General features: G+C 46.3%; 1 protein-coding gene across 4 annotated transcripts; it reads right to left on the reverse strand.

The window, feature by feature from the left end:
- Positions 1 to 2,343: 2,343 nt before the first annotated feature.
- VDAC3 (voltage dependent anion channel 3) lies at positions 2,344 to 117,011 on the reverse strand. Of its 4 annotated transcripts, none has more exons than XM_029603706.1 (10): positions 116,888 to 117,011; positions 110,149 to 110,260; positions 107,507 to 107,578; positions 106,782 to 106,831; positions 87,379 to 87,531; positions 74,612 to 74,664; positions 58,148 to 58,375; positions 16,569 to 16,719; positions 10,325 to 10,382; positions 2,344 to 2,871 (listed from the first exon to the last, which is right to left on the reverse strand). In XM_029603706.1, the coding sequence occupies exons 2-10, from the start codon at positions 110,213 to 110,215 to the stop codon at positions 2,780 to 2,782; spliced, it is 924 nt and encodes a 307-aa protein (XP_029459566.1). In that variant the 5' UTR covers positions 110,216 to 110,260; positions 116,888 to 117,011; the 3' UTR covers positions 2,344 to 2,779. The 4 variants fall into 4 exon arrangements, with proteins under 4 accessions (XP_029459566.1, XP_029459567.1, XP_029459568.1 ...); XM_029603707.1 differs by lacking the exon at positions 116,888 to 117,011 and adding an exon at positions 116,594 to 116,808; XM_029603708.1 differs by lacking the exons at positions 110,149 to 110,260; positions 116,888 to 117,011 and adding an exon at positions 109,486 to 109,752.
- Positions 117,012 to 144,179: the final 27,168 nt, after the last annotated feature.

Consider the following 144,179-nt stretch of genomic DNA (forward strand, 5'->3'; position numbering starts at 1 on the left):
ACTTTTATAAAAAATGTCTAGATACAATAAAATATTTCAAAATAGTAGTCACAAAGACCCAATAATGGTTTGCTTGCAATTTTCTCCTCTCTCTCTGTCACACACAAGCTCTCTCTCTCTCACACACTGGCTCTCAATCGCTCACAAATACACAGGCTCTCAATCACATACTTACATGCTCTCTCACCTAAACCAGCTCTCAGTCACACACAGACACACATGCTTTCTCTCTTAATTATACTCAACTCACAGGCTCTTAATCATACATACACATGATCTCTCTCACACACAAAGAATCTCAATCACACACACATACTCTTTCACACAAACAGGTTTTCAATCACAAACTTACACATACAGGTTTCTCAATCATACACTTACATTCATGCTCTCACACACACACTCTCTTTCACATATACAGGCTTTCAATCACACACATGATGTCTCTCTCTTTCACACACACACAGGGATCTGAAACTCATATGCTTGCTCATTCACTCACTCTCCCCCCCCCCTGCCCTGAACTAGTGGCAGCAGCAGCCTCCTACAATTCCAACCCTAATGGCAACAGCAGCCTCCTTCGCTTTCAATCCTCGTGGAGAAAGGAGTCCCATTGGCTGCGGGGGCTGACGTTGCTCCTCGTTTTGCTCCGAGCCTCGCTGCTCTTCTTCAGGCCATGCCTCTCTTCTTGGGCCAACGTGGCCTGCACTAGCATGGTCTCTTCTTCCCGCGCACGCACCCGCTGCTCACCACTTCCTCTTCTGGGCTGCAGAGAGGGGCGGGAAGAAGAGACCATGCCAGTGCTATGGCTGCGTTCCGCCCAGGCTATCAGCATTTTAAGCCCGGGTGGAGAACCTATTTCACTCGAGCAAGGGGAGCAGCTGGGTCAGCAGGGGACCGGGAAGTTGGCGACACTCCTGCATGTGCTTGGCAACACACCGGTTGAGAACCACTGCCCTAGAGGAAAGGCGAGACGGGGGGAGATATGATAGAGACATTTAAATATCTCGAAGGTTTCCATGCACAGGAGACTAGCTTTTTCAACAGAAAGGCTCTAGAACAAGGAGGGTCATGGGATAATGGTGAAAGTGGGTAGACTCAGGAGTAATCTTATGAAATATTTCTTTGCAGAGAGGGTAATGGATGCATGGAACAGTCTCTGTGAAGATTCAGTATCTGAATTAAAGAAAGCATGGGTTAAATACAGGGAATCTCAGAGAGATGGGAATTTTAAGAGTTAGATAAATTGTATGGATTTTTCTGCTGTCATGTTTCTCTGTTTTTAAAAATAAACTTTTTTCTTGTGTAATTAAAATTAAAAAAAAATAATTTTAATTTTTTTGTACTTTATTCCATTTTTTATCCTTATTATATATTCTTAGCCCATAGGTCCAGGTGACCCAGGAACCTTCAATGGCCTGAGAGCTGAAGGGAAGTTCTTTCAGGACTATCCCTCTGCACCTACTAAGGGTCACTGTACTAGCAACAGCCTTCTTTCCTCCTTCCCCCCCAAGTTCCGCTGATCCAGACAGATAGCAGATTTATACATGAGTCTGCTAAACCACAACATTATAGCCTCAGCCATGAGGCCTACCCAGTAAAATTTGGTTTATTTCTCCTAAATCAACTCCCGTGTAAACTGAATTATGAGATTATATATCTGTTATAAGCATTATGAATTATCTTAATTAGATAAAAATGTGTGGAACACAGCAAGGTGATTGTATCATTAGTGGAATGACAGACGTTGTGAGCACATTGTCTGTCATCTAAAATGGATGGGTATGTATTCAACATCACCGAAGTTTTAGGACAGTGGATCACTATCACAGCAGAAGCTCACTGAGCTCCATTTGTGCCTGAACACAGGCAGAACTAGACAAACAGAGTGAGAGAGATCATAAAATGAATAGAAGAAAATACAAATAGGATGAAGGTTAAGGGGACTGAGAATGAATTTAGTTTAAGGTCAAACAAACAGTTATTAAAATATAGGATATACAATTCAAGACACAGAGCCATGCATTAAAGCGTTTTTCCCATTTTGAGCCTATGACGAATGCTTAATACATCTTGCCAGTGGTGTCACGTGTATCTTTTCTCAGTGCTGACAGTTTTCTGTACTACTGCAGATGGACTAGAAAATTCTTGTGCTCAGTGTCAAAGATATAAATGTCACCTGAGGCTCCCCTTACTGTTGACTTCCTCATATTTAAGCTGCATGGTGATCTGTTCAAGTTATACAAGCCATCTCACCTTTTGCTGCCTCCCATTCCCAGCTCCATAAACTGCTTCCACTTTCAAATAAATAAAATATGACCAACAACAGAGACAGGAAAAGATTTTATGTTCCAAACGTGATGGTTTTATTTCTACTTTGATGCAAGACCAAAGCCTTCAGTACAACACAAAGACCAATAAAAATGGTCATGAAAAGAGATGGAGAACATGCAATGGACAAACTTTGGATCAGATGGGCAAGTGCGTGCTCTCCTCTGAAACATGAGGTGGTGACACCATTAAAGGAATAAATTTAATTTACAGTAACACTGAGGAACTAAACAGAAAATATGGCACAAACATTATAACTGCTGTACGTGCGTTCAAGTATCTCCATTATGGCGTTCATACCCTCTGGACTTTAGTGTTTTGGGGGATTACAACAATTCTTTGGAAGAATAGACAGTTCACATATTGTAAGAATTTTAAGGCCAAAATTTGTTCATTTTTGTTGTCATTTCCAGGCTAGGGTTCAGATGTTTTTCTGCTGAAAATGGTGTTAAGCATCCAGCTCAAATCCCAACCCAAGTTTATGGCCTCCTGAATTAAAGTTCTTGCCATCAACCAAAGCAGAGAGAGTTAGTTTCACACCTGTAAACAGGGAGCAGAGTTTTAGATGTCAGACACAGACAGCTTTTACTTCTTGTTGACAAATGCTTTCCTTTACTATTTATTTATTAGCTATCAGTTGGACTTGTTTCATCTCATCTAAGTGAACTGCATGAACCGTAGCTTGTATTCATAACACTGAATATGTATGTGTGTGAACCATGTAATGCTCTGTACTCTGCATGTGCTTGTATGCGTCTGTATGTGAAGAAATACAGCCCGTATGACCTCTACCTTTATTAAAAATATCTTAGTTTTCTCCCACTGAGCACAATTATTGTCTCTCAGTTTTCTGGTGTTTGCGAATTTACATAATAATTGAATTACATTACTTGATCACAACATACAATATAGCAAAATTGCTTATCTTGTAATAGGTGTTATCCCAGGACAGCAGGATGTAGACCTCACATATGGGTGACGTCACTGACGGAGCCCTGTTGCGGGAAAACTTCTGTCAAAGTTTCTAGAAACTTCTGACTGGCACTGTGAGGCCACTGAGCATGCCCAGAATGCCATGATATTCTCTGCCACAGGGGTCTCACTCTAGTTTGGTATTGTAGCAATAAGCTTTAGCAAAAAATAAAATAATAAAAGGTATGAGACCCAACTCCGCGGGGTGGCAGGTGGGTTTCGTGAGGACTACATCCTGCTGTCCTGGGATAACACCTATTACAAGGTAAGCAATTTTGCTTTATCCCAGGACAAGCAGGATGCTAGTCCTCACATATGGGTGATTAGCAAGCTAGAGGCTGAGTCATTGGGTATTGAAGCAACAGTGAAGTATTGTTGTTGGAAATGAGTCAGCCGAAAATCACAGCAGGTTGGTTGTAGAAGGAGTTGGGTTTAAACTGAAAACAAGTTCTTCAAGACAGATTGTCCATAGGTTGAATCTTGTCGTCCTTCTTTGTCCAAACAGTAAGGAGCTGCAAAAGTGTGGAGAGAACTCCATGTTGCTGCTTTACATATGTCAAGGATTGGCACTGAACGATAGTGTGCTACTGAGGTTGACATAGCTCTTACTGAATGTGCCTTTACTCGCCCTTGGAGAGGAAGGCCTGCTTTTTCATAGCAAAACTGTATGCAATCTGCTAACCAGCTGGATAGAGTATGTTTACCCACTGCTTTACCCGGTTTGTTTGGATCATAAGAAACAAAAAGTTGATTTGATTTCCTATGGACTGCAGTGCGGTGTAAGTAGAAAGACAGTGCACGCTTATAGTCCAAGGTATGTAAAGCCCGTTCTCCTTGGTGAGAATGAGGTCTTGGGAAGAATGTGGGTAAAACTATGGATTGATTCAAGTGGAATTCCGTAACTACCTTGGGAAAGAATTTTGTATGTGTTCGGAGAACCACTCTGTCATGTAGGAATTTGGTGTAGGGTGAGTACGTGACAAGTGCTTGTAACTCACTAACCCTTCGAGCTGATGTAATAGCTATGAGGAAGATAGTTTTCCATGTGAGAAATTTTAGATCACAGGAATCTATGAGTTCGAAAGGAGAATGCATGAGTCTTGTTAAGACCAGATTTAGGTCCCATTCTGCGACTGGTGGCCGAATTGGTGGTTTAAGTTGAGTTAAACCTCTCATAAACCTACTGACAAGAGGTTGTGTGGATATAGGTGCATCTCCTAACTTGTTATGGTAAGCTGAGATTGCACTTAAATGGACTCTTACAGATGAAGTGTGGAGACCAGAGTCTGAAAGATGGTATAAATAGTCTAGTAGAGAAATTGTAGGCCAGGAGAAAGACTCTATACTCTTTTGCCTGCACCACAAAGTAAACCTTTTCCATTTCGAAGAATAATTCTTTCGTGTTGAAGGTTTACGTGAAGCTATAAGCACTTGAGATACATTGGTTGAAAGATTGAGTGATTGTAAGATCAAGCTTTCAACATCCATGCTGTCAGGGATAGGGATTGAAGGTTGGGATGGCGCAACCGACCCTGATCCTGAGTTATGAGAGTGGGAGCTACTCCCAGGAGAATTGGATCCCTGACTGAGAGGTCTAGAAGTGTGGGAAACCATACTTGTCGAGGCCAGTACGGGGCTATGAGTATCATGGACCCTTTGTCCTGTTGTAGCTTCACTAGAGTTTTGGTTATGAGCGGTATCGGAGGATACGCATATAGAAGGCCTGAGTTCCAAGGGCGAGCAAAGGCGTCCTTGGCTGGCTGGTTCTTCTGTTTGTGTAGAGAACAGAAGTTGTCCACTTTGTGATTCAGATGTGACGCAAAGAGCTCTATTGTTGGTTGCACCCAACGTTGAAATATCCTGGTCGCTATTAAGGGATCCAGTGACCACTTGTGTGGTTGGAACTGACGACTGAGTTGATCTGCCACTACATTGTGAATGCCTGCCAGATAAGTGGCCCTGAGGAGCATTGAGTGGTTCAGGGCCCAGCCCCAAATCTGTGCAGCTTCTTGACAAAGGAGATATGAGCCCGTACCTCCTTGCTTGTTGATGTACCACATGGCAACTGTGTTGTCCGTTTGTATGAGAACAGTTTTGTGTGAAAGGCAGTCCTTGAATGCATACAGCGCATAACTTATAGCTCAAAGCTCTAGGAAATTGATTTGAAATGTTGTTTCGAGTTTTGTCCAAGTATCTTGGGTTTGGAGATTGTTTATGTGGGCTCCCCAACCCAAGGTGGATGTATCTGTAGTTAACGTTATCTGTGGGACTGGTTGTTGGAAAGGTAGGCCCTTGCACAAATTGTCTCTGTTCACCCACCAAAGAAGGGAGGAACGTAGCTGGTGGATTACTTGAATTGGAGAATGTAGTGGTTGGATGGCTTGGATCCATTGTGATCTTAGAGTCCATTGGGTAACTCTCATGGTGAGCCTTGCCATAGGAGTGACGTGAACTGTGGAGGCCATGTGGCCTAGTAAGGTTAGAAACTGATGAGCTGTTGCTTGTTTCTTTAAGTAAATTGATTTTGCCAATAAGGAAAGCGTTTCTGCTTGATCTTCGGGTAGAAAGGCCTTTGAGAGCATGGTGTTCAATTCTGCTCCTATGAATTGAAGCAGGTGTGACGGTGTGAGATGGGATTTTTGATAATTGATGAGAAAGCCCATGGAATGAAGTAGAGCAATTGTTCTGTTGAGGGAAGCTATTGCTCCTTGTTGAAATTGACTTCTGATGAACCAGTCGTCTAGATATGGAAAGACATGGACACTTTCCTTGTGCAAGTGTGCTGCTATTACTGCCAGCCATTTGGTGAATACTCTGGGAGCAGAGGCAAGTCCGAATGGTAGTACTCTGTACTGGAAATGTTGATGCCCCACCATGAAGCGCAGATACTTGCGATGAGGAGGGAATATTGGAATGTGAGCGTAAGCGTCTTGAAGATCCAGAGAACAAAGCCAATCTCCTGTTTGAAGCAGTGGAAGCATGGTGCCTAGAAAAACCATCCTGAATTTTTCTTTCTTCAGAAATTTGTTGAGATTTCTGAGGTCTAGTATGGGACGAAGGCCTCCGGTTTTCTTTGGAATGAGGAAATAACGGGAATAGAATCCTCTGCTCCTCTGAGACCGGGGCACTGGTTCTACAGCCCTGGCTTTCAGAAGGGTGGATAATTCTACTTGTAGTTGAAGCATGTGATTTTCGTTGAGATGAGAATGAGTCGGAGGAAAATCTGTGGGAATTGAGAGGAAACTGAGTTGATATCCTCAAGATATTATGGACAGAACCCATTGGTCTGATGTTATTGGTATCCAACTATTGTAAAATTTGGATATCCAACCTCCCACTGGAAGTTCTGTTCGAGGATTTGAGAAAAGGCTGAGTTCTCTGGATGGGATTTCAAAAACCAGCAGCAGGTCCTGTTTGTGGAGGAGGTTGGGGCCTAGCTGCTCTCTGTTGCAGTCTTTGCAACAGAGAGCATCTAGAAGGACATGTAGAACGCTATAACCAAAGAATGCTTCTTCAAGCTACAGGTCCTGAAGCATCTAAGACCGCTCTTACACTTCCAGATTTCCGTTCTGTGCTTCAAGCAATACTGTTTTCAAAGATCGACTATTGCAACGCTCTTCTACTCGGTTTCCCCGCTTCTTCGACCAAACCTCTACAGATGCTGCAAAACGCAGCGGCCAGGATCCTTACAAACACACGGCGCAAGGACCACATCACACCAATCCTAAAAATCTTACATTGGCTTCCCATTCAATATAGAATACTGTTCAAAGCTCTCACTATCATCCACAAAACTGTCTACCAACAATCCACTCTCCAACTCACCTTCCCTCTGGAACTACATACATCCACAAGGCCAATAAGAACTGCCTATAAAAGTACGCTCAAGGCCCCTCCCAACAAATCATCAGTCCACAACTCTATTCACAAGCGAGCACTTTCGACAGCAGGTCCACTACATTGGAATTCGCTTCCTCAAGACTTACGCCAGGAACAATGCCATCTAACCTTCAGAAAAAAAACTTAAAACCTGGCTGTTTACACAAGCCTACCGTTGAAGGAACCCATCTTAACCAACTCTGTCTCTCACCCCACAACCCACTCTTTTCCCTCCCCCCCTCACCTCCCCGCCACTCCTCCCACCGGACATACCATGTAAATATCCGCTGATTATAATCCATGTTTCTGTATTACTAATTTATTGTTTTTGTTAATTTATTGTTTTTGCTGATTATATCTATCACTCATTAATGTTATAGTTTAATTCTGCCCTATCTTCCGACATCCATGTTTTATGCTCCCTGTTTTAATGTAACTTGTCATTTCCACTTAGACGTTAATTGGTTTCCCCATGTTCTAATGTAAACCGGTACGATAAGACCTGATCTTGAGTATCGGTATAGTAAAAGAAGTTAAATAAATAAATAAATAAATAGAAGGCCTGGGTCTAGATGCAGGAGGGTAATATCTCCTTTGCCGGTAGAAAGGCCGTCTGGTGTCCTTCCGTGGAGGCCTACGGACAGCATGTACGAGGGGATCCTGTGGGAGGGAAGAGAGCTGTCTCAGTGTTTCTGTGTGCTCTTTTAATTGAGACACAGCATCCTGCACCTTGGATCCGAATAGGTTATCTCCCAGGCAGGGGTGATCCACTAACTTATCCTGGACCTCTGGTCTAAAGTCTGAGGCCTTGAGCCATGCCCATCTTCTGGCACTGATGCCTGATGCAGCTACCCTTGAAGCCGTCTCAAAGCCATCATAGGCAGCTCGGACTTCATGTTTTCCGGCCTCTAGACATTTGTTGATGATGGCCTGTGCAGCCTCCTGGTATTGAGTGGGAAGAAATGGAACAAATTCTTCAATTTGTTTCCATAAATTCCTTTGGTACTGGGTCATGTAGAGGTGATAGGACGAGATCCTAGAGTTCAACATTGCGCATTGAAACACCTTACGACCCAGGGAATCCAGAAACCTATGGTAAACCTGGGGGGTTTGATGAATGAACTCTTGTTCTTTTTTACCTTTGCTGCTCTGATTCCACGACCACTGATTGGTGAGGAAGTTGTGACTTTTGGTATCCAGGAGTGGATTGTACTAAATAAGTACTATCTATTCTTTTATTAACTGAAGGAACAGAGCAGGGATGTTCCCAGAGACGATGTTGTAGCTGTAAGAGAACATCATGAATTGGAATTGCCATCACTTGTTTTGGAGGGTCAGCGAACTGTAGTACCTCCAAGGTCTGTTGTCTAGTATCCTGCTCTGTTTCCAATTTAAAGGGGACGGAGTCCGCCATCTCCTGCACGAATGTGGTGAAAGTGAAATCTTCTGGAAGAGATTGTTTTCTGGGATGTGGTGGTGATGGGTCAGACATAAAGCCTTCTGAAGAAGTGTCTGAAGCAGTGTCACTCCATGTATCATATTCTGGAGTTTTCTGCGGTGGTGCTGAGGCTTTATGTGGGGGAGGAAGGCCAGGAAGTCCTGGTAAAGGGTCTTCAGAAGAAGAGTCCTCTTCCCTTGGATTAGATGGCAAAGAATCCAATAAGTCCTGGTATCTTTTCTGCAGGATGTTATACAGTGCCTCTGTGGATCCTGGAGCCCCAGGAAGGGGTGGCACCATTGTTGGAAACATTGGCATCGAGGAAATTGGTGTCTTCGATGGTCTTTTCGTGGTCATCGATGCTTTCTCATTTTTGCCTTATGTTGGTGCAAGGGTGAAGATGGGCATCGGTATCGGAATCGATGAAGCAATTGTCATCGATGTAGTCTCTGAAAAGAGAGGAGGCATTGACATTGGAATCGACGGCGTGGTCATCAGTGGCATCGATGTCACTGGCATCGGGGTTTTCTCCGGCATTGGGGGTAATCCCAGCATCGGCGATGTCGCCGGTATCGATACTGCCATCGTCATCGGTAAGGCTACCGGCATCGGTGACGTCACCCGCATAGGAGACGTCACCGGCATCGGCATGGTCGCCGGAAGCTGTTCTTTCAGGGCTTGCATTACTGCTTCTTTAATGAGTGTAGTCAAGTCCTGTGGTACGGGTGGAATGGTTAGAGCCGGTGGAGGAAGAGACAACATCTCCTGCGATGGCTGTGTAGGTTGTACTGAGGGAGGCCTAGATGACGGCGGTGTATCTTTATGTTTTGGCCGTTTCCCGCTCATTTCCTCCGGGGAGGGAACTAACGGAGATGTCGGGGCATGACGATGCCGATGCTTGTGTTTAGGCCTTACCTCGGTTACTGATGTTACCGATAACGTCGACGTTGTCGGCGATGCCTGATCCCCGGATCCTTCCGATTGACGTTTTTTCAGCAGGATTTTCTTTGTAATCCCCGCTGGGGAAGATTTTCTCGATGTCGAAGGTGAAGGAATGAGTTGCAGGTGAAAAAGTTGTTCAATTTTTTTCTTGCCGAAGTTTCCTGCCCTTCGGGGTCATTTCCTGACATTGTTGACAGGACGAAATATCATGTTTTTCGCCTAGACAGACGACACACTCGAGGTGTGGGTCTATGACTGATATGGTCCGATTACAGGTCGGGCATTTTTTAAAACCTGAAGCCATGGTAGTATCGACAGCCGTCGATGAAAATTGAAAAATATTTTGAGAGAAAAAAATCAGCGTTTTTCAATAGAAAACGCTATGAATATCTCACCGTCTGGTGAGATAAAATGAGAGTGAGATCCCGTATGGGAGATAATCTTTTTAAAGAAATGACTTTTCAGTCAGAATTGAGTGTAGAAACTCAGAGGACTCCTATCTCCGCGATGCTTACAGCAGCGCGGAAAAACGAAGACTAGAGTGAGACCCCTGTGGCAGAGAATATCATGGCATGCTGGGCATGCTCAGTGGCCTCACAGTGCCAGTCAAAAGTTTCTAGAAACTTTGACAGAAGTTTTCCCGCAATAGGGCTCCGTCAGTGACGTCACCCATATGTGAGGACTAGCATCCTGCTTGTCCTGGGATAAATTAATAAATAAACCCATATTTGATTTGATCAAATATAAACCCCTTCTACATACCAGGTCGAAGACTCTGAGTGTATCCAACTCCAATCAGACTGGCATTGTTGACTTTAGCCTATAGGAATGAAGAACAGAAACATTATAAACACAAATATATTTTATTATCTATTATTAGTTAAATAAGTTGTTCTTGATACCGTATTATACTGTTTTAATGTAATTTGGATTTCAGCTACTATTATTCTGTTATATGTACACGCAATTGCGTATTTTTGTTCTATGTACACCGACGTGATATCTTTGATGAGCAGCGGTATATAAAAACTAATAAATAAATAAATAAATAAGGTCACTTGTCAATCTATTTTCTCAATCTTCTGAAGAAATAGTTCTTGTCAATATGCAAGTAATATCAGGGACAACTAGACTTTTCAGATTAAAAGTGGTGGCCATGTCAACAAATCCTTATATTTATGATTAGCCTCTCTACAGACACTTAAATATATATATAGACAGACAGACAGAGAGATTTATATATCTATATATTATACCATGTATGCCTTACATATCCTTATGCAGGGCCCCACCTGTAGAAAGGCTATGCATTTAGAGAAGGAGAGAGGAACAGACCATGTATGCCACAGCACCCCAATGTAAAGCTGCTGCAATAGTAGTTTCCTAGAGCAGTTGTGAATTTATGAGTTGAAAGTTTAAGGGATAGAAATATTTTTTCAGTTCCCTTTATCTTGGAGAAAACCTAGCCCAATCCTAGGACCTGCAAATCTCCTGAGGAGACACTTGCTGCACCTCGGCCCAAGAGGCCACCTGAGCATGTCGAGCATACCTTCAACCCTTCAGTCACCGGTCGACCCTTAGATATATATGTCAAAGCAATTGCCTCCTTAAGCCAGTGCGCGACTGTAGCTTTAGTCGCTTGCCACCTCTTCTTTGGCCCACTCCAGAGAACAAAAAGGTGTTTTGATCTATGAAAATCATTTGTAACTTTCAGATATCGCAACAACACCCTCTTCACATTCAACAGCTTCAGCAACCTTGCATGAGGCACAGAGGAATCCAAATCCGGAAATGCTGGAAGCTCCACCGATTGATTAACATGAAAAGACGAGACCACTTTGGGCAGGAAGGAAAGCACCGTACACGACAACTCATGACTCCGAGATCTGCAGAAAGGGATACCAACATGACAATGCTTGGATCTCTGAAATCCTCCTGGCTGAACATATAGCTATACCAGGAAGACCACCTTTAGAGTCAAGTCCTTCAAAGTTGCCCTTCTGAGTGGCTCTAACGGAGCCTCACACAAACCTTTAAGCGCCAGATTAAGATTCCAGGGAAGACACACCTTCCTCACCAGAGGTCGCAAATTCTTAGCTCCTCATAGGAAACGGATAATATTCAGATGTGCCAATACAGGATGGCCCTGCAAACTACCTTGAAGACAGTTCAACACTGCTACTTGCACCCTAAGAGTTATAAGCCAGCCCCTTGACTAAACCCTCTTGAAGAAAGGACCAAACATGCAGTACTATAACCTGCAGAGATTGCACTCCATTGGCCATACACCAGGATTCAAAGACTTTCCAAATATGCACATAAGCTGCATACGTGGAAGAACGCCTGGCTTGCAACAATATAGTAATGACTGGGTCAGGATAGAACCTCCTTCTCAGCCTTCTCCTCTCAAAAGCCAGGCCATGAGATGACTGTGAGCCGTCTGTTCTGAACATACTGGACTTTGGCGGAGAAGATTCGGCAGATGACTGACCACAGAGGCCCATCCTTGGCCCTTCTTACAAGATCTGGGAAACATGGTCAACATAGCCACAAGAATCACGTCGCCTGAATGTGTCTCTATCTGCCATATCACCTTGCCCACCAGTGACCATGGGGGAAACACAAAGCAGAAATTCTTGAGGCCACAGGAAGACCAGAGCATCAATGCCCTCTACCCCATGCTCACTTTGCCTGCTGAAAAAACGTGAGGCTTTGGCTCACCCTGGTTCCCATTAAGTCCAGATGGGGGAACATCCATCTGTTGCAAGTTAGATCCACAGTGCTCTGCAACAGCTCCCACTCTCCGGTGTCCAATGTCCTCCAACTTAGAAAGTCCGCCTGAACATTATCTACCCTGGCAATGTGAGAGATTGCTATCTGCTCCAAGTGCTGCTTCACCCAAAAAAACAACTCCTGAGCATCCTGCACCACTGCCCGACTCTTAGTACCCCCTTTTTGGTTGATATAAGCCACCATCATCACTTTGTCCAACAAGACTCTGACCAGATGCCCACACAGTAACGGCAGAAAGGCAAGTAAAGCTTTCATCTCTGATTGATAGACCAACCACAAGCCCCGTGCTGATGATCACAAAAGGCTGGCATCAGTGGTGATCAACACCCAATCTGGAACCTCCAGCTTCACACCACGTTTCAGACTGGCATTCAGAAGCCACCACAAGAGGCTCTCTCTGACTTCTCCTTCGAGTCTGAGAGGAAGGTGAAACTGCTCCAACAATGGATTCCACCTGGAAAGGAGAGCCCTCTGAAGAGGTTGCATGTGAGCAAAAGCCAAAAGAACCAAGGCCAACATTGAAGCCATAGAGCCCAGGACTTTAAATAGTCCCATGCCTTGGGTATCTCAAAATCCAGATGACGAACCTGTCTCTGCAACTTCGAGATTCTCTCATCTGTCAGGAATACCTTTCCTTCCTGCGTGTTGAACCGAGCCCCTAGATAGTCCAGAGTCTAGGAGGGGATGAGATGACTCTTTGCAAAGTTCACTACCCAGCCTAGCAACTGTAATCATTGCAGTATCTTCTGCAAGGTCATTGCCACTACTACCATCACCTTAGTAAATTCCATGGAGCCGTTGCCATACCAAATAGAAGAGCCCGAAACTGGAAACGTTCTCCTAGAATCATAAAGCGGAAAAACCTCTGGTGCTCCTGTCTGATGGCTATATGTAAGTAAGTCTCTGTCAGATCTAAAGACACTAGGAACTCCCCTTTTCACACCACTGCAATAACCGACTGCAGAGTCACCATTCAGAAATGTGGCACTTTGAGGGCCACATTCACCCTCTTTAGGTCCAGAATTAGATGAAAGAACCTCCCTTTCTTTGGTACCACAAAGTAAATGGAGTACCTACCCGTTCATTGCTTTGCTCGCAGAACCAGCACTATCACCCCCAATTGCTGAAGGTGGTTCACTGTATCTTGGATCGCTACACGCTTGGCGAGAGAAACACAAGGGGACACCAGGAAGGCATCTCAAATAGGATGAGAAAATTGTAATGCATAACTGTCTTTTATTACACTTAAGACCCACTGGTCCATGGTAATTTTGGCCTATTCCTCGAAAAAGAGCATTAGCCAGAACCGAAGAGTGGACTAGCCTTGCTTCATTGCAAGATCTTTGCTGCCCCTGCTCCTGGGTTATCCCTGGATGGCCTCCTGCCACCCTGAAAGGACTGACCCCCAAGACTAAGATCTTCCTGTGGGCTGCCTTTGAGGTCCACTGGACCGCTTAGCTTGACAAAATCTCTGCCTCTCTCTAAACCTAGGACAAATGGGAAAACCTCCCCGTCCTCTAGGTTTATCCTCCAGCAGCTTACGCACCTTGGACTCTCCCAGATGCTTTATAATCTGTTCCAGGTCCTCTTAGAATGAGAGCTTGCCCTTGAAAGGCAAAGCCCCTAACTGAGCTTTGGACTACACATCCAATTTGGACTACACATCCAATTTGGACTACACATCAAATTTCTCAACCACAGCAACCTCCTAGCCAACACCGCTGACATTATGATCCCGCGGGAGCTTCTTATAAGATCATAACAGGCATCTGCCCCATAAGCCACCGCGGCTCCCAGGCGCTCAGCTCTCTCTGCCACTGTTCCTGACATAGCCTGCATCTCCTGTAACTGCTGAACACAGTGCAAACAGGCCCTCTGCATAAGGCTGCTACACACTGCTGCTCTAATCGCAAGGCTAAAACCTCAAAAATCCTTTTGAGATGAAGCTCCAACTTACAATCCTGCACATCTCTCAGCCTGCCACACCAGCTATCGAAATGGTAGTCTTCTTGGTGACCACTGAAACTGAGGCATCGACCTTGGGAAGAGCTAGGAGCTCAAAGGTCTCCTCTGATAAAGGATAAAGCTTGGACATAGCTCTACCAAACTTCAAGCCGGATTCTGGAATGTTCCACTCCTGATCCATTAGCTTCTTCAGACTTGTGGAAAGGAAAATCCTTCACTGGGCCACGCAACCTGTCCAGGACGGGTCCGTGCCCTCCAAGTCAGATTCCTCCTGCATCATCTTGATTCCCAGCTCCTAAACCACCACTGGAATCAAAGACCAAAATTCATCCCTGTGAAAAAGCATCACAACCTTGGGATCATCCCCTTCTGCTACAGGCACCTCCTTGGGATCTCCATCCATGGCACCCATATCTGACGAGCCATCTGGCAAAGGCCCTGCTCTAGGAGGTACCATTGGTGCTGCATCAGGGTATCAGATTCCTCCCTGTCCCTCCGCAAATCCCAGGGCGCTGCAAACTGGCCCACACCCTGTGAATGCCCTCCATATGCCACTTTTTGGAAGGAACCGCTTCTTCCCCCATAAACTGGGACCTGGACTTTCCGCCCAATCTGGCCCCATGCTCTACAGCTGTCTTTTTAAGCCAAATAAGCTTTAACCATCAAGAGGACAAAATTAGGAGAAAAAGTCTGGGACTCTTCCTCATTCCCCCTCCATGGGAAAATTCCAAGCATCCACACCAGCTGAATCCAGAGGGAAATCTTCTCCCTGGGAACAACTCTAGCCACCAGCAACTTTGGGTACTGCAGGAGACCGCGTTGGAGAGGATCTCCCTGTTCCACATGCTGTTGCTGATGGCCTTGCTGCCTTAGACAAAATGGCCACCACTTCTGTGTCGAAAATCCCCTCACCTGCTGAAGGCCTGGAGACCCAGGATGCCATGGCAGATCGGGACCTAGGGGAGAGTCTCCCAAAGAGCCCTCTCCCCCTTCTACACACCCAGAGCAAAACCCTGCCTGTTTAGCTTGCCATGTGTTCCCCCACCGGCGCAGCAAGAAGTGCCGCACGCCATGCCACGTGGCCTCGAGAAGCGAGTCCCAGTGAGTTGTGCCGCACTGTGGGAAAACACTTATCTCCTTTGGGGAACTCATCAGACAGCTGCCAGAAGCTTCTGCCTCTGGCCCTCAACTCCCTGTCAAGTTGCAGCCACTGGAAGAAAGGGCAGACTCTGCTTCTGGGTTTTATTTTTTAAATTAACTTCAAGCACCAGCACTAGAAAACAAGAAAAAGGAATACTTCCCTGCTGTTCAAGTATGCACTTGCAGAGCCGTCAGCTGAGGCCACTGCTACCTCATGGGAGATGAGGGATCTGGACCACCAGATATCCACTCCACGGCACCTCCGGATGAGTTACCAGAAGAGTCACCAACCCCCTGCTCATCCGCCTTAAAACCAGGGAGATTGGCCCCACCAGGACCTCACAAACCCCTGGGAGGTTAAGGAAATTCTCTCTCTCTATTTCACTTTTTTTTTTCAGGAACAACCAGCACAGACTACTGACTGGACTAGATGATAGCATCCTGTTGTCTTCGCTTCTGGCCAAAGAAAGGAAACAGCTGGCTTGGGTGAGAGATAATACCTGTTCACTTGGTAGCTAGACACTGAAAGACATTTCTGTGTGGAATTGGCTTACCCTAGGTTCTAATTGTCTGCTTTGTCTAGATATTAGGATTATAATAACTATTTTAAAATTACTGGCTGGTCTGTTCTGTATGTCTATATTCCCACACTTGGTATTCATGTTAGTGGCTGTAATACACTCAGCCCAAGAAAATGCCCACATGGAAAAAATCTTGGAGAAGGTGAGGATACTCATCTAGTATCCAGAGGAAGCAGGACAAAGAAGAAGTGGTATACACATGATACTTAATTACAGAATATACCCAATCCAGTAAACACCAGAGAACCAAGAAGGTATCTAACTGGTATAAAAGAGAAATAGAGGAATGAAAATAAAGGCATGGATCCAACCAGACTGCCAGAGCCTCAACATTAATCAGGTACCATTTTCAGAGAACTCTAAATTAGAAGAAGTGTCCTTGTACAGAGTCCTGATAGTCCCTAAATTCCAGCTGTATTTAGCTGGAAAGAATGGACTGTAACTATACTAACTAACTTAGCCCTTATAACTTATGGTGACTTACTCTGTACATCTGAAAGTATTCTCTGAGTTACGGTTACACTTACAGAAAGAGAGGTATCTTCATCCCACTGATACTTTGCTGCAACTCCGAAACGAGTGTTATTGCTGCCAGCAGTCCAGGCTAGATTGACTGAAGTTTCCACATTTTTATTAACTTTCTGGTAGATGGAACCTCCAAACTCTGTGCCATCATTCCTGAATCAGAAAAGAGAGAGAATCAATCATCAATATGGTCTAACCTCCAATAAAACAGCCAGCAAATTTCACTCTCAGCATAAATGGAGAGGACCTGGTTATTCTTCTCTGTTCTACGAGTCTTTTTCTGCCTTTTCAAAAAGTATGTGTACTATTTTTCTCCATCCTAACTGCCCACATAAACAGTAGGCACTTTTAACGCACGTACTTTACAGATGCTAACTGTCAAATGGAAACAATGCTCACAGTTTCCTTTTGAAAATATTCTGTAATATGTATGGGCAAAACAAGGCCATGTAGATTGCAAATAACGTGGGCTTTTCAAATCTGCCCATATATGCTTAGCAGCAACAGAAGTCAACAATATGGTTTGTTGTTGATACTGTCTGCTTTTATAGTTAACTAGTTTGACAGAAACATACAATTTACAATTCCCCATATAAAATAATCACAGAACTGAAAAATTACAAATAACAGCATAAGTTGGTAAAATAAGAGGAAAATTGGTTCTTACCTGCTAACTTTCATTCCTTTAGTATCTCAGATCAGTCCAGACTCCTGGGTTTTGCCTCCCTGCCAGCAGATGGAGACAGAGAAAGTTTCACTGACACTGTAAATAACTCAGTGTGCCACCTGCAGTCCCTCAGTATTGACCTGTACCCAAGACAAGATGACAGCAACTACCATAAATTTCTAAGCAAACTCCCTCCCCTCCAACGAGCCAGAAGATGGTGAAGTTGCCCAAAAAAAACCAATGGAAAACTTGTTTCCCAAATTTAACCTAAGCAATCAGCATTGAAAACCTCCAACAACTCCGTATTATATACAAAGCAACTGTACGAGCGGCAGACTCTACCCCCAGAAAATGGGCTGGTCTCTGGACTGATCTGTGGTACTGCAGAAACAAAAATTAGCAGGTAAGAATCAATTTTCCTTTCCCTGTATGTATCCAGACTCCTGGGATGTATCTAAGCTCCCTTTAACTGGGGTGGACCCGGAGAGTTCCACTCATAGAACACTCTCACCATAGCACATGGAAGTCGGAGCCCCTGCAGCCAAGCAATAATGCCTAGCAAAAGTGTGCAATAATTTCTAAGTAGCCCCCCAGAAAATTTCATGCGGAGACACCTGTTGTGACTCAGTCTAGGAAGTCACCTGAGAATGTATCAAGTGCACCCCTAAACCACCCCCTCCCCCCCAGTAGCAGGCACCCTTTAGAAACGTAAGTTGACTTGATCACTTCCTTCACCTACCGCACAATTGTAGCCTTAGACGCCTTACTTCCCTTCTTTGGACCATTCCACAGTAAAAAGAGGTGATCCGATCTACAAAGAGGTGATACAATCTACGGAAATCATAAGTAACCTTTAGATACCTCAATAATGCACACCTCCCATCTAAAAGCCTAAGGTGAACAAATCCAGAAAAGCTGAAAGCTCCACTGTCTAACTAAGATGGAATTTCAAGACTATCTTAGGCAGAAAAGAAGGCACCATGCATAAATATACCCCTGAATCAGAGATCTGTAGGAAGGGATCTTGACACGACAGCACCTGGAGCTCCAAAATTCTCCTAGCTGAACAAATAGCCACCAAGAAAACTACTTTAAGAGTCAAATCCTTAACCATAGGTCTCTTTAGTGGTTCAAACCGAGCCTCACACAATCCTCTACGGACTAGATTCAGATTCCAAGATGGACAAATGTTCTGTACCTGAGGAAGCAAGTTCTTAGCTTCCCAAAGGAACCATATAACATCCAGATGTGCGGCAGAGGATACCCTTTCACTTTACCCCAGAGACAACCCAATGTCGCTACCTGGACTCTCAGAAAGTTAAAGGCTAGTTTGTTGATCAGAACATTTCTACAGAAAACCAAAATATGCAACAGCAGCAGACCAGGACTCAAAGATCCTTCAAATTCGTAAATACATCAAGAATGTAGAAGGTGCCTAGCCTGCAATAAGGTGGAAATAACTGCTTTGGAATATCCCCTCCATCTCAGTCGTCTCTCCTCAGAAGTGAAGCCATGAGATGGAAGTGAGTCGCCTGACCCGAAAATATTGGGCCCTGGTGGAAAAGAGTCTACCAATGTCCGAACCTCAGGGGGGCCTGTCTATGACCATGTTGATCAGATCTGGGAAGCAAGGTTGATGTGGCCACTCTGGAGTTACCAGGATCAGGTTGCCCGGATGTTTCTCTATCCACTATAATCCCTTGACCATCAGAGGCGACGGAGGGAAGACAAAGAAGAATCCCTGGAGTCCATGGCAGCACCAGAGTTCCGATTCCTTCCGTACCGTGTTCTGTTCAGTGGCTGTAAAACCGTGACACCTTGGTGTTCTCTTTGGTCAGAATACCCACAACTTCCGTGCATGAGACACACTGCTGCCTCCGACAGATCTCCTTCCCCAGGGTCTAACTTTCTCAGACTAAAGAAAATCTGCCTGGGAGATCACGTGACACTCTGAGGTGGTAAGATGAGACTTGTCCAGCTCTGATCTCCATTTTCACTTCATCCACCCCCATCCGTTGCTTTTAGTTGTTCTTTGGCTGCCTGCTTGGCCAGACGGGTGTTATGTGCATCAGTTAGATTTTCTGGCGTGATCACAGGGGAAGTTGATGCGTTTAACCAAGAAAGAGAAGGATAAGGAGAAAGAAAAGAGCAAGCCGGGATCCAGCAAAATGGTGGACAGGCTTCAGTCGTCTGACCCTACAGCATGGTAGGAGCCAGCCCTCACAGAAATTAAAACAGTGGTGGTGGACACATTGGCCCCAGAATTCCAAAAAATAGTGGATAAGCTGGAGGATTTCACTACTCGCATGGCAGCTTATAAGACCTGCTACAGCGAGCTAGAACTGCACACTTCAGACAATCAGGACACCATTACCACCATCCGTGAGGAATTGAACTCCGCGGCAATGCAGCTTTGATAGGAGGAGCGGCTGGAGGAGCTGGAAAACTGCTCCCGCCACAGTAAAGGAAAATTGGTTCTTACCTGCTAATTTTCATTCCTGTAGTACCATGGATCAGCCCAGACTGCTGGGTTATGCCTCCCTTCCAGCAGATGGAGACAGAGAAAAACTTGAAGGGCACCCCTGTAAGTAGAATGCGCCACTTGCAGCCCCCCTTCAGTATAATCAGTATCAAAGCAGAAAAAGGAATCAAACTGGTAACAGGAATCCAAAATTTAAATGTTCAAACCAAACCTATGAGACTCAACTATGTACAAAATAAGCACATTTATGAAAGCTTCATCCTGCTATATAGCGTGACAGAAAAAATTGAAAAAGTCTCGAGCGGAATCAAAACTGGGTGGGCGTCTGGGCTGATCCGTGGTACTACAGGAACGAAAATTAGCAGGTAAGAACCAATTTTCCTTTCCCTGTACGTACCTGGATCAGCCCAGACTGCTAGGATGTATCCAAGCCGCCTTACATGGGGTGGGACCTAGAAAGCCCCGCTCGAAGCACACTGCTGCCAAAGCTCTCTGAGTCGGGAGCCCAAACATCCAAATGGTAAGGCGAGCAAAGGTATGCAAAGATTTCCAAGTTGCCACCCTACAGATCTCCTGGGGGGAAATCAACTGACTTTCTGCCCAGGACGCCGGCTGAGAACGAAGCGAATGAGCCTTAAGACCATTTGGAACCGCTCACCCGTGACATATGTACACTGAAGCAATAGCATCCTTCAACCACCGAGCAATAGTAGTCTTGGAAAATGTATGCCCTTTCTTGGGATTGCTCCACAAGACAAAAAGGTGATCCGACAGGCGAAAATCATTAATGACCTCCAAGTAACGCAGCAGTGCCTGCTTGACATCCAAACGGATCCAAATCCGGAAACGCAGGCAACTCAACGGACTCGTTCACATGAAAAGCAGATACAACCTTAGGCAGAAAGGATATCACAGTTCTAAGACAAACACCAAAATTGGAAAAAATAAGAAAAGGTTCACGACAAGATAGAGCCTGAATTTCAGAAACTCTCCGAGCCGAGCAGATAGCCACCAAAAACACTGTTTTGAGCGTAAGGTCCTTCAGAGTAACGCCCTTGAGCGGTTCAAAAGGAGGTTCACACAACGTCCTAAGGACCAAATTCAAACTCCAGGATGGATAAATAGCTCGACGTGGCAGATTCAAGTGCTTAGCACCTCAAAGGAAACGAACCACATCAGGATGAGTCGCTATGGACACACCTTCCACCTTTTCATGTAAACAGCCTAACACCGCCACTTGAACCCGTAAAGAACTGAAAGCTAGCCCCTTCGCCAACCCCTCTTGCAAGGCTAGAATGTGGACTATCGAGGCCCGCCCAGGGGAAACTGTCGACCTACTACACCAAGAGTCAAAAACCTTCCATACTCTGACATAAGTAAGAGAGGTGAAAGTTTTGCGAGCCCGCAAAAGAGTGGAAATCCGGATAACCCTCTCATAAGCCAAGCCGCTAGATAAAAGCGATCTACCTGGTGGAAAAATACTGGACCTTGCCGCAGGAGATTCAGAAGATGACCCAGATGGAGCGGACCGTCCACTGCAAGGTTGAGGAGATCTGCGAACCACGGCATTCCGGAGCCACCAGCACCACCTCTCCAGGATGGGCTTCTATTCTACTCAAGACCTTGCCTACCTGGGGCCAAAGAGGGAATGCGTAGAACAGAATGTTGTGAGTCCATGGAAGGACAAGAGCATCCACTCCTTCCGCTCCATGCTCTCGTCTGCAACTGAAAAAGTGTGACACCTTGGCATTCCCCCGAGTCGCCATTAGATCCAAACGGGGAATCCCCCACCGATGAGTTATCAACATGAATGCCTTGTTGGACAGCTCCCACTCTCTGGGATCCAATCTCTGACGGTTCAGAAAATCCGCCTGAACATTGTCTACCCTGGCAATGTGCGAAGCTGCTATCCTGAGCAGGTGGATATCCGCCCAGGCCATGAGCTTGTCCGTCTCCGTAGCTACGGGACGGCTCTTTGTTCCTCCTTGCTGGTTGATGTATGCCACCGTCGTTGCGTTGTCGGAGAGCACTCTCACCGACTGACGATGAACTAGAGGCAGGAGCTTCTGCAAGGCCAATCATAACGCCCTGATTTTGAGAAGATTGATGGACCATTGCGCTTCCTGCTACTTCCATTGGCCTTGCGCCACCTGAGACTGGCAAACTGCCCCCCAACTGGAAAGACTGGCATCCGTCATCACAATAGTCCACTGCGGGACCTCCAGATCCACCCCCCACGACAAGTGTTCGGGGCTCAGCCACCAAGCTAGGCTGGACCTGGACGGTTCTTGGAGAGGTTAGGGGACTTGAAAAGCCTCCGACTTGGGGTCCCAACGTGAGAGCAAAGCCCTTTGCAACGGCCTCATATGAGCGAAAGCCCACGGGACCAACTCCAGAGCGGAAACCATAGAACCAAGCACATGTAAGTAGTCCCACGCACTGGGAACTGGTAGGGACAAGAGATGCCGAACTTGCGACATGAGCTTTTCTATCTGTTCCTGCATAAGGAAGACTTTCCCGATCCGAATATCGAATCTCGCCCCCCAAAAATCCAGGATCTGGGCAGGGGACACTGGCTCTTGGCTGCATAGATGATCCACCCCAGAGAGCAAAGAGTCTGCACCACCTTGGCGACTACCACCAAGTTCCTTTGACTTCGCTCGAATGAGCCAATCGTCCAAGTAGGGATGGACCAGGATCCCCTGGCAATGGAGAGCTGCCGCCATGACCACCATCACCTTGGTAAAAGTGCATGGAGTGGTAGCCAGCCCGAAGGGAAGGGCCTGAAACTGGTAATGCTTGCCGAGGATCATAAACCGAAGATACCACTGATGGTCCTTCCAAATTGCAATGTGTAGGTATGCGTCCATCGAATTGAGGGACGCTAAGAACTCCCCCCATCTGACGGAGGCGATTAAGGAATGTAGCGTCTCCATGTGAAAACGGGGCACTCAGAGAGCTCTGTTGACCTTCTTCAGATCCAAAATTGGACGGAAGGACCCCTCCTTCTTTGGAACCAGAAAATAAATCGAATATCTGCTGGTCCGAAGTTCATCTGAAGGAAATGGTGCGACTGCTCCTAGGTCTAACAACCGATGAAGCGTGAAAGACACTTGGTGCCTTTTCTCCAAGGACCCGCAGGGAGACACCAGAAACAGATCGTGCAAAGGACAAGCAAAATCTAAGGCGTAGCCGTGTTCTATAATGTTTAGAACCCAGTGGTCCGACATTATTTTGACCCACTCCTCGTAAAACAGGGACAGTCGCCCCCCCGACGACTGGAACAGGGGAATGGGCTGGCGCTATTTCATTGGGAGGATCTGGCTCCTGTCGCCCCCGGGTTACTGCCATCTCAGGTGGGTCTACGGCCACGAAAGGAATGAGACCAAGTCTGTGATCTTCTGGATGTCTGCCTTTGGCCAAAAGGAGCTGGCTTAGACTGGCAAAAATGGCGCTGTCCCCTAAAAGGCGAATGGGAAGGGCCAAAACCTCTAGAAGCTTTTGGTCTATCCCCCGGGAGCTTGTACACCTTATTGTCCCCCAAGGACTTAATGAGCTGCTCCAAATCATCCCCAAAAAGGAATTTCCCCCTAAACGGAAAAGCACCCAGTTGCGATTTGGAGGAAACATCAGCTGACCAATTACGGAGCCATAAAAGCCTGCGGGCTGAAACCACAGAAGCCATAGTACACGAAGATGTACGAAGGAGATCATACAAGGCATCCGCCCCATACGCTACCGCTGCTTCAAAATGATCAGCCTGCTCCAACTCTTCCGGGGAGAGATCCCTGGCACTCAGGAGTTGCTGTACCCACGGAAGACTCACACGCTGCATTAAACTACTGCAAACAGCCGCTCGAACCCCCCGAGCCGACACCTCGAAGATACGTTTGAGAAGAACCTCAAGTTTACGATCCTGAGGGTCCTTAAGGGCAGCCGCCCCAACCACCAGAATAGTCGTACGCTTCGTGACTGCGGAGACGGCCGCATCTACTTTGGGAACCTTAAGGAGATTGAGAGAGTCGTCCGGCAGCGGGTACAATTTGTCCATAGCTCAGCCTATGGAAAGGTTAGCTTCTGGAGTATCCCACTCCCAAAATATCGGCTGGAGCAACATAGGATGAAAAGGAAAAGTCTGAAGTGGGGTCCGAAGACCAGACAGCACCAGATCCACTGTGCCCTGATCCTGAGGTGCCGGCACCTGACTGGCCAGTATGCCCAATTCCACTAGGACATGCGGAATCATCAGTTCCAATTCATCCCTATGAAAGAGCCTAAGGACCCAAGGATCATCCCCTTCCACTGGCGCCACATGTTCGGAATCATCTTTCACGTCCGCCTGAAGCGGATCCGCCAGTGTCACAGTACCCTGGTTCCTGGAAACGGACCACACGAATCCGGGAGACCTCAGGAGGATCCGGCCTGGGAACCTGCGCTGGAGGAGAGGGCCCAGCCCCAGGCCGCCCTGGAGGAGGCTCAGGATCCCCCGTGGGCATAAGGCTAGCTAAATATTCCTTATGCAGCAGCAAAATAAAATCAGCTGAAAAAGATGGCTGGCCCTTTACATTTTCCCGCGGGGGGTTCCCAAAGGAGCAGGGAAGGTGGGAAACAAATTGCGGGGAGATCCAGGGCAAAAATCATGCAGAAATAACTGAGGAGGGAGATTCCCTCCGCCTGCCGTGCTATCTGCATTGGCATTCGCAGCCCCTAAAATGTCCGCCGTTCCCGCGTTCCGCGGGAGCAGGGCAAGCTGAGCACCATGAGGCAGCATCGGGATGCCCGCACCACAGGACCGATGTGCCTGCCTCCCTCTTCCGCTGCCGCCGACGGGACCTCGCCCCGGGAAGACACCGGGAGCAGAGGTTATCGCGGGAGAGCAGCGCTGCCGGCTTCCCACAGGCTCTACAGGCTGAGGCGCGTGGCATCGTCGCGCTGTAAAGGAGAGGAGGCCACCCAAAAGTACCACCGGAGCCTGGGAGGCCGAAGGAGAGCAGCGCTGCTCTGAAAACGCCAAGGCTTCGTTTCTTTTTTTTTTTTTTTAAATCGCGCTGGCCTCACCAGAGCACAACCCGCAGCTGTCTCTGGGCCGGGGGGGGGGGGGGGGGGAGGGGGGGGGAGGGGGGGGGAGGGACCGACCCACTGGTAAATCCTCCACAGTCACTCACCGGCTGCTGGTCCTGGGTTGCGGGAGCGAAGAGAAGCTTCCCGGCAGGCCTACCACTGAGGAGAAAATGACTCAGCTCCTCGGGAGGCCTGGCTTTTTTTTTTTTTTAATCTACAAAAGCAAAACTTTTTTCAGTCAAACAAATCAAGGATTCCTGCACAGCCTTCCCTTATATTATTATAATTTTTATTTTATTTTTTACAGAATCAATCAACCAGGACTGCAGATTCTGCCACCTTCATCTGCTGGAGACAGAGAAATACTGAAGGGGGCTGCAGGTGGCACATCCTACTTACAGGGGTGCCCTTCAAGTTTTTCTCTGTCTCCATCTGCTGGAAGGGAGGCGTAACCCAGCAGTCTGGGATGATCCGGGTATGTACAGGGAACTTAAGATTTGTTGGACTGCCAGAGTCCCTGTGTGATAAAGATCTGCTCCTGTTTCTGGAACAATGGTTGGTGAGTGAGCTGGGCCTTTCCTTGACACGGGGGCCTCTCAAGATGGAGTGGGCCCATTGGCTGGTTGCCAGATGGAATAACTCCAGGAAGCTGAGGGTGGTGATCATCAAATTTCTTGATTTTGTTTACAAATCTGAAATCCTGCAATGTCTCTGAGCTGGTAAAACTCTGTCTCATAAGAATATGAACATTTTGGTATTCCAGGACTATTTGCTAAAGATATCTGACCAGAGAAGGGAGTTTGCTCCGGTCTGCAAAAGACTTTATTCCCTGGGAGTGACATCCAAGGGCCGCAACAGGTGATATTTCTCCGCATCTCTTTCCCTATCCAGAGACGGCAGGAAAATAGACTGATTCAGTGAAAATCTGAGACCACTTTAGGTAAAAAGGAAGAAACAGTCCGCAACTGTATCACTCCAGGAGTCATTTGTAGAAACAGCTCTCGGCAAGACAAGGCCGTAGTTTGGATATTCAACGCACAGAACAAATTGCCACAAGAAACACCATTTTCAAGTTCAGTAACCAAAGGGAAAGGTTATGCAGCGATTGAAAGGTAGGGACCACTAAAAAATCCAAAACTAGATTAAGACTCCACAAGGGCACCGGTAACCGCAAGGGAGGACAAAAATGCATCACTCCTTTCAAGAAATGGGCCACATCTGGATGAGGCGACAAGAGCCCACCATTCACCTGACCTCGAAAACAGGCAAGAGCCACCACCTATACTTTTAAGGAATTAAGGGCGAACCCTTTACTCAATCCATCCTGCAAAAATTCCAAAATGAACGAGGAAGAATCCCTCGAGCTTCACACCAAGCCTCAAACACTCGCCAAACCCGCACATAGGCTAAGGAAGTGGAGAGTTTTCTCGCCCGCAGCAAGGTGGCAATCACAGCAGAAGAATATCCACGCTTCAGCAAGCAAGCCCTCTTTTCAATATATTTATAAATGATCTGGAAAGAAATACGACGAGTGAGATAATCAAATTTGCAGATGCCACAAAATTGTTCAGAGTAGTTAAATCACAAGCAGATTGTGATAAATTGCAGGAAGACCTTGTGAGACTGGAAAATTGGGCATCCAAATGGCTGATGAAATTTAATGTGGATAAGTGCAAGGTGATGCATATAGGGAAAAATAACCCATGCTATAATTACACAATGTTGGGTTCCATATTAGGTGCTACAACCCAAGAAAGAGATCTAGGTGTCATAGTGGATAACACACTGAAATCGTCGGTTCAGTGTGCTGCAGCAGTCAAAAAAGCAAACAGAATGTTGGGAATTATTAGAAAGGGAATGGTGAATAAAACGGAAAATGTCATAATGTAACCGTCTCTTTTTAGTCAGTAAGGAGGCCCAGACAACTGATCCGTAAAGATAGACTTTTATTGCCAGCAAGATGCAGCTAAGACAAAGGCTCAGTACAACTGCATACCCCTCCCCTTCAGGAGCAGACTCTTATGCACTTTACAGTTCTTATCTTTTACACATGCGTACATTAATGCCTCTGTATCGCTCCATGGTGAGACCGCACCTTGAATTACTGTGTACAATTCTGGTTGCCACATCTCAAAAAAGATATAATTGCGATGGAGAAGGTACAGAGAAGGGCTACCAAAATGATAAGGGGAATGAAACACTCCCCTATGAGGAAAGACTAAAGAGGTTAGGACTTTTCAGCTTGGAGAAGAGACGGCTGAGGGGGGGATATGATAGAGATGTTTAAAATCATGAGAGGTCTAGAACGGGTAGATGTGAATCGGTTATTTACTCTTTCGGATAGTAGAAAGACTAGGGGGCACTCCATGAAGTTAGCATGGGGCACATTTAAAACTAATCGGAGAAAGTTCTTTTTTACTCAACGCACAATTAAACTCTGGAATTTGTTGCCAGAGGATGTGGTTAGTGCAGTTAGTATAGCTGTGTTTAAAAAAGGATTGGATAAGTTCTTGGAGGAGAAGTCCATTACCTGCTATTAAGTTCACTTAGAGAATAGCCACTGTCATTAGCAATGGTAACATGGAATAGACTTAGTTTTTGGGTACTTGCCAGGTTCTTATGGCCTGGATTGGCCACTGTTGGAAACAGGATGCTGGGCTTGATGGACCCTTGGTCTGACCCAGTATGGCATTTTCTTATGTTCTTAAGGATCATACTGTAAGACAAAATTGAGTCAGATCTTCATGAAGAACAGGCTCCTGCCGCAGCAGATCCCTGTGTACTGGAAACTGGTGTGTGTGTGTGGGGGGGGGGGGGGGGGGAGTCTATCAGGAGCCTTCCCAGATCTGCATACCATTGTCTCCTTGGCCAATCTGGTGCCACCATAAGCACCATCCCTTGTGACTCGATCTTCCGGATCACTTTGCTCAACATGGGCCATGGGGGGGAAGGCATATAGTAGCTTGCCCACTGGCCACTCCTGTATGAGGGCATCGATTCCCATGGACTTTGGATCTCTCCTGCGACTGAAGAAACAAGGAACCTTTGCAGTGCAAGAAGTCGCTAGTAGGTCCAGAAACGGAAGGCCCCAGTGATCCACTATCAAACACCTTGTTTGACAATTCTCATTCTCCTGGATCCAAACTCTGCCTGCTGAGAAAGTCTGCTCTTACATTGTCTTTTCCTGCAATATACAAGGCTGAGATCTCCTGAAGATGCATTTCCGCGCATTCCATGAGCTGGGATATTTCTGTGAGACTTGCTGGCTCTTGGTTCCTCTCTGCCGATTGATGTAAGCTACTGTTGTTGCATTGTCTGACATTATTCGGACTGCACAACCCTGCAATTGGTCACCGAACCACAAGCATGCCAACCGGACATGCACAGGCTTACAGCTGACTGATACTCCAGAGAGACTCTTCTGGACTCCAGCGGCCTTGCGCTGTCAGCTCCTGCCAGTGAGCCCCCCCCCCCCAACCCTGGAGGCTCGCATCTGTCGTGAGTACCAGCCAGTCTGGTGAGCTTAGGGAAACCCCCTTTCTCAGATGATCTGCCTGTAACCACTACTGCAGGTGAGTGCAGACCTCCATCAGCAGGTGAAGCCTAATCAAACAGTCCTGAGACTGTGAGCTCCAACGAGACAGCAGGGAGCGCTGAAGAGGACGCATATGTGCCTTTGTCCTCAGCACCACTTCCAGGGTCGCAGCTATCAATCCAAACACCTGTAGATAAGACCACACTGTCAGGCGTATTGTGTTCATCAATAGATGCACCTGCGCCACCAACTTCTGAATATGACCCTCTGGCAGGAACATCCTGCCCTGCTTTGTGTCGAACTAAACACCAAGATACTCCAGAGACTGATGTCTGAAGACTGCTCCTGGCCAGGTTCACCATCTAACATGCAACAAGGAGATCACCTTGCACAACACCAGGAAGCTCTCTTCCAGAGTCTTGGCCTGAATCAGCCAGATGTCCAAGTACAGGTGTACCAGAATCCCATCTTTTCTCAACTCTGCCGCTACCACCACCACTACAACCTTGGAAAAAGTACTGAGCATGGTGGCCAGACTAAAAGGCAGCGCTCGAAACTGATAATGATGTCCTAAAACCGTGAACTGCAGAAAATGTTGATGCTCTAGCTGGATGGGAATATGCAGGTACGCCTTGGACAGATCCAAGGACACCAGAAACTCCCCCGACTGTACCACCATTATCACTGAGCGCATGGTTTCCATGAGAAAATGAATCACTTGCAAATGACGTTTGACCCCTTTGAAATCCAGGATGGGATGAAAGGAATCCTCCTTCTTGGACAGAATGAAATAAATGGAATATCGGCCCATATTTTCTTGAGACATGAGCTCTGGAACCACAGCCCTCAGACTGAGGAGCCTTGACAATGTATGTTCTACTAACTGCCTCTTCTGTAGGGAGTGGCAGGGAGAAACCATGAATATATCCCGAGGAACACTGAGAAACTCCAGTGCATATCCATCTTGTATTACCTCCAGGACCCTCTGGTCTGATGTGATTTCGACCCTCCTCTGAAAGAAGGAGGGGCTGGGTCAGCACACCTTCATTGGGAGGCTCGGGGGGTTCCACTACCCGAGCCTATGCCCCATCTGGGCTGTCTGGAATGAAAGAACCGAGACCTACGGAAAGGTTGAGTCCTCTGAAAGGTGCTCCTCAATAAGTTTGAAAATGTCTGAATCTCCTAGTACGAACTCTCATGCTAAAGGAGCACGGCGTCTGCTTCTTATCCTCCGGTAACCGAGGAACTCCAATCTGCTCCCAAACAAGAGTGAGTCTTTAAAAGGTAACTCGTAAGGTTAGAAATTTGTTGAGATTTCTGAGGTCTAGGATGAGACATAGGCCTCCGGTTTTCTTTGAAATGAGGAAATAACGGGAATAGAATCCTCTGTCCTGCTGTGTCCGGGGCACGAGCTCTACTGCTCTGGCTCTCAGAAGGGTGGATAATTATACTTGCAGTTGAATTATGTGATTTTTGCTTAGAGAAAAAGTCTCGGAGTAGAATCTTTTGGAATTGAGAGGAAATTGAGTTGGTAACCTCAAGATATTATTGCAAGTACCCATTGGTCTGTTGTTATTTGCACCCAATGGTTGTAAAAGGAGGATACTCGACCTCCTACCGGAAGCTGTGGATGAGGATTGGAGAGATGGCTTCGGTTTCTGGGAAAAATCTCAAAAGCCGTCTATGGCGGAAGTTGAGGTGGAAGTTGAGGCCTAGCTGCCCTAGGTTGTCTGGGCTGAGGTCTTTGTTGCGGCCTAGAAGATCTGCTCCTAGATGTTGGAGGGTAATACCGCCTCTGTCGGTAGAAGGGTCTTCTAGGTTCTTTCCTTTGAGGCCTATGAGATGACTGTGTGGCCGGATCCTGTGGAATTAATGAAAGTTATCGCAGGGTTTCTGTATGCTCTTTCAATTGAGCAACCGCATCTTGTACCTTGGAACCAAAAAGGTTATCACCAAGACCTGGGAGGTCAACACTTTAAGCCAAGCCCAATGTCTTGCACTTATACCCGATGCAGCCACTCTGGATGCTGTTTCAAAGCCATCATAGGCAGCACGGACCTCGTGCTTGCCCGCCTCCAGCCCTTTGTGGATAATTGCCTGGGCTGCTTCTTGATGTTGTTGTAGCAATGATGGTATAAACTCCTGCATCTGTTTCCACAGATTTCTTTGGTATTGAGTCATGTATAATTGGTAAGAAGATATTTTAAAATTTAACATGGCTCCTTGATAAGCCTTCCTTCCCAGGGAAGAGATCTGTGATCTCTTCCCGGGGGAGTTGAGGAATGTGGGCTTATTCTCTTCGACTTCTTTTGTGCAGATTCCACCACCACTGATTGGTGTGGAAACTGTGATTTTTGGTAGCCAGGAGCAGACTGCACCAAATACATTGTGTCCATTCTTTTATTTACAGCAGGCACTGAGCATGGATGCTCCCAAAGCCGATGTTGTAGGTCCAGAAGGGCATCATGGACCGGTATGGCTACTACTTGCTATGGAGGGTCTACAAATTGGAGAACCTTCAATGTTTGTTGCCTTGAATCATCTTCTGTCACCAAGGTGAAAGGTATGGTGTCAGCCATTTCCTGGATGAAATTGATAAATGACACATCCTCCAGTGGATATTTCTTCCTTGGGTCTGGAGGTGAAGGATCTGACATGAAATCTTCAGATGAGGTATCTGTTTGTCCATCGTCCCAAGTATCGTATGGATCTTCTCTAGTTGGAGATAGTGGAAAAGGTATAGGTGGACGAGGAAGCCCTGAAGGACCTGGTTGCGGGTCATCGAAGGGTATGCCTTCAGGCTGTTCTTTCTGAGGCTTGGGAGGAAGAGCACCGACTACCTCATCAAATCTCTTCATTAAGAGCTGATAGAATGTCAGTTCTGGATGTCCTGAGTCTTCAGGTAATCTTGGCATCGATGGTATCGGGGCCGGAATCGAAGATGGGGTCGGTGTCATTGATGGTCATGCCGGTGTCACCTTGGCTGGTATCGGTGTAGGCACCGGCATCGATGGAATCGTCGGCATCGGTATAGGTACCGGCATCAACAGAGTCGTCGGCATTGGTGTAGTCACCGGCTTCGGTGCAATCACCGGCATCGGTAAAGGTACCAGCATCAGTTCAGGAACCGGCATCGGTGAAGGCACCGGCGCCGGAATAGACATCTGCTCCTTAAGGGCCTGAAGCACCGCTTGCCGGATAAAATATGACAATTCCTGTGGAACAGCTTGTGCAGGCAGAGCAGCTGAACGCGGTGGTGGTGGAGGCGTCGATACCCCTTCTACAGAGCCCTGTGGAGGTTCGACTATTGGTATTTCTTCGGAAGGTGAAGGCCCCGGCGTCGAGGGTAGTGGTGTTTCCTGTAGTTTAAGCCGCTTAGCGGTCGGTTCCTCCGGGGAGAGAAGCGCCGCTGGAGTCGATGTCTGTGATGGTGTTTCGGTCGGAGTTCAACTACTGACCTTATCGATGCCGTCGATGTCGATGGATGATCTCCGGACCCCTCTGGACGATGGTTTTTCAATATTATTCTTTTTGAAACTCCGGCCGGAGACGATTTTGTTGATGTTGAGGAAGAAGGCAGAAGCTGTAGGTGAAAAAGATGTTCCATCTTCTCTTGGTGAAGTTTTCTTCCTTTGGGAGTCATCTCTGCACATTTAGGGCAGGTTGAGACATCATGTTTGTCCCCCAAACAAAGGACACATTCGAGGTGTGGGTCTGTAATGGACATTGTCTGATTACAGACAGGACATTTTTTAAATCCGGTAGCCATTTTCTATCGACAGCCGTCGATGAAATAAGGGAAAAAATTATGAGAAAAAAGTTTTTACTCAGGGAGTAAAAACGAGACTATGATTACTCACCAGCCGGTGGAAATCTGATCGAGATCCCTTGTGGGATAAAAAGAATGAGAAAATAAGTGACTTTTCAGTCAGCAAACACTGTGAGAAAACTCACAAGGCTGAAGAGATTCCCCTGTGGCAGAGAATATCATGGCATGCTGGGCATGCTCAGTGGCCTCACAGGGCTAGTCAAAAGTTTCTAGAAACTTTGACAGAAAGTTTTACCACACAGGGCTCCATCAATGATGTCACCCATATGTGAGGACTAGCATCCTGCTTGTCCTGGGATAAATAAATTTCCTCCTACACTAAGCAAAGTACAAAGATAGAAGAAATGCACATTCCCAAAACTGACATATTATGGTTCTTGCACCCTGTCACTCCCCTTCCATGCCTCCATCATCCTTCACTTTTCCAAATGACTCCCTTTCAATTATCTGCTCCCACTCACATCCCTGCCCAGAATTCCTGACCCCCCCCCCCCCCCCATTTTCTTCCCTTGGCTCTTTCTCTTCCCTGCTTGACTCTCCCTACCCCCTTCATCCCATTTCCCTGCCTGCCCAGCTACCCTGACCCGTTTCCCACCCCTTCCTGCTCAGCAGTCCCCACACTCCCTCTCTGTTCCACTTTATCTTCCCAGGATCCCCAATGTCCTTTCCCCCACCCTCCTCAGGGTGAAGAGATTATCAGCAGCATCACTCCCAGACTCAGCAGAAGAAGGTAAAGTTTGTGTCCCATCAGGCCTAGAACAGCAGGAGCTGGCAATGTCTCGCTCTGATCTGGGTGAAGGAGGAAACAGCCTCCCACTGGGCCAGAAAGAAGAGAAGGAAGTGAGAGTAGCCTTCCATCAGGCCCAATGTAAGAGTAGTCAACCAACTCCCACCCGGGCTGATAAGGAGGCAGCCATCTGCTGACCCTGCGTCACACCTCCCAGGACCTCGCAACACACCACTGTGTCCTGACACACCTGTTGAGAACCACTGTGCTAAGAAATGACTTGTTGTAAGATTCACCACTCATCCTACAGATTTCAAGCGCATTGGTACTTTTTGTACTGATAGTTGACAGAGGTCCTCCGATTTCACACAAATGAGCCAGTCGTCCAGATATAGCTGCATCAAAACACCCTACTTTTGCAATGCAGCTTCCTCCACCACCATCCCTTTGGTGAAGGTAAGTGAAGCCGTCGCCAGTTGAAGGGAAGTACTCGAAACCGAAAATGTTCCCTTTGAAACATGAACTTCTGGAATCTCTAGTGCTCCAGCCTGATGGCTATGGGCAGATACAATTCTGTCACGGCAAGAGATGCCAAGAACTCTCCCTCACTTACCACTAGTATTGTTGCGGTCTCCACCGCTTCCCCTCTATCTGCTGTGCTTGGTGCTCACCTCCAATGGGGGGAACGCCGCTCCCGCGGCTCCGCTAGGCCTCCAGGGCGTCCGCCATTGCCAGATCGTCTCACTGCTGCCACACGCGCATTATGGATGCACGGCCGCCGGAAGTCTGGCCCCGCCTGGGTTAACAACGCCACGCCCCAAGCCTGATTTAACTGGCGTTCGCCTGCCTTCTCATTGCCTTGCAACGAGGGTCGCTACTGTTAGTAGTTCTTAGTTGCGCTTCTGCTGTTCTGCATTCCGGTTGACCTCAGCTTGTTCCTGACTCCGCTTCTGCCTGCTGCCTGCCATTGACCTCAGCTTGTTCCTGACTCCGCTTCTGCCTGCCGCCTGCCATTGACCTCAGCTTGTGCCCGACTCCGCTCCTGCTTGCCGCCAGCCTCCGACCTTTGCCTGTTCCTGGGACTGCTTCTACTGGCTGCCAGCCTGACTTGGGTTCGTCTCCGTTCCTACTCACCACCCGTTCCAGCTCTATTGCACGCTACAGACTCCAGTCCTGCCTTCAGCTGGTCACAGTCCACATTACGCTACAGACTCTGTTCCTGTTATCTATCTGCTCCGCTCCACGGCATACTACAGACCCCGGGCCTGCTTCTATTCAGCAAGCCAGGAACTCTCTCTGACCGCCCCGCTCTCGCCGGGCCTTCCAGCTCCCTGTTTACTGGACTCTGTGATTTACTCATTGCCCAGGCCTTCATTCTATAGAGACTGTACTGTGCTCCTAAGTCCCAAGGTTCTAGGACCCTACGGGCTCCTCCTGGGGGGTTCCTGGTTCCTGGGTGAAGACCTTTGCCTGTGGCTCCGCCTCCCGACCTACTCTGCCTTCAGGGTAGTTCGGCTCAAGGGTTCACACCTGGACTGCAGCTTCCCAGACCGCAACAGTTTGCAAGGCCATGGACTCGGCGGAGTCGCCAATGCCCTTAGTCTTACCGGACATGGCTCAGCAAATACACTATTCTATGCAGCAACAGATACAGGAGGTAGATCTAGTTCTGGAATCCATGCAGGGGTTAATCGAACATTTGGGGACACCACCTACCCCCCGCCTTCCTATAGGTGAAGTGGTTTCTGAGGAGATTCTAGGTCGCCTCCAACATCAGCAACATTGTATTGATACCCTTGCAGCTACAGTGGACCAATTGGTCTCTCGTTTAGAAGCTTCTACTCCAGGGCCTTCTGTACCAGTCGCTGTTCCTAATACACAGTTGCCAGCTCCTAGCAGGTACGCTGGGGACAGTAAGTCCTGCCGTGGGTTTCTGAACCAGTGTCAAGTATGGTTCACTCTGTTACCATCCCAGTTTCCCACTGAAGCGGCTAAAGTGGCCTATATTTTTTCTTTATTGGATGGCAAGGCGCTTGAATGGGCTTCACCCTTGTGGGAGCGCTCTGATCCTCAGCTACAGAATCTTCAGGAATTCCTTCTTCAGTTTCGCCTGGCCTTTGATGATCCTGCACGCCAGTCCACGGCGGCTTCAGAACTCCTGCACCTCCGCCAGGGCTCGCGTCCGGTAGCGGAGTACATTATCAACTTTCGAACCCTGGCCATGGAACTGGCTTGGCAGGATGATTGCTTAAAAGGGATCTTTCTTGAAGGCTTGGCTGGTCAGATTAAAGATGAACTGGCAGGACGGGAGATTCCTGAGGAGTTGAATGACTTAATGGACATTGCGGGCAAGGTTGACCGCCTTCTTCAACAGCGGGACAGAGAGACTAGGTCGGCTAATAGGAGTCAGCCGCGCCTATACGTCTCCTCCAGGTCTCCTCTGCAAAGGGCTTCTCCTGCTGCCAGCCCTGCTTCTGAACCTATGCAGCTGGGCAGGTCACCACTTACTCCGGAAGAGAGGAGCCGTCGGCGCTCCTTAGGCCTTTGCCTATATTGTGGAGGTAAAGGACATTTCCTGTCATCGTGTACTGAGCATCCGGGAAACGCCCGTGCCTAGGTTATACCGAGGAGCTACACCTAGGCGCTACCGGATCCGCTCCTCTCTGCACTCTGCCTGTAACCCTCAAATACCCCGGTGGGGAGATCCAGATTCGGGCCTTTGTCGATTCTGGGGCTGAGGGGAACTTTATTGTGGCCGAGCTGGTGACACAACTGGGCCTGCCTACGGAACCAAGGAATCCTCCTCTACGCATCTCTTCGATCCGAGGGACCTTGCTGCCTGGAGTTATCTCTCGCTCCACGAGACCAGTGACTTTGCAAACAGGTCTATTTCACTCCGAGGAGATTTCTCTACTCATCCTGGAACGAGCCGTGCATCCACTGGTGCTGGGACTTCCGTGGCTTCGTCAGCACTCTCCCGTCATCAGATGGGATGACTTCCAGCTTGTCAGCTGGGGTTCTGCCTGCTTTGATCGATGTTTACATCTTCCTCGTCCTCCCAATTCTCTGCATCTCTGTTCCTCGCACCTCCTGCCAGAGGCCTACCAAAGTTTCCACGATGTCTTCTCCAAGGAAATGGCGGAGATCCTTCCGGAACACAGACCGTTTGACTGTCCCATTGATCTGGTTCCCGGTACCACACCGCCTCATGGTCGTGTATATCCTCTCTCATTGCCAGAGACTAAGGCAATGTCTCAGTACATCTCCGAGAACCTAGCCAAGGGATTTATTCGTCCATCCCGGTCACCGGCAGGTGCTGGATTCTTTTTCGTGGGTAAAAAGGATGGTTCACTACGACCATGTATTGACTATCGCGGTCTCAACGCTATTACCAAGCGAGACCGCTATCCACTCCCGCTTATCCCGGAACTACTGGATCATCTCCAAGGGGCTCGCATCTTTACTAAGTTGGACCTTAGAGGGGCCTATAACCTCGTCCGTATTCGTCCAGGGGACGAGTGGAAGACGGCATTCAACACACGTGATGGGCATTACGAGTACCTCGTGATGCCCTTAGGGCTTTGTAATGCCCCCGCCGTCTTCCAGCACCTCATGAACGAGGTGCTTCGAGAGATGCTCCATTCCCACGTAATAGTCTACTTGGATGATGTCCTCATATATTCCAAAGACATAGACTCTCATCGCCAGCATGTTTGCCAGGTTCTTCAGGCCCTCCGGGCCAACCATCTATATGCCAAGCTTGAGAAATGCGTTTTTGAAGCCGACTCCCTACCTTTCCTGGGATATATTATCTCAGCAGCTGGCTTTTGTATGGACCCGGAAAAGGTAGCCACCATCACAAAATGGCCCCAGCCCACGGGTCTCAAAGCCCTCCAGCGCTTCTTGGGCTTTGCAAACTTTTATCGACATTTTATCCCTCGTTACTCTCACCGTGTGGCTCCTCTTACAGCCTTGACCCGTAAAGGAGCAGATGTTAAACACTGGCCGGATGCTGCAGTTGCAGCTTTTTCTGATCTCAAGGAGGCCTTCCTCTCAGATGTTTGTCTCCGACACCCGGACCCCTCACGACCATTCATCGTGGAGGTTGATGCCTCCAGTATCGCAGTGGGAGTGGTCCTCAGCCAGCACTCTGATGCTGGACAACTCCTTCCTTGCTCGTACTTCTCCCGGAAGTTCTCAGCCGCTGAAAGTAATTATTCCATTGGAGATAAAGAGTTGCTGGCGATAAAACTCGCCTTCGAAGAATGGAGACAGTGGCTCGAAGGCTCCTTACACACCACCACCGTTTACACGGATCATAAAAATTTAGAATTTCTGACCCAGGCTCAACGACTGAACCCCCGCCAAGCCCGCTGGGCTTTGTTCTTCAGTCGATTTGACTTTGTTGTACAGTACCTTCCTGCTGCTAAAAATCTCCGGGCAGACGCCCTGTCTCGCACTTCTTGTGCCGAGGAAGACATTGAGCCACCTCAATTCATCCTGGACCCCGCTAAGGTTCGTCTCTCTGCGATGACCATCCTCTCACAAGACCGGACGGTGCTCTCGCGCCGGGACCGCTTGACTGCATTACGTTGGGCCCACGACTCCTTGATCGGAGGACATGCTGGACGAGAGAGGACCCTGGAGCTCGTTAACCGGTATTACTGGTGGCCCAACATCCGGCGTGATGTCGCCTCTTATGTAGCTTCTTGCCCCACCTGTGCTCGCCAGAAACCCAATTCTGGCTCCCCATATGGTCTCCTGCACCCGCTTCCAGTTCCCACTGAACCATGGACCCATATAGCTACAGACTTCATAGTTGACCTGCCTCCAGCCAAGGGACATACGGTCGTCTGGGTCACGGTTGACCGTTTCTCAAAAATGGTCCACCTGGTTCCTCTACCTAAACTTCCCTCTGCACCCGAATTGGCCCACCTGTTCACCCAACATGTGTTCAGGCTTCACGGCCTCCCTCAGGATATCGTCTTGGACAGAGGTTCGCAGTTTGTGGCCCGCTACTGGAGAGTCCTCTGTAAATGCTTCCGGGTTAAGCTCAGTTTCTCCACAGCCTTTCATCCTCAAAGCAACGGACAGACCGAGAGGATGAATAGGACCCTAAAAGCATACCTCCGGGCCTTCATTAATGAGAGGCAAGACAATTGGTCAGAGCTCTTGCCCTGGGCCGAATTCGCATATAACAACCAGGTCCATGCTGCCACGGGCAAGTCTCCGTTTCATCTGGTATATGGTAAGCCGTTACGACCACCGCTCCCGCTAGAGACTCCCAGTGCCTCACCTGCTGTTCAATTAACGGCCCAGCAACTCCAGGCCTTATGGCACATGACACGAAAACAGCTTCTCCATGCGGCCGCGAGGGCTAAGCAGACGGCCGATCATCATCGCCGGCCAGCTCCCACATTCCAGCCTGGGGATAGAGTCTGGCTAAGTACGAAGAATCTGCACCTTCGACTTCCCTCTCAAAGATTTGCACCAAAGTTCTGTGGTCCGTTTTGAGTCGCTGAACGAGTGGGATTGGTATCATATCGGCTTCGGCTACCCTCTTCTTTTAGAGTACACAACGTATTTCACGCCTCACTGCTTAAGCCTGTGGTCCTCTCCCGGTATCACCGTACGCCTCCGGATCCTGCGGCCACAACCATTGACGATGATCCTACATCCAAGTACGGGACATCCTGGACATCCGGTTTCACAACCGCAGATGGGAGTATCTACTGGCCTGGGAGGGTTGTGGTGACGAAGATAACACCTGGGAGCCCAGCCGTAATATTCTGGACAAAGATCTCTTGCACCAGTTCCACCAGGACCATCCAGAAAAACCGGGTCCGCTCAAAAGGGGCAGTAAAGGGGGGGGGGGGTACTGTTGCGGTCTCCACCGCTTCCCCTCTATCTGCTGTGCTTGGTGCTCACCTCCAATGGGGGGAACGCCGCTCCCGTGGCTCCGCTAGGCCTCCAGGGCGTCCGCCATTGCCAGATCGTCTTGCTGCTGCCGCGCGCGCAAGCACGCACATTATTGACGCACGGCCGCTGGAAGTCTGGCCCCCGCCTGGGTTAACGACGCCACGCCCCAAGCCTGATTTTACCGGCGTTTGCCTGCCTTCTCATTGCCTTGCAACGAGGGTCGCTACTGTTAGTAGTTCTTAGTTGCGCTTCTGCTGTTCTGCATTCCGGTTGACCTCAGCTTGTTCCTGACTCCGCTTCTGCCTGCCGCCTGCCATTGACCTCAGCTTGTTCCTGACTCCGCTTCTGCCTGCCGCCTGCGATTGACCTCAGCTTGTGCCCGACTCCGCTCCTGCTTGCCGCCAGCCTCCGACCTTTGCCTGTTCCTGGGACTGCTTCTACTGGCTGCCAGCCTGACTTGGGTTCGTCTCCGTTCCTACTCACCACCCGTTCCAGCTCTATTGCACGCTACAGACTCCAGTCCTGCCTTCAGCTGGTCACAGTCCACATTATGCTACAGACTCTGTTCCTGTTATCTATCTGCTCCACGGCATACTACAGACCCCGGGCCTGCTCACAGACTGCTTCTATTCAGCAAGCCAGGAACTCTCTCTGACCGCCCCGCTCTCGCCGGGCCTTCCAGCTCCCTGTTTACTGGACTCTGTGATTTACTCATTGCCCAGGCCTTCATTCTATAGAGACTGTACTGTGCTCCTAAGTCCCAAGGTTCTAGGATCCTACGGGCTCCTCCTGGGGGGTTCCTGGTTCCCGGGTGAAGACCTTTGCCTGTGGCTCCGCCTCCCGACCTACTCTGCCTTCAGGGTAGTTCGGCTCAAGGGTTCACACCTGGACTGCAGCTTCCCAGACTGCAACAAGTATGACAGACCTCAGAGTTAAACCTCAGAGTTTCCATGTGGAAACAGGGAATCTTGACAGCCGCATTTACCTTCTTTAAATCCAATATCTCTTGAATTGGATACAGAGGGGAAATAAACAGGATGCCTAACTTAAAATTGATCTCCGGCCACACTAAGTATGCTCAGGGTCTAAGCCAATAGACTCAGCAAGACATCACTATGAAAAAAGAAAAAATCTGAGCACAGTATGAAGTGGCTCTCAATTATATGCAACTTCTCCCTCTTCTAGAGGTGACAAAGCCAATTCCCAATCTGAATCCTCTGAAGTCTCATGACCTACATCCCCCTGAACATTACCAGGGTCAGCCTCCCTATGGCATTTGCCCACCGTGACTGACAAATGGGAGGCCCAAGCACATGATCCTTACATAGTAGGTTGCTTTGCCTTCACTGGGCGCTCCTCCAGAAAGATCTGCATGCCCTGGAAACATTCCACCCAGGAGAAGGAGGATGGATCTATACCGAAGCCCATAAGCCCAAACTTGCTCTTTCCAACCTCTCTCTCTCGGGGAAGCTTCTGCCCTCAGGAACAGGGCAGGAGGAGAACTGACCATTGCCTTGCCTTGCCACCCCACTCAACTCCCCTCCAGAGACACCATAGGCTGAGGGAATGCTCCAACATGGACAAAAGCTGTAGTAGTCAAATCACGTTGAGGACTGAATTGCTAACAGATGGTAAGGCTCACAGATAGCAAGGCACTTGGACTTGTTCGTCCCCAGCGCCTAGCTCTCCAGAACCTTGGCCCTAGGCAGCCTACTGCATGCACACTCCTCCAAGACACATGCAAATACACACGCAAGACTAGGTCACAGTTGTACCTGCACAAGTACCTGTATAAATACATGATCAAGTTTAGGTTGCATTCTTATGCGCACAAGTACCTGCGCAAATATGCACTCAAGTCTAGGTCTCAGAAATATAAGCTCAAATCTAAGCCACGGCCTTACATGCACAGGTCCCTGTGCATGCAACTGCCACACGGCAAGAATGTGTGCACACGCATAAACACATGGGAAAAGAAATGCTGCCATGGACTAACACACTGCTAAGCAAAGCCTGCCTGCACTTTCAGCAGTTTAGGCCTGGATCCGTTCAACATCCGGCACCGAAAATCATCGAAGGCCTGAAGAGCTTCTCAACAGCTGAGAATCCTTGGAGACTGGGGCCAAGAGCCAGCATCCTCCACTGCTTGCTCTGCTAAACAAGCTTTGTGCATAAGCAAATTAAAACTGGCAGAAGACCTCTACCAGAATCAGAGAATTCTCCTCAGTGCAAGTGCCTCTTTGCACCTCTGCAGAACAGGGAACCATCGGCAATAGTTGAGGAGGGGATTCCCCTGCCTCTCCCACTGACACTGCTAGAGAATCAAGAATGGCTGCCGTTTCCATGCTGACTGAGAAAGCCTAAGCACTAGACCCTGTCATCCGTGAGGTTCGTTCTACCGGTGCGTCTATGCTCGATACAACCCCCTGAATACAATGCCACTTTTGCCGCATGCACACGCTGTTCCTCCCCGCACCCATGGCACCACCAGCACTTCAACAGAAAGCAGGGAAACAGTCCTTCAGCATCATGGAGCCAACACACGGTCTCCTCCACATGCAAAGAAGCTGCTGAAAAACCCCATCAATGAGCTCCCCAAGCTGCTAAGGTAGCACCCTGATGCTGCATAGATTCCTCTGACTAGTTCCTTGTTTTCATTTTTTTTTTACTCTCTGAGAACAAATAAAGATACATAGAAACCAATACTTTCCTTTGGTACAGAGGTTCAGTTTCCACGAGTGCAGGCCGAATGGCAAATCAGAAAAGAGCCAGACCACTGGCTATATATCTGTCTCCTTTCGCCAAACTTTAGTGACCCAGCCCAGGGCAAACCACATAAAAGGGATATTCCCTGCTCCACTGGGCTTCCAGTGCAGAACTGCCAGCAGGTTCCACAGCTGTCTTGTGGGGGATGGGATCTGGACCACAGGACCAAGCTATTATAAGTCACCAACTCCCCCACTCATCACCTAAAACCAGGGAGGATGGCCCCACCAGGACCTCACAACCTCCTAGGAGGATCCAGAAATTTTGTCTTTTAATCTTTTTTTTTTCCTTTCTCTCCAGACAGCAGGTTTTTACATCATCTACCATCTGCTAGCGACAGAGAAAAACTGAGCGACTGCAAATGACATACTGGGTTATGTAGTGTCAGTGAAACTTTCTCTGTCTCCATCTTCTGGCAGGCAGGCAAAACCCAGGAGTCTGGACTGATTTGGGTTCATACAGGGAACAAAGCACATAACATGATTTCTTTACCAGGTTTCATTCTATTTTTGTTACCAGAAAAAATTGGGTAAATTGTTGCTAGGAAACATCTCTAAGGGAAGATGAATAATTTTAAAAGTAATTCATTCTTTACTTTAGTTATTTTGAATCGTGTATATGCATCATAAAATGTAAACTTTATAAAGGAAGGGCAGGCAATAGATGCTTTTAAAATAAATAAATAAATAAAGCCCCTTCACCAAAGAAATTTTTTAAAATTTATGGGGGAAGAGTAGTCCCATGCTATGTAGAGCAACATAAATAAAATCTAGTGATGAGAGTTTTAGTTGCACCTCTGCCCCGACTTGCTGCATGACTTCAGAAAAGTTTTTTTTTATTTTGCTCAGTTTACACAGCTGTAATTTGACAATAAAGGAAAATTGGTTCTTACCTGCTAATTTCCGTTCCTGTAGTACCACGGATCAGTCTAGACTCCTGGGTTTATTCATCCATGCCAGCAGATAGAGGCAGAAAGTAAAACTGACACTGCTTCAAGTACCCTGATGCCACCTGCAGTTCCTCAGTATTGAACTGTACCCAAGCTAAATGTAATAAACCATGCACATAACCCAAAAAACTTCTAACAAGAACCAGTAAATAAGTAAACTTGGCAAGACTTCTGCAATTAAAAGTATATCACAGCTAAGCGGACGACTCTCCCCTTTTTATAATGGGCGGGCTCTGGACTGATCCGTGGTACTACAGGAATGGAAATTAGCAGGTAAGAACCAATTTTCCTTTCCCTGTACGTATCCGGATCAGTCCAGACTCCTGGGATGTACCAAAGTTCCCTAATGAGGGTGGGACCTGGAGAATCCCACTCGCAAAACATTCTCGTCAAAGGATCAAGCCTCTGGATCCCGCACATCCAGCCGATAGTGCTTAGTGAAGGTATGGAGCGACTTCCAAGTCGCCACTCTAAAGATTTCCTGCGGAGAGTCCAACTAGGCCTCCGCCCAAGAGGTCGCTTGAGATTGAGTAGAATGGACCCTCAAACCTTATGGAACTGGCTTACCCTTAAGAATGTAAGCCGAGTCAATAGCTTCCTTAAGCCACCTTTAGCTTTGGAGGCCTGAGAACCCTTCTTTGGGCCACTCCACAAGACGAAAAGATGATCAGACAACCTAAATCATTTGTGACTTTAAGATAGTGCAGCAATACCCTACGACCATCCAGCAACCTAAGATCTCGAGCATCCACTTCAGAATCACTCAAGTCTGAAAAGGCCGGCAATTCCACTATCTGATTGATGTGAAAGTTGGAAACCACCTTTGGGAGAAAGGAAGGCATCGTCTGCAAAGATACTCCCGTGTCCGATATGCGAAGGAAAGGATCTCGGCACGACAATGCCTGCAACTCCGAAATTCTCCTCACAGAGCAAATGGCAACTAAAAAAACACCTTCAGAGTCAAATCTTTAAGGGTCGCCCTATAGATAGGTTCAAACGGAGCCCCACACAAATCTCGAAGCACAAGATTAAGATTCCAAGAAGGGCACGGGAGGACGCAAATTTTTGACTCCCTGAATAAATCTAGCCATGTTGGGATGAACAGATAATTGGTATCCATCCACCTTCCCTCTCAGGCATACCAAAGTCGCCACCTGAACTCTAATTGAGTTGAAGGCGAGACCCCTGCCTAAACCTTCCTGAAGAAAGGACAAAATGTGAGACAGTGAAGAACGCAAGGGCTGAACCCCCCTAGACACACAGCATGACTCAAAGACTTTCCATACGCGGACATAGGACAAAGAGGTGGACTTCCGTCTTGCCTGAGGAAGGGTAATAATCACCGTCTCTGGATATCCCCTGAACTTCAAATGTCTCCTCTCAAAAGCCAAGCCACTGGACAAAAGCAATCTGCCTGGTTGGAAAATATAAGGCCCTGCTGTAGAAGACGAGGAAGGTGACTGAGTCGCAAAGGTCCTTCGATCAGTAGGTTGACTAGATTTGCGAACCTCGGCTGGCGAGGCCATTCCGAGGCCACGAGTACAACATCTCCCGGATGCTTCTCTATCCGGTGCAAGACCTTGCCTACCAGAAGCCATGGAGGGAAAACGTATAGAAGGACCCCCCAAGGCCAGGGCAACACGAGAGTGTCTACTAGGGATGTGAATCGTTTTTTGACGATTTAAAATATCGTCCGATATATTTTAAATCGTCAAAAATCGTTAGGGCCACGATACAATACCAATTCCCCCGATTTATCGTCAAAAAATCGTAAATCGGGGGAAGGGGGAGGGCAGGAAAACCGGCACACTAAAACCCCCTAAAACCCACCCCCGACCCTTTAAATTAAATCCCCCACCCTCCTGAACCCCCCCCCAAATGCCTTAAATTACCCTGGGGTCCAGCGGCGGTCCATAGCTAAATCGGGGGAAGGGGGAGGGCAGGAAAACCGGCACACTAAATCCCCCTAAAACCCACCCCCGACCCTTTAAATGAAATCGGGGGAAGGGGGAGGGCAGGAAAACCGGCACACTAAATCCCCCTAAAACCCACCCCCGACCCTTTAAATTAAATCCCCCCAAATGCCTTAAAGTACCCTGGGGTCCAGCGGCGGTCCGAAACGGGCTCCTGCTGTTGAAGCGTGTTGTCTTCAGCCGGCGCCATTTTGCAAAATGGCCGCCGCAAAATGGCGGCGGCCATAGACCAACACGATTCGACCGCAGGAGGTCGCTTCCGGACCCCCGCTGGACTTTTGGCAAGTCTTGTGGGGGTCAGGAGGCCCCCCCAAGCTGGCCAAAAGTCTCTGGGGGTCCAGCGGGCGTCCGGGAGCGATCTCCTGCCGCGAATCGTTTTCCGTATGGATAATGGCGCCGGCCATACGCGTATGGCCGGCGCCATTTTCCATACGGAAAATGGCGCCGGCAGGAGATCGACTGCAGGAGGTCGTTCAGCGGAGGGGACCTCCTGCAGTCGCCATTTTGCGGCGGCCATTTTGCAAAATGGCGCCGGCTGAAGACAACACGCTTCAACAGCAGGAGCCCGTTTCGGACCGCCGCTGGACCCCAGGGTACTTTAAGGCATTTGGGGGGGGTTCGGGAGGGGGGGATTTAATTTAAAGGGTCGGGGGTGGGTTTTAGGGGGATTTAGTGTGCCGGTTTTCCTGCCCTCCCCCTTCCCCCGATTTAGCTATGGACCGCCGCTGGATCCCAGGGTAATTTAAGGCATTTGGGGGTGGGGGATTTAATTTAAAGGGTCGGGGGTGGGTTTTATGGGGTTTTAGTGTGCCAGTTCACGATTTTAACGATTTTCACGATATTCTAAACACTCAAACGGCAACGATACGATTCCCTCCCCCTCCCAGCCGAAATCGATCGTTAAGACGATCGAGGACACGATTCACATCTCTAGTGTCTACGCCCTCGGCTCCGACTCTCTCCGTCTGCTGAAGAAACGAGGAGCCTTCACATTGTGCTGGGTCGCCATCAGATCGACATGAAAAGGACCCCATTTTCTGCAAATGAGTTGCATCGCCATGTCAAACAATTCCCATTCCTGTACATACCCGGATCAGTCCAGACTGTGGGTTGAGCCTCCTTTCCAGCAGGTGGAGTCTAAAACTTGAAGGATGCCCTATATCAGGACAGAGCCTATCCTCTAACCCTTCAGTATTCGTCTGTCTCCAGCAGGTGCAGCATCTCCCCTTCGGTTCTCTGCTGTAGGCTAGTCAGCATTCTCTTATGTCTTCTTAGGCTCAAGCAAGTACTTCTGTTAGTTCTCTTTGTAAAAAAAAAAAAAAAAAAAAAAAAAAGGGAAACATTGCTGTTTTTCCTTTTTACTGATTTTTTGTGTGGGAGACGGTTCCGTCTCCCAGCTATTGCCCGGCTCAGGGGGGCTTTGCCCCTTTTGCAGGAGGGGATTCCCTGCATAGCCTGAGTCCGTGTATGCTCCCAGGTGTGGGGACCGACGCTCTCTGGGCCTCGTTCCCCCCTCTGGCTGCCGAGAGGGTTTTTGAACCCGCTGCTGCGCTCAGTGAAAAAAAAAAAAAAAAAAAGGAACAGTTTTAAACTAAATAAGTTGCAGGTACTCACCTACCTCTAACTTGCAACAGTTGACCAGCATTTTTTAATTTTTCTGGTCATAGCAGGCCTAGAACTAGCAGCCAGACAGGCAAGAGGCAGCAGGTTTCCCTCCTGCTCTCTCCGGCCCTGCAGGCTGTCATTCAAAGCTTTTTTTCTACTTTTTTTTCTTCAGCCGCGGCTCTGCTATGCCCCGGCATGCAGCCTGCCTCTTTTCTGCAGCTCCCTTCGAGTTTTTTTCGAAGGGGCTTTTTCTCTGCCTCCCTACCGGGTGGGGAAGGTCCCTCCTTGGCAGGGATGGCAAATTTAGCTTGGGGATCGAGTCCCCAGAGCTTGGCTAGCCTTTCCCGGGTCGGGAAAGCCCGGGAACGGCCATCTTGGATTTTTTAACGGCTCCGTTTTTGGAGCTCCCTGGGGCTGGGGAGGGGGGGGGGGGCCCGATTTTTTTGCAGCTACCCCCCGATTTGAGCCCCCCCGAATTTTGCCACCCCCTCACCTCTCCCTTCCCCTCCCCCCACCCGGGATTTTTGGGGTCGTTTTTTCTGTGTTTTTTCCCCTCCTCCTGCGTAAATTCCCTTTAGTGGGCATGCAGGAGGAGGTGGAAGGTCCCCGCCTTGCCCCCCCCCCCCCGGGGGGGGGGCAATGGGGGGACCTTAATTAAATCAGTAAACAAAAATTCCCTGCTCCGTGCCATTGCTAGTTCGGCCGGCTGCTGAGCCCCCGGGGTCCCTTGGGGCGCGGGTGGTCCCGGAGGTGCCCCCTCCCTGTCCCCCGCCGGATCCCGGTGCTCCCGGTCCCTTTAGCCAACCCGGGTGCGTTAGCTAATCTTCCTGGTGCCGCCTCTTGGCCATGGATGTGGCCCCGATCCTGGCGGGATCCTGGTTTTGTCAGGTGCCTTCTCCTTCCTTTCCTGCCCAAACAGTTGTGCCTGCGGTTTCGCAGGCTCCCCGGACGGGCCGTGCCCTCAACGAGCTCCCCTCTAGGGGGCATGCTTTGTTTGAAAAAAAAAAAAAAAACCAACCCATAATCACTCCGTTGACTCTTTCTACGGTCGTGTTTCAGGAGGGTTTCCAGTTTTTCAAGCGGCCCCGGTCTGCCTGCTGACCACGATTCGAGAGGCTCCTTTGAAGCGCACTCTGATGTTTGCTGCAGTTCCTGCTGGGCGCAGGTCTCTTATGGAGTCATCGGCAAGATTCCTCTGCGCCCGGGACCTCCCGTGGCCAGAGGTTGCGCATTCGACCCTTTGCCGCCTCTAGCCGGAGGCGCTTGCCTTGGAGATGTCCGCCACACGGCTCCTGTTAGCTGCGTCACTGGTCGGCCGCTCCGGCCTCCTCCGCCCGGTGGGGTACCTGGCCATTCAGAGGTAAGCTGTTCCTTGTCCTGGACCTTGAGAGACTTTGGATTCCTTAGGGGATGGTAGGGGCCATCAGCTGTCGGTGGCCCGTCTGCAACCATCCTGGTCCTTTATACCCTCTAGTCCATGCTTCGGGACCAGAGTTGGTATACCCCACGTGGGCACGGTGTCTCCTCAGGGGGGGTTTGTCTTTCGTGATCGCAGTTTTTTTGTCGCAGCATTCTGTTGGGTGCCTTCTTCTGCGCGAGGGTTAGCCCACGCGCTCAATCCTTACGCCTGTACATACTCCGGAGTATCTTTGCCCCGTTCCTCGGTCCCCTTCTGAGGTGGTTGCCTCTCCCTCTTCTCCGTGGACTGGGTCGGGCTCTGGTTGGACCAGGGGGTCCTCAACGTTCTCAGACACGGGCACGTCTTCGCCTTCCTCGTGTTTGGCAGGATCCTTTTTTCTGTTTCCCTTGGTGGTCGGTCCCTGCGACATACGATGCAGCTAACCCCTGCCAAGCTCCTGTGTCTGGGCACGGAGGCCCCGGTGCCAGCCGCAGGCCACTATCCTATTTTCTTCGTTCACTTTTAGACCTCACAAGAGTCCCCGGGATCTCAGTTTCCGCTTCTCCACATGCACTCCTTGTGAGCATACTCGTGCCATCCTCCCCCCGGGGCATTCCTCGGCCCACTCGTTTCTCTCAGTGGTATATTCCACTTTCCGTTTCATCGTGGCTGCCATAGTCTCTTCGTGTTCGCGTCTTCCGCTGGGACTCCGAGTTCTGGACGCTTCCCTTTGATCTCGCGACGGAACCTTGCATCTTCACCAATGTCTAGGTGTTAATGGCTGCAGCTCTCCGCCGGGCAGGATTCCTCGTCTACTCTTATCTAGGCGTCTGGCGCGTAAGGGACAAGGCGGAGGTTCTTGTCGGCGGTCGGTGTATCGCGGGTTAGCTTTCTTAGCGTTCCTGGAGTGGATACTGTATTTCTCTTAGAGCAATCTTCAGCCCTCCCCGCTTCGTCACCTGAGTAGGCAAGGTCTTCTTGCCTTGTGTGCGGGCCCTCAAGTTGTTTGGCCAGCCTCAGAGTCTGCCCTTGCTCCCTTCCTTAATGGCTTGTGTCTGCCTGTAGATCTCAGGCTCCTCGGCTCCTACCCTCGCCCTTGTCTCTTGGGCCCTTGCTCCAATACGACTGTTCTAGTTAACTTTGCTGTCCCGTTGGCAGCCACTGGCAGAACAGTCTCACATAGTTCTCCCGTTCTTGGGCTCTACCGTCGCCGTCTCGCAGGGGTGGATTTCCCCTGCTTTTTCTTTTGCTACCGGGCCTACCTCTCCAAGTTCCCCAGTGGACGATAGTGCCCACGGATGCTAGTCTTTTGGGCTGAGGAGTGGGCGGCCGCTCCTAGTATGCCCAGGGGACCTGGCCAGCGTCTCTGTCTCACTGGCACCTTCCGGAGTCTTGGGTGATGTTCCTGGCTCTTCTGGAGTTTCTTCTCTCATACGCGGCAAGGCGCTATGGGTCTTGCCCGACAACTCCACCTCCGTGGCTTACTTCCATCGCCCAGGGGGTACTCGCAGTCCGTGGGTGGCCCTGGACACCAGCCTTCTCTTAGCCTGGGCAAAGCGACAACTACAGTGCCCGGCAGCCTCCCACTCCGCGGGCTAGGGAAATGTTCAGGTTGCCCTCTTCGTCGTCAGTCGCTAGATCCCGGGGAGTGGGGACTCTTGCCTCAACCATGGTTTCCTCATCGACAGGTGGTCCCCTCCCACCTGGGCCTCATGGCGACTCTTGTCAATACCATGGTAGATTGGTTCTTCCGCTGGAGGGGCCATGGCTCGGTGGGCGTACTTGCCTTGGCTCTCCCTCGGCCAGTGGTACGTCTTTTTCTACTTCCCCCCCCTTCCCCCCGTGGTCTCTGGTTGGGAAAGTTCTTAAGACGGATAGTTCTCCACCAGTGTCCCATGGTTCTGGTAGCACCCGAGGGGCCATTTCAGGCCTTGGCTCACAATTTTTCTCAACCTAGCGACGGTCGGACCCCTGCGGCCACGCCATCTTCCTCGGCTCCTTAGACAGGGCCCTGTATTTTTTCGACCAGGCCGCTCACGCTTGTCTAGCGCCCTGCCTTTTTGAACGGCGATGTCTCCGGTGTGAGTGTTTTTCGGAGAAGGCCGTCTTCGCCTTCCTTCGGGCCCGGAAACGGTCGACTCCCTGGCGTACGTGCGCATCTAGAACGTGCTTGAGTATGTTTGTGCGCAGTCGGGTTTTTCGGCGTACTCCGCACCAATCTCCTTATTCTTTTCTTCTCTGAGGCAGTCTCTCCGAGGATCCTTCCTTCATTCTCGGCGCGTACAAGTCTACCCCCTCGCCTTTCTCCTGGGTCAACTGGCAGGTCGTCCCTGAGCGGCCACCCGTTTGCGACTTGGACTTTTCAGGGGCATCAGGCATCTACATCCACCTTCTCACCCACTTGTCAGTCGTAAACTTTTCACTCGGTTGTGCGGACCCCTCTGTACGGCCCTGTTCGACCTTTTCCGTCGCGTCACCCTGCAGGCCCTTATGCTTAAGACTGTCTTCTGGTCTTATCTCCTCTGCTCGTCAGATCCAAGCGCTGTCCTGGCGGGATCCCTTTTCGCGATTTTCCGACTTCAGGGTAGCCCTCGTACGTCCTTCCTTTTTCGTGAAGTTTCATCTAACTTCTTTGTCCTTCGGTCGGCGGAGCTCCCCACTTTTCTCCTGCGTCTGGTGATGGTCCCCATTATCTTGGTGCCATACGGGTCTCCATTACCTCGCTTCCATACGAGTTCTCTTGCTCTATTTTCTGGTCCCCAATGGCTTTCGTGCATCTGTCCATCTTTCTGTTCCCTAGAATGGGTCCAATCAGGGTAAGCCGGCTTCTGAGTCCACTATAGCGCGCTAGTTGCAGGACATGATCTCTCGGTTGTTCTTTGTCATGGCCTGGCGGTTCCCCGAGGGTCTTCCGACTCATTCTTTGTGTTCTCGAGCTCCTTCTTGGGCGAACATTCTTTGTTCTCTCCGTGGATGATTTGCACAGTTCATACTTGAGCGTCCTTTTCTCTTTTTGCTCGACACTATCGCCTAGATGTGTAAGCTCTGCTTCGGTTCTTTTGGGCTACCAGTGCTTCGAGTGGGACTGTCTTGATCCCAACCGTTTTAGGGAAGCTTTGGTACATCCCACAGTCTGGACTGATCCGGGTACGTACAGGAAAGGAAAATTAGTTCTTACCTGTTAATTTTCATTCCTGTAGTACCACGGATCAGTCCAGACGCCCTTCCCTGTCTGTCTTTCTGTCCTCTCGAAGCTTGTTTTCTTGCAGGTTTGCAGATTTTCATATTTCACTTTGTGCAAGATTACTGAGCAATTACACCAGAAGCCTTGGTCATTTTTATACCAAGTTTATGCAAGAGCGTATGGTTATGCCATGTTTCTACTTTTTCCTATAGTTGCTCCTTTAAGCTTTATGGTTACTTGCTTGATCCTATTCTTGGGTTTGTTGTTTTTCTGCTTTCACATACGTTATACTGAAGGGTTAGAGGATAGGCTCTTTCCTGATATAGGGCATCCTTCAAGTTTTAGTCTGTCTCCACCTGCTGGAAAGGAGGCTCAACCCACAGTCTGGACTGATCCATGGTACTACAGGAACGAAAATTAACAGGTAAGAACTAATTTTCCTTTCTCCTGGGTCGAGAAGATTGTGACTGAGAAAATCGGCCTGAACGTTCTTGATCTCTGTGATGTGAGATGCTATTTGAACGAGATGCTGTTCTGCCCAAAGGATTAACTCCTGCGCCACTGAATGACTCTTGGTGCCTCCCTGCTGATTAATGTAAGCTATGGTCGTTAAATTGTCCAACAGAACTCGGACCAAACGCCCCGAACCAAAAGCCGAAAGGCAAGTAACGCTAAATGTACCATCCTGGTCTCCAAGCGATTGACAGACCAAGAAGCTTCTTCCTCTGACCAGGGGCCCTGGGCTGCTTTTCTCTGGCAAACTGCTCCCCAGCCAGAAAGACTGTCATTGGTAGTAAGGATGACCCAATCCGGTACCTCTAATGTCACTCCCCACACCAGATTGGGTGTCTGAAGCCACCAAGACAGACTGTCCCTGGCCTGAGGAGTGAGGAATACAGGTTGATGAAATTCCTCTGATAAAGGACTCCACTGTGCCAGGAGAGCTCTCTGAAGCAGCCGCATATGAGCAAAGGCCCATGGCACCAGGTCCAGAGTGGATGTCATCGAACCGAGAACCTGCAAGAAGTCCCAAGCTCTGGGAATCCGCAACTGTGACAAGCACCGAATCTGAACTTGTAATTTGTGCACTCTCTCCTCTGTCAGGAAGACCTTGCCATGCCTCGTGTCGAAACACGCTCCCAAATATTCCAGATTCTGGGATGGGATCAAGTTAAATTCACCACCCGGCTTAAGGATTGCAGTGTCCGAACCACTGTGTGAACGGCAGAGTGAAAACTGTCCTCCGATTTGGCCTGTATGTGCCAGTCGTTGAGATAAGGATGAACTAGGATGCCCTGATGCTGCAAAGTCGCTGCCACGACCATCTTGACTTTGGTGAAGGTACGGGGGGCCGTGGCCAGCCCACATGGAAGCGCCTGAAACTGGAAATGCTGCCCCAAGACCATGAACCTCAGATATCGTTGTTGATCTTTCCGAATCGGAGTGTGAAGGTACGCTTCTGACAGGTTCGGCGACGCCAGGAACTACTGACTGTGCACCGATGCTATCACCGATCGCAAAGTTTCCATGCAAAATCGGGGAATCCTCAAGGCCGCATTCGTGCTCTTCAAGTCTAGTATGGGGTGAAAAGTTCCCTCTTTCTTCGGGTCTAGAAGTAAATGGAATAATGACCCATATGAATTTCTTTGGGAAGCACAGGGACCACGACCCCCAAGCGCTGCAACCTATCTAAAGTCTCCTCCATCGCCTGTCGCTTTTGGAATGAACCGCAGGGGGAGACCAGAAACAGGTCGTGCACGGCATGAATAAATTCTAACACGTAATTGTCTCTTATCACACTGAGAACCCACTGAACCTGAGTGATCTTGGCCCACTCCTCGTAAAAGTGAGTCAAACGACCCCCTATAAAAGGAACGATGGAGTGGACCGGCCTCGCCTCATTGCACAGCTTTGGACCCCAAGGATTCCCCGCTGCTGGGGGCTCTGAAGGGCTGACATCCTCCTCGAAAGGACTGCCCCCAGGCCTGACCGTGAGATGAAAAGGCTCGTTGTGTTGCTGAAGCCACCTCGGTAGACGAGACCTCCTACTATCCCTAAAACGCACGCGGGAAGAAAAATTGAGACTGCTCCTTGGTCGTTCCTCTGGCAATTTATGCACTTTACTATCACCTAACTGCTTCACAAGTTGTTCCAGCCCCTCTCCAAATAAGAGGCTGCTTTTGAAAGGCAGGGAAGCCAGCTAGGACGTAGACGAAATGTCCGCTGACCAGTTACGGAGCCACAATAGACGCTGTGCGGCTACCGCTATCCCCATGATACGGGAAGACGTCCGCACCAAATCATATAAGGCATCTGCTACATATGCGATAGAAGCTTCCAATCTCTTAACCGGAGACCCTTGGGCACCTATGGTTGACTGTCCCTCTGGGAGACACTGCACCCAGCGCAAGCAAGCTCTCTGCACGAAACTAGAACAAATGGCAGCCCGGAGGCTTAAAGCGGAAACCTCAAAAATCCATTTGAGATGGACCTCCAGCTTGCGGTCCTGAACATCCTTCAGAGCCGCCACCCCCACAACCGGAATGATCGTCTTTTTCGTTACAGCCAAGACCACTGCATACAGCTCCAAGGTCTGCTCTGGTAGGGTTTAAAGCTTCGCCATTGCCCTACCTACACGCAGACTGGCATGTGGAGCCTCCCATTCCTGGTCCACCATCTTCTGTATGGACACATGATACGGAAAACCTGAAGGTGGACTCTGTATGCCTTCCAGGACTGGATCCGCCCCATCCTTGCGGGAGTCCTCAAGTAGCGGCTGCAGTCCCGTTTCCTCTAGAACTTGGGGAATAACAGGGACAAGTTCATCCTTGTGGAACAGGCGGAGTATCTTGGGGTCTTCCCCCTTGGCCGCCGGAGACAAGTCCCCATCAGTGCCTAGCCCCACGTCCATATCCACTAAATCCGCCGCCTAGTCTCCTGAGAGCATTTTGCCCGGGTCTAACACAGCCCCCCATGGAGGGGCACCAGTGGAACTTGTGACCCTGTAGGCCAACGGGGCCTGCGATGCCCCCGAAGCAACCAGCCCAGAGCTGGACACCAGCGCTAAAACGTGAGGACCCTCCCCTCCCCGTGGCACATTGAGCTCCCCTTGCTGCGCCAAATAGGCCTGGTGCAGAAGTAAAATAAACTCTGGTGAGAAGGGACGTGGCATTGCAGCGACAGCTGTAGACCTCCCAATGTCCTCCCCCATGGGTGGAGGACTCGCCCCTAGAGGTCCCTCCAAGTCCCCCAACAGAACTCAAGTAGACCAGGGAAAGGGCCAGGGGACCTTCCACATCTGGCCACAGTTATACCAGCGGGAAACTGCAAGCAGGAGCCAATGCAGACGCAATTTTTTGCCGTTTCACGGGTGGAGGGAATTTGGAGGTCCCCCAACCCCCTCCGAAATATAATCCGCACAAAGACTGTGGCAATTCAAGCGTGCGGGAGCCGCTCCACACACACCAACAGCACGCTCCTCTAACCATCGGTGCCACAAAGAAAAAAAACACTGGCAGAAAAAAAAAAACCAGAAACGCCCTGAGAACCAAATAAAAACCACCCTGAGAGAAGAAAAAATTGCGCGGGGGGGGGGGGGGGGGGGGGGGGGGGGGGGGGGGGGGGAGCGCGACCTCACCGCTATGCTGTGTCTACCTTGGTTCCTGTCGTTCCTCTTTTTTCTTTTTTTTTTTTTTTTAAATTAAAGAAGAAAAAGCCTCACTAAAGGTTCCCCCTCCTGAAACTGAAGAGAGCTGTCCAACTCAATTCAGCAAGTTACAAACAGGAGAGGGAAAGTGAGGAAAAGAAGCCCAAGAAAAACAGTCACAGAAGTGCCCTCATGGAGGGTAGGGATCTGGACCACCAGATGTATACCCCATCGTACTCTGGACCGGGCGTACAAAAGGGTCACCAACCCCCAGCCCATCCGACTCAACAAACACGGTAGGGATCCCTTACTAGGAAACCCGACCCCTGGGAGTAAGGCTCAAAACTAGCAAAAAGAAAAATCACTGAGGAAAAAAGAATTGCAAGTTTAAACATCAGCCACCATTTGCTGGAGACAGAGAAATACTGAGGAACTGCAGGTGGCATCAGGGTACTTGAAGCAGTGTCAGTTTTACTTTCTCTGTCTCCATCTGCTGGCATGGATGAATAAACCCAGGAGTTTGGACTGATCCGTGTAGGTACAGGAAACTTTATTGCTTTTGCCCTTTCGTCTGACATGACCTGCCAGATCATCCACTGCATATTGCTGAATCATTAATTGTAATGTAGGCTGGGGTCCCTTTGGATGAAAGATGCTAAATAAATCTAAATTATTATTGTCACATAGTGCCTCAGCACTTCCTCTAACTCCTTCTCTTGGTTAACTCTGTAGACACTTGGAGGGTCCTGCTGAGCACTGCTCAAGCCTGCCTGTAACTGTGCATAATGCCCCTACACTAATAATCTCCCACCTGCAGATGAGTTCAAGTTTGCCTCTGGGCAAGTACTCCCTCCCCACCCCACCTCCACAAGCAATCCTCTGGTAGTTTCAAGGGATACAGACTCCACACAACCCAGGGGTCACATAGTTCCTAGAAATACACCCACAGTTCAGATACAGAAAATGCTGGGATTGTTAATTAGTTTGGACAGACAGAGCCAACAAATGAAAGAGTATATTAACAAAAAGCAGAAACAGTGAATAGAAAACAAGATTGAACCTGCAAACAGTAACAGGTAAAATAAGAAGGATCTAAACAGTAAATGCTAACTAGACAAATTTCATTGCACTTAACATTGCCTGGGGAGGTCGGGAAAGGCCGTCCACATGAGTTGGAAAATGGCCTTGTCAGAGATGTGATCTCTATACTCCCAGCCAAGACTGAGATTTTCTGGCAAAATTCTGGACAGAGTCACCCTGGGGCTGGCATTGTTCAATAAATGAGAGCCTACGGCATTAGCTTCCTGTCCATTAGCAATACAGGATGTTGCAACATTAAACCATCTTGTGGAAACTATGAAAGTTTTTTTTTTAAATTTTATATTCAACTTTTTAGCCACTTCAAAGTAGTGGCTGAAAAAGCTAAATATAAAGCAGATTATATTTAAATACTGTATGCATGTCCCTGTCCTTAGAGAGCTCACAATCAAAGTGTGTACCAGAGACAATAGATAATTAAGCGACTTGCCCAAGATCACAAGGAATAGCAGTGGGATTTGAACCCTGATTTATCTGGCTCCTAACTCACTGCACTACCCACTAAGCTACTCCTCCACTGTTGTATACTTTGGAATAATCAAGCAAGTTAGCCTGGTAAGTCCTAGCTCTGGTAAGTCCTAGCTCTGCATTTGTGCTGTCAAATGCAGGTTTGCAAAGAAAATGAGGCCTTACTGGGTAAACAAAAAGGTTTCAGTTCAAAAAAAGCAATTTCAACTGAAACAAAGATCCTCATTTCACCACAATTACAAAGACAGTAGCAAAAAACACATTCTATCCCAATTTATTTTTTAGCTCAGGTTATGAAATGTGGGTATTTACAAGTCTCCTTCCTAATCATTGTCACTCAGAAATTTGGGTAAAAAAATCTGTTTGGTGAGTTTCAAGGGCAAAGAACTTTGCAAAAATGATTTTCTAATTTCATGAGTCTTTATGCACTCTACTAACTGGAAAAAACCACAATGTAATACTACACTGAGAAGCTGTCTTAAAGCAGGTTATCTTGATATTTTCAAATTTCTAAGCTTTGTAGCTTAAGAAATTGAGGTTCTCATAAGTCTGGATATGGATGGTAGGAAAAAAAACTGCTAAAACACAATAGAGGTCAATACTCAAAAAAGTTTGCCTGGCAAATCTCTCAGGAATTAGCTGGACAAAACCTAGGTTATGAATTCTTTGCCGATAAGTTTTGGCCAGATTAGTTATTAACGGCTAAAACTTAACCTGATAAAAGGAGACCGTGTTAGAGGCGTTCAAGAGTGTGACTGTATTTTATTCAACTAGCATCAATATCAGTGGTAGCAGGTTAAAGTTATCTTGATGAATTCAAATTAGTTGGATAACTTAAAAAAAATAAAATAAAAAATCAGCCAGTCCCTCCTCCCTCAGAGAAAAACACAATAGCGGTGCTAAGTGACCCGATTCCTCCCACCACATGACCCAACAAAAATATAGAAGTGCATAAATTCTCACTCACTGACTCCACCAGAATCCCCAAAACTGTCCCCACTGTAGACTGAGAGGAGGAGAGTCTCTTATCTAGTCCAGATCCACATAATACTAAGTGCCAAAGGCTCTTACAGCTACTGGCCCTTAATATTAATGTATTCAGTGCACTTGAGCAATGATTGGTCCCTTCACTCACAGCTGTCAGTGAAGGGACAAACCCTTGTTCAGTATTTGTTAATGAAGGGACGAATCATTGGCAGAGTGCAGTGAATACATTAATACTAAATGCTGGTACCTGTCAGAGCTTTTGGCACTTGTATAAAGAGGAGCTAGAAGAAGTAAGAATCTCTCCTCCTCCCTCTCTGTAGTGGAAACAATTTTCAGAGACTGGGGGTAAATTTGGGCACCATTTTTGGCTGGAGGATGTGGCAGCACGGAAGTCCTGGGGCGGGATATGGAAGGGAGAAAATCAGATTGATTGAGTCCCACTTCTGTTTATTATCTTGGGGTATGGTAAGGAGGGGGAATCTAGGTATCACAGCCCCTACTTTTTTTGACAATATTCAGTAAGCCAATGAGTGGCAAAGTTACCCGGATAACTTTAATCATGTATATTCAGACCGTGTGGTTACAGGCTGAATATCCATGAAAAGTTAACCAGGTAAACTTAACCAACTAACTTTCTCACTAACTTGTTTTTTTTTTTAATATCGACCTAAATAGTGTCCATGCATACCAGTACATTGCGCCACTGTATAAATCATATAATGACCACACTACTGCATTCAACAAATCATTCTGAAACCCATAAACTGCTCCAGAAAAGAACCAGCAACATTTATATGGCCACAGACTAGGCTTTCTAGGGCAAAGTTTTACACATACTGGTTTTAAGCCTTTAAAGAGAAACCTGGCATTTAGAAAATTGGAAAAACGATGATTCCATTCATCATGACTTGTTACTTTTTTCAGGAACTCTCAGGTTTTCTCTGACCATGCATGAGACTATAGGTAGTTCTCTATTATAAAAGCAATGTGGAGAGATATGACAGGCACATCCCATCTATTATACATCATCTTATATGGCCACAATTTACATTCCCTCCCCCTACCTTCCTGGAAACCCGGTCTACCAGTCCCTACTCTCATTCCAGATGGCCTGCCCACCTGCCCTTCCTTTCCTTGGGGAGTTCCAGCCCACCTATCATCCCAATCCTAAATAGTAGGCCCTCATGAGTCCTCCTAGGTGCTCCACTGTCACCTACCTGAACTTATAGTTGATGCTAGTACCCTTTCCTGAATTCATCACTGTTTAAGGGCAAATGAGTACTCACACGTTAGTGTGTAACTGAAAGTCTCCAGCTCTGTAACCCAAGGCAAAATTATTCTGTACCACTTTGGATTTGCTTGTGTCAAAAGCCATCTGGTACCCTGCAAGCCAACCCTCATAGCCCAATACAATACAGCCATGGAGAGTTGGTCCAGCAAGGTCAAAGTCAATGTCGCAGCCCAGATTTGCATAATCCCGTTTGTAGGAAGTCTTCAATTTCCCACTCTTCTTTCTGTTGGAAGAAAAGTTCACCTTATTCCATTATGCTGGTTTAAGATACAGATATAACGAAAGTCTTAAGGGGGGGCATTTTGAAAGTGATTTACACAGGCAAAAAGCATTTTTCATCCATTAATCGACTGAAAACCACGCTCCCTCAACATGGCTAAAAGTCCGCACAGTGTTTCGCAATATATGGACTTTTAGCTGCATGGAGAGGTGGTGCTTCCATGGGGGTATGTATAGGCTGGGAGAGGGATAAGTATGCACATAGATGGTATTTTCAAATCTTCGGGAGTACTTTATATGCACATTCCCTTTAAAAACTGCAGCAAAGATTGCGGGTAACAAATATGAATGGACTTTGTCCCAAAGCAGACAGTTTCAAGCAGACATAATTTTATGTATTTATTAATTTGATATATTGCTAATATAGAAATGTCTATCTAAGCAGTGCATACTAACAATCAATTAACTATTAACCCATCCCCTCATTTCATCTAAACAGTCTTATACAAAAATAAGCCCTAAACCAAATTATCAGATTTTTGTCTTTAACCCCCTTGTCAGCCTCTGTTGTCAAACTCCCTCCAGCTCCCTCCTCCTGGGGAAGCATCACTGGCCCAAGCTCTGGAGAGGCACTCTCAGTGCTGCTCTATGGCCAGTAACAGCAGCCCATCTACCCTCCTTCCCTCCTAGGCCTGGCCGGCCCTAAACATGAGAGCCGAACCTGGATCCAAATAGCGCAAAAGCCCAGACAGACACAGACCTGAACTCTATTTTTTGTTCACAAGCCTATTAACATGAAGAGGCTGGATCTGTGGCTCAGACCATATCACCATGCACTGCAGAGCAGGCAACTCAGCTTTGAGATTTTTTCCCATGTGACTGGCAGGGGTCAGGCACATTGTGAAGGGAACTTGCTCAATTAAAAGGCAGAGAAAATAGTTTATTATGTTACTATATTTATACTTGCCACGTTATGTGCCTTCCCCAGATTAAAATCCACTAAACATCTAAAACCCACCAGAAAACTTAATACTGTGATGTTACTATGTCATGTGTAACTCAGAAGGAAAAATGTATTCTTACCTGATAATTTCCTTTCCTTCAGTCCAGCCAGACCAGTCCAGAAGTCCAGGTTATGCTCACCAACCAGCAGAAGGAGACAGAGACCAAAAGGCTTGTTGACGTCACTATATATAGGGTCCCATGATGACTTCAACCTACCAGAATTTCATGTCACAAGCTAAGAAAATACAAACCAACATTCTCCTTCTTGTCCTACCAGAGGGCTTCCAGGAGAAAATTATAAAAGAAACACATGATCAACAATCACTTTTTTTTTAACCAAGAAACAAAATTTACCCACATGATAAGCACAGCAGCAACACTCTTTGTAAAGGAACATCTAAGCTGAAGATAAATCTTTGGCTGAATAGGGAGGTCCTGGACTGCTCTGCCTGGACTCAAGGAAAGGAAATTACCAGGTAACTATTAATTTTTCCTTCTTCTTCTTCCAGTCAGACCAGTCCAGACACTTGGGATGTATCCAAGCTACTTCTCTAATGGGTGGGACACTACGAAACTTGCTCTCAATGCCCCCAAACAAAGGACACCTCCTTCCTAGCTCGGACATCTAGTCTATAATGCTTTGAGAGTGAATGCAGGGACAACAAAGTCACTGCTCTACAGTTCTCTAGCAGACACACCAAAAGCAGCTCTGCCCGCAATGCAGCCTGCACCCTGGTAGAACACACACTCAGTCTTGTGAGTAACAGAAGTCCTTTGGCTACATAAGCCATGCCTATCACTTTTTTAATCCAATGAACCAGTGAAGCTTTGGACACTGCCTTGTCCTTCCTGGGCCCACTGAATAAAAGAAAGAGATGATCCAACTTCCTGAAATCAATAGTGACCTTCTAGTATGAAGAGGAGAATCATCTCCATATCTAAACAATGCAGCTAATTGTAAATCTCCCAACAGGATTCTCTCCAAAAGGTTGGAAGACAGACACTACTTTGGGAAGGACACTACTTTGGGAAGGAAGGAAGATGCAGTCTAAATCTTGACCATCTCATCCGAAATAGCAAAAAAATGCTTTCCACAGAACAAGGCCTGTGACTCTAAATCCATCTAGCAGAACAAATCGCCATAAAGAATATAGCCTTTAGAGTGATCAGCTTAACTGGAGTCTCCCTCAAAAGCTCAAAGAGATCACCTGACAGGAATGTCAAGACAAAATTCAGATTCCCTGAAGAAACAGAATCTTATCAGAGGTTGATTATGCTTTACTCCTAAGGAAACAAGACACCTCCAGGTGCAAAGTCAAATGTCTACCCAAAAACAGGCCCCTGAGGCAGGCAATGCCACCACCTGCACCTTTAATGAGTTAAGGGCCAATCCCTTATCCAAATTATCCTGTAGAAATTACAAAATTTCTGGTATTGAAGTACCCAATTGCTTCAAATTGTTTACCAGCACACCAATCCTCAAATAATCTCTAGACTTTTACATATGCTAAGGAAATCAAAACATTTCTAGCCCTCAACAGTAGCTACCACGCTCCGAGAAAAACCCTTCCTTAGAAAGCAGTTCTCTCAAAGCTGGAGCTTCTTGCTCCAACAGACCCTATACCAGCAACCACCGACTCTGTGGCAACAACATCGGGTGCCCATCCAGCATTAAATCCAAATACCAGGTATGCCTTGACCAGTTGGGAGTGACCAGAATCATAAGCCCTCAGTGACTGGAGATTTTCTGAACCGCTCTGTCCACTAGAGGCCATGGCAGAAACACATAAAGACGACCCTTTCTCAGTCAAACCTGAACCAAAGCATCTAAATCTAACAATCTCTGATAATTTTTTCATCTGAAAAATTGTCATCCTTTGCATTCCAACTGGTTGCCATCAGGTCCATTATTGGTTTACCCCATCTGGAAACTATTTGGTTGAATGCCATCTGCAACAGACTCCACTCTCTGGGATCCAGCTGGTTGAGTGAGTAAAAACTGCTTGTATGTTCTCTACTCCTGTGATATGTACCATGGAGAGAACCCTCACGTGTTCTTCTGCTGCCCAGGTTAACAACAGATATGCTTCTTCTGATACCTGAGGACTTCTGGTGATTCACATATGCTACCACAGTTACAGTGACATGCAAAATCCTGACGGCCTGGCCATGCAGAAAAGGAGAGAACTGAATAAGCACCAAACCAACCACCCTGGTCTCTAAGTGATTGATAGACCATTTCACTTCCTCTGTGGACCAAGTTTTCTGAGCCACCAGCCCCTGACAATGTGTCCCCTAACCAAACAAGCTGGCACCCAACATAATCACCACCCAAGAGAGAGCATCAAGTTCTATTCTCTTCTCTAAATTCTCAGTTTTCAGCCAACAGTCCAGACACAACCTGATTTGCTCTGGAAGAGAGAGACTCACTGAAAAATTCTGGAACTATCTCAATAACAAGGCAAATCCAACGCTGCCACCATGGTGCTCAAGACTTGTAGATAACTCCACATGAATGGTTTTCTGATGGTGTATCGGTCCCTTGTAGCTTCTGAATCCTCTCCTCCATCAACTATACTCGTCCTTTGCTTGTGCTGAACCATTTGTCCAAATATTCCAGGGATTGAGATGGCACTAACTTGCTCTTGGCAAAATTATCATCCTACCAAGTTCTTACAATAACTACACTGTTGTGACTATCACAACTTCACTTTCCCAGGCTGACTTCACCCTGATCAATCAGTTATCCAATAGAGGTGGATGAAAATTCATTCTTGACACAGAACTGCTGCTATCACAACTATCTCCTTGGAAAAGGTCCTCGGGGTCATGGCCAGACTAAAGGGAAGGACTTGAAATTGAAAATGTCCACCCAACTCCACAAAGCAAAGATACTTCTGATAATCCTCTCTTATAGGATTATGTAGCTACGCCTCTATCGGATCTAAGGACATCAGGAACTTCTCCTGTCGCACCACCACAACTGATTTCAAAGTCTTTGTCCTTGAAGGCTTTGTTGACCTGTTTTAGGTGCAGAATCAGGCAGAAGGTTCCTTACTTTTTGGAAATCATAAGCAAAACAAAAATCATAAGCAAAACAAACACCGACCCAGACCCCATTGAGAAACTGGAACCGGAACTATCATCCTCAAAATAAGAAGGAGAGAGTTACCTGAACAGCAAAACCATAAACATGACTGAAATAGGATGGGAAATTTCCAGACTGAACCCACCTTTGATGATTAAGACCCATTGGTAATCTGGATACATTTCCAGTAAAAGGCTGACAGATGGCTGCCTATCTCCTGCATCGGAGAATGGGTCCATACAGCTTCATTCGGTACCCCAAGAGGCGCCAGAGTTGCTTGCGTTCCCATCCTTACCAACTTTCTTTGAATTCCGAAAGGACTGGAACTTGACAAAAGCTCTAGAATGCTGAGCACTTGTAGTCCATCCTGACTTGGGTTGAGTCAAATGTTGGAGCCAATGCTTAGGTGGCCCCAAACATGAACACCCCCTCGGTTCATCCTCAAGCAGTCTAGGAATCTTAAGAGCCTCCCCACACCTTTACCAGTTTCTTAAGATCCTCACCAAACAACAAGTGTCCTTTTACAAGGCACCTTTATCAACTTAGTCTTGGAAATAGAATCTGCTTACCAGTTTGGCAACCAAAACAACCATCTAGTTATCACAATGGATGTCCTAGCTGACATCAGAACAAGATCAAAGGAGGCGTCTGCCAAAAAGGCTACCCTCAGCTTCATCTGGAATGTTTAGTCTTGCACTGATCCTCTCTCTAGAACACTCTCCTGGACATACTGAGAGAGATGCAAACCTGCCCTTGCCATAATACAGCTACATGCCACTGCTTTCAGAGCCATACTAGAAGTTTAAAATGCATGATTAAGAACATACTATCTTTTTGTCCTGTGCATTCTTAAGGCAATGCCCCCCTTCACAGGAATAGAGGTCCTCTTTGTGACTGCACAGACCAGTGCACCCATTCCAGGAAACTTCAGCTTTTCCCTCTTCTGGGCAACAGGATATAGTCTTGCTAAAGACCTTTCTCCCTTAAAATTATATTTGGGAAAAATCCCATTCCAAGGAGATCAAATCCTTGACCGACATGTGCAATGGGAATGACCTGGATGGCTTTCTCAAGCTAGCTATGATGGGATCCTGCTGAGCTAGGAACTTCATCTCCTTTTCCCTCAGTAATAATGAGGATCTGCAATAACTGGGAAATTAAAGAAGACAACTCCTCCTTGTTGAACAGCGGAAACATAAAAGAAACATCTTTGTCCTTTGGGAAACACCCCTGCTCTTCCAATTCTCTTTCTCTGCCACTCTCTCAAACCTCTCAGGTCCAACAAGGACTAATCTGACCTGGGAGAACCTTCCTCCAAGTACATATCCTTCTCTTTTCTTCTCTTATGCCCTGATCCGCTAGCAACAATTCCCTATGGGGAGTGTACCACATGAGGAACACCAGGCGCTGTACTCTGATTCCATAGAACAGCTGGCAAAGATACTTTAAAATTCAGCCAATATAGAGGTCCACGAGAAACTGTTTCTGCTGTAAGCAAAAGACGCACCTCTCCGCCATATGCAGCAGCAAGCGCAACCTAGAGGGACCTGCTGCAATATCCAGCGCCGCAGAAACTAAGGAAGGAGGCCCAGATCTGCTTCCACATCTTGCCAGGCCCCAAACATGGCTACTATTCCCACCATGGCAGCAAGTCTCCTGATGGGAACAGGCTGGCCAGCTGACCCCACCAATGTGGGCCCTCTCCCACCCCAGGATGGCTAAATCTGCCACTCTACCCACTCTCCCTCTCCTCCCCACATACTCTGCAGAGGCTTCTTGTTCCTAGTGATTGCTGCCATAAAACACATGCGGTGCATAATTGTTTTCTCTTCCCGTATTTCATAACACCGCAAATAAGGTCCATCTCCTCCTTTCTATCCTGCACACTGCCTGGGAGTCCAGACCTGATGAAAAATTTTGACCCTGGTCACTCATCACAGAATTCAGGTGATTCTTTGAAATGCAAGACTTCCTTGGTCTTGGCTTGCTTTTTTTTTTTTTAACTTTATTAAAACTCCAAAAAGAAAAGGCAAAGGCTAAAACAGGAGAGAATTCCAGGAAGGAAGGCTTAAAGAAAACTTATTTCCTCCCTCTATTAGTCAGGGAGGAGAGCATGCAGTAAAGAAGAGGAAGGAAGGTGGAGGAAAGAGGGAGGCAAATTGCTGACACAGCTAAAAACCCTATTCCAGAAACAAATACCTGAAAATCTGCTAGTCCGACAATGCTCAACCAAGGGAAGGAATATGAAGCTTTCACTTCAGGAGCTGCCCCATCAGTTCCCCAAAATTCCTTCATCTAGCCTAACCAGACCTCAGCTCACAGCCTGGGATATGCTTGTCTACCATTTGCTAGAAAAGAGAAAACTGGCAGTCTGAGCTCAGTATGGGACCCTATATATCATGACATCAGCAAGCCTTTTGGTCTTTCTTCATCTGCTGATGCCTGCATGCTCTGGCTGGAAGCAAAGTACCAACATTTAAATGGTAACACACTGATACAAGGAGGATGGGTAACTGAAACCTAACAATAATACATTTATCCATAAGGAAACAGTATAATTATAAAAAAAAGGCCCTTGCAAAGCATCCAATCACATATGGAGACAGCAGAAAAGCCAGAGAAGATTCCTAGCTCCATCCTGGATCAAATGAACATCACCTTGTTTAACAATCCACTATGTCCATACATCATACAGAGCGTTTTGGCCACCAGAAACCTCTCCAGAAATAACTGAAACAATGCCCCAAGTCCTTCCAATATTCTTCTGAGCTGTCTCTGCCTCATGTCTAATAGCCACTTCAGTTACTTCTCAGCTGAACTGCAGTATATTCATTTCTCCCCCACTGGACACCTTCATGGTCAGCTTCTTGAAGTTGGGGTTTATTCCTGACCTGGAAAACCCTTCCTCCAAGTACACATCCTCCTATTTTCTTCTGCTGTGGCAGGACTCTGCTTGTAAGCTGATATCTGGATTCCAGCACAGGCTGGCAAGAGGAATTGCTGGAAAAAAGCATCGGATGTCTGCAGTTGCCATCCCATGCACCTGGCTAGGAAATGAATGCAGGCTATAGGGCCTGGATAATCCTTTCCTATGGCTCCTGAAAATTATTTCATGGTGTGTTAAAACTGAATTTACATCTGGGAACACTGGGAGGAACTGCTTCAGTGGTCTTTGCTTGCCTCTTCATAACCATACCTTCTTGTCTAGATCATCTTTCACCTGTTCTCATTCATCCTGTACAATCTGCAAGTAGTTGATGTTGTCATTGCCGCTGGCCTCCATTTCCTAGCAGCCTCTACCTCTGTAAGTTATGTCACATGTCCAGAACACTGAACTTCCAGCTTGAAACTGTGGGATGCAGCAGCCAAGGAATAATCTAAAGATGTTGCCTTTGGTATTCTTTGAGTCTATTGAGCCTTGAGACTTCCTGTTACGCTACCTTGTGGGTTTTCCTATTACAGAAATAGCGCAATATAAAACTGCCCTCCAAATATGTAGCTAAATTTACACATGTATAACCTGTATGCATCCAAGTGAACAGAGGTGCTTCAGGAAACTGTATTGGGGAGGGGTCTGTACTTATGCACACACGTTTGCATCTTCTAATGTATGTGTGTACATTTTCTCAGAAAAAAAAAATCTATGCACAAATTAGCAAGTGTAAATGCATGCGATTACTTCTGGTGGGATAATTTCCCAATAGAAAGTATGGGCGTGTATTCCCTCTGAAAATTGTATAACTTATGTACGCATTTGAGTCAAAATGTTTGCATGCTGTTGCAAAACATGGAGGTAGATCTTTAAAAAGTACGCCGGCGCAAACAAAAGTACGCCGGATTTTATAAGATACGCGCGTAGCCGCGCGTATCTTATAAAATCTGGGCTCGGCGCGCGCAAGGCTGTGCAAAATTGGCAGCCTGCGCGCGCCGAGCCGCGCAGCCTGCCTCCGTTCTCTCCGAGGCCGCTCCGAAATTGGAGCGGCCTCGGAGGGAACTTTCCTTCTGCGTCCCCCCACCTTCCCCTCCCTTCCCCTACCTAACCCACCCCCCGGCCCTACCTAAATCCCCCCCCTACCTTTGTTGGGCAAGTTATGCCTGCTTGAAGCAGGCGTAACTTGCGCGCACCGCCTCGCATCCCCCGGCACAGGCCGCAGTGCTGGGGGACTCGGGACCGCCCTCCTGGCCTGCCCCCGAACCGTCGCCACGCCCCCGGACCCGCCCCCACCCGCCCCTTTTACGAAGCCCCGGAATTTACGCGCGCCGGCGGCCTATGCAAAATAGATGCGCGAGTGCCCTGCGCGCGTAAATCCAGGAGGATTTATGCACGCAGGGCTTTTAAAATCTAGCCCATAGTGTTCATAATAATCTTCTCATTTTCAGTACACAGATCAGTATACAAAGACCTTATTGGATCTGTAACTATTAAAGAAATGATAACAGTTTATCTCTGTTGACATTTTTCAACAATATCATTCAAGATCCAATAGGGAAACAAAATGACAAAGAAAGAATTAGAAAGAGCAAGAAAATATATTAAAAAAAACCCCAAAACCCATGCACTTTCCCTTTCAGACCAAAAAGGATGTGCAAAAATTAGCCTGATAATGATTTCTTGGCAGGGAGTGAAGGTGCAACAAATCATCCAGCACAGATTAAGCCTATCCCTTTAGGGGATCATATACTATCTCTTACCTGTACGATAAGAAAGAGCTCATTCTCAAGGTCAATAGTCATTACATAGATACCGGATACCACTAACTGCCATCCAGGAGTTTCTATACCTATGTCATCAAGGTAAATTAACTCCTTTCTATTACCCCTCCAGGAAGGGGCCAGGAAATTCACAGGCTAAACAAAAAAGTTTGATAGTGTTCAGAAGGGCTCGGCAAATAGTTAAAAAGACATGAACAACAGATTTAAAATTAACACATAGGAGAGATGAAATGAAAGCAGTCTATATTCAAAAGGGTTTGTACAGCTTTGTTGGTATTTAGCTAGACAAACTGCAGGGTTTTACATTTCCTGCCTGTTTAACTGCCCCCAAATTATTTGGCTAAGTTGGATAAGTCAGGGGCAGTGCAGGAGTGAAGCAAAGTTAGCTAGATAGCGCTGATATTCAGCATTATCCATCTAAATTGTCCAGATAAATTTAGTACTTCTTCAGAGCAGTCTTAAAGTTATTCGGGTACATGTACCTGGATATCTTCAGTCTTAACCAGTTGTATTCAACATACAGCCAGATAAGTACAAAAAAAACCCTTTCCAGGCCAGTAGGCCCAAAACCCCACCCCTCCAAAAGAAGTAAAAAATTATGTCGGGGCTGACAGCCTCAACCCCTCTGAAACAGTGAGAAAGTGTAGGCTATGGCAGTCTGAGATCCACCCTCTCCTCTTGCCTATATTAAAATCCAAGGCCTACTTCTTAGTGCTCACCTCATCCACCACCTATTCCAGCCCTCCTGGAATCCCCCTAAAACCTCAAATGTCACTGGGTGCATAGTACATTCATATCGCTCCCAGCAATGTCCAGTGTACTATCACATTGTTACATGACATCAACAATGGTAGCATATGCTATCAGCATTGCTGTCAAAGCAATGTCAGACACCCCTGGGAGCAGTATGAACATACAGCGCTGCACACGTTGAGTAGCACAATAAATGTGATAAACAGTAGTAGTACAATGTACACAGCTTATAGGTAGACTACATGATAATGATATAGGTCATAATTCATAACAAACGAAAAGTCAGAATGACAACGCTATAGGTAAATAGCTTATAGGATTTGATATGTGTGAGCTGTGCCTACATAATTCTTTTACATTTTGGTGCTTATGACTTATATGGGACACTGACATCACTGCATCATGTTTTGGTGGTGGTCAGATTTAATTTTTATTTTATATAAAATATTTGTAATCCGCATATTCCAATGCTTAAAGCGGAGAACAACTAACATACATACAACTCCTCCACTATCATGATTTCCGCACCGTCATCCAAGCTACCCTTTCCTCAAAGCTCGACTACTGTAACGCCCTCCTCCTTGGTCTACCCTCCTCCACTACCAAACCATTACAAATGTTCCAAAATGCTATCGCTAGGGTCATCACCAACTCACGGAAAGCTGATCACATCACTCCTATACTCAAAGAACTCCACTGGCTCCCCATCGCATCCCGAATTCTTTTTAAAATCTTAACCATAGTACACAAATCCATCCACTCATACAACTCTAACTGGCTAGATGAACCCTTTTGCCCCATACGCACTGAACGACCCACCCGTACTGTCAATAAAGGCACCCTCTCCATTCCCCCCTTGAAAAAAGCCCACCTCACCTCCACTAGGGATCGCGCCCTATCCATTGCAGGCCCTAAACAATGGAACGCCCTCCCCACCACACTCAGGCTGGAGCCATGTTACTCCAAGTTCAGAAAAAAACTTAAAACATGGCTCTTCCGACAAGCCTACCCTGACTAATCCTCACCTCCTCCCCCCTCTATAACTAATTTCCCCACCCCCTCCTCCCCCTCCCCTGCCTTATTGAACCCTCTTTTAAACTTAAACTTTTCTTGTAAGTAACCTGCTCAAATTTGTATATAGTCCTGTAAATAGTCCGTTACAGTTTTCATGCTCTAATTTCTTTGCCTCCTGCTCTTTGTATAATCCCCCTGTTTTCCCCTCCCTGTTGATTGTAATTTCTGCCTTTAGTTACAATGTGAACCGATATGATGTATACTTACTAATATCGGTATATAAAAGTTTCAAATAAATAAATACATAATAACATAAAATAATCATAAAAACAGGACCAAAAACAATATAAATTACATCATACATAAACATTACTACATAAGAGTGTCATAAATCCCATCACCACACCTAATCGCTGATATCGGTGCAGAACACTTTATTTTTTAAATTATTTATTTTAGATTTTTATATTCCACTTTTCACAGTGTTTCAAAGCAGATTACACTCAGGTACTGTAGGTATTTCCCTATCCCCAGAAGGCTTACAATCTAAGGCCTTGATTTATCAATTTGCTGTAAATATCACAAAAGGGGCGTGTTTTATGGTAATTGCCTAATTATCGCAATGTGCACTATGCATAGGTATTACTGCAAAGTGTGTTAACTTTTCACACTCTGCAGTAATATCTACATTATTGCATTTTCCTACCTGCAAAGTGCTCATTTCACCATGGGGGGAAGGCCCTTGAAGTTGTAAGTTATTTATATCTCTATAGGAGGCCCACCTAGTAACTCGAGGTGAGGTGTAAGTGGTAGTGTAGGGGTTAGGGGCCACTTTGACATGCAGAGTGAGACGTACAAACAGAGCAGTACACTCTTGTGAAGATTTGATGTCCTTCGGAGTGAGGAAACTCACACAACGATAAGATTTGTACAATGTTCTCTTAACCTAGCTTGATGTTACCCAGGTAGAGAGTCCATCAAGCTAGGTTGAGACAGCACTGTACAAATCTCATCATTGTGTGAGTTTCAAATCTTCACAAGAGTGTACTGTTCTGTTTGTATGTCTCACTTTGCATGTAAGGATTGCCCCTAACCCCTACACTACTAGCTAAACCTCACCTCAAGTTACTAGGTGGCCTCCTCTAGTAGTATAAATAGCTGATTCCTATGGTGCCATCACCGGAGGCAGTCTCTGTCTCTCTGTTTCTCTCCCCACCTCTCCATAAGAACATGCCACACTGGGTCAGACCAAGGGTCCATCAAGCCCAGCATCCTGTTTCCAACAGTGGCCAAACCAGGCCATAAGAACCTGGCAAGTACCCAAAAACTAAGTCTATTCCATGGAACCATTGCTAATGGCAGTGGCTATTCTCTAAGTGAACTTAATAGCAGGTAATGGACTTCTCCTCCAAGAACTTATCCAATCCTTTTTTAAACACAGCTATACTAACTGCACGAACCACATTCTCTGGCAACAAATTCCAGAGTTTAATTGTGCGTTGAGTAAAAAAGAACTTTCTCCGATTAGTTTTAAATGTGCCCCATGCTAACTTCATGGAATGTCCCCTAGTCTTTCTACTATCCGAAAGAGTGAATAACCGATTCACATCTACCCGTTCTAGACCTCATGATTTTAAACACCTCTATCATATCCCCCCTCAGTCGTCTCTTCTCCAAGCTGAAAAGTCCTAACCTCTTTAGTCTTTCCTCATAGGGGAGTTGTTCCATTCCCCTTATCATTTTTATTCTGCTTTTTAATTGATAGGGATAAGTTAGAATTTTTTAGCTCAGGTGAGTTTTTAGTTACAGGCACTTGGACTACTTTTCTAATTATTGGAACCTCACTGTCGGGATGCCCTAATTCTAATGCATCATTAGTATCCTTTAAAGATACATCTCTCCGAACCATGCGCTGCTGAGCGACTGTCGGCTTTCCCCTTTGTTCTAGTTTAAAAACTGCTCTATCTCCTTTTTAAAGGTTAGTGCCAGCAGTCTGGTTCCACCCTGGTTAAGGTGGAGCCCATCCCTTCGGAAGAGACTCCCCCTTCCCCAAAAGGTTCCCCAGTTCCTAACAAAACTGAATCCCTCTTCCTTGCACCATCGTCTCATCCACGCATTGAGACTCCGGAGCTCTGCCTGCCTCTGGTGACCTGCGCGTGGAACAGGGAGCATTTCAGAGAATGCTACCCTGGAGGTTCTGGATTTAATCTTTCTACCTAAGAGCCTAAATTTGGCTTCCAGAACCTCCCTCCCACATTTTCCTATGTCGTTGGTGCCCACGTGTACCACGACAGCCGGCTCCTCCCCAGCACTGTCTAAAATCCTATCTAGGTGACGCGTGAGGTCCGCCACCTTCGCATCAGGTAGGCATGTTACCAGGCGATCCTCACGCCCACCAGCCACCCAGCTATCTACATTCCTAATAATCGAATCACCAACTATGACGGCCGACCTAACCCTTCCCTCCTGGGCAGTAGGCCTTGGGGAGATATCCTCAGTGCGAAAGGACAATGCATCACCTAGAGAGCAGGTCCTTGCTACAGGATCCTTTCCTGCTACACCTGGTTGGTGCTCTCCCATTATGAGACCTTCTTCCTCCAAGGCAGCACCAGGGCTGCCAGTCTGAAGTTGGGACTTGACTAATATGTCCCTGAAGGTCTCATCTATATACCTCTCTGTCTGCCTCAGGTCCTCCAGGTCTGCCACTCTAGCCTCCAGAGATCGGACTCGTTCTCTGAGAGCTAGGAGCTCTTTGCATCGCATGCACATGTACAACTTCTCACCGGTGGGTAAAAAATCATACATGTGACACTCGATGCAAAAGACTGGGAAGCCCCCCTCTTGCTGCTGGACTGCTGCCTTCATCTCAATTTTGATCAGTTCCTAGTTAAGTTTTAGGTTGCTATGGGAGTAGGAATGTGTCTAACTTCCTTTAAATGTATTAGTGAATTCACTATGTGTCTGGTAGAGGCCTACCGGGGTCTGATCGAATTCTCAATAAAGTTTTTGTTGATGTTTTTTTTTTTTTTTTTGTGAAAGTGGCACCTGCCTATAAATTAAGGGATGAGCTAGGGGTGGGTGGGCAAGGGGTGGGAGGGTTGGGAAATACAAACAGTCTAACTTCAGTTAGTCAGCCTGAGTGACTCACTGCTCCCTTGATTAACAAATGTTGGTCCCTATTCAAACCCAATCACACTACCTCAACATCTTTCCAAGGCGAGTAACTGAGCTGAACTTATTCAACTTTTTTACTTTGGTATATACTGCTCCTAGCTTATTTCTAGCTTCTGGCTACTTTTTTGTTGGGGGGGGGGGGGGGGTTTGGTTGGTTTTTTTTCAATACAATGCACTCAGTTAGTATTAAAAACAGTCAGCTCTTTAAAAGTCTGGAGAACACTCAGTTCTGCAGACTTTTAAAAATAAACACACTATCTACTGCTACCTTATTGACTGACTAAAAATACAAACAGTCTAACTTGTTTATTCACTGCCTACCTACTGCTACCTTATTGACTGACTATTTAAAAATGCAAACAGTCTAACGTTTATTCACTGCCTTTCTGACTATTAAAGGCACAAACACACTAAATAATATTCCCAAATAGTTAACTTTGCCCCAATACTTTTAAAAAAGTCAATGTCCCAAGCAAAAACTTACTGATTCCTTTCAGCCACCAGCAAGGTGATCCTCTCCTCTCAGTGTTTCCACTATGTCACTGGGGTCGACAAATGGCGGCGGTAGCCCCTGTGACATAGTAAGGGCAAAGGGCCGTCGGCTGCCAGTAATCAAAATGGCGCCGACGGCCCTTTGCCCTCACTATGTCACAGGGGCTACCGCCACCATTGGTCAACCCCAGTGACATAGTGAGGGCAAAGGGCCGTCGGCGCCATTTTGACTACTGGCAGCCGACAGCCCAAGTCCAGGAGATCGCTCCCGGATTGCTCCTGGACCCCCACTGGACCACCAGGGACTTTTGGCAGGTCTTGGGGGGGGGGGGTTAGGAGGGGGGGGTTGTAGTAAATTAATTTTGGAGGTCTTGGGGGGTGTCAGGAGGGTGGAGGGTTTTGTTATATTTTTACTTTTTTATTAAAGATTTGTCTGCGAGCCCTGGACCCCTGCTGGACCACCAGGGACTTTTGGCAGGTCTTGGGCGGGGGGAGTCAGGAGGGTGGGGGGTTGAGGTAAATTAATTTGGCAGGTCTTGGGGGGGCGTCAGAAGAGTAGGGGGTTGTAGTAAATTAATTTGGTAGGTCTTGTATGGCTCTCACGGAATTACATTTTAAAATACGTGGCGTTCATGGTTCTCCCAGCCAAAAAGGTTCCCGACCCCTGTAATAAACCCTGCTGTGAAGATCTGAGACATCGAGTAGGCTGCAATATTCCATTAACCAATGGAGAGATGTTTAACTTTAAAAGTTTATGAATTATCAAAGCTATCTTATACTTAATTTTCCATTGGACTGATAAGCAATGGAAAGAACTAAGCAGTTAGAATTCGTGCAGCTGTAAACTGTATGATTTTTACTTAACATCATTCCTTTTCCGCTAATCTACATGTCTAAGTAGATTAAAACGAAATAAACTCAATTTGATGTGGTCAAATAGTAGAGACTAGAAGACCAAGAAAAACTAAGTGGGATAATCTAAATGTGAAAGAATACGAAAATCCTGAGCACACAAAACTGGCTGTATCCTCCTTAACATGTGTAATTTATAAAAGGCTATTGGTTTGATATTTGTTAATCTGAAGAAGGCACACAGATTGACAAGTATAAATATAGTTTTTCTTGTAGTACATATTATCTCTGAAGAAGTTTTAATTCAAACCAAAATGCCAGGTTTTTGAGATAATTAAGTTACTATTTTTTTCCATTATTTTCAACTGGAGTGTCTGCTTTTAAATTATACATTATGGGGCGGATTTTCAGAGCCCTGCTCGCCTAAATCCGCCCAAAACCGGGCGGATTTAGGCGAGCAGGGCCCTGCGCGCCGGTAAGCCTATTTTACATAGGCCTACCGGCGCGCGCAGAGCCCCGGGACTTGCGTAAGTCCCGGGGTTCTCCGAGGGGGGCGTGTCGGGGGGCGGTCCCGGTCGTCGCGGCGTTTTCGGGGCATGTCGGCAGTGTTTTGGGGGCGGGTACGGGGGCGTGGCTACGGCCCGGGGCGGTCCGGGGGCGTGGCCGCGCCCTCCGTACCCGCCCCCAGGTCGCGGCCCGGCGCGCAAGAGGCCCGCTGGCGCGCGGGGATTTACGCCTCCCTCTGGGAGGCGTAAATCCCCCGACAAAGGTAAAGTGGGGGCTTAGACAGGGCCGGGTGGGTGGGTTAGGTAGGGGAAGGGAGGGGAAGGTGAGGGGAGGGCAAAAGAAAGTTCCCTCCGAGGCCGCTCCGATTTCGGAGCGGCCTCGGAGGGAACGGGGGTAGGCTGCGCGGCTCGGCGCGCGCCGGCTATACAAAATCGATAGCCTTGCGCGCGCCGATCCAGGTTTTTAGCAGATACGCGCGGCTCCGCGCGTATCTACTAAAATCCAGCGTACTTTTGTTTGCGCCTGGAGCGCAAACAAAAGTAGGCCTATTCGCGGAGTATGAAAATCCGCCCCTATGTTAACATCAACTACAGTAGAAGTTTACTCTTATAATGAAAATATCCCACGTATGATGAGACTTACCCTGTATTAGGTACAAATGTGGTGTCAAAAGACAGCTTCAGTCCACTCACCAACTGCAGAGATTTAAAATAAGATAATAATGTATTACACAAGAGTGACAAGGAAGTCAGGTGCAAATGAATAAAAGGCGGCTCGGAGATAGTTTCAGTCAGCAGTTTCATTGGTCACATTTCGATCTGTTGCTGCAGCTACCATACATGCAATCCACATGTTCATATTAAAACAGCAGCTACTTGCTAGAGTTCTAAAATTAGCAACTTGCCTTTTTTCTTGGCCATATTGCTCCCCCTTGCTTAGTGCAAGTTTGCTTACCGTAAACGGTGTTTTCCGTAGATAGCAGATGAATTAGCCATGCTGTATGGGTACGACCTTCGTGCCACTAGGTGGCAGAGCTCTCTAAGACTAGTAAAGCAAATGTTGTTTACCTGTAACAGGTGTTCTCACAGGACAGCAGGATGTTAGTCCTCACATATGGATGACATCATCAGGATGGAGCCCAATCACGGAAAACTTCTGTCAAAGTTTCCAGAACTTTGACTGGCCCTACTGGGCATGCCCAGCATGGCACTAATCCTGCAGCCAGCAGGGGTCCCCCTTCAGTCTTATTTGAAAGCTGCAGGCAGTGCCGAAAAATAAAATAACAAAACGTTACGAACCCAACACCGCAGGGCGGCGGGCAGGTTACGTGAGGACTAACATCCTGCTGTCCTGTGAGAACACCTGTTACAGGTAAGCAACATTTGCTTTCTCACAGGCAAGCAGGATGGTAGTCCTCACATATGGGTGAGTACCGAACTGAGGATGTCAGAACAAGCACCAAATGTACCCAAAGGCGTGCAACAGACACAACAACTGGGGTGGAATTTGGGAGAGGGCATCCTGAACCCCACCGGGCAGGCGGAAGGGTGTAGGTACGTCATGTTGTAAATATGTTACGAAGGACAGACTGGCCGAAGATGGAATCTTGTCTTCCGGCTTTGTCCAAGCAATAGTGGGCTGCAAAGGTGTGGAGAGAACTCCAGGTAGCAGCCCTGCAAATGTCAGGAAGAGGCACCGATCCCAGGTGTGCTACTGAAATCGTCATGGTCCTCACAGAGTGTGCTTTAACACGATCTTGGAATGGAATGCCCACTTGCTGATAGCAGAAGGATATGCAGTCCGCCAACCAGGAGGAGAGAATCTGCTTACCCACAGGCTTCCCTAACTTATTAGGGTGGAAAGAGACGAACAATTGAGTGCAATCTCTGTGAGCAGCTGTACGGTCTAGGTAGAACTCTAGAGCCCGTTTACAGTCGAGGGTATGCAGAGCCTGTTCTCCTGGGTTAGCATGGGGTCTGGGAAAAAAGGTAGGTAGTACGATGGATTGATTAAGATGAAAATCCGAAACTACCTTAGGCAAGAATTTAGGGTGAGTGCAGAGTACCACCCGGTCCTGCAGAAGTTTAGTGTAAGGCGGATAGGTAACTAGAGCCTGCAATTCACTAACTGCGAGCTGAAGTGATAGCCAAAAGAAAAATCACTTTCCATGTGAGATATCGAAGGCCACAGGAGTGAAAAGGCTCGAACGGTGGTTTGATGAGCCGACCCAAAACCAGATTAAGGTCCCAAGAAGGGGCTGGAGGATGTAGTGGAGGCTTGATATGGAGCAAGCTCTTCAGAAAACGTGTTACAAGGGGTTGTACTGATATAGGGACATCCCTGACACCTTTACGGAAGGCGGCTACCGCACTGACATGCATTCTAATAGAAGTCTTAAGACCTGACTCTGATAGATGCCAGAGATAGTCCAGGAATTTTGGGATTGGACAGGAAAAGGGGTCAAGGGCTTGAGAAGAGCACCATGACGTGAACCTTTTCCATTTGTAAGAGTAAGATTTTCTCGTGGAAGGCTTCCGTGAAGCAATCAAGACAAGGGAAATTGGTTCAGAAAGGTTAAGTGGCTGAAGGATTAACCTTTCAACATCCATGCCATCAAGGACAAGGCTTGAAGATTGGGGTGGCGTAGGCACCCATCGTTTTGAGTTATCAGAAGTGGGTCCTTTCCCAAGGGAATGTGCCTGCGGATAGAGAGATCCTGAAGTATTGGAAACCACACTTGGCGTGGCCAGTGAGGTGCTATCAGGATCATGGTTCCCTTGTCCTGACGTAACTTCACAAGAGTCTTCGAGAGAAGAGGAAGTGGAGGGAATGCATAGAGCAGACCGGTTGCCCACGAGAGGGAGAATGCGTCTCTGGGCTGAGAGTGTTTGCTGCGAATGAGACAGCAGTAGTTGTCCACTTTGCGGTTTTGTGGGGTCGCAAAGAGGTCTATCCGAGGATATCCCCATTGTTGGAAGATGGAGTTCGCTACCGAGGGGTTGAGACAACTCGTGCGGTTGAAAGACACGACTGAGCTTGTCTGCCAGCACATTGTCCACTCCCGGCAAGGTGGCCCTGAGGTACATCGAATAGGAGAGAGCTTCCGCCCAAATCTGTGCAGCTTCCTGACACAGAAGGAAGGAGCCTGTGCCTCCCTGTTTGTTGATGTACCACATGGCCACCTGGTTGTCCGTCTGAATCAGGATGACCTGATTTGAGAGGCGATCCTGAAAAGCCCTGAGAGCATATCTGATTGCTCGCAGCTCCAGGAAATTTATTTGGTGTTTGGCTTCCTCTGGAGACCAAGAGACTTGTGTCTGCAGATCGGCTATGTGGGCTCCCCACCCGAGGTTGGAAGCGTCGGTGGTGAGAATGATTTGAGGATTTGGAACCTGGAAGGGCAATCCCTGGAGGAGATTGGTCTGAGTTTTCCACCAGGTGAGAGTCAGACGGAGTGAGTCAGTGACGTGGACAATGGCCGACAGAGGCTGAATAGCTTGAGTCCATTGAGACCTCAGAGTCCAGTGCATGAGCCTCATGGCCAAGCGGGCCATTGGTGTGACATGGACTGAGGATGCCATGTGTCCCAGGAGGACGAGAAACTGGCATGCAGTCGCAGAGTGCTGAGACTGCAGTTGGTGAGCAAGAGACACAAGAGTTAGTGCTCGTTGTCGAGGAATGAAAGCCTTTGCCTACAAGGTGTCCAAGTCTGCCCCAATGAACGACAAGGTTTGAGATGGGACTAAATAGGATTTCTCGTCAATTATGACAAATCCTAACGAAATTAGAGTGTGTAGGGTTAAATTGAGGGACGACAGAGCAGCTTGCTAAGTGGGAGCCCTGACTAACCAGTCATCCAGATAGGGGTAGATGTGAACACCTTGTGTCCTGAGGAATGCTGCAACGACTACGAGGCATTTTGTAAAGACTCGTGGTGCAGACGCTAGGCCGAATGGAAGCACTCGGTATTGATAGTGCTTGGGGCCTACTAGGAATCTCAGGTACTTGCGATGAGCTGGACTTATCGCAATATGGGTGTATGCGTCCTGGAGGTCCAGAGAGCAGAGCCAGTCTCCTCTTTGTAAAAGAGGTAGAAGTGTTCCCAAGGTGACCATCTTGAATTTTTGTCGCTGGAGGTACTTGTTGAGGGCACGTAGGTCCAGAATAGGATGAACGCCTCCCGATTTTTTGGGAATTAGAAAGTACCGGGAATAGAACCCTAGGCCTTGCTGAAAATATGGAACGGGTTCTATTGCTCTTGACTGGAGAAGGAGGAAAACCTCTTGATCCAGAAGAATGGAGTGGTCGGATGTTCTCCACGTCTGCAGAGCTGGGGAGTCCGGTGGCAGGGCGAGAAAGTTCAGATGGTAACCCTGAGCAATGATTGCCAATACCCATTGGTCGGATGTGATTGAGTGCCACATGTTGTGGAAGTGGCACAATCGACCTCCCACTGGTATATGCAATAGAGGAATTTGGCTGCTGCTCTCTAAGTGGAAGTCAAAAACCTAAGCAGGTCCTGGTTGAGGAGCTGCTTGTGGTTTTTGTTTACGGGCATGACGAGACTGCGGTTTTTGATAAGGTCTTGTGGCACGGGATCTGGTTGGTGGCAGGTAAGACTTCTTCGGACGGAAGAATGACTTCTTAGAGTCCTTTCTGAAGGGCTGTTTTGAGGAGAAGTCGGAAGGCATCGAAGGGAGCTGTCTTAGGGTCTCATGATGGTCCTTTAATTCTGCCACTGTCCGTTGAATCTGTTTGCCAAACAGATTATCTCCGATACAAGGCAGGTCAGATAACCGGTCTTGTACTTCTGGACGAATGTCAGAAGACTTGAGCCAGGCCCACCGTCTCGCCGAAATAGCAGCTGCAGATACTCTGGTAGACGTGTCAAATATGTCATAAGATGTTCTAATCTCATGCTTGCCTGCCTCAAACCCCTTGTTTACTAGGGTTTGTAATTGTTCCTGAAATTGCTGAGGCAGGGAGTCTGAGATCCTGTATCTGCTTAAAAATGACCCTGTTATATTGGCTCATATAAAGCTGATAGGCGGCAATCCGGGAGATGAGCATGGCCCCTTGGAATACTCGGCGACCAATGTTATCTAGGAACTTCTGTTCCTTTCCAGGAGGAACAGACGAGTGAGGCTTTGACCTATTTGCCCTCTTTTGTGCAGACTCTATCACGACTTGAGTGGTGATCAAACTGTGATTTTTGAAAACCTGGGGCTGACTGCACCAAATAGGTAGTGTCAGCTTTCCTGTGCACTGGAGCAATTGATGCAGGATGTTCCCAGTTCTTCTTGAGGAGATCGAGAAGGACCTGATGGATGGGAATAGAGGTGATTACCTTAGGGGCATCCAGGAATTGGAGCAACTCCATCATCTGGTGCCTATCATCCTGTTCCGTCTGTAATTGAAAGGGAAGGTGAAGGTAAATCATCGGTGTCTGTTGAGGTATCATCACCCCAGGTATCATAAGGATCAGCACCTGTCGCTCTAGGAAGTAGAGGGGGACAGGGTGGTTGGATACCTGAAGGTCCCGGTCTAGGCTCCAAAGGAATCAGAGGAATTATCGGAGGCACCATGATGGCATCGAAGGCACCGGTGCAAGCATCGAGGGCATCAATGGATGACTCGGTGGTGCCGACGGACCTATCGGCACCAATGGATGGGTCGGTGGCGAGGGACATAATGGCACTGATGGCTGAGGCAGAACTCCCGATGGAGGGATGCGGAACGGTGTTTCTCCTCCCGATGATGCTATCAATGGGGAGGGCATCGGAACCCCGGGATCCATCGGTGGAAAAGTGGCCATAAGCACTTCCATCCTGGATAGCAGCGATGCCAGCGCTGCCGGAATCGGGTCGGTAATCGATTCCGCTATCGGTACCGGTGTCAGAGGAACCTGGAGTCGTTGCATCGCCTTGTTGATGGCCTCCTGAACCATCCGGTCCAGTTCTTCTCGGAGACCTAGAGCAAGCAGCCCCGGCTCCGGAATAGAAGAGGAAGGCAGAGGTATAGCCGGAGGGACCACCGTTAAAGACGGAGTCGCGGCTCCCAATCCCCGATCGGATGAGGGTTTCCTCGGTGACCCAGTCGCAGGAATGGTTGGTGCCTTTCCTGGACGGGGTTTTTTCGACAGCGGCTCGGACCATGGCGAGGTCGATGATTTCACTCCCTCTATGGTCCGAGTCTTACGGTGTCGATGGCGATGTTTCTCCCTGTGATCCCCTCGATCCTGAGGGGGAGTAGAGGGTGTCGATGGCCGAGAAGTCGTCGATGCCGGTCGGTCACTTGTCGGTGGTCGATGCTGGCTCGAAGTTGACGGTGCCGGTTCTGACGACATCTATGCAATGGACGGAGTCGGGGTTTGAGTACGGAAGAGAAGTTCCATCTTCTCCATTCTGGCCTTGCGACCCTTAGGTGTCATTAGGGCACATTTGGTGTAGGTCAAGACATCGTGCTCGCGTCCTAAACACATTACACAGACTTTATGGGGGTCTGTGATAGACATGGTGCAGGTACAGTCTGGGCACAGACGAAACCCCGACGCCATGGCCATGGAAAAAAAAAATCAAGAAGCAGTACGGTAGACGGCTAGTAGGCCACGAGGGCCAAACTCGACGGTAATCGACGGGAAACGGGTAAAAACTTACCGGAGTACCGCGGACTGAGAAAAGTTAGAGGAGGGACCCCTGTGGTGCAATTTAACTTTTAGTAATTCCGTGTGGAAAATTCCTGTCAGGAATCTCTTCAGAGCTCCTTTACCGTGAGGCTACTGCTGCGCGGAAAAAAGAAGACTGAAGGGGGACCCCTGCTGGCTGCAGGGTTAGTGCCATGCTGGGCATGCTCAGTAGGGACCAGTCAAAGTTCTGGAAACTTTGACAGAAGTTTTCCGTGATTGGGCTCCATCTCTGAGGACTACCATCCTGCTTGTCCTGTGAGAAAGTCTTTTAGCTAGGTGCTCCCTTCCTCCTGCATGGTGACAGGATTACCTCAGGCTCCTCAGTCAATATCAAAGCAAGGTAGGTATGCTAGAACTGTCCGGGGAGGCGGGCGGGTCAGCATGGCTAATTCATCTGCTATCTACGGAAAACACCGTTTACAATAAGCAAACTTGCTCTTTTCACATAGATAAGCAGCTGAATTAGCCATGCTGTATGGGAGTCCCCAGCTGATGTATTGAGCAATAATATCTGCGAAGTTCCATTTACTTCCACTTTTCTTTTTTTTTTTGCTCAATACGATAATAATGGCGGACAGTTCCCATGAAGGCTGTATTTGTGTGGAATCAGTGCTCTTCTGTAGAATAGTCCATCTCAATAGGGCATCAACTGCTGTTTGTTTGTCTAAACAATAGTGGGATGTGGAGTGTGTAGCGATGACTATGTCGCCGCTGTACAGATGCCTATGAGAGGTACGTGATGGAGAGAGGCAATGAGGCTGCCATTGCATGCACCTGCTGTGTCCTTGGGGTTGCAGATAGTGTTTGTGACCGTATGTTATAACAAACTGGATCGAGGTGGATAACCATGTGGAGAAAGTGCTTCCCGTTAATGGAAGTGCTTGTGCATTCGGATGGAATGAAAGAAGTAGTAGTGATGGTCGATTGGGTGAAAGAGTGCGCTGTTTGTAGTATGCCAGCGCACCTTTACCAAGTAAGGTGTGTAACCTTCCCGCATGGGCAATTGCAAGAGGGTTTAGATAGAACTTGGGTAAGGTGATGGTTTGGTTAATGTGGAAATTGAAAATCATCGTTGGTAGAGATTTAGTGTAAGTGCGCAAGGTCATCTTGTCCTGGTGGAATTGAAGATAAGGAGGGTAGTGAAATAATGAGTATGTCACTAATTCTCCTTGCAAAAGTTAAAAACATCCAGGCAAACACCTTCCAAGAGGTAGTGAAGGTGACAAGCATCCAAAGGTTCAAAGGGTGAAATCACTAGATGTTCAAGAACCAAATGAATGTCCTACGGCACCGGTGGCTTGTGTAGAGGTGGACATAGGCGTAATACCTCCTTCATGAATTTTGCTACTAAGGAATGAGAGGAGAATGTGATCTCCAACTAGATGAATGATATGAGCTGCCAAAACATAGTGAGGAAAGTAGCAAGGCCTTTGCTATAAATTAGCAGGTAAAATGGATCAATACCTGTTGATGAACACCAGGAAGCGTAGCGGGACTACTTTCTTTGGTAATTGAGCCAGGTGGATAGTCCTCTTGAGGACAAGAAGACCTCTTGAAGGATAGGAGAAATGTTTAAGCGCTAGTAAGCGAGCTTTTTTTTTTTTCCCATGCAGTGAGGTGTAGGGAGGAGTGAAGAAGATGTAGCAGTGTACCCTTGTCCTGGGTAAGACGCTGTGAGTTGGCGACCAGGGAAATCTGGTTGTGGATTGAAAAACGTAGTAGGTAACTGTAGAATGGTTGTCTTGGCCATGCTGGCGGGAGTAGGATCAGATCCGCCTGGTCTACTATGGATCTCTGGATTGTGCGAGAGAGGAGAGGTATTGAAGGGAATGTAGAGAGTGGGGCTTATGACCAATTGATGAGAAAAACATCTGGAGCGAGCCGGAGTGGGCTCGGGTAAACCAAGGAAAAATTCTGCAGTTTCCTGCTGCTCTCCGTCGGATAGAGATCGACTGTAGGGAGACCTCGAACTGAGAGTACTTTATTAGCTACTTTGGATTCAGTTCCCCTTAGTGGGGGTGAAATTCCGCTGAGTTTCACCTCTCTGGAATTGTGAATCCCGGTCAGGTTGCAGTGAGCTGTATCTTTAAGGAGCCAACTCTAGTATTTGAACTGCTGGTCTGCAGAGGGTCCATGAACCCAACCCTCCTTCCTTGTTTACATAGGACATTGTAACATGGTTGTCCGAGGGAATCATGATTATATGCCCTTGTATGGAATCCTTGGAGTATTAAAGGGCGTTGATTACCGCTTTGGGGACCCGAAGGTGTATGTGAGTGTATGTTCATACAAAGTCTATCGACCTTTTGTCCATAACTCGAGCAGTTGATCTTCTGTAGGGGGATGCATCCCTGGTGAGTAGTATGTGATGTCGAAGGGGGTGCAGGGGTGAGCCAGTCAATCGTGTCAACAGGAGTAGCCATCAATTGGATTTGTCTTCCCATGTTGATGGCATAGGGAAGTTGAGGAGGTCGTGGATTGAGAAAAAACCCATTGGTGACCGAGACTTCATTGAAGGTGACATATATGGAGACACGTATGTAGATGGCTGCCACCATATGTCCTAAAACAGGTAGGACTTGGCGAGGCATTACTATGGTACTGAGAAGTAGAATTATAGACAACATGGAGAAAGCTATTGCTCTCGGGTGAGGTGGGAAAACTTTGACTGGAATCGCTTCGATATAGGCTCATTTGAAATGTAAGTGTGAGTGGTCTCCAGTTTCGATTGACCTTCGTTAGAAATCGTCTGCAAACACTGTCTCTTTGAAGTGCTGGATTGGATGTTAGTAGGAGCCCATCGTTCAGGTAGGGAAAAATATTTGCACCCTCCTGACGACAAAGGTGTGCCCCCGCCAGTGCTATGCATGTGGTGAAATTTTGGGGCAGAGACAAGTCCGAATGGAAGAATTTGTACTGGAAGTGATGGTTGTCTGCTTGGAAACAGAGGAACACCAGGATTGGGGTGCATCTGAATGTGAGTTTGTGCGTCTTTCAAGGCTAGTGAGCACATCCAATTTTCAGGCTGAAGAAAGGGAAGAATGGATTTGATAGAAGTCATTTGGAACTTCTCCTATTTGAGGTATTTGTTAAGGTACAGAGGTCCCAAATTGGGTGTAAGTTTCCCGATTTCATGGGAACAAGAATAATGGGAATAAAAACCCTTGATGGAATTCCAGGTTAGGCAATTTTCGTATGATCGAGAACACCATGGATCCGATGCAATCTGATTCCAGGGTGGAAGGTAGTTGGGCAACTGTTCCCCACAGGAAATGATGGTGGCCTTTTTTGATGTCTAAACCCCTGACTGGGTTTTTGCAGACTGAAGGTCTGTTTGTCATCACGGCTGATGATGTGCTCCAGTACGCTGGCGTGGTGGCAGTCGCTAATAAGCCAGTTGTCTCGATGGTCGAGAAGACGGAGGCTTATAACAGGAATAAGGTTTAAATATCATAAAGGTTGACCTTTGTTAAGGTCGAGTTAAATTTTCACGTCGTGATGTAGATGGACATTGAGGAGATGCTAGCGTTCCTTGAGGCTGGTTACAGTATAATGAACTGGTCTATGAAGCAATTTTATGAATGACATGGTAAATTTGCGTACTTGTAATGAACATCGTGTTTTATGGTGGTAGAAATAACCATGCAAGGCATTTGGATGCCAAGGCAGTCGTTGAAGTTTTAGAAGAGATCTTAAAATCCTTCATAAATGGACCTCAAATAGTGTCTTGACCTTTCCTCAAAAGTATGGTATTGAGGCGGTAAGGCGGTAGGAGAGTCTTGTTGAATAAATGGTTGTGAATGTGGGCGTTGAACATCGCAGATGAAATGACGTTCTTGCGAGGTCATTCAATGTTTTATTATTCCTATTCGGTGGTGTTTGCATTACCAATTAACTACCACGTACTGATGTGTAAGTGGAACGGTAGCATGGAAATAGAATCTTTTCAATCCAAATTCCAAGTGAAGTCCAGGACCTGTCTATTGAGGCTGGCATCTAGGTGTTGTGACCTGCGAGTGTGGATGCAAATTTCGTATGCGTTCCTGAGTTGAGTCGCCGACGGGCGGTGTGCCTGCGGATCGTGTACACGCCGGTGGTAGAAAGGGAGGGAGAACGCATCGAGCCGTAGCATGCCAGTTTCCGGGCAAGAGTGTTGCTGCCAATGATACACGTTAAGCGGTGGCTCCATTTTTTTTTTTTTGCAGTCATGCATTCTGGGCTTTCGCACTCCTTAGGCCTGTGTTCGTGGTTTGCTTCGGCACGCTTGTGAACTTCTCATAATTTTTTATTTATTTATCTATTTATTTATCTATTTATTTTTAATTAATTTTTTTTAGCATGCGGAAGCATCAGCGTGTCAATGGAGGCATTGATGTGCTCGTGGATGTGGTGGGCTGTTATCATCAAGGACACGTTGTTGCGGCATTGGACACTGCAGCGTGCTGGTGAACGCACCTGTCCTTGATGTGTGCTGATGCGCCGGCGGCCGCATCCACGCGTCCCATGCGCCGGCGGCCGCATCCGCACATCCCCTCCACGCGTCCCATGCGCCGGTGGATGCGCTTGCCCATCCCATGGGCCGGTAGCAGCATGTCTATACGCCGGTGAGCACTTGTCAATGCGCTGGCGGCTGCTTTCGCGCATCCCATGCGCCGGCGGCAGCATCAATACGCCAGCGGTGGCGTCCGCGCATTGAGGTGCCGGCGGACGCTTCCACGCATCCCATGCGCCGGCGGCTGCGTGTCAATGCGCCAACAGACGTGTGTCGAGGCGCCAGCAGTCGCGTCCACGCGTCGAGGTGCCAGCGGACGCTTCCATGCATCGAGGCGCCAGCGGACGCTTCCCTGCGTCATAGTGCCAGTGGGCGCATCCCTGCACCGGCCTGTCGCAGTGCCTGTAATATAGAAACATAGAAACATAGAAATGACGGCAGAAGACGACCAAACGGCCCATCCAGTCTGCCCAGCAAGCTTCACACATCTTTTCTCTCATACTTATCTGTTTCTCTTAGCTCTTGGTTCTATTTCCCTTCCACCCCCACCATTAACGTAGAGAGCAGTGATGGAGCTGCATCCAAGTGAAATATCTAGCTTGATTAGTTAGGGGTAGTAGGGGTAGTAACCACCACAATAAGCAAGCTACACCCATGCTTGTTTTACCCAGACTATGTTATACAGCCCTTAATGTCCCATGGTGCGCGGGAACTCCACTCGGTGCCAGGCCAGGTGAACTGGGAGGCTACCAAGGAGGTAAGCACTAGAAAGAGGGCTTCCATGGCCCGACGGGGGTCCCCGGAGACAGGGGATTTCTTCTCAGAAGTGCCATCATCATTTTTTTTTTTTTTTTGCCCGCGATGCAGTGTCTGCGCCGGTGAGTCCATCGACTGTAACAGGAGTGCCCTTCACCCAGGCTCTACTCGGCATCGGCCCGGGAAGAAACACTGGAGGCCCACCAAGGAGGCAAGTTAAACATCAAATCGTCTGGGAGGGGGGAGGGTATGCCCAGAAACATGTAAGTAGATCTCTTGAGGGCAGGTTTTAAAGGAGTTTTTTTTTTTTTATTATTTATCTGTCGATATGTATGCCGAGCCTTCTGTCGATATGTATGCCGATATGTATGCCGAGCCTTCCCCGCCACTTGTCCAACAGCCTAACTTAGAATTGTTCCAGCAATTATGTAAATAAATAACGTTCCAGCAATTATGCAAATAAATAAACGCTAAATCATGTTACAAGTTATCATGAGGACGGCTCCTTGCCTCCCTCACATACTCTCTTGTATATTGTACTTTATCTTCGTTCCCCCTTTCTTGTTTCCTACTCCCAGTTAAGGCATCCTTGTTATTATGTAACTTTATACTCCTTCAAATTGTCTCTTGTTGATTGGTTGGTTATAGTTACTGCCTAGTTCAATGTAAACCGAGTTGATTTGATTTGTATCAAGAAAGTCGGTATATAAAAGCCTTTAATAAATAAATAAAATAAATGTATATCCTTATTAATATAATGAAGAAAAGTTGTTTTTTTTTCTTGTCATATAATGTGAAGAGAAGAAGAGAGCTCCGTGCGCGGAAAAAAAGAGACCGAGGAACCTGAGGTAATCCTGTCACCATGCAGGAGGGAAGGAGCACCTAGCTAAAAGACTTTACTAGTCTTAGAGAGCTCCGCCACCTAGTGGCATGGAGGATGTACCCATACAGCATGGCTAATTCAGCTGCTTATCAATGTGAAAGACATCTTTTCTATATTTTTACACTTTTTTCAGTAAAATGTCCACCTTTTACTGTAGCTATAATCAATTTCTTTCTTTTTTGGGACGGGTGGAAAATGGGTTTGTAATTTCATTCCCCGAGTCAAGGTGTATTTCTAATTTACCTACATCAAATGTGATATGTGCATAGAGTTCTCAAAGATCAGCAGCATCTGATTCCTAATGGCAGAAGCAGCTTTCGAAAACTTACTAGCTCCCCATGAATTAAAAAGAAAAACAAAAAGGGGATCTGGCAATTGAATTGCTGCATGCTTTTGCTAGCCCTACTTCTTTATTAATTAAAAGCAATAACCTTATCCTTTAATGCTCTCTCATACGTTATCCTCAAAACACTCTCTTACATCTCTTAACTAATACAATCTTATCTACTTTGTAGACTGAAAAGCAAATTGTCTTTTGCAGATTGCATGGCAGCCTCTCTTATCCCAAATACTCATCTTGCTAATCATCATACCTTATCCTCCATGGCTACTTCTGTTGATAAGGTGTTCTCAGTGTTCCATTTTTGAGTGAAAGTGAGTCCCATGTCCTTCATCTTGTACTTGGTCTCTAGTTGAGCATTGGCTTTGCCCGTGTCAGTGCTAGCAGATCCGCTGGTAACAAATTCCTGGCAAAAATACCACAGCGTACTCAGAATGTGCCATATTATAGCAAAATAAGGGTTTGATTTGTCAAAGCTTTTTTCCCCATTCTGTGTCTATAGTAAAAATGCTTAGTAAATTGGGCCCTAAGGTCGAACAGAACTATAGAAAGTATGATGGATACACATGACAAAATAAACGGATGGATAAGTTCTCATATGGCCAAGTTTCTGTGTTCGTGGTGGATGCTTCAAAAGTTTACTAACTGCAAACTAAAGAAAATAAATCAAAAGATTTACATGTATCCTGGATAGTTGAAATTATATTCATTCCTTAATCAGATTAAGGAAAAAAGATTTCCTGGTGAATTATGCTAATTCTTCATCATTACCATTTTTTCCATCTGGAAATCCCATCCATGCTGCCACTTGTAGCCCTAAATCAAAAACTCATTCACTGTCAGCCAGAGGACAAAAGCAGCATTCACCACCTTACTTGGGATTTCCAAGTGATTCAACAAATTTCACATTAACTACTGTCATGGATCACTGAAAGCTTAAATTGTGAAAGAATAAATCTTTTCTAATGGATTCTTTTGTTCTGTTTTGTTCCTTTAATCAGAAATTTTTATAGATTATTCAAACATTGCAGAGACAGATGCTTATGCATCAAGTAAACAATGTTAATTCACTAACCATAAAGAAACTATCCTTCCATTTCTTTTAATCCCTCCCTTCTTTTCTCTCTCACTCACCCTCCCCTCTAAGAAGGACCAATCAACATCATATTCACCCATATTCATAACTATACATGTAAATCTACACACACACACACACACACACGACTATTAATATTTGACTTTCTTCAATCCTAACAAAATTTCAAAATTTCCCCAAGAATTTTGAAAATAAATCAAGCTTATTTTTGGCCATCATTTCCTCACAATCTGTGGTAACAGATCAAATCATTCTCTGAACATGACTGATTTATTTTCCAGTTTCTCAAGATTCCATACAGCTATTATGACTATTCTACTCTAATGATTTTGCCAAAAATTCCACACATTGCTCTCTAGATTTAATTCCTAAGAGGATCCAAAACTGGAGGCATTACGGGTTTTACATTCTACCATTCATTCTATAAAATCCAAAACCTTTTTTTTCAAAATAGCTATACAAGCAGACACAACCAGATAATAGGAAAACAAGTACCTCGCTGATTACAAGTCTCTCTAACACATAAAAGTATTTCTATGTATTTTATTTATTTGATTCAGGCACCAATACAGCCTTTGGGAAAACATACCTTATCATCCTTGCATCAGAATCCACAATCACATGACTTTTATGTGACCACTGCCCTTTCCCAAAGTTTATCTTCTAAAAAGAACAACTACATCTTTTTTCCACTTCACTTTTAAATTATTTAAATTCATTGATATTGAATCTCTCAGAAGAATGTATCACCTGGAAGCTCAAATTAAGCCCTCGCAGAGGAAATATATTTATTCCAAACTATTTTTGTCCCAAAGTTTGTTTTTTAACTGTTTATTTTCATGTTTTATCTGCAAATTTAACAGTCACAACAGTTACAATGCCGGATATAGAGGGAGATAGTAACAACACATCAAAAAGACTTACATGCATCATAGAAGCTTTGTCTAAATTCTTTTATCAAATATCAATTCATCCAGATGTTCAAGAAAACTAGCACACCCATCTGTGTACATACATGAGAAGACTGCCCCCACAAACATATTACACTCCTACCAAGTCTGATCAGCCCAATGAAACCAAAAGGGTGGCCAAACTATATCATATATCATATATCATATGGCGACTGTTTTCTGTATCCCGTCCCTGAGGCGACTGTTCAATTCCTTGTAAACCGGTGCGATATGTATGCTATACAGGAACATCGGTATATAAAAATTTAAAAATAAATACATAAATAAATAAATATAGAAAGGATTGTCTATGGAGCATATGCATTAAGTTTTTCTATTAAGACAATTTCATGCATCTAATGGCACCAACAATCTATTGTAAAAGCAGCCTTCCAGAGCATGGCAACTGTGAACTGTCCTGCACAGATCAAATGGTCAGGAAGTTGGCGCTTTGCTTTGCTTAAGTTATGATCATTCCATCTGCCCAGTAAACAAAGAGAGGGCTCCAGGCTGACCTCCCCTCCTAAAATACATCTCATCTCTTGTCCAACCTATTTCCAGAAGTTTCCACTAAAGGGCATGTCCACCACAAATGTAAATACATGCTCACCTGCTTGCACCCCCTCCAGCATAGGTTTGATGTCCCTGCTGAAAATTTAGCATAATATACCGGGAACCTATGTACTCTATGGAGGAGTTTCACCATTAGTTCTACTCCATTTTTTTAATTTTTGGTTTGTTGGATTTGATCATGATGTTTTAATGTAATTTTGGTTATTAGTTTAGTTAAGTAAGTAAGTTTTATTTCATATCCGTTTTTTATTTTATTTTCTATAAACTTACTTTATTTTAAATTTTCTTTTGAAAATATTGTAAACCGCTTCGGTCATTTCTAGTATTTGGTGAAACGGTATATAAATGTATTAAATAAATAAATAAATAAATACTCTCTTGCTACACAAAGAGATCATATGTGCCCTTTTCCATATATCCCTCCAATGTACTGTATTTAAATTCAAATGTAGATCCCTATTCCACTGCGCTTCTAAACTGAATGGAGGATCTCTTGCCGTCTGACAGGCTAACACCGCTTTGTAAAACTTTGAAATTCCCCGCGTTGGCATGTTCTCACGGGCAGTAACTTGTTCTACTGGATTGAGTACCTTTTATTCCCACCCCTTTCTCTCATAAGTCCCAGACTCCTCCATCAACCTTTGGTTAAAAAAAACAAACCCTGTCTCCCTCAGCACCTCATAGTTTTCCTTGAGATCTAAAAAGGATCTTATTTGAGCATCTTCCTCTTCCCATAGATGTCCTAGAAATTTTAAACCCTGTTTCCACCATATAGTTGCCTCCCTGTTGAGGTAGTGCTTGGCAACCTCGAGTTCCACCTAATGGGCATGATTCCCGACAACATTTATGGGGGAAATTCCAGATTTCTGCTGACCGTTTTCCAAATCTTGATAGTATGGCATATGTGTGGGCTTGCTCTGTACACCCTATTTCCACCATGTAGTAGCTCAGGTTTTAACAGTATCGGAAGATCCTGTCCACCTCTCAGCCACACTTCCAATAGATACCAGGGTGTCACCTGGTCTCTATGAAACCAGGGCAATGCACCTGTCAGGCCTGCTGCTCAGTAATAGTCCTGTAAATAGGGAAGTGCCATTCCCCCAGCCTCCTTCGGCCTCCACAGCATCCTAAACTTAATGCGTACTTTTTTATTGTACTATATAAATTTCCCCAGTGTCCCCTGCAAAGTGGAAAACCCACATGCTAGAACATGTATTTTAATCTGGGAATTATATTCATCTTCATTAAGTTTATTCTACCAGACCAAGAGTTGAATTTATCATCCCACTGCCGCATAATTGTATTTGTATAGGTCCACAGGTTTCTTGGCCACCCATATCCCCAAATATTTAAATCCCCTCTCTTGCCACCCAAAAATTTGAAAAGCATGGAGGAATGCCTTCTGCATTTAAAGTATCAATGGGGAACACCTCTGACTTAGTATAATTGATCTTGTATCTGGAAACCTTGCTATAAGCTGCTAAGACCGATATCACCCTTGGTGCCTATTCTTTTTGGATTTGTCAAAAACAGGAGAATGTCATCAGCATATAAAGAGATTTGGTGTGTCCTTCCACATCAAATTCGACATATCTGGGGAAGCTCTTACTTTTGCTGCTAAAACTTCAATAGCCAGGCCAACTAGCAATGGGGACGGGGGACATGCCTGCCTGATACTTTATAACACTGGGAAGGGACCTGAGCATATTCCATTAGTTAATACGCGTGCTCTAGACGCCAACCCAGGACTGAAATTTCTCTGGGAATCCCATCTTTTCTAACACTTGAAATAGGTATTAGAAAAGGTGGAATTCCCCTAATCTGTAAATTCCTTCAAATACATTTTTGTTCTTCCATAAAAGACTATGAATTATTGCAAGGAAATAGATGATGCATGTATGTAATACCAGTCTCTCCAGTGGACAATGGTGGAACCTCAACTGGCCAGCGCCATTGTGAAAAATGGAAGTGCTGCATCCAAAGGCTTAGAGGTTGCTGCGGGCCCCCTACCGGACTACCACCGGTAAAGCCCGGGTGGAACATTTTTTGAAAAAAAGAGAGGTGCCTGTGCCCCAGGTGCTCCAAAATGACAAAAATTGTTATCTTTTACTTTGGCCACATCCGGGAAGGGGGATAGATTAGTTTGCATAGACCCCTGGAGTTTGGGGACACTTTGGGGGTTGGGGAGGGTTATTTGGCTGGATTGGGCCATTTTAGACCATGGCGGCCAGGGCTCTGCTAATCCACGGTATTTTTCTCCACGATATTTTAATATGGGGGAAAATACCAGAGGGTTTACCAAGCTGCAGTACTGACTGTCACAGCTTAGTAAACGCGAAGTATTTTTCCATCCAGGGAAAATACCAGGGCTTAAGTAAATGAACCTCTACGTTTTTATCTGAGGCAATAGGTGAAGTGACTTGCCCAAGGTCATAAGAAGCATCAGTGGGAAAAGAGGGATTTGAATCTGACTTGCTGGTTCTCAGCCCCCTGCTCTAACCAGTGGTGTTTTTCTGCCATGTCAGTGACCTAGCATCTTTCTGAACCTGCGTCTTTTCCCCCTTGCAAATGGAATGGAAGATGGAGGCTGTCACTGGCCCCAGCCTGCATCCTTTTTTTTTTTTTAATTACCACTGGCGCTATCGATTAGGCAAGCCTTCCACTGCTTCACATTCCTTTAACTATCGTTTATTGGATTACATCTGCTGTGTCTCCACAAATTTGTGATATTGTCTATATCCCAGCCAAATGCCTTCAGGGCTTAAATTATAGGTATGATCTTCCTCATACAAAAGCTGAATGAGACTGCAACATATAACACAGACAGTTTAAAGCAATGACAGGGTGATTACATGCAAGGAGAAGAGGCACAAACTGGTCAAAAAATATACACAAACCAGGGAGGATAACTTTAAAACAATTGCACATGGTGGCATATATGTGTGTAGGTGGCCACATAGACTTTTACCATAATATTTTAGAACGTGTGCGTATTACATACATGTATATTACAAAATATGCTTATGTTTACCGCACAACATACATGTGTATGTAGGCCAATGTGCAATCACATTCAATGCATTAAAACCAAGTATTTCAATGCGTTTAACACATATACTTTATCCACTTATTTTTTAAATATACGCACATATATTTTATGCATTAAAATAAACTAGGACTTGCTCACGTGAGTTGGGATTTACACTCCTAAACTGGCCAATTTTAAAACATACACGTGTCAAAAAAATTAATCAGTTTACTAATTAGTTTACCAATTACCCAGTTCTTCTCCAGGTCATCAAGACCTTCCTGAACTTCCACCCATACGTCTCACCCAGTCCGTACAACACAAACACGTTTAATATCACTTATGCCACTTACGTTTAATATCACTTACACTGTGTAAAAATATATGAGTAAACTGGAAAATGTATGTGCATAAGGTGAAATCATACTTACCTGATAATTTTCATTCCTTGAATATTGCTTGACCAATCATTACAATTGGGATTTCCCTCCTCCTCAGTTTGAAAGAGACAGAGGATACACCTTTTTCATGACCTCACTTTAGGGCTAAAAAGGAAGCATGGCCTTGGCCACAACTAATAGCCTACTGCCAAAGCAATGTAACCACTAGGAAAAGAAAATTGTTTTTTACCTGCTAATTTTCGTTCCTGTAATACCACAGATCAGTCCAGACAAGTGGGTTTTGCATCCCTACCAGCAGATGGAGGCAGAAAACAAAACTTTGAGGCACTGTTACATAGCCGAGAGTGCCACCTGCAGTCCCTCAGTACTGACCTGTACCCAAGCCAAGATTAGAACCTAAAACCCTCTCCAGGGCGAACAGGTAAAGCAGGGCTGAAATCCCCTGCACTGGACCCTCTGTCATCTCCGGAAACCAAAACAAAAACATATACAAACTCAAAAAACTCCTTGGAATATGTTATAGCGACTATCAGGAAATGTAGTCTTTTGGCAGCAACGAGGAGGGTCTCTGGACTGATCTGTGTTATTACCAGAACGAAAATTAGCAGCTAAGAACCAATTTTCCTTTCCTGTTTATACCCAGATCAGTCCAGACAAGTGAGATGTACCCAAGCACCACTAAACTGGGTGAGAACCTGAAAGACCCGCACGCAATACACTCTCACCAAAGGATGCATCCTCCTGCGCCCACACATTCAAATGGTAATGCCTGGTGAAACTATGAAGCGAGACCCACACTGCCACTCTACAAATCTCCTGAAGAGATAGCAACTGACACTCTGCCCAAGAGGCTGTCTGCGCTCTTGTAGAATGCTCTTTCAGGCCTACTGGAATCCTGCGACCCTTACAAATATAAACAGAGCAAATGGCCTCCTTCAGCCAACGAGATATCGTGGCCTTTGAGGCCTTATCACCTTTCTTCGCACCCCCGAACAATACAAAAAGGGGATCTGACTGCCAAAAAGAATTAGTGACCTCCAAGTACCGCAACAGAGTCCGTTGCATATCCAAAAGATGCAGCTCTCTCTCCTGAGGAGAATCCTTAGACCACTCCATAAAAGCCGGAAGATCTACTGTCTGATTAACATGAAAAGATGACACCACCTTCGGTAAGAAAGAGGGACCATTCGCAACGTGACCCCGTCATTAGAAATATACAGAGAAGGATCTCTGCATGACAGAGCCTGCAATTCCGAAATCCGCCTGGTTGAGCATATGGCCACAGAAACACTGTCTTCAATGTCAGATCTTTCAATGTCGTCCTTCTCAAAGGCTCAAAGAGCGCACCACAAAACACTCACAGAACAAGACTGAGACTCCAATCCAGACACAACTTCCAAACCGGAGGCCGCAAATGCTTGACCCCCTTCAGGAATCGAACCACATCAGGATGAGAGGCCACAGACCTCCCCCGCAACTTGCCCTAAGAGAACCCAAAGCGGATACCTGAACCCGGAGGGAGTTATAGGTCAATCCCTCCTGCAAAAAGGCTAAAATCTGAGAAACGTCTACAGATAGGGGATCCAATCGCTGCTGAAGACACCATGACTCAAAAACCCTCCAAACCCTTACACACAACAGAAACGTAGCAGGTCTCCAAGCCTGGAGGAGGGTAGAAATAACCTGCTCCGAATTGCCTTTCAGATGCAGCCGCCACCTCTCAAAAGCCAAGCCACAAGACAAAAGTGATCCTCCCGATCCAAAAATATGGGCCCCTGACTTAGCAAGCTTGGCAGATGTGCCAATCTGAGAGGTCCCTCTACCGCAAGATGCATGAGATCTGCGAACCACGGGCGCCACGGTCACTCTGGTGCCAGTGGTTCGCCAACCCTGGATGTGACTCTTGCAGCACAGAACTTGCCCGACTAGTGGCCTCAGGGGAAACATGTACAGAAGCATCCCCGTCGGCCAAGGGCACATCAGAGCATCGAACTCTACTGTGCCGGCCTCTCTTCTGTGTCTGAAAAACCTCATCGTTGCATTGGCCCTTGTTGCCATAAGATCCAACTGGGGAATGCCCCACCTGGCACAGATACAATCCCAAGCTTCTGGGGATACCAGGATCCAACTGTTGCCTGTTGAAGAAATCCGCCTGCACATTGTCCGCACCCGTGACATGAGAAGCCGCTATTTACTTGAGATGGGGCTCTGCCCAAACGAATAACTGCCGAGCTTCCAGAACTACCGCATGATTCTTCATCCCTCCTTGCCGGTCGATGTATGCCACTGTCATGGCATTGTCCGAGAACATGCAAACCATCCTGCCTTGGATTCAGAAAGAAAGGCCTCCAGTGCCCGTCGGATCGCCCTTGTTTCCAGGCATTTGATGGATCAGGACCTCTCCTCCGCTGACCAAAGCCCTTGGGCAGTCCGCCCCAGGCATACTGCTCCCCAACCCTTGAGACTAGCATCATGTCACCGCCACCCAGTCCGGGGTTTCCAAATCAACTCCCTTTTCCAGGTTGTGACGCAACAGCCACCACAATAGACTAAACCTGGAATCTCATAGAAGAGGCAACAGCAGATGATACTCCTCCGGCAAGGGATTCCAACTGGACAAGAGCGCATTCTGCAACAGTCTCATGTGCACAAAAGCCTATGGAACCAAATCCAACATGGAAGTCATGGACCCCAGGACTTGCAAATAATCCCAGGCCGTTGGCACTGACAGCCACAACAGACACATCACCTGTACCTGTAACTTTGCCAACCTATCTGGGGTCAGAAACACCCTGTCCTTCTGGGTGCTGAAAAGTGCCCTCAGTTACTCCAATGACTGGGTGGGAACTAAATGACTCTTCACCATGTTTATCACCCAACCCAGTGACCGCAAGGTGTCCATGACTCGCTGGAGTGACTGCACGCACACCTCATCTGTCTTCGCACAAACAAGCCAATCATCCAGATACAGATGTACCAAAAACCCTTCTCATTGAAGAGCTGCTGTCACCACCACCATTACTTTCGTGAAGGTTCGTGGAGCCGTGGCCAAGCTGAAGGGAAGAGCTTGAAACTGGAAGTGCTGCCCCAACATTATGAATCAAAGAAATCTCTGATGGTCCTTTCAAATGAAAATACGGAGATACACCTCCATCAGGTCCAATGACGCCAAGAACTCTCCTCTGTGGACTGCTGCAATTACCTTTTGCAACGTCTCCATTCAAAAACGCCCTGTTCACTTTCTGCAAGTTGAGAATGGGCCGAAAGGTTCCTTCCTTCTTGGGCACCACAAAATAGATGGAGTACCTTCCCCACCCCTGTTCCTGCTGCGGGATGGGGACTATCATGTTTAAACTTAATAGCCTCTGCAGAGACCCCCATACTACCTCTCGCTTGCTTCGAGAAGCAACATGGGACTCCAGAGCATAACCTTCTCTCACTACCTCTAGAACCCACTGGTCCAAGGTAATCTTGGCCCACTCCTCACAAAAACAGGACAATCTGCCTCCTACCACTTCTACAGGGGAATGGACGATGCTGACTTCATTGTGATGACATTCCACCACCGGCCCCTTGGCCGGCAACATGTCTGGAAAACCTGCAGGTGCCTTGAAAGGACTGCTGTCATCCCACCGACTGCTTCACTCCCGCATCAGAGGAGGGCTTGCCTGAACGGAACCTATGCGACTCCCGAAACTGGGACTGAGACGAAAAAACCTTCTTGCTAGTTTTCCTATCCTCAGGCAACCTGTTCTCTTGACTCCCTCAAAGTCTTCATCAGTTGATCCAAATCCTCCCCGAAAAGGAGTTTCCCCTTAAAGGGAAGATTACACAGTTGTGCCTTGGACCACATGTCAGCTGACCAGTTTCGCAAACACAAAAGCCTGCGAGCCACTACGGCCAAGACCATGCTCCTGGCTGAAGTGCGCACCAAGTCATAAAGCGTTTCCGCACATAAGCCACTCCAGCCTCCAGCCTCCAAGTGCGCCAACTGCAGAGAACTAACATCCCCTGATGAGGCTTGCTCTTGTGCCTTCTGCACCCAGCACAAACAAGCCCTCTGCATCATGCTGCCACAAATCATTGCTCTTGTGCCTTCTGCACCCAGCACAAACAAGCCCTCTGCATCATGCTCCAACAAATCATGGCTCAAAGACTTAAAGCAGAAACTTCGAACATCCGCTTCAACTGAATCTCCAACTTGCGGTTCTGAACATCCTTCAGAGTGGCAGCCCCTTCCACCAGCATGGTCGTCTTCTTGGTCACCGCCGAAACCGCTGCATCCACTTTCGGCATCCACAGGAGCTCCAAGTCTCCTCCATCAGGGGGTAAAGATTAGCCATGGCCCTGCTGACCTTTAGACCCGCTTCCGGAAAGTCCCACTCCCAGTTCACCAACTTGCGAATCTTCTTAGGCAAGGGAAAGGCACTAGGCGGGCCCCGCAGCCTATCCAGGACTGGATTCACACCCTCATTATCCGACTCCTCCTGAGTCACCTTAACCCCCAATTCCTGCAACACTTGAGGAATAAGAGTATGCAATTCATCCTTCTTAAACAAGCGGACCACCCTAGGGTCATCTCCTTCTAACACTGAAAACTCGTCTGAATCAGAATCATCCTTATTTGCATCCGGGGCTGCGTTCACATCAACATCTGGATCTGCCCCCCTGCAAATCCAACGGGTCCTCAGGCATATCATCAGAATCTTCCACATGCCTGGGAACAGCCTCCAAACCTGTGCGGTTCAGACCCAGGCATCGCAGCAGGTCCCAGGACCCTCCGGACCCTCTGGAAGGGATCACTTTTGGAAGTATGACAGGGAGGTTTCCCCTTCATATGCTTAACCCCCATCCCCTTCCTCACCAGGAAGGCCTTATAGAGGAGCAGAACAAACTCTAGCGAAAAATCTTCGGGATCCTCAGCCCCCTCAAGAAGGCTGCCCTCTTAATCCTCCCCCCCCCAATCCTGGCCCTCATGAACCACAGGTGACAGAGGGAGAGGGGAATCCCTGGAGTCTCTGGTGGCTACAGGCCCCTGCCTGCAATCCCCTATAGGCATGCCTGTCCCCCGGAGCCCCTCTGGGACAGTAGCCGTGGCCCCGGACGAAGAGGGCCCTCTTTTCCATGGCCTCCCCCATCGAGGTCCTTTCATCTCCCTCTGTGCAGCCAGAGAACAGGGACCTACTGTTGAGCTGAGTGGACTAGACACCGCAGGCCTTGCAAGCCGCAACATGCGACTTTGGTGCCATCACAAACTCGGCACGCTCAAAAGCCCTGCAGGATGCACACATGGCTGAAGACACCGCGATGCGTGCACACATGTGATGCACACAAAACACCCAGTAGGTTGCATATGTGGCTGCAACGCTGTGCGTTGCTGAAAAAAATTGTCCCAGGAAAAAGTGTGCGGCCACTGGTGCGGCGACCAACAGAGCTCTGCGGCGTCACCAGCCAGAACAACGCACAAGTCCAAGTCAAGCTGCACCCACAACTCCCTACCAGGCGCCCCAGAGCAATTTCTCTCCCACACCTGGGGCAAAGGAACAAGGGAAAACTCCGAGACTCCCTCCTGAAAACGCCGACAGCTCCCGCTGTCCCAGGTGCATTCATTGCCTGCACTGCTGCTGCAACAAAACAAAGCTTTTTTTTTTTTTTTAAACAAAAGCTTAATAGTCACACAACAGGGTACTTCCCTGACAGGTCAGCAAACACTCAGGAGGAGACTTCAGAAGCCCTCAGAGAGCCAGTCCCCTGGCTATCAGGACCTCTGGCCAGCTGAGGATGAACACCAGTCAGGGGTTTCCAACCCCCCAGTCGCCCTGCTCTACCTGAGGGATGGTCCACGAAGGAGCCTAACACTTTAGGGAGCCTCTGGTACTTCTAAAAATTTCTCTCTCTCTAACTTTAATTTCTCTTTTTTTTGTCAGACTGCGGTTTGCACCTCTGCCACCTGCTGGAGACAGAGAAATACTGAGGGGCTGCAGGTGGCACTCTCGGTTATGTAGCAGTGCCTCAAGGTTTTGTTCTCTGCCTCCATCTGCTGGTAGTAGGGATGCAAAACCCACTTGTCTGGACTGATCTGGGTATGATCAGGAATCCCCTTTACACACTATTCTTGAAACATATACTAATGGGTACTGGGACCTGTTGTGAGCGAAGCACAAATGTAAAATAAGGAAGGAAAGAAGGAAGGAAGACACTGGCAGTCATGTCTCACATGTCCTTAGTCCCCCTGATCCTCCTTGCCCTTTTCTTCTTGGGTGGGATCCTGACTGGTCTAGAAATATTCAAGGAAAGAAAATGATCAGGTAAGTATAATTTCACCTTCCTTATCATATTGCTAGACCAATCATTACAAAAGGAAAATTAGTTTCTTACCTGATAATTTTCGTTCCTGTAGTACCAAGGATCAGTCCAGGACACCTGGGTTGTGACTCCGCACCAGTAGATGGAGACAGAGCAAGACTTGTCGGACTCAGCCATATATGACCATGTGCCAGTCACAGCCCCTCAGTCTTACATAATGTCAAAGTAGAAACCCTAACCAGGAAACAAAACTAGCTAGGAAAAATCCTTACTTAAAAGGGGTTCCCAAACCCCTTCTAGAACCGAGCTCCCCAACCGGGAGAGCTAAACAAGCGATCAGATTAGATAAACAAACGATGAGCGGACTCTCCGTTACTTCAGCGCAGCACTGCGGGCGGGATCCTGGACTGATCCTTGGTACTACAGGAATGAAAATTATTAGGTAAGAAACTAATTTTCCTTTCCCTGTACGTACCAGGATCAGTCCAGGACACCTGGGACGTACCAGAGCTAACTTACCGAGGGTGGGAAGTAGAGAGTCCCGCTCGGAGTACCCTCTCTCCAAAACCCCCCGCTTCAGTCGCCTGAACATCCAACCGGTAATGTCTAATGAAGGTATGCAACGACTTCCAGGTAGCCGCCCTGCAAATCTCTTGAGGCGACACCTGAGAAGATTCCGCCCAAGACGCAGCGTGGGATCGAGTCGAGTGAGCCCGAAGACCCACGGGAACCGGTTTTCCCCGCACCAAGTACGCCGAACCAATGGCCTCCTTGAGCCAACGGGCGATCGTCGTGCGGGACGCTGCGGCCCCTTTCTTTGGACCAGAGAACAAAACAAACAGATGATCTGTCACACGAAACGGATTAGTGACCTCTAGATAGCGAAGGAGGGATCTCCGCACATCAAGCTTCCTTAATTCCCTTGTTTTTGGGTCAGAGGACTCCCCGACCGCAAAAGCGGGAAGCTCAACTGACTGATTTAAGTGAAACGCCAACACGACTTTAGGCAAAAAGGAAGGGACCATCCTCAAGGAAACTCCTGAATCAGAAATACGCAAAAACGGTTCCCTACAGGACAGGGCCTGCAACTCCGAAACACGCCGTGCCGAGGAAATCGCCACCAGGAATACAGTCTTCAACGTGAGATCCTTAACAGTTGTGCGCTTCAAGGGCTCAAACGGTGCCGAGCATAAGGCGGAGAGAACCCAATTGAGGTTCCAGGACGAGCAGGGGTGACGCAATGGAGGACGGAGATGTTTAGCTCCCCGAAGAAAACGGGAGATATCCGGGTGAAGAGCCAGGGAGGATCCCCGGACCATACCTCACAAACAACCAAGCGCCGCCACCTGGACCCGTAGAGAACTGCACGCCAACCCTTTGGCCAGACCGGCCTGGAGAAACGCTAGAATATCGGATACAGTAGCGGAAGTGGGATCCAAGCCACGCTTCACGCACCATTCCTCAAAGACCACCCAGACTCGGACATATGCCAGGGACGTAGACTGCTTCCTGGACCTCAACAGTGTGGCCACCACCACGTCTGAGTAACCTTTTCTCTTCAACTGATTCCTCTCAAAAGCCATGCCGCGAGACAAAAGTGATCCGCATCCTCCAAACAGACGGGACCCTGGCGGAGGAGGCCCGGCAACCCCTGAAGTCGAAGGGGCGTATCCACCGACAACTGCACGAGATCTGCAAACCACGGGCGCCGCGGCCACTCCGGTGCCACCAAGATCACCATTGACGGGTGCAATTCTATGCGCCGGAGAATCTTGCCTATCATCGGCCACGGGGGAAACACGTACAGCAGCACATCCGTCGGCCAGGGAAGCACCAACGCGTCGACGCCCTCTGCCCCCCTTTCTCGACACCGACTGTAAAATCGCGGCGCCTTCGCATTGTGCCACGTGGCCATCAGATCCATGTGAGGCACTCCCCACTTCTCGCAGATGAGGAGAAACGCTTCGTCCGCCAGCTCCCACTCCCCGGGGTCCAGGCGATGACAGCTGAGAAAATCCGCCTGGACATTGTCGACTCCGGCAATGTGAGACGCTGCGATGTTGCTGAGATGCTGTTCCGACCAGGCCATAAGGAGCTGCGCCTCCTCCACCACCAGCGGACTTCTCGTCCCGCCCTGGCGATTGATGTAGGCCACCGGGTAGGCCACTGGGTAGGCCACCGGGTGTTGTCCGACAACACCCGGACCGCTTTTCCCCTTACCAGCGGCAGGAAGGCTTGCAGTGCCAGACGGACCGCTCTGGTCTCTAGCCGGTTGATGGACCACTGCGCTTGAGTCGCTGACCATAGGCCTTGAACTGACCGTCCTAGGCAAACTGCTCCCCAGCCGGAGAGACTGGCATCCGTGGTCACCACTGTCCAATTGGGCACTAGCAGGGACACTCCACAGTTCAGATGATTCGAATCCAGCCACCAGTACAGGCTGGATCTCGCCTGGACCGTGAGTGGAAGCGGTAGGTGGAACTCCTCCGATACCAGCTTCCAGCGGGATAGTAAGGATGACTGCAATGGACGCAGATGAGCGAACGCCCAGGGGACCAACGCAAGCGTTGACGCCATAGAACCCAGAACCGTCAGATAATCACAGACCCGCGGTCGGCGGAGAGACAACAACCGCCGCACTTGAGACTGCATTTTGGACATCCGTTCCTGTGATAGGAACACCTTGCCTCGTTTCGTGTCGAATAAGGCTCCAAGGTATTCCAAGGCCTGGGTGGGTACCAGTTGACTCTTGTTGAAGTTGACGACCCAGCCTAGAGACTGCAAGAGCTGCAGGACCCTGGCCACCGCCAGCCGACACTGACCCTCAGACTTTGCCCGAATCAACCAATCGTCCAGGTAAGGATGAACCAGGAATCCTTCCCGGCGGAGCTGCGCCGCCACCACTATCATCACTTTCGTGAATGTACGAGGAGCCGTTGCGAGACCAAACGGGAGCGCCCGGAACTGGTAATGCCGTCCCAGGATGCAGAACCTGAGGAACCGCTGAAACGACGGCTGAATGCCTACGTGAAGGTACGCTTCCGTAAGATCTAGGGAGGCCAGGAATTCGCCTGGACGCACCGAGGCTATTACCGATCGAATCGTCTCCATTTTGAAGCGAGGAACGCGAAGGCATCTGTTTACTCCTTTCAGATCCAAGATTGGTCTTGACGTGCCGTCTTTCTTTGGAACGATGAAGTAAATGGAGTACCGGCCCTTGCCTTGCTGATTGGCCGGGATGGGGGAAATAGCTCCCAAGCTTTCCAAGCGCCGGATGGTTTCTAGCACTGCCGCCTTCTTCTCGGGTGCCTTGCAGGGCGAAACTAGAAACTTGTCTGCCGGGAGGTGAGCAAAATCTAATGCGTAGCCGTGTCTTATCACGTTGAGGACCCACTGGTCCAACGTCATGCTGGCCCATTCCTCGTAAAATAACGTTAACCGCGCCCCGACGTGTGGAACGACGTCTTGGAGCTACTGCGAGGGATGGGCCAACCGCATCTCATTGCGAAACCTTGGACCCCGTGCCCGACGGGGTCCTTCTTGTCTACCGAAACGTTTCCCACGAAAGGACTGCTGCCACTGAGGGGTTCGAGAGGAAAACGACCTATACGAGGAGCCGGTAGACCTTTGAGGACGCGACTTCCTGGGACCGCGAAACGGGACCTGCCAGGAAACGAGGACCGCGCCCTGGATCTGTCCTCGGGCAGCTTAAAAGCCCTGTTCTCCCCCAGAGAAATCATTAAATCATCCAACTCCTTGCCAAACAACAACTTTCCCTTGAACGGCAACGCCCCAAGGTGAGCCTTGGAAGATCCATCCGCCACCCAGTTGCGCAGCCACAGAAGGCGGTGCGCCGAGACAGCCGCCACCATGGACCTAGCCGACGTAAGCAGCAGATCGTGGAGAGCATCTGCTCCATATGCTATTGCCGCCTCCAATCGATCCGCCTGCGATGCCTCCTCCGCTGACAGACCCGCATTCGCCTGAAGGACCTGGGCCCAGCGCAGGCTAGCTCGCATAGCGAAGTTAGTGCAGATGGCGGCCCGAACTCCCAGGGCAGACACTTCAAAAATCTTTTTAAGTTGTACCTCCAGCTTCCTGTCCTGTATGTCCCCCCCCACCCCTCCGAGAAAACCCCGAGCGGCGACACGAGGCAACGGAGAGCCGACAGAAAAGAAAAACAAGAAACCTTTTTTTTTTCTTTTCTTCAAAACACTTGCCGCTGTCCTCGGTCCTGGAGCCCTGTTCCAGCAGGGGTGAGTGAACCGGGCTCCCCGGTGTCACCCCCGGCGCTGCTACTAGCTCAGCCGGGTCCTTGACCCTAGCAGCGGCCTCGACCAGCGGGGGATGGTCCCCTCAGAACCTCCCAACCCCCCTGGGAGGCAGGGCGGATGGGACTTCTCTCACCAATTAAAACAAAAACAAATTTGAAAAAACTCAAATTGGCCTAACTAAAAAACACACTAAAACAAATCAGCCTTGACTGACTACCAGAACTCAGGGCAGGCAGAGGCTGTGACTGCACCTGCACCATCTACTGGAGACAGAGTAAGACTGAGGGGCTGTGACTGGCACATGGTCATATATGGCTGAGTCCGACAAGTCTTGCTCTGTCTCCATCTACTGGTGCGGAGTCACAACCCAGGTGTCCTGGACTGATCCTGGTACGTACAGGGAATGGGAGTTTCCAAAACTTACCCTTGCTGGGGTGGGGGAAGACAGGACTGCCTTATCAATCTTTGTCTTGAAGTCAGTGACTGACTTGGACTGTGTGACCAATTTATGATGTTCAAAAAGGTGAAAGGATGACCACGCTGCTGCCTTGCCACTTCCTTCTGGCGTGGCTGAGGTGCCTCTGCCTGGGATGATGTCTATGCCCTTGTAGGGTAAACCCGTAGCCCTGCTGGGACCTGCTATCTTGATAATAGGTAGGCAAATGCAATTGTCTCCTCGATACTTCTGGTATGGTGGCCTTAGCAGCTGTCTATCTCACTTTGGGCATCAAATACCAGGAACTGCTCATCTGTTCCTCTATGATGTTAGGTATGTCAAGAGAATACGATGTGTATTTAATAATCGCAGATTTTTAATTTTCCTCACCAGCCACCGCTGCTGCGTTCTGGATGGACCTTTGCTTTCCATGGAAAGCTAATATTAGCTCGAGTAGTAAGATGGAACCGGACCTTGAGAAATTCCTGGATAAGTATTTCTGCAGTACTGAGCCTGCCACTCTAAGATGCGTCTTAATCAAAAAATTCCTTTGAGTAATACCAATCCCGAAATAGCCCTTCATTGATGCCCATTTAAATGGCCTAAGGGGCCGCCTACTCAAGGTCTTTAGAATCTGGATGATATCCCATTCTACGGAACCACTCTCTGCAGCTAAGCAATCATTGTTTTACTCTGGGGACAATACAGCTCTTGTAGGGTACTGGGCTAGGCACCGTTCGCTGGAGGTTTTGCAAGCCCACAGGCAAGGAAGGACCTCCAGGAACTCAACCAGGACAGAGCCTGAAAAATGCTACCACTGGGATGACCCAGGAGCTCGACCATGGCAGAATCTGGGAGACTGCTCCCACTGAGAGAAGTAACCCCCAAGGAGTAGGTGTCCCAGGAGCAACAAGGATTCAACCAGGCCATGGCACTCCATGACTCTGGGAGCTACATCCTCTTCATGTGTCTGCCATTGCTGGAGACAGATAACTTCTGGTTTTAGCCAGGGCTCCTTTAAGGCCCTAAAGTGAGATCATGAAAAAGGTGTGTCCTTTGTCTCCATCAAGCTGAGGAGCGAAATCCCAATTGTAATAACTGGTCTAGTAATATGATAAGGAAGTGTCTTTTAAAATAGCAACTTATGCGCATAACTGCTGTCCCCATTAAGGAACGCCCCAGCCCACTCCTTTTTTACATGCATATATGTGCGCACGAAAGTGAAAATACATGCATATTTTGGATGTTAGAACCATACGGAATACACCAGTAGAGGCTACTTACATGCGTATATACTCATTTTTACACCAGAACCGTTTTGAAAATTCACCTTTAAAAAGGGAATACATAGGGACTTTCGTTTTCAGTTTTATTTTATTTTTCCTGGGAATTTCAAGGTTATAACAAAACAAAAATCAGTGGAACAATAACTTTTCCACTGATTTTTCTCCTGCGCATGATAAAGTCATTTTCCCACCGATTGTATTTTATGTTATAACATTGAAATTTCCAGGAAAAATAAAATACATAAATAAAATGAGGGTCCATAGGAATGCAATACAAGAAATCCTCTCTTTTTACTTTCTTACCATCTGGTGAAGCTTCCAAAAATAATGGTTGCATGAAAAACAGATAAAAACTCTTCAGGAATTAATAGAGAACACTGATAAAGAAGTCTGATAAACCATGGGCTGAATATGTATGTGAGGAACGCTTTCAGTGTCCAGGAAGGAACAGTGCTAATAGGAGGGTGGCTAAAGATCAATTTTCACACATGCATTGCCTCTCTGAACATTGCCTTCCCTCAAGTCTCGGCTAACACAGCACAGTGCAGCTCTACAACGGACACTCTTAGCCTCATTTGGGAGAGAGGCGTTCCCAGGGGAGTGTTTTGAGCAGCACCAGAAAATAAAACAGAAGCAGAAGGTATTTTCAAATCTACTCATATTAGTTTTCCATAAAATATTCCACCTACACAAAAAGCAAGTGCACATGTGCTGGGCATTTTGTACCTGTGGCAGTATTTTCTGAGGGAAAGTATGTGTGTATTCCCTTGTAAATCTGGTACAAAGTCCATGCATAAAAAAGTTACTTCAGGCTTTGTACCATAACAGACAGTTTTGAAAATGAGCCCCATGAGATGTAGGAATGTAACTGCAGCCTGGAAATAAAGTGGAGGATAAAGGAATCATGAAGACCAGTGCCCACATGGCTAAAGTGAGAATAGGAAAGTGTATCAGCAGAAGACAGAGAACTACCTTTGGGGGGTGGTTCTGAATTAGACAAAACTAAAATCTAGATTTTCAAAATCAATAACTATTTAATTTCACATTTTTATACTGCCTTTCCACTTCAGAGCCTTTCTACTTCTTTGTAAAGTGGTTTACAAAGAATAAATACATAATCATATTATTAATGCATATTAACATACTCCAAATATAGACACATCTATAAATATAAACAAAGGTCTGGACTGCATTTAATCATAAGGCCATGTGGCTCTAGAACCATAAGAATGAGCAAAGAAAGGTATTGGATTTTTTTCTCTACAAAGTATCTTTGCAAGAGTCACTGAAACGCGTGAATACTCACCATTCCACTGGTTGACTTGGTCTTCAGCTCAAGTCTGACCATCCCAAACCCTAGAACAGAAAGAAAAGTGCCACAACTTCATTGAACTGCATAAATACGAATCGATCTATCTATATCTATAATATGGTTAGGTTCTGGAAAGTGGCATCTGTGTGTTGGAGGAGCAGCATGCATGAGACCACACAAGCTGAACAGAGGCCAAATGTGGTAGAAAGACAATCGGTCACATGGACTTGCAGGAAGCCTGGTGTGATCAGAAGTCATCAGGCTGTGTGGGATGGAGAGAAAGGCCCGACATGGTTGGGGACACAGGAAAAAAAAGTTTCACCAGGTGACAGCTAGTATCATTAATAAAATATGCACTGGTATCCAGAAATATGCACTAAAATATTGTACCTAAATTACAGAGAAGCGCAACGTAGTCCTCGAAGGCCACAAACAAGTCTTGTTTTCTGCATATCTATAATGAGCATTCCTTGAGCATTTCTGCATATACTTGGTCTGAGAACCAGATTAATTTGCATAGCTTGATTACAGAGAAGAGCAGACTCGTTGATGGTCCTGAAGGACTAGGGTTCTACACCTTTGCTAGAGTAAGCCCAGCACCCCTTCAGCATGGGATGTTATAGTGCAGTGCCTGTCAATACACATCGTTACTACAACATCCCACAATCACCTCCCTCTTGTCAACAAATGAAACTGTCAATCTTTTGCTCAAGACTTACCATATCCCTTGTTAAACACATCTCTAGCAGCTTTTCCCAAGTCTGAGTAAGATGGTGGCATAAATAATCCGCCTAAAGGAAAGAAAAATGGAATGAAAGGCGTCATTAACATAAAAAATAAATCCCCAAGAATTAATTTTCCAAATGTTAGGCAGATACCAGAAGATCAGTTCAGTTTTCAGTGGCTATCATTGTACTTATTCCAAAATATTATAGCTAAATTATTGACTACTTACTGTTGAAAGAAAAAGCAATGAATCAGAAAGATAACTCAAAATAAGAACAGCAAACGTTAAGTAGACATTCTAATTTTGAGAAAAAAAATACAATCCCGATAGCTGTTAAAAGAATACAACAGAGCAGAGGTGGCCAACTCCACTCCTCAAGAGCCACAAACAGGACTGGTTTTCAGGATGTCCACAATGAATATGCATGAGATAGAGTTGCATACAAAGGAAGCAGTGCTTGACTATTTCATGTATATTCATTGTGGAAAACCTCAAATAGGCCTGAAAACCAGGCCTATTTGAGGTTCTTGAGAACCAGAGTTGTTCAGATGGCAGCTTTCCAATACTGCAATAAAATAATGATTGACAAGGACAATAGTAAGACAAAGCATTACTACTATTGTAATAAGATATAAAATAAAACTCTCACATACATTTCTGTCAATGCACCTCATTCCTGCTGTGCAGCACCCTCTGCAGTTTCAGTACTGAGATCCCCACACAGCTCTGCCAACGCATCTCACTCCTGCCATGTAGCACTGGGAACCCCAACACAGCCCTCCCAAAGCAACCAAATGCCATGTTTCTCCAGTGCTGCATCCATTTCACTCCCAAATTTTACTGCATTAAAAATGATTGCATGTGAATGGCTAAAGGACAGAGCAAGGTAAATTCAGCCCAAGTGCATTATGGTCTACAATGAAAATGGCAGAGAAGAAGTAATTCAGTATATTGTTCTATGTAAGACAACTTTGTCACTGTTTTTTATGGTTGCAATGTAAACCGGAGTGATAATTAACTCTGTTATTTGAACTTCGGTATAGAAAAGTTATAAATAAATAAATAAATAAATAAATATTGCCATTTCTGCAGAAAAAATTAAAGGATGCTCTCAGATGAGAGTCAAAAGGAGGAAAACAAAAGTTTATGCAAAAGAGAACAAAAATAGAGTAATGCATATTTTAAATATTAAAATGCAGTAAGACTGCCAGCCTGTATGCACTTAGAGGGGAAGTTTCAAAGATATTTCCACATGTAAAACAGTGCTCACCCCGCGGAAATGGGCTTGGTGAAAACCGTACACCCTATATATACATAAATGTATGTGTAGGGCCTCTCTACACCTACTTTTACCTTTAGGAAGGGGGAGAGGTTAGTACTTACATGCACACTTTTGCATTTTCAAAAGTACGCATGTAATTTTTCTCGGAAACACCACCCATGCAATTTAGTAGGTGTAAATGGGTGCGGGTAATTCTTCTGGAATAATTTTCACAGGTAAAGTAATGCATGCACTGTCCCTTTGAAACTTAGTGCAAGGTCTGAGGGTAAAGTGCCTGCAGATCCTACACCAGTGCAGGCAGATTTAAAATGACTCCCTTAGGAAGCACATTTATGAATGACCACACCAAGACAAAGTCTGGGGGTTCTTTTTACCTGCAGACATTTGCACTGACTTTCTGTGTGCACACTTTTTTTTTTAAGAAAAATAACAAGCTTAAATTTGAAAATGCCAAGCCCTCCCTATTGACCTCAGCCTGCCCCCAGGAATGCTTCCTCTAAGACTGATCAATTACATATTGCTATGACGGTAAAGAAATGTTTTAAATAAATAAATGCAGGAGGGCAATTTTACACATGCACTAAAGTAATAAAGACGGTACGTAGGCAAGTAGCTACTGATGTCTTTTCTTTTAGCAAATCCCAAATTATATGCAGCATAATCAATATAACACATGGAGAATGACTAACCGCTATTCTCTCGCAGAACAACCATGACCGCAGAACAAGAAAATGCCAGTGAATTCGTAGTGAGAGAAAACCGTAACAGGAATAGAAAAAAAGAATTTCTCCAACAGTCTTCTGTTACTAGCGTGGCTATTTGAAGAAGCAAAAAAGGGAAGTGCAAAATGAGGGGCGAAGAGACCCTGATGATTAATGCAAACCCAAATCCAGGAAAATATGTTTTAAAGCATAAACCCTGGGTTTTCTCAGTTCACGTTTATAGGCAACTGTGACAATGGCACAACAGAGACAGAAGCTAACTCCAAATAGAACCGTGAGGTCACTCCCCATGGGATTCTTTCCTACACTCAAGAAATATAAATAGAGGGTCATGGTGTGAACAGCATGGCAGTGTCATCTTACAGTGCCAGTCAGCCTGCATCTATCAAAAAACTCCCATCACAACCACAGACTAGACAAACACTGAAATTACCAATTCTACTCCAGAACAGGTAAATGTCCAAACAGAAAACAGCTTTCACCCTTCTATCACCATCATTCAACAGCAACAAGGGCTATTCCTCGAAAAATGCAGAAAATTCCAGGAAAATAAAAACGCAGCATAAGGAATGCTAGCTCACAGATTAAAGCCAAGGAAAGAGCAGACAGCTTAGTCTTTTTCTCACTTACCTCTACAGAGATCTATACAGCAAAGCCTCTCCGAATCAGGTTGGTTCTTCTGTTTCTCTTCTGCCATGTTTGTACGACAAGAAATCTATTCCTGCAGCAAGTTTTTTCTAACCTTGAAATCAAGAGGAAGAACTAATAAACTCTATGTTTTAATAGACATCTCTCACTTGAACCATGAAAGAAATGCAGTACCAGCAGAACTAATGAAATATTCTCAATCAAAAGTCCATGTGTTTCTGAGCAAAGTTTGACTGACTCCTAGTTAGCAACTTACATGTCAACTCAGACATTTTTGGGGATGACACAAAATTATGCAGAGTAGTTAAATCTCAAGCAAATTGTGATAAGTTTCAAGAGGACCTTTTGAGACTGGAAGATTGGGCTTCCAAATGGCAAATGAAATTTAATGTGGACAAGTGCAAGGTGACGCATATAGGGAAAACTAACCCATGCTATAATTACACAATGTTAAGTTCTTATCTTAGGAGTTACCTCTCAGGAAAGAGATCTAAGGGGTAAATTTTAAAAGCCCTGCACGCGTAAATCCAGCTGGATTTACGCGCGCAGGGGACTTGCGCACCAGCGCCTATGTTGCATAGGCCGCCGGCGCGCACAAAACCCCGGGATGGGCGTAAGTCCCAGGGCTTTGCTTGGTGGGAGCATGTCGGGAGCGTGTTGGGGGGGGCGTGTCGGGGACGGTGCAGCATTCAGGGGCATTCCGGGGGAGGGGCCGTGGGTGTGTGCTGGCCCGGGGGCGTTCCGGGGGTGTGGCCGAGGCCTCCAAAGCAGCCCCCGGGCCGGGGAATGGCGCACCGGCAGCCAGCCAGCACGCACAAGTTACGCCTGCCTTGGGCAGGCGTAACTTTTTCGACAAAGGTAGGAGGGTGGGTTAGATAGGGGAAGGGAGGGGAAGCCAGTGGGGGGGGGGGGGGGGGGGGGGGGGGGGGGGGTGCGGAAAAAAAGTTCCCTTCAAGGCCGTTCCGATTTCGGAGCGGCCTTGAAGGGAACGGGGAAAGCCATCGGGGCTCCCCTCGGGCTCGGCGAGCACAAGGTGCACATGTGTGCACCCCCCTGTGCGCGCTGACCCCGGATTTTATAACACGCGCACAGCAGTGCGCGTGTTATAAAATCGGGCGTATGTTTTAAGATCTGCCCCTAAGTGTCATAGTGGATAATACATTGAAATCGTCAGCTCAGTGTGCTGTGGTGGTCAAAAAAGCAAACAGAATATTAGGAATTATTAGGAAGGGAATGGCAAATAATACAGATGTCATAATGCCTCTATATCGCTCCATGGTGAGACCGCATCTTGAATACTGTGTGCAATTCCAGTCACCACATCTCAAAAAAGATATAATTGCATTGGAGAAAGAAGGTCGACCAAAATGATGAGGAAAGGCTAAAGAAGTTAGGGCTGTTCGGTTTGAAGACGAGACGACTGAGGGGGGATATGATAGAAGTCTACAAAATCATGAAAGGACTTAAACAGGTTAATGTAAATCGGTTATTTACTCATTCATATAATAGGACTAGGGGACACTCCATGAAGTTTACAAGTAGCTCATTTAAACCAAATCTAAGAAAATTCTTTTTCACTCAGTGCATAGTTAAGCTCTGGAATTCATTGCCAGAAGATGGGGTTACGGAGGTTAGTGTAACTGGGTTGAAAAAAGGTTTGGATAACTTCCTAGAGGAAAAATACATAAACTGCTATTAATTAATAAGCAATAGTAGCTTGAGATCTATATAATGTTTGGATACTTGCCAGGTACTTGTGACTTGGCTTGGCCACTGTTGAAAACAGGATGCTGGGCTCGATGGACCCTTGGTCTGACCCAGTATGGCATATCTTGTGTTCTTATTTTAATGTTTGACTTTCAGCTAATCATTATATAGCACCTGTATCTTACATTTATAACACAGGGCAGAAGATGTTCCCAGGTCTGTGTAATTTTCTGCCTGGACTACTTCAATATTCTATGCATTGGGCTGCCCAAAAAACTCAATCGCAACATGCAGCTCATGCACAGCGCAGCAGCACGAGAAATGCCTGAAAATGTGACCAAATCGCCCCACTCAAGACCCTACACTGCCTTAGAATTCAAGGCCTTCAAAGGCCTGGCACCAGCCTACCTCAACAGCTGACTCACCCCATTCACTCCCCCCCCTGCCCAATGCGCTCATTACCTCAGGTCCACTTAGTGGCGTCAACCCCCAAAGAAATAAGACTCTCAAACTTCAGGAAAAGAATCTTTGCAGGGGTCCATTCCCATCTTCTGGAAAGCTTTGCCACTTGAATTCAGGCTTGCACCTTTAGAAAGCAACTGAAAACCTGGCTATTTGTAGTAGCTTATGGTTCATAGCAAGATTCAAACTCCTAACAAGACCATATGTATTGCACTTGCTCACCCTATGCTCCATCCACTCTACCTTATTATTAAATCTTAGTCCACTGCAATCATACTTGTTATTTTGTACCTATGTTTATAATTTGCATTGTTAATAATTAGTATTGTTTCTTATATCTTCTCATCATAACCCTACTAGGGTTTTGTTATACTTGTCTGCTATAAATTCATTCGCTGATGAATTGATATCCAAATTCCTTATAATGTGATATCACATGCTTAGAACACTTATGGTGGAAAAGCTTGCTCATTCATACATATTTAATTTTTTTAGCCTGCAGGTCTCTCCTCCTCTTTTGGGCTTCCAGTTCAATCAGAATCAACCTCTGTTTGGCTATAGTGTCATGATTTTTTATTTCAACAACCATGGTGTGTGCCGCCGCCTCCCCTCCCTTCCCCCATATTTCTCTCTCCTCCCAACTCAGCCAGCCACAAGGCGCGGCACCCCACCACAACCCAGATTTAAAATTAAGCATTATTTAGTATGTGCATTTTACATGAATATGTTACATTTCATGAATGTGGACCAGCGATGATGATCTGCTCTTACCATTTTTGTCTAAAATTTACAGGGAATGGCATTAAAACAACTATTGCATTTTCTTGAGGATCATAATATTTTAGACAGTCATCAGTATGTTTTCAGATGAGGTTACAGCACTGAAATATTTCTTATGCTGTATTTTGTCAGGGCTCTGACAGTGGAAAAAGCCAGGTTTTGACTATTCTGGATGGATCTATAACATTCAATACGTTGGATAATTCCATTTTGTTATCTCAACTTGCTGAAACTGGTATTAAAGACGTTATATTTAATTGGTTTAGATCTTATCTTTCTAATCAAGTTCAATATGATAGAGTAGGCCAATTGGTATTCCTTGACAAGTATTCCTTGAGTACCACAGAGTTCAGCACTGTCAGCTATATTTTTTAAATATTTATGTGTTTCATCTGCAAATTATTGGCTAGTCTTGGTGTAGAAAGATCGGCTCTTTGCCAGTGATATATAGTTCTTCCTTACTGAGTCATCCTCGGTTTCACATGCTCTTTCAGAGGTTGCTATTTACGTCTCAGCAATAGAAGTGACAGCAAACAGATTAATGCTAAACAGAGAGAGCACCAAAGTGATTGTTTTATCGAGGTCAGTCAGTAGCACATTCCTACTTTACTATATATAGATGGCTGGCCCATTCCAATTTCTAACAGGCCGATACAGAAAAACCAGCGGGAGAGCTGGGTGCGCGATTCATAAAAACAAAAAATGCAAATGGTGGCCCGCCATAAAAGGAGGCGCTAGGGACACTAGCGCTCCCTAGCGCCTCCTTTTTGACAGAAGCGGTGGGTGTTAGCGGGTTTGACATCCGACGCTCAATTTTACCGGCATCGATTCTCGAACCCGCTGACAGCCACGGGTTCGGAAAACGGACGCCAGCATAATTGAGCGTCCGTCTTCCAACCCGCAGGTCACGGGCAGATTTTTATTTATTTTTAATTTTTTTTGGGGGGGCCTCTGACTTAATATCGCTATGATATTAAGTCGGAGGGTGTACAGAAAAGCAGTTAACTAATAGGGAATAACTAATAGGCCTATCAACATACATTTGCAAGATAAAGTTGAATCAGTTAATATAGTGTATCTGGATTTCCAGAAAGCATTTGACAAAGTCCCTCATGAGAGACTTCTTAGTAAATTAAAAACTCACAGGATAGGTGGCAGTCCTGTTGTGGATTGCCAACTGGTTAAAACATAGAAAAAGAGAGTAGTGCTAAATGGTAAATTTTCCCAATGGAAAAAAGTGAATAGTGGAGTGCCCCAAGGATCTGTTCTGGGACTGATGCTTTTTAATATATTTATAAATGACCTGGAAATGGGAACAACAAGTGAGATGATCAAATTTGCAGATGACAAAATCATTCAAAGTTGTCAAATCATAACAGGATTGTGAGAAATTGCAAGAGGACATTGCAAAACTGGGATATTGGGCATGCAAATAGCAAATTAATTTAATGTAGACAAGTGCAAAGTGAGGCACTTAGGGAAGAGTAACCCAAATTATAGCTACAAAGTGCAAGGTTCCACATCAGGAGTTACCACTCAGGAAAAGGATCTACGTGTCATCGTTGAAAATACATTGAAATCTTCTGCTCAGTGCAGCAGCAGCCAAGAAAGCAAATAGAATGCAAGGGATTTTTAGAAAAGGAATGCAGATTTAAACTGAAAATATCATAATGCCTCTGTATCATTCTTCCATGGTGCGACCTCATCTTGAGTACTGTGTTCAGGTCTGTTCACCACATCTCATGAAAGATATAGAAGAATTAGAAATGGTACAGAGAAGGGTAACCAAGATGATAAAGGGGATGGAACAAGTCCACTATGAAGAAAAGCTAAAGAGGTTAGGACTCTTCAGCTTGGAGAAGGAACGGCTGAGGGGAGATATGAGAGGTCTATAAAATAATGAGTGGAATGGAACGAGTAAACGTTAATCAGTTGTTTACTCTTTTAAACAGTACAAAGACTAAGGAACACACAATGAAGTTACTGGGTTATACATTTAAAACTAATAAGAGAAAATATTTCTTTACTCAACGCATAATTAAGTTCTGGAATTCATTGCCAGAGGATATGGTGAAAGCTATTAGAATATATGTTTAAAAAAAGGTTTGGACAAGTTTCTAGAGGAAAAGTCCATTAACAATTATTAAGGCAGAGTTGCAGAAATCCACTGCTTATTCTTGGGATAAGCAGCCTGGAATCTATCTACCCCTTGGGATCCTTCCAGCTACTTGTGACCTGGCTTGGCCACTGTTGGAAACAGGATACTGGGCTTTATGGATCCTTAGTCTGACCCAGTATGGCAAGTCTTATATTCTTATGTACATTTATACATCTAATAGCACTGATATTTAGTGTGCAAATTTGGGCATCAGATTTATGATGGTCTATTCCATACATGTATATGAGCAAGCCATTATTTATTTGTCGTGTTTTGTATACCATCGGTTTCATTACACAGGAAAGATCAATTTATAATATGGAAATGTCCATATACAAAATAATTAGAGATTATTCTTTTATAAAGTAAATAAATGTTTCAGGATGCAAGCATTTTAAACTACTGAGCTCCAAGTGAAAATACAAAATTATGTTGCCAATATGAAGAAATTGGATTCAATGAATAAGAGGATATTTTTTACTTTTGCTAATATTGCTTGCATATTTCAAGGGGCCTGTGGTTTCAAAAATGGGTGAAAAATCTTACGATATAGGGAATTACTGCTTGGTTTATGCACTTTTGAAGTGTTTCAGCATACACAGGCATCACAGCTGTCTTTTAAATACACTTAAGAACATAAGATATGCCCATACTGAGTCAGTCCAAAGGTCCATCAAGTCCAGCCTATCTGCAACAAGTGGCCACTGTGGGTCACAAGTACCTGGCAGATCCCAAACAGTAAATCCATTCCTTGTTGCCTGCTCCCTGGGATAAGCGGTAACTTTCCCAAGTCTACCTGGCTAATGATGATTAGCTTTCTGTTAACTTAAATTTTTATAACTGAATAGTTTTGAAATATTACTCATTACACAGAGTACACTGCTTTCTTCCATTGGTTACTAAAATAATTTCTATGAAAATTATTTTTACAAGAAATTCTTTAAGCTAAAAGAAAAAAAACTCCCTTTAACTGCAATGTAAATCATGAAAGAATGTCAAAGCTGTCATTGAATACAACAATACCAAGAGCACTGGTTATGATCATGTAGGCGAACCGAAATGAAAAACTGTATATAAACGTAATGCAAGAAAAACGGAGCCATTTCTTGTGATATTCATCCTAAAATGTGACATTTATTTTTACATGGGAAAAACCCTAAAACACTAAAAATACAACCCACTGCCCTTAAATTTGCAGGAAACAGTTAATAATAACGGATTATGTTAATTCCAAAGAATCCAAGTCCTTCCTTTTTTGTTTTACACTTTCTGACCTCTCTCCTTGACCTCAACCCTGCTCCCAGGCCTCTCACTGTTTACCTATTTTGTCACAACTCCGCGAGAGGGTCGAAGAGACGGTGCAAGTCACATTAGAGCTGTCCAAGGCACGCAGCCACTGCAATACAAGTAAAGCGGACTATGTGCCCGGGGCGGCTCCTGTAGAGCATCATCTGTTCATCTAAATCCTGCAGAGCCGGAAGCCTGCGGAAGTGAACCTCCTCACCCTGCTGCTTTTACATTGATTCGGGGGTGGCTGGGGGGCTCTTTTAAACGGGGGAACTCCACGCTAACAGCCGCCGCCTCTTCCTTGCCTCCCACCCACCGGCCCAGTACCTGTCAAGGAGCGCCTGAGGGCAGCCGCAAGGCCTTCGTTGTAACGAAAACCAACTGAGCGTGCGCCGTAGACCACCCAAGACACCCGAGCATGCGCAGATAAGCTCCGCGCGACCCCTTCTTTCCCGGTTGTTAAGAAGCCGCAAGCCCCAAGCACAGACGAAGAGTGGGCAGCCCGTGTCCCCGTGGAATGTACCACTGCGCTGTCCAGCAGGGGGAGCCCACATCTTCAGCCGCTCGTCAACATGGGCGCGAACGCCAATTTAAACCAAGGATCCAAATGGCAAGTACGAACGGGATGCGCTGCTTGTCGGTGATACAGAGAAGACGCATAGCTGAAATAAATGCCCAGTAGTACTCGGAGAAAAAGGTGGATATGGTTTTAGACTCTATCTTTGTAACCTTGTTTTTTTTTTTTTGTTTGTTTACTGAGGATTATTGCAAATACATGGAGCAAACACCGAACATAACATAAAATACAAAATAGTCATCGCTTTCTTGTAACATTTTTGGTTTCAATGTCCATTATGCCAAATGCGGCAAAAAGCAAATTACGGGGGGGAGGCTGGGACGAGAAGAGTGAGACGCGACCAAGTGATGGAGGTGGCAGCTCTTGTAAGGATGAGGCTGCGGCCGTTCTTTTGTCTGGCAGCTTCCGAAACAAAAGAGGGGACGGGGAAGAGCCGGCTGCTGTGTGACCTCTTTCTTTTCTACCATGTCTGTGCGGCCCTTTCCACAAAAAATGCAACTGCAGAAAACGGAGGCTAAAATTAGTTCTAATTGGTGACAATGGACACCGGCTCGGTTTGGTTTTCTCTTTGTATTGAAGCCGTTTTACTCTGGGTATTCATAGGGCACATTCAGATTTTGAAATATTGGCACAAACTCACTTTATTGCACTAAGACTAAGCAAAGATTTCCAAACCATTCTCTTGTATAGATATTTTATCAGCCATGCATGTTTTACATTCGTAAAAAAAAAAAAAAAAAACCCCGCAATTTTTTAGTACAAACTTGGGCATGAAAAACGTTCCTGCTGCAGTTTCAAACGGGACGGTAGGCTGCTCCTTTTGCTTAAAATGAGGGAGACTAGGATTCTTTGCTTTCCCACCTTTTACTGGCCTTTCTGTATCACTTCACTGTTACTATGTTTTCTCATACGTTAACCTTTTTTTTCCCCCGTATTAAAAAAAATCATGGAATTCATTCTCCTCCTCTATTTCTTCTACTGAAGAGTCATGCCAGTCTAACTTGTTAGCTGCGAGCTAGTAAGTGGGTTTATTCGCACGGTTTTTCCCGCACACAAACCCTTATCACATACCCGCCTAGGGTTAAAAAAATGCGCACCATACGCGCGGAAACTCAGGGCAGCATTACTGCTGCTTATTACATCGGCCCCGTTTTGCGCCAGTACATGCTAATGACATGCAAAGGAGGCAATTATCTAATCATGAGCCATGCAGGGAGCTGCCCTAGCAGGGAGATCAGGTTACTGCAGGATCTTTAATCTGTGTCTTTTTAGCGCCAGGGTCAGGGCAGGAGTTAAGTGAAAGCGCCAGCCTGACCGGTTTTTGTTTTTTTTAATGCTTTTGCCAGTTAGCTAAGTCACGGAAGGAACTGGTAAAGTGAAGGTAGCTTCTCAATGAGGTAGAATCACTGATCTGCATTTCACGCACTGGCATACTACATGAGGGGGTGGTCTGGCCCAGGTGACAACAGGTGGAGGGGTGCCATTGCCACCAGCAGTGTGGAGAAGTGATGTTCCGGCAGGGTTCCCACTCCCCACCAGCAAAAGTGAGGTCCTGCAGAAGAAGAGGCCCTGCGGTGCTGCTGGCGTTTCCATGAAACCAGTAGCAGAAGAGACCCTGCTGAGCAGCCAGCGGCCAAAGAAGAGGTCCAAAATGTGTGTGAGAGAGCAAGAGATTGGCCCTGTGAGAGTGTATGAGGGTGCCTAGGTGATGGGGGGGATGAGAGAGAGAGGGGAAGCATGTACATGGAATGCCCCTCCGGAGGAGGTGGTGAAGATGAAAACAGTGATGGGGCATGGGATAAACACTTTGGATCCCTAAAGGCTAGAGGATGGAAATAAAGAAAAGAGTGCGTGAGGGTAACTTGCTGGTGTGGCAGTTGCTACCCTTAACAAATAAGCTTTGATACTGCTAATTCAACTCCATCATTGCTCTCTGCTTCAATGGCAGTGGGAAAAGGGGAATTGGATTCAGACAGCAACCAAGGGCCCCGACTTTTACAGTTTGGGGAACAAATAAACATATGGGGTAACTTGCTGTTGCGACTTTTACCACCCTTAACCACTAAGCCTGATACTTTTAATGCAGCTCCAACATTGCTCTCTGCTTCCACACCAAGGGTTAAGAGAACTGGATTCAAATAGCATTCAAGGGCATTGACTTTTACAGTCTGGAAAACTGATAAGCATGAGGGTAACCTGCACAATGCAGCAGATACTGGCAAAAGCATAAGCTTGCTGGGCGGACTGGGTGGAGCATTTGGACTTTTTCTGCTGTCATTTGTTCTGTTTCTGTGTGTGTGAGACAGGAATCATGTGTGTGAGATACAGAGAAAGTGGGTATGTGTGTGTGTAAGAAGAGTCAGAGGAAATGTGTGTGTTTGTCACACACACACACTCAAGCTCCCTTTGCCTATGTATGTGTGAGACAGAGTATATTTTGTTTGTGTCTCTGTGTGTATGTATCTGCAGTGCACGGCAATCTCAGGGTGACAGGCATGGAGAGCAGGGGATTTTTAAAATCCTTATTGGTTTTAATTATTGGGTGTGAATTAGTGTCTGCTGTTTTTTAAATATTTTATCAATGTTTAGGAAATTAAAAAAAATGTACAGGAGCTTCTAATTATTGAATATTATTCTGTTCTTAAGCTGTTTTGAAATTTGCATTTTTTAGCATGTTTTACCATTCTGATTGTTTTATATTTCTTGACTATTGTTTTGAGGAATAGTGATTTTATGCTTTTCCATTGTTTCACTGCATACAGAATTTGGTTTGTGATTCCAAGTTCAGTTTTTGTCTGCATGTGTGTGTGTTAGTGTCGGAGAGAGAGATGTACACAGAGGAAGCATGTGTGTGCATGTTAGCATGTGAGAGAGAGAGACAGAGGATGCGCGTATGTGTGTTAGTGTGTTAAAAAGACTGAGGAAGCTTGTGTGTGGAATAAGATAGATAGAGGAAGCGTGTCTGAGTGTGTGTGTGAGAGAGAGGTACAGAGAAAGTGTGTGTCATACACGCTTCCTCTGTCTCTCACCAAGTATGCGTGTGTGTATGTATGAGAGAGAGGGAGCATATTGTGTGTGTTTTTATGTGTGTGCATGCGTGCCCCCAGTCTATGACTATCTTAGGATGACAGATATGGAGAGCGGGAGATTTTTAAAATCCTTAAGTTTTTATCCAAACCTTTTTTTAAAGCCAGCTACACTAACTGAACTTACCACATCCCATAGCAACAAATTCCAGAGCATAATTGTGTATTGAGCAAAAAAGAATTTTCTCTGATTAGTTTTAAATGTGCTACTTGCTAACTTCATGGAGTGCCCCCTAGTCCTTCTATTATCCAAAAGAGTAAATAACCAATACACATGTACCCCGTTCTAGAGCTTTCATGATTTTAAAGACCGCTATCATATCCCCCCTCAGCCATCTTTTCTCCAAGCTGAATAGCCCTAACCTCTTTAGCCTTTCCTCATAGGGGAGCTGTTCCATCCCCTTTATCATTTTGGTCACCCTTCTCTGTACCTTCTCCATCGCACCTATATCTTTTTTTAGATGTGGTGACCAGAACTGTACATAGTACTCAAGCTGCGGTCTCACTATGGAGTGATACAGAGGCATTACGACATTTTCCGTTTTATTTACCATTCTCTTTCTAATAATTCCCAACATTCTGTTTGCTTTTTTGACTGCTGCAGCACACTGAGCAGATGATTTCAATGTATTATCCACTGCTAGGTGGTAGCACCTAATATGGAACCCAACATTGTGTAACTACAGCATCGATTATTTTTCCCTATATGCAACACCTTGCACTTGTCCACATTAAATTTCATCTGCCATTTCGATGCCCAATTTTCCAGTCTCACAAGGTCCTCCTGCAATTTATCGCAATCCGCTTGTGATTTAACTACTCTGATTAATTTTGTTATCTGCAAATTTGATTACCTTGCTCAGCTGCATGACTTTTCCTCCACTGTCACTATGACCATGTAATCCCTTTTCTGAAGTCACTACATTGTTTCCCCCTCTGCTTCCACAGTTCAAGCTTCTCTTGCCTACAAATGCATTCACTGTGTGGCTCCCCATTATCGGTCTTCTCTTCTTCTTACACCTTTCCTCATGAGCTCTGTTCATCTAGCAAGTCATTCCTGTCTATGCCCTTCTCCATGGTCAACTTTCGACTCCACACTTTCCACTTTGCTGCTCTATATGCCTGCAATAGATGTCCTGATTTTGTGCATCATGCTCCCTTTCTGGCCATATTCAAATCTATTCTGAAAACTTCTTTTTTTTTTTAGGCTGTTTTTAAATCTTAACAACTTCTGCTAAATATATTTCCCATAGATACTTGTGTATCTTGTATGTTCGTTCTGACATGCTTGTAATATCTGAAGAGCATGGGCTATCTCTTCTGCTTATTTATTTACATCAGTTATAGCCCGCTGATCCACCAGTCTCAGCAGATAACAATTTCACATTCAAAGTAAAAGCAACCATACAAAAATATCAGAAAGCAAAACAAATAACAAAGCATAAAACCATATGGAGAGGGAGACCAGAAGAAACTAAATAGAGAAAGTGAGGCCAAAGAAGTGGGCTTTCAAAGGCTTCCTAAAGTGAACGTCATCATTTTCTAGTCTAATCGTCTCTGGAAAGGCATTCCAGAGTCTGGGCCCTGCTATGCTAATCATCCAATCTCGGATTCAGCTAAGTGGGTTATCTTGAAAGATGGTACTTCTAATAACAATTTTGCTGAAGAGCATAGGTGCTGAGAAGGGAAGTTTTTTTAACTAAACCTTGGACACTGCTAGAAGGAGCAAGATATAAAAACGATGGAGAAAATTTTAAACCACACTCTTCTTTCTGTTGGAAGCTAATGAAGATTAGCTAAGTCTGGAGTTATGTCATCACTAGAGAAGACATCAGAGACTAAATATGCAGCACAATTTTGGATGATTTGTAATACTTTTAAATGAGATTGGGGTAGACTGAATAAAGCATTGCAATAGTCAATGGATGGAAGTATCATAACCAGGCCTGGCGTTACCGGGTGTGCATACCGTGCAATTGCACAGGATGGCACACCCGGAGGGGCAGCAGAAAAAGCAGTGGAGCTGGCCCACCGGCGGCCGAGAAGAAGAGGCCTGTGGAAACTGCCAGTAGATTGCACACTACCTAAAACCCAGAAGTACAGGAGGCCTGCAAGGCCGGTGGACTCTATCCCACCAGCAGCCTGGAAGAGGAAGAGGCCCGTGAAGCCGCCGGTGGACCCCAGCTCACCAGCAGCTCAGAAGAGGATGAGGCCTCAGTGCTGGTGTATGGTGTTCAAAACACGTGCAGCTATCATGTTTTCTATGCTGATCTCGTGATGCATGAAATCAGCATAGAGGAAGTGCTAGGCTCGCATGGTTTGATTAGCACATGGGCCAGCACATAAGGAGGAGCAGAATGGCTCCTGCTGGTGTGTGTGTGTGTGTGTGTGTGTGTGTGAGCAAATGAATGAATGAATGAATGAACAAACGAGAGCCTGACCTGGAGTGTGGGGTGTGTGTGTGTGTGTGTGAATGGGAGCCTGACTGGGGGGGGGGGGGGTTATGTGAATGGGAGTCTGATTGGAGGGTTGTATGTGTGTGAATAGGAACCTGTGTGTGTGTGTGTGTGTGAATTAGAGCATGCCTCTGTGTGAAGAAAATGTGTGCTGCCTCACTAATCCATACCTTTCTCAGGATGACTGAAATAAAACGTTTTCAGGTATGGAGAGCGGTGAATTTTCCATCCTTAGTTTTACTTATTGGATGTCTGTGTCTGCCATTTTGAAATAATTTATTGTTGTTTGAGGAATTTTAAACTTTTGTTTGAGCTCTTAATTATTGGATGTTATTCTGTTCCTTAGATCATTGGAAATATTCTTTTTATAAGTATGGTTTTACTAATATGATTGATTTATATTCCTTGATTTATTATTTGATGAATGATTTATGAGGACTGATGATGTTTCTGTTTTTCTATTGCTGCACTGCATACAGAGTCTGGCTTGTTGCAGTTTGCGGTTTCTGGTTCAGTTTTAGTTTATAATCTCTGAATTTATAGTGTATAGTCTCTGAATCTGGTGAAGGTGAATCTGTGTTCTGCATGTTTAATTGAGGTGGGGTATTCTGTGTTAAAAAAAAAAAATGAGGAGGAGGGGCAGCGCAGAAATTGTTTGCACAGGGCTGCAAAAATGCTAGCACCAGCCCTGATCATAACTTGGGTCACCATAGGAAAGTTGGCGCAGTCAAGAAAAGGTTTAAGAGAACACAGAATTTGTAATTTGAATTATGTGTGTCTGTACAGTGTTGCGTATGTCTAGTAGCACATTGGACATGATAAGTAGAAGTAGTAGTAACATAATGTGGACCTGTCAACTCAGGACAACACCAGTCATGGTCCCAAAGAATGTAGTGAAAAGAGTGATGTAAATGTTATCTTGTGTACCTGTGATAACTTGCACACAGTGGGGGATAAGCTGTACCACTTTTCCCTATAATTCCATCTATCTACAGGGTAACTTGTAAGGGCAGCTCAAGGCAATCTGCTACCTGAGGCAAGAGATGAGAAAGGGCTTCCCCTGCCCTCAGAGTTTGCCCCTTTTGGTGATTTGAAGTGCTGGGGAAGAGGGGAGGGTTCCCAGAGAAGTGGCAGGTAGAGTGTCAGTGATAATATTTCTAGGAAGCTGGCAACCCTACCACCTGCCTCCCACCCTTCCCCAGCATTTGTTCCCCTGGGAAAATAGGAGATGGGTGAACGCTGGGGGTCTGTGTGTGGTGCAGCCTTTCAGGGCCAGTGCAAGGGTTTTAGCACATGTGCCCCCCCCCTCCCTTTTTGGCCATTACCACACATTCAAATTATGCATTTATAATAGATTTTTCATGAAAAAGGGCATTCAAAGTACAGTCTTCGGAGGCATTATAATAAAAGTTTTATATTATATTTACATGCACTGCTGTGGTGCCAACCAGAAAACCCTGCATAAGAAAAACACTTGGAACCCATATGGTATTAGACCTATTGTATTGTGCATTAGATGTGGGCCTGGCTCTCGGAAAGCCATGACTAAACTGAATTATAATTACAATATAGTAAACCTCCCATACCAAAACGGCATCAACTGCCAACACTCAAACAGTAACAATCCTACCTATGAAAATTCAACACTGTAAATATTACTCTAGGCACTAAAATACCAATACACCTTCTAGCAGGAAAACAGAACAAGCCAGGCTTCTGTAGATCCCTACACAGAAACTACATGCTAGCAGAAAGGCTGAAGAGGTTAGGGCTGTTCAGCTTGGCGAAGAAACGGCTGACGGGGGATATGATAGAGGTCTTTAAGACCATGAGAGGTCTTGAACGAGTAGATGTGAATCGGTTATTTAAACTTTCAGATAATAGAAGGACTAGGGGGCACTCCATGAAGTTAGCATGGGGCACATTTAAAACTAATCGGAGAAAATTCTTTTTCACTCAACGCACAATTAAGCGCTGGAATTTGTTGCCAGAGGATGTGGTTAGTGCAGTTAATGTAGCTGGGTTTAAAAAAGGTTTGGATAAGTTCTTGGAGGGGAAGTCCATTAACTGCTATTAATCAAGTTTACGTAGGGAATAGCCATTGCTAATTGCATCAGTAGCATGGGATCTTTTAGTGTTTGGGTAATTGCCAGGTTCTTGTGGCCTGGTTTGGCCTCTGTTGGAAACAGGATGCTGGGCTTGATGGACCCTTGGTCTGACCCAGCATGACAATTTCTTATGTTCTCACCTCTGTCCCACAAGCAGAACACAGACCGACCCTGACCAAATTTAGAATAAATAGGACAGAAACTATAAACAGAAACATGCTGACAAAAACAACTGGAAAACACAATAAGCCAGACTCTGTATGCCATGCAACAATGGAAGAACAGAAGCATTACCATTCTTCATAAAACAATAAAATCAAGAAATATAAAACATCAATCATACTAATAAAAAAATATTTCAGAACCATGTGATACGATGAGGCAATGAGTCATGTTGCTGGCCTGCTCTGGGTGCCCCTCCCATTGATCCCACTAAATAATACTCCTTAATGGACAAAACTAGATAAAACAAAACTATTTTGCAAATTAATATTGGCCTATGGACAACTTTGTGATAAAGCAAGGAGCTGAAATGATGACTAAAGCACAAAAGAAAGAGAAAACTACTGGCAAACTGACAGAGTCCAAGATGGCAGATTTGCTGGTGGATCCCCTTACATCAGTGAACTCTAGTGTGTTAGTGGCTGAAGTTTCAGTGGCAGTGGTTTGTGCACTGGATAAAACATTTGAGCAAATCTCAGGAAAGATAGAAGCAGTTGATGTGATCTTGGTTAACATAAAACAGTCAGATGAGAACCAATGACATATTTCTGAAGTCAAGTCTGAAGCACCAGTTTTAAGTACTGCACAGCTGAAATTGAGTTCACAAGTACAGATATTGGAGTCAAAGTTCAGTGATGTGGAAAACCACTCCAGAAGTAAATTAAGATGAGTGGGCTTTTCAAAGGCAATGCACGAGCAGGCCCTTGGAGCTGAATTGGTCCTAGCTGCATTCATTAGTAAGGTGCACTTTCAGCACGCTCATCATTTGGGAGCTTGAAAGTGCTCACAATGGTAGACCCAGAGTGTGTTGCATAGAGGTGGATCCTTGGGCTGAGGTGGGGTTGACGCAACCCGTAGGCGAGGGCCTAAGGGTCCCCACCGTCAGCAGGCAGAGTGGGCTGAAGCTGGAGGCCACTGGAGCTTCACCTATATCAGCCCATGTTCCCCTCGCTTTGAGCCTTTGGGTGCCAGGGCTGGCAGGACTTAGGTGGGCCTCAAAGTAAAGTACAGGTAGTAGATGGTTCAGCCCAGAGACAGCAGCCAGAAGATAGCGTGGTCCTATCCTGGACGGGATATGGAACAGAAACTCAAGCACCAAGGAACAAGAAGGAACTGAAAGTGCCTGAGCAAAGGGAGGCCGAAGCCTTAATAGCCTGTGTCCAGAGGATAGGGACAGAGGCGTCACTGTCAAGCTTGAATGGAAGCTGGTGGCACTTGGAAGGTGTAGCAAGCAACGTGGAACTCTGGACTCAAGAAAGTCTGAGGCAAAGTCATTCGTAGCAATGGTCAAGGCACGAAGAAGGCAGGCGTGGTCAGACGTAGCAATGGTCAAGGCTCGGAGAAGGCAGGCAAGGTTCGGCATAGCAGTGGTCATGCTTGGAGAATGCAAACAAGGTCATGCATAGCAGTGGTCAGGCTTGGAGAAGGCAGGCAAGGTCAGGCATAACGATGGTCAGAACCAGGAAGTCAATCAGCAGGCAGACGAGACGAACACGGAACAGGAACTTGGAGAAACAGGAACACGAGCAAGGCTCACGGGGAAGCAACGAGTATGAGGAAACCTGGAACAGGAGACCTGTAGCAAAGGCAACGCTTCAGTGCGAGGCCTGAGCATTTAAGCGCTGAGGGAACTGACATCAGCATCTGGGTCCGCGGCCAGGTTCCCGCTGCAGGCCCTTTAAATGTTTCACTGGTGTGTGCGCTCACGCCTAGGGAGGAGCGCGGCGAACCCCGCGGAGAGGCACGACGGATGGAGGCATCTGGGCTGGAGGTCCCGGGAAGCAGAGCAGCGCCGGAGGTGCTAGCGGAAGTCCGAGGTCGGGACTGGCGGCCCACAGCCGCCAGCGACAAGGAGCTGGAGCCCGAAGCTTGTGTAGAGAGGTGAAAGGGCCGCACCGCGGGGCTGCTGCGGGCGGCGAGCATAACAGAGTGGTTATTGCAAAACTATTAAACATTGCCCATAAATAAACAGGATATTTTGCAAGCTTATGGTGAACATGGGGGACCTGCATCATGATGGTATTTGAATTTGAATATTTCAGGATTACTCCAACACGGTTGCTGCAAAATGGCAAGAATTTGCTACCTTCTGTAAGGCTGTGTTTAAGAAAAATATGAAGTTCTCATTACAATATCCAGCAAAACTAAGGCTTATGCACAATGGAGAAGTTAAAATTATGGATAATATACAGGAAGCCAAGGTGTTTTTAGACATGCTTCAGAATGGATGATGGAATAAATATTTTTGAAGATTATCAGACAGTCGTGTTTTCCCTAATGGGTTTGGCTTTTATGGAATACAAGCCAGTAACTTATTCTCTAGAAGATGTCACTGTTACCTTTTGGTTATTATGTACTAATACAGATTTACCATAGTATTTTAAAAAGCCAAGCGTATCAGATACACGAGTATTATAAAATATGCATATATTTACTCTGTAACATATGCGCGTATATATGCTTATGTGCGAATGTATTCAATGTATTGAAAGCGAGTATTTCAATGCATTTACCCCTCTTACTTTTCCTGCATATTTAAAAAATATATGTGCATATATTTTCTGTACAAAAATAAAGCAAAAATACACGTGCGTGTTTGATTATAAAATATCATGTACGTGAGCAGATGCTACTTACGCACGTATATACTTATTTTTACGCATGTAACTCTTTGAAATTTCCCCCCAGTTTGTTTCCCTGGATGCTGTTAGCTGCTTCGGATCTGTTTCTATTTTTCAATTTTTGGATTTTGAAGTGAAGAGTGAAATTTGTTGAGTCTCTTGTGGATGGACAAACTTGTCTGGGCGGGGCACTCGAACGCTCTATTTGTGATTTCTGCCCAACTATGGGGGGGTATATTTGGATCTGGGTTTTTATTCGATTTGAAAAGGGTTGCTTAGGTGGGTAGCAAAGATAAATGTAGGTCTTTAAATGGGGAAGAATATGTATTGGTTTTCTCATATTTGGGAAGATTATGTGTCTCTATTCATTGGGGGAATCTTTCCTCCCTGGGGAACTGGAGAGAGCGGAGGGCAATGATTCTTCCTGCTGTATGTAATATGTTTTTTCATGGAGGCACATGGTAGTCATACCTTTTCTTAGAAGAAGATTGGTAATCAAGGCTGGGTGACTTCCACTACTTATATATTTAATGGACTTAATCTTTGGAGTTTACAAATGTTGAGTTGTTTAGATTATGATTGATAATATATGATAAACATCTTGGAATGTATCAGGTCTGGGCTCTCCTGTTAAGCAAAAAAAATGTTTCATGTCTGTATAGGCATAAAGCACAGATTGCATTTATCCAAGAAACACACTTAATAGACAGTGAACACATGAAGTTGGCTAAAGAATGGTTAGGGGAATGTTTTGTTTTTTTTTTCTCTTCTGTTATGAACCATAAGGCAAGAGTAGCCATACAATTTCACAAGCAACTGCGAAGGAAACTAGAGACCCAGAGAGAAGATATCTAATATTAATGGGTAAATTATTTGGCAAGGAGTTCACACTTTGCAGTATTTATGCGCCCAACAATTATAGCCATAATTTCTTTACAGGAATAATAAATGTGTTATTGGCAAATATGATAGGACCTTTTATAGCGGCAGGAGATTTTAATTGTGTTAGTGATCCTGTCTAGGACAAATCTTTACAGGTACATGTTAGTGGATTAGAAGAAAAAAAGGAATTCCATATTTGTGAAAATCTTTACAACTTACAGATGTATGGCATACACTTCCTCCAGAAGAAAAAGATTATACACATGTATCATGAGCTCACATGACCCTGTTTAGAATAGATTATACAGATATATATATATATAGATATATATTGGCATTTGCTAGATTATTCCATCTGACTCCTGACTCCATCTCCAAATCCCTGTCAGACATCATAAATTGCTCAATAACACAAGGATCTTACCCAGATGACCTAAAATTGGCCTCTCTCAAACCACTACTCAAGAAACCTAATCTAGATCCTAATGACCCAAACAACTACCGACCGATCGCCAGCTTCCCCTTCATGGCCAAGATTATGGAGAAATTGGTGAACACCCGACTCTCAAACTACATTGAAGAAAATAACCTCCTATCCCCATCACAATACGGATTCCGCAAAACACTAAGCACGGAGTCCCTCCTCATTTCCTTAACAGATCACCTCATCCTGGGCCTCGATAAAGGTCAAGCCTTCTTACTGATCCTACTGGACCTTTCTTCAGCCTTTGACACCGTCAATCATTCCCTACTCATTAACCAGTTAGCCTCCATAGGTATCTCAGGCACAGCACTATCTTGGTTCACATCCTTTCTCAGCAACAGAGGATACAAGGTCAAGATACAGAACAAAGAATCCTCTCTACACCCGTCGTCAGTAGGAGTCCCACAAGGGTCCTCCCTGTCTCCTACTTTATTTAACATTTACCTTATACCGTTATGCCAACTTCTCACCGACCTCAAACATTTCCTTTATGCGGACGATATCCAGGTCCTGATACCCATTAAGGATTCCTTTGCAAAAACTCTGGCTTACTGGGATACATGCCTTCAAAAAATTAAACTCCTCCTCACCAGCCTAAACCTGGTATTAAATTCCGGCAAAACTGAACTACTGCTCATTGCCTCAGAGAACAACACCATCACCTCTGCACAGCAAGCCACACCAACAATCACACAAGTGAGAGACCTAGGAGTCCTAATTGATAATCGCCTGAATTTCAAAGCCACTATTAATAAAACCACCAAAGACTGTTTCTACCAACTACAAGCGCTGAAAAGAATTAGACCTCTTTTCCATGCCCAAGATTTCAGAACCATTCTGCAAGCAATCATTTTTTCAAAATTAGACTATTGTAACACCATCCTACTTGGCCTTCCCGCTTCATACACCAAACCGCTTCAGATGGTGCAAAATGCAGTTGCACGAATTCTGACAAATACCAGGAGAAGGGACCACATAACCCCCATTCTAAAGAGCCTCTATTGGCTACCTATACACTTTAGAATAATATACAAGGCCATTCTTACCACATACAAAAACATCCACCAACTGGCTCCCATTGACCTACAGATCCCTCTCCGACTACACAACTCGTCATTGACCTACAGATCCCTCTCCGACTACACAACTGGCTCCGATTACACTGGCTCCGACTACACAACTGGCTCCGACTACCAACTGGCTCCCATTGACCTACAGATCCCTCTCCGACTACACAACTCGTCAAGACCGACAAGAGATGCATACAAGGGTTCGCTATAGGTACCACCGCCCAAATCCACCAGACACAGCACACTAAGAGACCGAGCTTTCTCTACAGCCATCCCACCGTTATGGAACTCCATCCCCTCAAATCTCAGAATAGAACCATGCATCTCAACCTTCAAAAAAAGACTAAAGACCTGGATATTCATACAAGCCTTCCCGGACGCTAATTGATCTAACACTTCCAAGCCACCCCTAATCTCCACCTACACCATGGTTAACCTTATCTTCTATCGTTTACTTGTGTGAATTAATAACCTGTCCTTTCTCTTCTAAGCCAAGTTCTTATCACCCTGTTATATGTAACTGCCTTTTCAGCACCATTGTTATAGTTATGTTTACTATGCACCCCTGTTTTATGTGAACCAGCATGATGTGACTGCTGTCTCGAATGCCGGTATATAAAAATCTGAAATAAATAAATAAAAAAATTATTTTTCAGTGTTGTACAGGCAGAGATTGGTACAGTGGAGGCTTCAGAACACTCTTTGATTTGGGTCAATGTAAAATTTTATACCAGTGCTAATGGCACCAGAATTTGGAAATTTCCAGGTTATCTTCTAGAAGTTAAAAATTTTAGGTAATACCTGTAGTTTAAATGGTTGGAATTTGAAAAGAACAATGAGGCACATAAAGATACAGCAGTATTATTTTGGGAAACAAAAAAAGCAGTGATAAGAAGTGAAATAATATCCTGTATTATTAGGAAAAATAAGAAATTGAACAAAACTATTTTTATATTAGAGAAGAAATTAAAATTGATGAAGAGGAGCTAGCTCAATACAGAGAATAAAGATAATTATAGGGTTATACTATGTGCTCTCAGTATTTGTTTACACCAACGGGTGTGAAGGTCCTGTTGCGGTCCTGGCCGCGAGCACCGCGACCAGGCCTTTACCTCCTTGTTCCCGGACCTGCTTCCACCTCCGGAGCCCTGGCTTGCGGCTTGTTTGGCGGCGCAGCCCCGCTGGGGCTGCGCCGCCGCGAAGGTGCCTGAGGACGCCCGGCTCCTAGGCACGCGCACGCCACTTGGGCGCCTTTGTAGCCCATTTCCCGCCAGTGGTGACTCCGCCCAGTTCCTGACGTCAGACGCCACGGCCTTGATAAGCCGGCCGCGGCCATCCAGTCCTTGCCTTGCAACGGGTTAGCTTCCCGGTTTCCTGTTGCGCTGTGCCCCGGAGTGACTCGCTAGCCCTTGTCTCTCCGTTCCTGCTACAGTACCTGCTTGGTTCCTGCCTGCCTGCTACGGTACCTGCTAGGTTCCTGTTTACCTGCTTCAGCTCTTGCCTGGTTCCAGTACCTGAGTCCTGCTACAGTTCCTGCCTGGTTCCAGAACCTGAACCCAGTTACAGTATTGCTACTGTCCTAGTCTGGTTCCAGTTACCTGTCCTAGTCCACGACTTGCCTAAGTCCCAGTGGCCGGGCCGCTGCGAGCGCCTCCTGGGGGGGCTTCGGCTTCCAAGGCTGAAGCCACCTAAGTCCCAGCGGTTGGGCTCCTCCTGGGGGAGTACCAGATTCCAGGGTGAAGAGCATCTACGTCCCGCCTGAACATCTGCCTCCCGGCCTGCTATTCAATACATACATTGACCATCTATTCCCAGTCTCCAGCAGGTCGGCCCAAGGGTCCACTAAACTGAGACTCCCACAAGAGGTCCTTGCTTCACTTATCGCACAGATTATTTTAGTTTGGGAATAAGGTAGGTAAATTAATGGCAAACGGTAAAGTCTAGAAGGGGTAAAAAATCATGTTGAAATTCTGCAGGATGGGAAGAAGAAAAGATGCACTTCCAGTAAAGAACTCTATAAATGTCTTTGGAGTTTCTATGAAAAGCTATATTTAGCAAAAACAAAATCAAAGGAAGTCAGGAACAGAATTTTTTTTTTAAGTTACGGAGAAAACAATTAAATAATTTAAATAAACCTTTTCTAGCACAGGAAATTATAAATAAATAAAATCTAGTATGTCTCACAATGCCACAATGAACACCTAACAGAAATATTTAAGTAATTTTGCTTTATCTACATTTTCCTCCCCTTCATCTTTAGAGTCTCACAATGCCACTATTTTGTGAGACTCAAAAGATGAAGGGGAGGAAAATGTAGATAAAGCAAAATTATTTAAATATTTCTGTTAGGTGTTCACTGTGGAAGGTTTTGGAGCAGGACCACATAAAACAAACACAAATAAGATTGGAAGTGAGGTAAACCTCAATCAATTTTCAGATCAGTGTGTTCATGAGGAGCTAACGTAATTAAAGTAGATAAGGCAATGGGACCGGATGGGATACATCTGAGGGTTCTAATGGAACTTAGAGATGTCCTGTTAGCTCAGCTGGCTGACCTTTTCAATGTTTCTTAAGAGTCTGGCGTAATCCCAGAGGTCTGGAAAGGGTAGATGTGGTTCCTATTCATAAAAGTGAAAGTAAGAAGGAGGTTGGGAACCATAGACTGGTTAGTCTAATCTCTGTGGTGAGCAAATAAATGGAATTAATGCTAAAATAGAGAATAGTGCAATTTTTGGAATCCAGTGGATTGGAAGATCTAAGGCAGCATGGTTTTACTAGAGGTAAATTTTATTAGACAAATCTGATCAATTTCTTTGATTGGGTAACCAGAGAGTTTGATCAAGGGAGAGCACTAGACATAGTGAATTTGGATTTCAGTAAAGCCTTTGACACAGTTCCACACAGAAGACATAAACAAACTGAGTGCCCTTGGTAAGGATCTTAGAGTGACTGACTGGGCTAGAAACTGACTGAGTGGGAGGCAACAAAGAGTAGTGGTAAATGGCATTTTCTTTGAGGTAGGGGTTGTTACTAGTGGTGTACCACAGGGATTGGTCCTTGGACTGGTTCTTTTCAATGTTTTTGTGAGCAAATAACAGAAAGATTGTTGGGAAAGGTTTGTCATTTTGACGCTGATACCAAAATTTGTAACAGGGTAGACAGCCAGGAAGGTGTGAAAATTATGAAGAGAGGTCTAGCAAATTTTGAAGAATGGTTTAAAGTCTGGCAGCTAAGATTTAATGCTAAAAAATATAGAGTAATTTCATTTAAGATGCAAAAACCCAAGGGAAAGGACAGTATTGGAGGTGAAATTTTTCTAAGCACAAAGGAAGAGCGGGATCTGGGGGTAATTGTATCTGATGATCGTAAAGTGGCCAAACTGGTGGATAAAGTGACAATAAAATCCAGAAAGATGCTTGGCTGTGTAGGGAGAGGAATGGTTAGGAGAAAAAGGGAGGAGATATTGCCCCTGTATAGGTCCTTGATAAGACCTCACTTGGAATACTGTGTACAATTCTGGATACTGCACCTTAAAAAGGTCCAGAGGGTGGCTACTAAAATGGTCAGCGGTCTTTGTTCTAAAGCGTATAGGGATAGACTTAAATATCTAAACATGTACACCCTGGAAGAAAGGGAAGGTAGGGGAGATATGATAGAGATATTCAAATATCTCAAAAGGTTTCCATGCACAGGAGGTGAGCCTTTTTTCAATGGAAAGGGGGCTCTAGAATGAGAGGTCATGTGATGAGGTTGAAAGGGGGTAGACTCAGGAGTAATCTTAGGAAATATTTCTTTACAGAAAGGATGGTGGATGATTAGAACAGACTCCCAGTGGAGGTGGTGGAGACAAAAACAGTATCTGAATTCAAGAAAGCATGAGAATTATAATGCTAAATTAATTGGACAGATGGGCAGACTGGATTGGCCATACCATCTTTTTCTGCCATTATGTTTCTATAAGTCCTCAGCTCCAGGTGGGTATAATGCAGAATATTATAAATTACTACTTGAACAGATGGTTACTACTGTGGGGAAATTCTATGATGAATCATCAATTAGTGTTTTTTCCTGAATATGCTACGAGGTCTTTTATTACAGTCCTCCCTAAACCTGGTAGGGATCGGAATCTTCCCTCCTCTTACAGACCTATATTCTTATTAAATTTTGATCTAAAGTTATATGCTAAGATCAGTGCGATAGGTAAAATCTAATCCTGCTGGATTTTCTATCTCTAAACCAAGTTGGTTTTGTGACAGGGAGAAGAATCGGTATTCATATTTCCAGATTACTGACAGCTATGGAACATTGTAAAAACAATTCAATTTCATCCTTGATTGTAAACGTTGCTGCAGAAAAAGCTTTTGACTGCATTTCTTGGAATTATCTGTTTTCTGCTTTGGATTAACAAGAAATATTTTACAATATATTTCCTTATTATTTAACTTGCCCAGGTCAGCAGTTATTGTTAATGGTCATGTGTCTACGGATTTTATTTTACAGAAGGGCACGAGGCAGGGGTGCCCGATTTCACTGTTATTGTTTGAATCATTCCTGGACCATTTGTTAAGGAAGACAGAGGATAGTCCTGTAAGCAAGCTTACGGGTGCAGGGACCTGTCTGCTACACAACACTTCCAGTTGCCCTCCCACCTTACTTCACGATCCTAAGTCAGGAAAAAGACAACGTTTTCTGCTCAGAAACAGACATATTTATCTGATTTGGCAGGATGTAGCATTTAGAAAATAAAAACAATTCCTGTCTCTAACTTCCTGGCCACTAAGCACCAGTTTTTCCTAAAGAAAGTTCTGTACCATGGGTAGTAACAAACATGCCATAAACCTTAGCCTGCTTAATATATTGATACTTATGGCTAACTTACTCACCCTTGGTCCAGACTTCAAGCTATCTCCCCTGTTTACCTCTGAAGCAGGCTCCAGCTGGAGAGCTGGAGAATGTGGGCAGGCGAGGAGACTTGATTCTAGCAGAGCTATCGGCTGTCTGGGCTTGCTTCCGGGTCCTGTCCCAAAATGGCAGAGCTACCGGGCCACACTCGGCTCCCCATCACCTTAGACTGCTCCCCATCGTCTCTCGTCGGGGCTTCTACACTCTCCGGTCTCCTGGCCACACCTAGTCTTCTCCCTACTTGATAGCCGGAGGTGCGGGCTGCTTCGGTTTGCTCTCATGGTCTCTCTCAGGGATCGCTCCCCAGGGGGTCCTTCGCTCTTAGGGCCACTTCCCTTTCCTTATTTGCGCCCGTCTTATATTTTCCAGCTGATAAATATGCATAAGCTCATCATGTGGTGGGTGGAGGGTCTTTGCCACATTGCAGGTCTTTTCCCCCCTCCCCATTTTTTCGGGGGGGGGGGGGAGAACTGCCATGTCTGATGCCAAGCTGTGTGCCGGAGTGTTTTTCTCTGTCTCAGACTGCCCCCCCCTTCTTCCAAGGGTGGGGGGTCTTTCTAACCTCTGGACTTGCCTTGGCTGGTCCCTGACTCGAGGCTTATGAGCTTAAGTTGCATTGTGCCTCTGCCTTGCTTTTTATTTACATAGGAGCATACAAACAGGCAGATCTAGATAAGTATCCTTCAGTGATTATCCACCTACGTGGCGGCAGCTACCAGCACTTACCCGGATAAGTACTGGTTTATCAGGCTATTTGGCAGCCACAAGCCTCTAGTTAGCCGGATAAGTACTGTGAACTGCGCCAGACAGCTGGATATTAAGTAGCAGCGCCTTCCACCGCTTACCCAAATAAGTCAGTATTATCCAGCTAAGTGTTCCAGACTCTTTTCACTTTTCCCCCCCTTTTTTTAAGGGTTTAAAGTGCCAGCGCAGTAGCATTGGAAACATAACTCCAATTGTAACCCAGGGGTTATGTTTTAAGGTACGCTGGCAGATACCGTCACTCTGCGGGGGGGTAAAGCTTAAGGACCTCATTAGCATGGGATTTCCGTGCGAGGGTGCTAAGCAGTACTTCTGGTTAGGCACGCACATTTTCTGCATGCAATTCTCCTTCTTACATCGGCTGTAGGTTTGGCACCTAGAAAATGCACGTTCAAGTACAGACAGAAACTTTCTGCATCGGCCTGTCAGAATGGAGATTGTATTCACACTGTGCTCTCAGGTATTTCCTTAAGCAGTTGTTTCCCCCTCAAAAGTTGTCTCATTTTCCCCTCTCCAGACTGTCAGGTGTGGCCAGTGAGCTGATTCCTCCCAGCCTCCTAAGGCTGCTGATTCCCTCCCACCCCAAGCTCTGACACCCCCAGCTGTTTGGTTTTTTTCCCTTTCTGCTGGGAGTGCTCTTTTGTTTACTGACCCCCCCAGCCCTATCTGCCTCCCTCCCTTTTGTCTTGGTGCCCATTTTCTGTCACACCAGCTCCTTCAGCAGCAGCCCAGGAAGCTGCTGTTTTTGTTTCCCCAGTTGCTATCTCTCATTAGCTAAGCCCAGGTCGCTTAAGCAGCAGGAGCTGCCACTCTGACAGAAGGGGGGGGGGGGGGTAAGTAATTAGTAGCTCCAGACTACAGTAACTCCCTTTCTCTTCCCTCAATCAATAAAAATGCAACTGGCAGATTTCTTTTGTGTCAAATGAAGCTCTGTTCTTCCTTACCCTTTCCCTTTCAGCAGTTCATCAATTCCTGTCTACTCACTATAAAATCCTTAACAACATAAGAACATGCCACTCTGGATCAGACCAAGGGACCATCAAGCCCAGCATCCTGTTTCCAACAGTGGCCAATCCAGGCCATAAGAACCTGGCAATTACCCAAACACTAAATTGATCCCATGCTACTAATGCCGGTAATAACAGAGGCCATTCCCTAAGTCAACTTGATTTTATAGCAGTTAATGGACTTCTCCTCCAAGAACTTATCCAAACCTTTTTTAAACCCAGCTACACTAACTGCACTAACCACATCCTCTGGCAACAAATTCCAGAGTCCAATTGAGCGTTGAATGAAAAATAATTTTCTCTGGTTAGTTTTAAATGTGCTACTTGCTAACTTCATGGAGTGCCCCCTAGTCCTTCTATTATCCATAAGAGTAAATAACCGATTCACATTTACTGTTGTAGACCTCTCATGATTTTAAACACCTCTATCATATCCCCCCTCAGCCATCTCTTCTCCAAGCTGAAGAGCTCTAACTTGTTTAGCCTTTCTTCATAGGGGAGCTGTTCCATTCCCCTTATTTTGGTCACTCTTCTCCATCACAACTGTATCTTTTTTGAGATGTGGCGACCAGAATCGTACACAGTACTCAAGGTGTGGTCTCACCATGGAGCAATACAGAGGCATTATGACATTTTCCGTTTTATTTTCCATTCCCTTCCTAATAATTCCTAACATTGTTTGCTTTTTTGACCACCACAGCACACTGAGCTGACGATTTCAATGTATTATCCACTATGACACCTAGATCTTTTTCCTGGGTGGTAGCTCCTAATATGAAACCTAACATCGTGTAACTACAGCATGGATTATTTTTCCCTGTGTGCATCACCTTGCACTTGTTGATATTAAATTTCATCTGCCATTTGGATGCCCAATCTTGCAGTCTCACAAGGTCCTCCTGCAATTTAACACTTTAACAATTTAACAATTTAACGCTTGTGATTTAACTACTCTGAATAATTTTGTATCATCTACAAATTTGATTACCTCACTCATCTTAGTCCTTTCCAAATCATTTATAAATATATTGAAAAGCACCGGTCCAAGTACAGATCCCGGAGGCACTCCACTGTTTACCCTTTTCCACTGAGAAAATTGACCATTTAATCCTACTCTCTGTTTCCTTCTACTACTACTGCTACTTAACATTTCTCTTGATCTATACAAGCATTCACAGCTCTGTTTCTGCAGTTCTCAAATTACTTTTTATGCTTGTGTATGCTTGATTCAAATATACTCACTTGTTGTTCCATTCACTCACGCACCATGCATTTGATATCATGGGGCCTCATTTTTGCAGTCATCCCCATACATCTATTACATTTCACTCACACAATGATAAAAATTAATTGCCACAACTTACACTCATCACATTGATAGGCCTTGGGGTGTTTGTTTGTTTTTTTGAAAATTGGGTATAGCAAATCGAATGAATTAAACTAACCCACTCCCACTTTGCACTTAGAAAAGTTTTCTGGCAAAAATATATTTGTTGCTGCTAGTGAATAAACATAATGGGGCGGATTTTAAAAGGGATACGCCTGTAACCCTTTAAAACGCCTCCTGCGCACCGAGCCTATTTTGCATAGGCCCGGCGACGCGAGTATGTCCCGGGGTTTGAAAAAGGGGGCGGGGAGTGGGTGGGGTGCGGCGGTCCGGGGGCAAGGCCAGAGCCTCCAGGCACAGCAGCCATTTGTCGCTGTGCCCGGGGTTCGCAGGCCAGCCGTCAGCCGGCACACTCAACCTACGCCTGCCCAGAGGCAGGCGCGACTTCTAAGTTAAAGGTAAGGGGGGGTTTAGGTAGGGCTGGGGGGGAAGGTGGGGGGTGGAAGGAAAGTTCCCTCCGAGACTGCTCTGATTTCGGAGCGGCCTTGGAGGAAGGCTGCACGGCTCGGCGCACGCAAGGTGCACAAGTGTGCAACCCCTTGCGTGCGCCGACCCCGGATTTTATAACATGCATGCAGCTGCGCGTGCATGTTATAAAATCGGGCGTAGATTTGTGTGCGCTGGGTTGCGCACACAAATCTATGCCCGCGCCTAAATCTTAAAGTCCGCCCCAATGTGTCTCAGATCTAAAAAAAAAAAATCCTGCCCAAAGTCCCCATGCATTTTATCAAAGCTCCTTTACAGAGGTGCCTTCAGTCTCAGGAGTGTATGCTTTATAGGCCTCATTACAATATGTATCAGATTTATTATCCCTTGTCAGACATGCAAAGTTGCGCTGCTGATTTTAGTAAGGTCTGTAATTTGGAAAGGCAGTACATGGAAGTGGGACCTTAGTGCAATGTATGGGCAAAAACCACAATGCTTGCCTACACATACTTTTTTTTTTTTTTTTTGATTTCTAAATCTTTTTTCCAATTTTGTTTAACTCAGAGTGGTTTACAATCTAAGGGCCCAATGAAATCATGTGTGCTCAGCAGATTGCAAAGTTTCATCTGCAGCCGTGCACAAACTGCACTTCCAAAGCAAGGAGGTTTACGACCAAATAATAGTGTGTATAGAACTGTGCATGCTGCTTAGCGCCCTCGCATGGAAATCCCATGCAGAGGACGGCATTAGCTATTACCCCCTCCCCCCCCACCTCAAAGAAGAGTTGTGCTGACTTAACTCAGGTTTTCTTAGGGCTGGTCAGAGGTGAAGTTTCTAGTGCTAGTGTCAGTCCATTGGCAGAAGCAGGAGTTCTGGTGCTCGTACCTGGAGTAAGGATTTATGCACAGAAAATATATTCAGTGCTGAAAGTATTTGTGTGCGTATGCATCATATTTTATGAGCACAAAACATGATATTTGTGTGTATAAATCCTGTCTGAGAGACTCCCCACCACCACCTAAGTTAAAACATGCTATCAGCATGTGCTGAGCTCACATTTTAAGGGGCCGATACTATACAGTGCGCTTAGCCCAGCGCACTGTATAACCCGCAGTTGGACGCAGATTGTATAGGCGCTAACTAATCCCCGTCAGGCTGTCCTGAAAGGGAATTGGTCCTTTCACTGACATGTGACAGTAAAGGGACTAATCAGCAAAAAGTGAAGGAGTGAATAAATTAATATTAAGTGCCCCACACTTTAATATTGATTTATTAATGCCTTCTGGTGCCCATAGTTAGGTTCCGAGAATGGACGCTGAATTTATCAGCGTCCATTTTCCTAACCCCTGCATGTGCGCTGGTTAGGGAAACAGGCCGCTGATAAATTCAGCTTCTGTTTTCTTTACTGGCGGACAGCCACCGACAGCGAACCTCTCTCCGGCTCGCGCTGTCAAGTAGGCGCTAGGGGTGTGCAATCGCCCCTAGCGCCTCCTCGACAGCGCAAGCCCTAATTTAAATATTGCATTGCACCTCCAGGAGAGGTGCCTGGGGGCATGTTAGGAAAGCGGGCACTGAACATACAGCGCTCGCTTTCAGCGCAACATTTTTGCATCGGCCCCCTAAGTCTGGTTTGTGCACACATTTTTAGTTCTTGATGTATTTGCTTCCAATATCGGAAGTTAAATTTGCTTTTAGCACTAACATTAAGTAACTGTTGAATTTTAGCATAGTCTTAATGCAGGCTTATTACATCCTAAGGGGATACTTAAGACAGATGGAGACAAAGTGACTTGTCCCAGCTTCCAAGGAATGTCAGTGAGAGCTGCACAGGCTGAATCCTGGTTTCCTTGGTTTAGGCCTCACTGCTCTAACCACTGGGCTGCTTGGCTTCATTGAAATATACTGTGACTCACTCAGAAAACACAATTCCATAGGAAGCAATGGGAAAGAAAATAGCAGGAAAAAGGATATAAACAGGATGGAGTCAGGGCAGAGGGTGGCTACTAAAATGGTCAGTGGTCTTAGTTCTAAAGCATATGGGGATAGAAATAAACATCTAAATGTCTACATCCTAGAAGAAAGGCAAGCTAGGGGAGATATGATAGAGACATTCAAATATCTCAAAGGCTTCCATGCACAGGAGATGAGCCTTTTTTCAATGGAAAGGAGGCTCTAGAATGAGGGGGTCATGAGATGAGCATGAAAGGGGATAGACTTAGGAGTAATCTTAGGAAATATTTCTTTACAGAGAGGGCGGTGGATGCATGAAAGAGACTCCCAGTGGAGGTGGTGGAGACAAAAAACAGTATCTGAATTCAAGAAAGCATGGGATAAATATAGGGGATGTCTAAGAAAGTAATGAGAATTATAATCCTAAATTAATTGGACAGATGGGCAGACTGGATGGGCCATCCCATCTTTTTCTGCCATTATGTTTCTGTATACAAAACACCAATCTACAGCTTTAAGAAGATACAAAGCAAAATGTACTGCAGTCATGGAAAGGCAGCAAGCATACTAAACCAGAAGCCCCTCCTTTATCCATGTCCACACTCTACATTCTCCTTATCTGCTGTCCTGTCCATAAAGGTATGCAATGCTGGACTACCCAATAGGCATGTGTGTGGGCCCCTCCACCATCAGTTGACTATTATATACCCTATATAATAGTCAAACTGTGGTGGGGGGGGGCAGGGAGGTCCCCAAACTCTTGGTGCCTAGGAACCCCAGAGGGTCCTAAACCGCCACTGAAGGTGTAATATTAGCTCCTCAGATGGTAAAGCACACTTCACTTACTCAGAACGTTCAGTACTTACACCCTATAATGTTTTCATGTCCTGATAACTCACAACAGTATTAATTACAGGACTTCATGGATAGGGGCTAGTAGGAAATGGAGCCTCATCTGCTCCATTTAAGGGTTCTACCTCTGCAACTTCTACTCAGCAGGATTTCATACCTGGCGTGCTAACACCTATACTTACACCAGGGGGGGGCCTTCACACATATACCACTTGTAGCAGGGCTCAGGAAATGTGTACACCCCAGAAAGTGCTACACCTCTAGTGTCTTTTAGTAGGCCTAGAATTAGACGGCACAAAGTCCATATACTATTTTGACAATGCCTTGACGTACTTGGTAGTATACTGGCTCCACAAATAGGACTGGTAAATGTTCAGTTGGCAAGGTCAAAAGAGGCTACCCTAATAGATTACTTGTTAGATATTTTGTGCTTGACAGAGAAGTGGCTTGCCAGAAAAGGGTTCTGCTGTTTACTGTCCACCTCAACCATTTTCTCCCAGTCTTCTAATTCCATATCCAGGTACCTGGTGGAACAACAGTGGGCCAAACTAAAAGGAGCAATTACAAAGGCAACACATCTATATGTTAGAAGAGTAAACAGAAGTAAGTGAAATAAGAAACCCATCTGGTTCTCAAAGGAGGTGGCTGATAAAATAAAAGCAAAAAGAGCAGTGTTCAAGAAATATAAAGGATCCCAAAATGAGGAACACAAGGAAGAATATCACTTGAAACTGAGGGAGACAAAAGTAAAGAAAGCAAAATGTCAGGCGGAAGAAAGGATTGGCAAAGAGAGGAGACAAAACATTTTTCAGATACATCCGAGAAAGGAGAAAATTCCAAAATGATATAGTGAAATTGAAAGGTGAAAAATATCAATGTGTGGAGAGAGACGAAGAAATGGCAGAAATATTTAACAAATACTTCAGTGTTCACTAAAGAAGACCCTGGAGAAGGACCGTCGCTAGTTGATAAAACCATTGGTGGAGATGGGATACAGAAGAGAATGTATGAGAAGAGCTAGGAAAACTGAAAGTGGAGAAGGCCATGGTGTTGGATGAGTTACATCCCAGGATACTGAGGGAGCTCAGAGATGTGCTGGCAGGTCCGCTGTGTGACCTGTTCAATAAATCCCTGGAAACAGGAGTGGTGCAGAGTGATTGAAGAAGAGAGGGACCTTGGGGTGATAGTGTCTAGTGATCTGAAGACAGCGAAACAATGTGTCAAGGCGATAGCTAAAGCCAGAAGAATGCTGGGCTGCATAGAGAGAGGAGTAACTAGTGAAAAAAAGGAAGTGAAAATCCCCTTGTACAGCTCTGGAGACTGTATCTCAAAAGGGACAGGGACAGGATGGAGGCAGTCCAGAGAAGGGCAATCGAAATGGTGGGGGGTCTCCATCAAATGACTTATGAGGTAAGGTTGAAGGACCTAAATATGTACACCCTGGAGGAGAGGAGGAGCAGGGGAGATGTGATACAGACCTTTAGATACTTGAAAGGTTTTAATGCTGTACAAATCGATAAACCTTTTCCGTTGGAAAAAATCAATAGAATTAGGGGTCACAAAATGAAACTCTAGGGAGGATGACTCAGAACCAATGTCAGGAAATATTTCTTCACGGAGAGGGTGGTGGATGCCTGGAATGACCTCCCGGAGGAGTTGATGATGAGAAAAATGGTGAAAGATTTCAAAGGGGCATGGGATAAACACTGTGGATCCCGAAAAGCTTGAGGATAGAAATGAAGAAATGAGTACAGGAGGGTAACTTGCTGGTGTAGCGGTTACAAACAAATAAGCCACAACCTCATCATTTCTGCTTTAATGGCAGGGAGAAAGGAGGAAAAGGGAATTAAATATAGACAGCAAATAACTAGGACACTGAATTTTGCGGTCTGGGAAAAATAAACATAGGGGTAACTTGCTGATACTCTCTGCTTCTACAGCAGAAGGTAACAAGGAATTTGGACTCTAACAGCAACCAACAAGGGCCCAGACTTTGACGAGCTGGGAAACTAAGAATGGGGGACTTGTATGGCTAAACAGAAACTACCCTATACTTGCTGGGCAGACTGGATGGACCATAGGTCCTTTTCTGCCATCATTTCTATGTCTTTTTCTATGTTTCTATCAACTTTGCCCTCCAGGATATATGATTTTCTTCCAGGCCTGGACTGGGAAGAAGCATAGGGGTGCTGGTGCTGATTGTGCTGATAGTTATTGTATAAGAAAGATGTGTATAGCTCAGCCAACGGGATCAGAATGAATATTGACATTATGTTGACATATGACCGTGCACTCTCTATGCAGGAATTGAGCCAATTGTTATTGGCTGGTCATCTTGAATGTCCTAACTTGTTAGTGCTAGGTGACTTTAATATTCAGATTGATAAGGAATTGGCAGACCCTGTAAAGGATCTGGTGTCCCTGTTGGTAGCTCAGGGATTTTATTCAAGCATTTGTAATTCCAACTCATTGCAAGAGTTTTGATATTCATAGCCTATGCTATAAATTGTAATGTGTAGACTAAACAGATGAAGATGGAGCCTTTGATTTGAATAGATCATTATTTGTTTTGTTTTATATTGAAGGGTACTGATTTGTTCAGGAATCCATGTGTGTGTGTTTTTAATAACAAAGATCAGCAGTCTCTTCTCAGTTTAAAAATTGATGGATACTTTGAATTTCTGCTCAGCTACTATGGAGGTTGATTCCTTAGAAGAATCTGTAGGGAAGTGGAACTCTAGTAATAGTAGACCTTATTGCATCAGTAAGGGAAGACAGAAGTGGCTGGAAAATCCTCATCATGGAATAAGGAGTGTGTATTTTTACT

This window comes from Rhinatrema bivittatum, chromosome 5 (genome assembly GCF_901001135.1).
Source record: "Rhinatrema bivittatum chromosome 5, aRhiBiv1.1, whole genome shotgun sequence".
Classification (NCBI taxonomy): domain Eukaryota; kingdom Metazoa; phylum Chordata; class Amphibia; order Gymnophiona; family Rhinatrematidae; genus Rhinatrema; species Rhinatrema bivittatum.

Excerpts from the sequence above, each read along its gene's own strand:
- VDAC3 (XM_029603706.1), bottom strand. The coding sequence starts at position 110,215 with ATGGCAGAAGAGAAACAGAAGAACCAACCTGATTCGGAGAGGCTTTGC. Across the intron at positions 107,579-110,148 it reads CTGTATAGATCTCTGTAGAG|GCGGATTATTTATGCCACCA; the intron begins GTAAGTGAGAAA and ends TCTTTCCTTTAG. Across the intron at positions 2,872-10,324 it reads CACTCAGAGTCTTCGACCTG|GTGTGAAACTAACTCTCTCT; the intron begins GTATGTAGAAGG and ends CCCTGTTTACAG.